The 144179-nt window shown below is 47.1% G+C and overlaps 1 protein-coding gene and 1 long non-coding RNA gene across 3 annotated transcripts; one reads left to right on the top strand and one right to left on the bottom strand.

The window, feature by feature from the left end:
* Positions 1 to 55103: 55103 nt before the first annotated feature.
* Positions 55104 to 117738, top strand: LBHD2 (LBH domain containing 2). Of its 2 annotated transcripts, none has more exons than XM_079963547.1 (4): positions 55104 to 55386; positions 105832 to 105919; positions 110072 to 110261; positions 113921 to 117738. In XM_079963547.1, the coding sequence occupies exons 2-4, from the start codon at positions 105833 to 105835 to the stop codon at positions 113989 to 113991; spliced, it is 348 nt and encodes a 115-aa protein (XP_079819673.1). In that variant the 5' UTR covers positions 55104 to 55386; position 105832; the 3' UTR covers positions 113992 to 117738. The 2 variants fall into 2 exon arrangements, with proteins under 2 accessions (XP_079819673.1, XP_079819672.1); XM_079963546.1 differs by lacking the exon at positions 55104 to 55386 and adding an exon at positions 105019 to 105130.
* Positions 104139 to 104923, bottom strand: LOC307208810. The gene is made up of 2 exons (XR_013835242.1): positions 104725 to 104923; positions 104139 to 104604 (listed from the first exon to the last, which is right to left on the bottom strand). It is a non-coding gene; the product is annotated as an uncharacterized lncRNA (long non-coding RNA).
* Positions 117739 to 144179: the final 26441 nt, after the last annotated feature.

Raw genomic sequence — 144179 nt, 5'->3', positions numbered from 1 at the left:
CTACAACAGAAATCCTGTCTGCCAGGATACCTGACAATGGCCAGTGATTACTTACTTGGGCAGCCTGGTCATTCTTTTGTGATGGTAAATACCATATTTTTCCATGTATAAGACTAGGGTTTTTCCTAAAAAATAATGTCAAAAATTTGGGGGTGTCTTATACATGGATACATCTCCCCCATTTTCTTAAATCGGAGTCTCCAAAAATAGGGGGTGTCTTATACATGAGGGAGTCTTATGGACGGAAAAATACGCTACTTTAATTCCTGAATCCAGGTCACAGGCTCACCTTATTCATACAAAGATGCCCTAAAGATAGGTAAGCAAAACACAATGGAGAGGCTTTTCCATTTCCTTCCTCCTTGCTGAGAAACATTTGAGGTCAATTTGGGAGAGTCAGAATGGTTTCAGGATTGTTCTCCTGTACTTTTTCAGACACATGGTTTACATACGTATGTATGTGATTGCCCTGTAAATTTATAATAATGGTGTAGTGGTTAAGAGCGGTAGTCTCGTAATCTGGGGAACCGGGTTCGTGTCTCCACTCCTCCACATGCAGCTGCTGGGTGACCTTGGGCTAGTCACACTTCTCTGAAGTCTCTCAGCCCCACTCACCTCACAGAGTGTTTGTTGTGGGGGAGGAAGGGAAAGGAGAATGTTAGACGCTTTGAGACTCCTTAAAGGGAGTGAAAGGTGGGATATCAAATCCAAACTCCTCCTCCTCCTCTTCTTCTTCTTCTTCTTCTTCTTCTTCTTCTTCTTCTTCTTCCCCGCCCATCTGGCTGGGTTTCCCCAGCCACTCTGGGCAGCTTCCACAAAGACAAAAAATACACTAAGATGTCACACATTAAAAACTTCCCTGAACAGGGCTGCCTTCAGATGTCTTATAATGTCAGGTGGTTGTTTTTCTCTTTGACATCTGGTGGGAGGGCGTTCCACAGGACGGGCGCCACTACCGAGAAGGCCCTCTGCCTGGTTCCCTGTAGCTTTGCTTCTTGCAGGGAGGGAACTGCCAGAAGGCCCTCGGTGCTGGACCTCAGCGTCCGGGCAGAATGATGGGGGTGGAGACGCTCCTTCAGGTATACTGGTCCGAGGCCGTTTAGGGCTTTCAAGGTCAACACCATTGACCTTTATGAACATTTAATTTATATATTTGAGACCTTACATTCTTATAACAACAGTATCATGGCTAGTAGCCGCTAGTGAATTTGTCCAATATTCTCAGTATAAAGCAGTTTCGTCTGAAGCTCTATGTACTAACTACATCTCTTCTGCAACATCTTCCCCTCCTGCCCCTAATTTTCAGGCTATATTTTTGGTGCTGTCACTTCCCTGTAGCGTCAAAGAGACCGGTGTTGTCAGGGTACAGAGGAGATTAAATAAATACTTTCCTTTACTTGGCACACAAAAAGATTTCTAGCTGTTGTGGTTCAGGTGTTTTTCTCCGGTAGCCCATCACGACAGCTCCAGTGACAGCCCTGTTTTCGGCCTGCACACTTAACAGACAGGTCCCAACTGATCTCCTTAATTACAGCACTCTCTGTTTTCTGGCATTCTCCTCTCCTTCCTGCTGGCAAGAATGTCGCTCCTGCTGGCACCCAAATCTCCTTCAGCTTGAAGAAACTCTCGCTCTCTGTCAAGCGGAGGTCACTGCCCTCAGAGACAAACGCGCAGGGGCTTTGCCAACACGACACTCAGAAATGCAAGAGAGACGGGGCAGCGTTTTCTGCAAAAGGCCTGGGGCCTTCCGAGTATCTCTATCTGGCCCTCAGGAGTCTCCCCACATCCAGGGCATAGCTGTCAAGCGTCCCTTATTTGGCGGGAAAGTCCCTTATCCCAGTGCCATGTCCCACTGCTGTCCCTTATTGATGATGTCCCTTAAATTTCCCGGGTTTCAAAGGAAGCCCCCCTCCAGCCTCCTCTTCACCAGCCTCGGCCCCTGGGAGCCCCTCCCTGCCGGGACTGGCGGGAGTCTCGGGCCCTTCCGCCACCATCCTCTTTGTGGCAGCCAAACTGAGCGTCTTTGCCTGGGGCCTCCCCTCTGCCCGTCACCGCCGCTGCCGCTCCCACTAGGCCGTACTGTGGCTGCACCACCGAAGGACCCGGATGAGATGGGCAGCCTGGCGCGGCCTATGAATTGCTGAGGAGCCTTGAGAGGAGAGCGAGGGCAACCATAGAGAAAGCAGTTCAGAGAGGGGAGGAGGTGGCGGAGGCTCGGGCAGGTGTTCCAAGGGCTAACCCTAGAGGGGGAAAGCAGAGGAAGGACCGCAAGCGCTTCTCCCATAGATTTGTAGTGGTAGACTAGCATAGATGGTCTGATCTGCGGGTTTACTTCAGGTGTTATTTCCCCCCCTCTCTTCCTCCCACCCCGGCTAATGGAACTGAGAGCTGCAGATGGAGCACGAGAGAAAAGGTACAGAACTGCAGCAGCATCTTCGTAGCTTGGACTTTGTTTTGCACGAAAAGTGGTTGCTGCTTGTAGTTATTTAATTGCAGTGTTTCATCAGCTGGTGTCTTGAGCAGCAACCTCTGGAAACGAAGGACTAAAAACCAGTGCTGCTCTCCCAAATTATCTGGTTCCTTTTAACTTCATATTTCAGCTGGTTGACTAAAATCCCTTATTTTGGCTGCTGATCCCTTATTTTTGAGGCTGATGGTCCCTTATTTTCATATCTGTAAGTTGACAGCTATGATCCAGGCTTTCTTTCCAGCCTGAACTCACCAGAACTCAGTTCTGGCACCTCTCAGGCAGGCGTCACCATGAACGCCTCCCTCGTTCTCTTAGCATGGTAATCCTGGCATCTCTTTTTCTAGAAAAACAGCACTGTCTACATCTCTCATACACACCTGGGATGCAGGTGTCACTGTGTTCTAAACCACTGAGCCTCTTGGGCTTGCCGATCAGAAGGTCGGCGGTTCGAATCCCTGTGACAGGGTGAGCTCCCGTTGCTCTGTCCCAGCTCCTGCCTGTTGAGAATTTCCATTCCACCTTAAGGAGCAGACGTGTGGAACTGTTGCATGTCACATGTCTGTTTACATTCCAGCACAGCTTGCTGGGAACTTCCGTTGTGTGTATTGCTTTTGCTTTTGACTCTCTCGCCAAGAAGACAAAGAGAGAGACAACATGTTTCTTTGTCCTGATATATGATTAATAAATCTGTAGTTGTAGTATGCTTTCACAAGCCTCACACCTATTCTGTGTGTGCAGTTCGATCTGCTGATAGTGTGCCCTGGCTTTGAAGCCCGATTTACGTTGGAGCAGAGGCCGGTGGGTCTTCGCAGCAGGACGGCTGGAAGGAGATGGCCCAGTTGCATGTCGACACTGCCAACCTAGCAGGTTGAAAGCACACTAGTGCAAGTAGATAAATAGGTACTACTGTGGCGGGAAAGTAAACAGTGTTTCCGTGCGCTCTGTTTTCCACAAGTGTGACGCAGCAGCTAAAAAAGCCAATGCAATTCTGGGCTGCATCAATAGGAGTATTGCATCTAGATCAAGGGAAAAACTGGAAGTAGGTATTCCGGTTTTCAAACCTTTTTTCAGAAGCTGAAAGTGCTCCGTTTTGAGTCCCCCTGTGTTTCCTGTTGCGCTGCTTATTTGCATCACCCCATTGGAATTCAAGACTTCCATTTCCAATTGCAGTGTTCTAAGGTGATATGTGGAGCTTATATTTGGTGCTTTTGTTTTTGCTATTTATTTTGGGGGTTTTTTGTTTTGAGGCTTTTTCAGTTAATTTGTTTTTGCGACTGTGTGGATCCCAGTTTAGCTACTGATTGATTGATTGATTGATTGATTGATTGATTGATTGTGTGACTGCAGAAATGGATAAAAGTCCCCCATCCAAACAATGACTATAATCAGTGCATGTAAGAATATTTTTTTTATCATCTACAATACTGTTTTATTTAATTTATAGTACAGCACATTGATTATTGCTTTCATTTTATGGAAATCTTATTAGATAGTAAAATTCATGTTGAATTGCTGTTTTAGGGGTTGTTTTTAAAAGTCTGGAACGGATTAATCCGTTTTGCATTACTTTCTATGGGAAAGCGCGTCTTGGTTTTGGAACGCTTTGGTCTTGGAACAGACTTCCCGAATGGATTAAGTTTGAGAACCAAGGTACCACTGTATCCCTAAACATTTTTTTAGAAAAAAACAACACTGGCTTTGTAACAGGAGAAAAATGTTATGTTCCTAACAAAGCCTCTTCGTAATAACCACAAGAGGGAGCTAAAAGTAAATGAAACACTTGTTACTGCCCTTTCAACATGCAGAGGAGTTAAAACAGCTTCTTATTTCTGGATGACTTATAGAAATAAGCCACTTGCTGAGGGCTGATCCAAACTTCCTCTTGTCCTGCTGCTCCCCCTGCCCCTCAGGAAAAACAGCACTGTAGTGCTAAGTAGGAGTGAAGGACAATCTGGTTTTCGGACAATCTGGGTTTTCTGCGACTTGATATTTGCTCCGATTTAGCACTAAAAAGCAGGTTTTCATTGGGAAAGGTGTGGGAATTAGACTCTAGTTCCCATTTGCAGAAGTCAGCCCAGGGTCGTCTAACCCTTTAATTAGTTCTTTTTTCCCTCCTATAAAAACTATGCAAGGACATATAACTTTTACTTAGGGTTCTTGCAATTGCAGATTAAATATACAATGCAGGTAGGAGATAGAGTTCTACAGCTCTTGCAATTAATCATAATAATTTTATTTTTTACACCCTGCCCATCTGACTGCCACTCTGGGCAGCTTCCAACATATATAAAAACATAATAAAACATGAAACATTAAAAAAAACCCACTCCCCTATGCAGGTGTCTTCTGAAGATTGTATAGTTAGGTATTCCCTTGGCCTGGGGGGGGGGGGGTCACAGAACATACCCTCCAACATTTCTCCGATGAAAATAGGGACAGCCCAAGGGAAAGCGGGACATTTTTAACCATGATCTCAACATGGGGGAATGGTTGTTGAAGTTTTTGGAGGTCAAGTTGTTACGTTGGACTGGAGAAAGACTACTGTGGACATTTATCAATGATAATAATGGGAGACCTCCTTTAGACTTTTTATGTGGAAGAGGAAATGAATGAACTGGAGGTGCCTGACTCTGAAGACTGAGGAAACATCGCCTAGCAGAAGGAGGAACAGCTGGCTAAAACCTTGGAGTGAATATTTTGGAAAATATTTGTACCTATAACTGACCGATGGAAAACCGGAAGCCCTTTTTATTTCCCTCTCTCTCTCTTTTTTTAATGAATATTTATTAGGATTTTCAATAACAAAACAAAAGCAAAAATAAACAAAAAAGAAAAATAACAAAAATACAAAACTTAGAAACAATTAAAAAAAACACATAAAATTTCAATTGCTTATTTTCCTTTAACTTGTTTCTCAGACCTCCTCACACCTCCCCTTCTTGTATTCCAATTTAAATTATTAGCTCAGCAAATCCTTGTTACTTATTTCTCAACTTTACTTAATAATTTATTTTAACATATTATTATCTTACTTTTTCTCTTTCTTCCATTTCCTTAATTTATTTTTGCAAACCTTATCTTCATTTAGTTTAGACCAGTTTTAACTTATCCAAACTTAAACATCAATACTTATACATCAGTACTCATTCTTAAACATTTTTCCTAATGTCGACCAAACTTCCCTTCCACGACTTTCCCAATTTTCATACTAATAGCAAAACAATATAAAAACAGAACAAATTGTAATTGTATACCCTTTGGATTCCCAAACTCCACCCACCCCCTTCCCTCTCTCTCTTTTGCTTTCTTTTCTTTTTCATTTTTCATTATTATTTTTATCTACCTGCTTCTTTTTCTTCTTCTTTCCTTGCTTTCCTCTCTCTCTCTCTCTCTCTCTCTCTCTCTCTCTCTCTCTCTCTGTGTGTGTGTGTGTGTGTCCTCTACTCTGGGTTACTGAGGGGACTGTACACATTCACAAACATATTATCTGATTCTAAAAATCTGCTGCTTTGCAGGACATCTGTGAGAGAGGAAAAGGCTAAGGAGTAGAACCTACACAAATCTGGAGTGGAGTCCCTAAGACAGTTGGATGGTGCCTTGTACACCTCCTTCCAGAAACTCAAATCTGGTACCAGCATCCAATCTGGTACCAGACATATTGCTCTGTTTTCCTTTGGACCAGGCTTGCCCCAAAGAAGTCACTTTGGCGTTGCTAACACAGTGATTTGACTTCACCCCTGGAGGCACACTCCATTGTATCTCGAGATGCCAACAAGGCAGTTGCAGGCTGACTGAGGGCAGGCTGAGGTTGATGAAGCAGTGCTCTGTCTGCTCCAATGGACCAGCCTCCCCCACCTCTAAGCCATACTCTACCTGGTACGCAGGCTGAGACCCTACCTGCCCGTGGACTGTCTCGCCAGAGTGGTGCATGCTCTAGTTATCTCCCGCTTGGTCTACTGCAATGCGCTCTATGTGGGGCTACCTTTGAAGGTGACCCAGAAACTACAACTAATCCAGAATGCGGTAGCTAGACTGGTGACTGGGAGCAGCCACCAAGACCACATAACACCAGTCTTGAAAGACCTACATTGGCTCCTAGTACGTTTCTGAGCACAATTCAAAGTGTTGGTGCTGACCTTTAAAGCCCTAAATGGCCTTGCCCCAGTATACCTGAAGGAGCGTCTCCACCCCCATCGTTCTTCCTGGACACTGAGATCCAGTGCCGAGGGCCTTCTGGCAGTTCCCTCACTGCGAGAAGCCAAGTTACAGGGAACCAGGCAGAGGGCCTTCTCGGTAGTGGCACCCGCCCTGTGGAACGCCCTCTCACCAGATGTCAAAGAGAAGAATAACTACCAGACTTTTAGAAGACATCTGAAGGCAGCCCTCTTTAGGGAAACTTTTAATGTTTAGCAGACTACTGTATTTTAATACTTTGCTGGAAGCCGCCCAGAGTGGCTGGGGAAACCCAGCCAGATGGGCAGGGTATAAATAAATTATTATTATTATTATTATTATTATTATTATTATTATTATTATTATTATACTTTGGCTTACTGTGATGTGTGAACCAGGCTAGAGACTCTCACCCAGCTGAGAACTTCACAGTTGAGGAATGGGTCCTAGTGTTGGACCTGAATCTACACTTGTCCGGTCAGGCTCTCTAACCACTGCAACACCCTGCCTCTCTGATGGGAGTGACGGCTACATTCAGACTGGTTAACCACAAATCACTGAGTCTTGCCGGGCCACCGTGCTGCCCAAAGCCATTCCAGTTAAGCAATACGTGACTAATGTGATGTTAAAAGCCTGCTGAGAAAGGAGACAGCAGCTTGTCAAAAATGTGTGGAGATTTTTAAAAACTCAGGAGCAATAACACGATGCACACACACACAAAAAAACCCAAACAAAAACCAAGACTCTCTTGCGAAATTTGCAGCGGCCTTTTCAGGCATTAATGAATCTGTTGAGGGAACATTGTCAGGGCAGGAAGACATTTGGATTCCCTAACTGTCAGCAAATACGGCAAAGCGATGATTGGGGTTAAGGCTTGCGCTGGTAATAATTGCAGTGGGTTCTAAAAAAAATAAAAATAACAGTAATGGCATAAAACATCGTAAGAAGAAGACAGAAGAAAAAGAAACACGCCACCTCCCCCTTACTCAAAACAGGCTTCATGTAAGCTCTCCCCCTCCTCCTCACCATTTCTGCCTTTTCTGGTTGTGAGTTGGCTTCTGAAAAATTCTGGAGCTGTAGTTAAGGGATAAGTGGATTTGTATCACACTGAAACATTCCCACACTGTGTTTCTGTGGGCGTTACAAATTGCTAAGCAGATTTCAAGTGTTCTTTTGAGTTGTGAGCTGCAGATTTTCTGCACATACTGATTATTCCCCCTTCTTCTTCTTCTTCTTCTTCTTCTTCTTCTTCTTCTTCTTCTTCTTCTTCTTCTTCTTCTTTCCCCAAAGCACTGTGGGCATGATCCTACAATTGTTGTCCCTATTAAAAAAAATAAAATTAGGACTAGGAGAATTCCTCCCCCCCCCCGCTCCTTTTGGATAAGGGTTGTAGGATTAGCCTCAATTAGCTGAGTTATAGGATATAATTTGATGAATCTACTCTGTGCCACCGCCTCTCGCTTGCATAAGGATCAGGCAACAGGGCACAGAATCAGACAATAGAGTCTTCCATTCACACAGCCCACACAGCATGCGCACAATGCAAGCCCATGAACGCCATGCGAAATGGTGTATTTAAGCACAATAGTGATGTGTAGTTTAAGTGGAGATGGCAGCACTAGTTCTGCTATAGCACCTGTTTACGCTGCCATGAAAGCTTTGCCAAGCTGATTATAGCATAGAGACCGACCCTTTCGGGACTTCAGAATTAGCTTCTCTGCTCACACCCACTCGGTGCTGTTGGGGTCCCATGTTCCACCGAGAAGGAGCGGAGCTCAGAGCAAAAGATGTGGGCTTGCTGTCTTTGTGGGATCCAATTTGAAAGGAGGCAGGGATCCGGCGTCGCTGAGTTAGCCGTACCATAGAGTTAATTTCCCCCTCCTCACTTTATAATGGAGCAAGGATGACTCACAACCGTGTAGGCCTGCTTTGAAGTGAGCTCTGGACCGACACAACTCATTTTATGCGATTTTACTCAGAAGTAAACCCAACGGAGTTTAGCAGAACCAAGGAAGCGTGCACGGGGCTTCAGCAAGAAGCAGGGTGGCCCACTCGCACATTGCAAAAAAAGAAAGGAGGACATGGAAGGGGTTTAAAAGGCTTCCTGTTTGGACTGACACTTTGCCTGAGCAGCCGTGGTCTTCCTGGCTCTTGTGTGTTTCCAGGGCCGGCCCAACCATTAGACTGAGTGAGGCAACTCCCTTAGGCAAGAGAGGCTGAGGGGAGGGTGGCCACAAGGTGTTGGAAGGCAGGGCTGTATGTGCCACACTGAGCTAGCCAGCTGCCATCACTTTTGTATGCGGAACGGGGAGGATGCAGCCTTGCCTTTTACCTAGGGCAGAAAAATACATTGTTCTGCTCCTACACACGTGTCAAAGGAGCATGCCAGTTAGTAACCTCACAGTTCAAAGGTAGCCCTCTCCGCAGATTTGGCTGAGTGTCAAGCCTAATGAGCAGAGCAGCTCCTTCCCATGAAAACCAGCTTACTCCATGAAAATCTGTTGCCAAGACTGAAAGTGCCCCGCCTCCTTGACATGAGCCAACAGTGTGACGCGGTTTTTAAAAAGCCAATGCAATTCTGGGCTGCATCAATAGGAGTATAGCATCGAGATCAAGGGAAGTAATAGTGCCACTGTATTCTGCTCTGGTCAGACCTCACCTGGAGTACTGTGTCCAGTTCTGGGCACCACAGTTCAAGAAGGACACTGACAAACTGGAACGTGTCCAGAGGAGGGCAACCAAAATGGTCAAAGGCCTGGAAACGATGCCTTATGAAGAACGGCTAAGGGAGCTGGGCATGTTTAGCCTGGAGAAGAGGAGGTTAAGGGGTGATATGATAGCCATGTTCAAATATATAAAGGATGTCACATAGAGGAGGGAGAAAGGTTGTTTTCTGCTGCTCCAGAGAAGCGGACACGGAGCAATGGTTCCAAACTACAAGAAAGAAGAGTCCACCTAAACATTAGGAAGAACTTCCTGACAGTAAGAGCTGTTCGACAGTGGAATTTGCTGCCAAGGAATGTGGTGGAGTCTCCTTCTTTGGAGGTCTTTAAGCAGAGGCTTGACAACCATATGTCAGGAGTGCTCTGATGGTGTTTCCTGCTTGGCAGGGGGTTGGACTCGATGGCCCTTGTGGTCTCTTCCAACTCTATGATTCTATGATTCCTCACAGCCATCTATGTCCCCTCTTCTCCAGGGTTTTCCCAAGCAACTGGAGACTCCGCCTGTTGCTCCTCTGCTCTTTTCATGCCTCTTCTGGTTCTGGGAGACTAGAGGGGATGGGAGCTTGTTGCAGCAGGAGGGGGAGATACCCGTGACCCTTCCCCAGCCTAACTCATCTCTCTCTGCCTCTTCGCCTCCCTCCTCCCACTCTACTGCTTCAGCTTCTGTCTTTGATTCTGGACTTCTCTCTATCTCAGACTCTACCAGCTTACTGAGTCCTATTACCTCTTCATCTTCTAATGCCTCCTTCTCTCAGTCTTCTTCCTCCGACCACTCATCACCATCCCACCACTACCCCTTGGGCTTTGAGCCTTCTTCCCTTGGTGGTTCCCCACTTGGTTCCTCCCACCGTTCCTCTGTGTCCAACCAGTCTGTGGCAACACATTTCTGTGCCCCCGCCCCTTGTCTGACCCCCCCCAGCTCAGTCCTTATACTGTTGAGAGTTACCGTTTGAAAAAAGTTAGTAGGACCCCTTGCCAATTTGACTAGCAAGACTTCATGTCTTCCTCTTCTCTTTCTGTACAGTCCCCTCCAAGGGAATGGCTAAAGATTACCATGTTACTTACTTTACCTTATCTGGGCCAATGTTAAAAGAGCTGGCAAACTGGTACAGAAATAACATGGGCAAAATGTGGCCTTACAGATCAATTCAAGTGCTAGGAGCCATATGATATAATGTCACAGAAATGAAAAGCAGCATTGCTTGTAATCCAAAACCAGGGTGCTGCCGTGTAGTGGTTAGAGCAGGAGTAGCCAATGTACCTCGGGTTAAGAACTTAATTTGTTCTGGAGGTCCATTCTTAACCTGAAACTGTTCTTAACCTGAAGTACCACTTTAGCTAATGGGGCCTCTCACTGCCGCCGCACGATTTCTGTTCTCATCCTGAAGCAAAGTTCTTAACCCGAGGTACTATTTCTGGATTAGCAGAGTCTGTAACCTGAAGTGTCTGTAACCTGAAGCGTCTGTAATCCAAGGTACCACTGTAATCTAAAACCAGGGTGATGCCGTGTAGTGGTTAGAGCAGGAGTAGCCAATGTGGTTGCTGTTGGACCACAATTCCCATCATCCCTGACCATTGACTAGGCTCGCTGGGGCTGATGGGAGCTATAGTCCAGCAACATCTGAAGGGTACCACACTAGCTACTTCTGGGTTAGAGGGTCAGAGTAAGATTCGGGTGCTGTATGTTCATAACCCCACTGAGCATCGATGCTCACCGAGTGACCTTGGGCCAGTCACAATTCCATTGCCTAACCTATTTTACAGGGTTGTTTTTGTTATGATATTCCGTTCCACCTTAACAGATGTGTGGAGTTGTTGTATGTCACATGTCTGTTTACATTCCAGCACAGCTTGCTGGGAGCTTCCTTTTGCTTACACTGTTTGCTTGGACATGAGGGGGAGAATACATGTTTTTCCTTTGTCCTGATGCTGAATAAAATGCCTGTAAATACGCTTTACACAGCCTCTATCTGCCCTTCTGTTGCGAAGAGTTATTTACTCTGCTGATTAGAGCGTGCTCCAGTTTCTGAAGGCTTCTGAAGCTGTGGGTCGCTGTTTCATGCTGAGCCAAGGACCGGAGATTGCCCGGCTACCGGCTGGTGGGCTGGAGCCAGCTGGGGCTTGCTAATTGCCCCCGATTCCTTGGAATCATCCCAACAGTTTTGCGGGGTAAAAAGTGGGAGGCAGAAGGCTTTGTATACCTTGAACCTAGGAAGAGTCTGCTGAATCAGGCGCATAGCTGTCAACCGTCCCTTATTTGGCGGGAAACTCCCTTATCCCAGTGCCGTTTCCTGCTGCTGTCCTGGATTGATGATGTCCCTTAAATTTCCTGGGTTTCAAAGGAAGCAGCTCCTCCCCCTCCCTCCCTGCCAGCCAGGAAGGAGGGAGGCTCCAATTGTGTTGCTTGGCTGTGTTGCTCACCCAATAAGGAGTCTAAGAATGACTGGGGGGTGGAGCTTGCATGCCTTGTGCCGATCAAATCGGCCACGTTGCCTGGGGACTCGCCTTTGCTCAGCGCTTCCCAGCGGAGAGGTGACGGTGGTTTTCCTTGCTGCATCCCCTTTGCCAGCTTGCTGCGCTGTGGGAACCACCGCTTGAGGCTTTGTTTGGCTGCTGGCTGGGCTTTCTGCCTTTGGCTCGGAGGGGCACAGAAGTTGAACATACCTGTGCTCGGAATTGGATGAATACATCATCGACGGCCCACTCACCCTGTCTGGAGTGGGGGCACATGGTGGGAGAAAAGGAAAGGAACTGGTTGAGTACAATGGGGGGGGGGCGGCGATCTCGTGGGAGGGGGGGCTTTTGGATTTGTTTTGGAGGCTCCTTCGATTGACTGTTATGGGGGAAAGGAAAGGAGCTGGTTAGCTAAAATCCCTTATTTTCGAGGCTGCTGGTCCCTTATTTTCAAATTTGTAAGTTGACAGCTATGATCAGGCCAAGGGCCCATCTAGTCCAGCATCCTGTTCGCACAGTGGCTAACCTGTGGGAAACCTGCAAACAGGACCTGAGGGCAACAGCACTCTCCCCTCTTTCCAGCAGTTTCCGGCGTCCGGTATTCAGAAATCATTTCCTGCCTCCAACTATGAAGGCAGAACGTAGGCACCATGGCAAGTACTCATTGATAGCCTTCTCCTCCACAAATCTGTCCAATCCTCTTTTAAAGCCATCAAAGGTAAACTGGAGAATAATAAACAGTAATAAATGTTTTCAGGTCCCAAGTGCTAAAAGGCTGGGTGTGTGTGTGTGTGTGTGGAGATAATGGTACAATCTGAGAAGAAAGAAACTGGCGTTCTATTGAACATGTTTGTACAATACACATACACACAGATATATCCCTCTCTGTCAAAGGGCATTTTGGGATTAAAGGCTGAAACGGATGCCAAGCTGCCCTTGAATTAATCTGTGGGTCCAGGAGACACAGCTTTTAAAAAGAAGAAGATTCTGGCTCAGTGTAGAAACAGTGACCGATCCTTTTCACAACAATCGCTTGCCATCACTTATATCTCATGCTGAGAACAATGACCATGAGAAAGCGGGGTGAAGGCCTGTGGAAGAAACAGTATCTTCAGTTAAATGCTTGTTCTGTGGCTGACATGTAACACCGGGATGAAGGAGCTGAATTTTTGTTCCGTTACTAAGGAGCCGTCGCACAGTATTGAATGGGGAAGGTGATCCAATCATGGAACGAAAGAGAGAATGAGAGAGAGAGAGATGATCACAGCAGGGGTAAGGAAACTCATTCCTCTCCTCTCCTGCACACACCAATTTGAAAATGGTTTGACATATAGAGATGGTTTCTTTCTCCTCTGAGGTGCTGTTGCAAGCCTGATACCGACAAGAAATCCTACATGTCAAAAACAACAACAACAACTCATTGAAAAAACCACAGGTAGCCATGATGGACCCATAATAAGATGGGGGGTGGGGGCACAATCCAAAGCTAACAGTAGGCTAATATTAATATGTAACAATGAAGTTAGTTTGAATCAGTTAAAACTTTATGACTTGGATCACACACATGGCAGCAAGACAGGGACGCACCAGATTTAGGGTGGTATGGGCAGTCGTTCCCCTGGCCGGGCGTCGAGCTGAGGGGGTACAAAACAACAACAAGCTATATTTATGCAGGTACCTATTCAAAGTACCAAAGGTGTTATGTATTGAAGTTCTCACCCTGGACACCAGGGGTATTGTGTATATAATTTTCACTCAGGTCCACATAAGTTAATTTAGGTGGGAAACCCTGGGTTGTTGTTGTTACAATGCTGAAAGCCGGCTGCCTATAAAAGCAGGCTGGCTGAGCTGATCAGTTCAGTTCAGTTCAGTTCCAGCTTACTTATAAAGAACTACTTGGAGAAATCTCTGTGTCGTCTGCTATGTCCACCCACTACTTAACAAAAAGGAATATTGTGAAGATAAGAAATATTCAGGGGGGGAGCGCCAAATTTTGCCCTCACTCATGATGCCATATTAGCAAAATCCACCCCTGGCTAGGAGTTACCAGTGACTACCAGGAAGGGGCCCCCGACTCTGAGCTTCTTCTTTCTTATAAAGTAAGTCTCTGTACTGTACTGTATTGTTTTAATTAGTGTTTTTATAGTTGTTCTGATTTTGTGTGGAGTGCCCTACCTGGGTGGATGGAGCAACCAAGTAATTTTCGTTGTCCCTGAGAGGGGGCAATGACAATAAAGATATTGTTGTTGTTGTTGTTGTTGTTGTTGTTGTTGTTGTTGTTGTTGTATGGAAATATGATTATAGAAACCCACTTGTGGAATGCTCTCCCCAGAGAGGCTTGCCTGGTGCCTTCATTACATATCTTTAGGCGCCAGGCAAAAACATTTCTCTTCCCTCAGGCCTTTGGCTAATTAAATAATCTATGATCTTTTAAACTGTGGGTGGGAGTTATTTGTAAACCGCCCTGTTATCCTTGGGTAAAGGGTGGTATAGAAATTTAATAAATAATACTAATAATATGGGGGGGGGGAAGCTTTGCCGTGACTGAACTCTCTCTAGTCTGCTATGCCTTGATCCCCATGGCAGCCATTTTGTGTTATGCCACAGCCCCATGGCAGCCATTTTGTGTGATATGCCACAGCAGAGCTTTTTCACGTTGACGACACACTTTTTAGACATGCATCCTTTCGCAACACAGTAATTCAGTTTTACTAGCAAACCAGAGGTTAAACTAACTCCTTTCCAGCCCTGGGAGAAGCACAGGGAGTGCTTGCGCGACACACCTACACACTGCAACTGACACACTAATGTGTTGCAGCACACAGTTTAGAAAGCTCTGTGCTGCAACCCCATGGCAGCCATTTTGTGTTGGGCACCCACAGCACTGTTTCAAAATTTAAAATGCATCCCTTGGTCCAAAATGGTTGCCAGCCCCTGCAGTGAACCAAACTATAGCTTTCAGGGACGACCAGGCTCCAGGAGAGTCACTTTGCTTCTCCCTGGTCCATTTTATTGCCACACTGCACTGAGCTAAGCCAACATTTGACTTGGCATGTTATTAGAACCTGGGTTCCTGGTTAAGCCCTCTCCTCATGAACTATGAGCTGTAGCTGGGGGGGAGGGGGTTAAAATTCAATTCAGTCCACATTTATAGGCAAATCTACCTAATTTGCCATTTCCAAAACAATGCATGAAGTAAAATGCAGCCATCCCTCGAAATTCAAACTTTTCTGAATTTGCAACGCAGTTCTCCCTCCAACTAATGTGCACAAAAACGTACATATTAGTGAAAACAGCATATACAAAGGCATCATATATGGGGAAACTGCTTTGCAAAGAAATCTTTGCTTTGCAAAGAACATGTATTAGGCAAGATTCTATCCAAAGACGTGTATTTTGGAAGCAATTTGCACTGAGCTGCTGCTGAATTTTCATGAGGACTTGCTTCTTAAAATAAATATGCAAATTGAGGTGGAAATGTGGAGGACTGAACAGTCTGGGAATCAGCGTGTTTTTACACGAGTAGAATGCATCCTTTTATTTAAAATGCATCTCTGGGTTATTTCTGTGGCAAAGGAATTCGTTCATTTCCCCCCCAAAATATAGTCCAGCCCTCCACAAGGTCTGAGGGACAGGGGACCGGCCCCCTGCTGAAAAAGTTTGCTGACCCCTGGCTTATGGTTAATGATCTGGCTGGTATCCATCTATCTCAAGAGACAATGGAGGAGTGCACCTTTGGGGGATGAAGTCAAACCTCTGGAAGATTACAAAGGCTGTAGAGACTGATGTGGGAGAGACATGTTTTGTTGCAGCTGGGGCAGGCAGATGAAGGTGTCTGGTTGTATTGCTGCAGATGCAACAGGACGTTTCTTCTCTCTGTGCTCCTCCCAGTGCTCATTCCTCCTGTGGTCCCTGTTGCGGATACACAACCTGTCTGTCTGTCTCCAGGCACTGTGGTCCTCTGCAAGGGATTGCTACCCAGCAGGGTTGAGGTTGCCAGCCTTCATGTTGGCAAGGGATATCTTTGTGACACAGAGTTGGTCTGCCAGTGGGCCTGGTGCCTGGTGTTATGTAGTGAAGTTTCACCCTGGGCCAGCAGGGGGATACTGTATATAGTTTTCACTCAGGTCCACGTCAGTTATTTTAGGTGGGAAACGCTGGGCTGTTGTTGCTACAATGTTGACAGCCGGCTGCCTATAAAAGCAGGCCGGCTGAGCTGTTTGCAGTCAGTTCTATTCCAGCTTACAAAATAAAGAGCTACTTGGAGAAATCGCTGTGTCGTCTGCTATGTCAACCCACAACTTAACACTGGCGACGAAGGTGGGATCAATGGACATCAGAGCACAGCCAGATGCGGCCAGCCTCTGAACTGAGCTGAATCACAGAGCGAAATCACTGAGCGAAATCACTGGACAGAACCAATTCAGAGCTGACTGTTCTGGCTAAGAGCACTGTGTTCCATCCATTGCCCTTCACGCCGGCATCGGAATCATGGCTTCACTTGTGCTTCTACCGCCGTTTGCGCCAGCCTCTGAATCATGGGACTCCTACCTCGCTCGGTTCGACTGCTACCTCCAAGCCAACGAGCTGACAGCAGTATCAAAGGATCAGAAGCGGGGCCTATTCCTCAGCCTCTGTGGGCCTGAGGTGTTTGAGACGGCCCGAGCATTGGTTGCGCCTGAAGCAGTCCAGGCAACACCATGGGACACGATCCAAGAGAAGCTCCGCAACCACTACGCACCAAAGCCATCCAAGATTGCTGCCCGCCATGCGTTCTACCACCGGAACCAGGCAGAGGGGGAGTCAATCAACAACTACACCACCGCCCTGCGACAGGCTGCAATGCACTGTGAGTTCCGAGACTTAGACGATGCCCTGATGGATCGAATCGTCTGCGGGGTCCGGGACATCCATCTGCAACGGCGTCTCCTCGCCAAGCCAGACCTCACGCTACAGAAAGCCATTGAGGAGGCTGTGGCCTCAGAAGCTGCTGAACGCTCTGCCCAGGAGATCCGCAAGTCCAGCAGCCCGCGTCTTGCTAGGGAGCCAGTTCCAGTGCATCATGAAGAGGCCAGCAGTGATGAGGCATCCTCCAGTGAAGACGATGACGTGCACCAGACAAAGCGGGAGCGCAGGAAGTTCCAACAGAAGTCCAAGGGCCAACCGGAATGTGCCGGCTGCGGAGGCAACCATTCCCATGCCAAGTGTCGATTCAGAGACGCCATCTGTAGGAAGTGTTCCAGAAGGGGCCACATCGCTAAGGTCTGCCGATTGGCTCCGTCTGACACCCCCCCTTCATCGACTCGCAAGTCCAAGTCTTCACTCCAGTCTGCCAAGGAAAGTTGTTTCGCTCTCACCAACTGCCGCTGCCCGTCTGGAACCACAATTGGCCAAACCGACTCGCCTACGCGACGCAAGCTGAACGTCACGGTGCTCATTGAAGGAGCTCCATGTGACATGGAGATCGACACCGGGTCTGCCCTGTCCATCGTGTCATGGAGCACCATCAAAAGACTGGTACCCAGAGTGTCCAAAAGGCAACTCGACTCTCACCACGTACACCTGAGAGACTACCAGGGAAACGACATTCCCGTGGTAGGCGTTGGCCGGTTCTGGATTGCCTTCAAGGATTTTTCGGGCCTGCTCCGGTTGGTGGTGGTCGAAGGTCAGCGGCCAAGCCTCCTAGGGCTAGACTGGTTTGATGCCCTCGGCCTGGAAGTCACCGGCATCAACTGCATCTCTAACGCAGAGACTGAGGGTCTGGTCAAAGACTTTGCCGAGGTTTTCGACGGCACCTTGGGGCAATATACAGGTACGCCCATCTCCTTTAGCCTTGATCCACAAGTCGCCCCCATCAAGCTAAAGCCACGCCGGGTTCCCTTTGCTCTCAAGGCTAAGGTGGACGAACAACTGGACAAACTGATCGCCCAAGGAGTTTTGGAGCCGGTTGACCACGCCAAGTGGGAAACCCCCATCGTCATGCCTGTCAAGCCAGATGGGTCAGTGAGAATCTGCGCTGACTACAAGTGCACGATCAACAAGGCACTTCAGCAGCACGCTTATCCGGTTCCTGTTGTCCAACACCTGCTGCATTCCCTGGGTGAGGGTAAGGTCTTTGCTAAGCTGGACCTTGCCCAAGCCTATCAACAACTGCCCGTCGATGATGCCACTGCTGAAGCCCAGACGATCGTCATCCACCGGGGGGCATTCTGTTGCCGCCGGTTGCAGTTCGGGGTGAGTGTGGCTCCTGGCATCTTCCAAAGCCTTATGGAGCATCTCCTGCAAGGGCTTCCGGGCGTGGTACCATATTTTGATGACGTCTTGGTGTCTGCAGACTCACACCAGCAGCTGTTCGAGCGCCTCCGTGCCGTGCTGACCAGGTTCCAAGAGGCCAGGCTCAAGGTAAAGAGGGAGAAGTGCCAGATCGCCGTTCCACAGGTAGAGTTCCTGGGCTATCTTATCGATGCCTCCGGCCTTCACCCGACCACATCCAAGATCCACGCTATCCAGCAGGCCCCCACCCCAAAGAACAAGACGGAGTTGCAGGCGTTCCTGGGGCTGCTGAACTTTTATAACATGTTCCTGCCCCACAAAGCCACAGTGGCTGAGCCTCTTCACCGACTCCTTAGCACTAAGACGCCTTGGGCCTGGGGTCATCGGGAGACGGCGGCCTTCAACACGGTCAAGGCTCTCCTTTCATCAGACAGTGTGCTGGTACAGTACAGTGAATCCAGGCCGCTGGTCCTTGCCTGCGACGCCTCACCTTTTGGCATCGGTGCTGTCCTTAGTCACCGTTTTCCAGACGGAAGAGAAGCACCGCTCGCCTACTTTTCCAGGACGCTATCTCCGACGGAATGGAATTACAGCCAGCTCAACAAGGAGGCACTGGCACTTGTGGCTGGAGTGAAGAGGTTCCATGAATACCTCTATGGCAGGACTTTTGACCTCATCACTGACCACAAGCCACTCCTGGGCCTCCTCGCCGGTGATCGTCCAACTCCACCGGTCCTCTCGCCACGCAGGCTGCGATGGACTGTTTTCCTGGCTGCCTACCACTACCGGCTCATCCATCGCCCGGGGAAATCGATGGGCCATGCCGACGCCCTCAGCCGTTGCCCTCTTCCAGCATTTGTGGAAGACCCGGCTCCAGCTTCATCGCTCCTTCTGATTGAGGATCTTCCGGCAGCGCCTGTATCGGCTGCCACTGTGGCCTCCGCGTCTGCCCAGGATCGCACCATCAGCCGGGTGCTCAACTGGGTGTGGAGGGGGTGGCCACAAGGGCCTTTTGCATCGGAGTTCCAGCCTTTCACAACCAGACAACATGAACTCTCAGCTCATCGCGGCTGTCTGCTGTGGGGAGACCGCGTCGTGATTCCCCAGGGACTCCGTCAGCGCGTCCTGGAGGCTCTGCACGTTGGCCACCCGGGAATTGTCAAAATGAAGGCGTTGGCTCGGTGTTACGTCTGGTGGCCTAATATGGACGATGCCATCACTGCCCGGGTGTCCGCCTGTCAAGCGTGCCAAGAGTCGAGGCCTGCACCACCGGCAGCTAAGGGACACACCTGGGAGACGCCAAAGACACCCTGGTCGAGGGTGCACATCGATCTGGCTGGCCCCTTTCACGGCCGGACCTTTATGGTAGTGGTGGACGCCTATTCCAAATGGCTGGAGGTCGCCCTGATGCCCTCCACCACTACCGAAGCCGTCATCCGGGTGCTGCGAGGCCTGTTTGCAACGCATGGGTGTCCTGATTTCCTTGTCTTGACAACGGACCGCAGTTCACGTCAGGCACGTTTGAGCGGTATCTTTTGGGACTGGGCATCCGCCATGCCCTAACGGCACCCTTTCATCCATCCAGCAACAGGCAAGCGGAAAGAATGTTGCGCTCGGCAAAAGAGGCACTGGCGCGCCTGGACTGGGGAGACTGGCATGAGCGGGTCGCCGAATACTTGTTCGTGCAACACATCACCCCTCATGCGGCCACAGGGCGGAGTCCTGCTGAACTGCTTATGGGCCGCCGCCTCAGGTCACCGCTCGACCGGCTACACCTGGACTTTGCCGTGGCTGAACCCCCAGGCTGTGCCAACGCGCCACGGTCATTTGTCCCAGGAAACCAGGTCTTTGCCCGGAACTATGTGGGGGACATTCCTTGGGTGCCAGCCACAGTAGTGGGAGTCACTGGACCTCGCTCGTACCAGGTGGCACTCGAAGACGGACGCTTGTGGCGACAGCACATAGACCAGCTTAGGCGCAGGGTTGGGGACTTGGACACTACCGTGGTGCCCCCAACTGCGCTTGCGGCTCCAGAAGAGACACGTACAGATGGCGAGGCCCCACCTACACCCTCGCAAACTGCCAGCGTGGAGCCGAACCAAGCCGCTTCAGAGGGTCTGCCAGACTTACCACAGACTCAGACCACTCCACTTGCGGAGGCTCCACCCACAGCAGCGGATCCAGGGGAGTTGGTTCCAACGCCACCTAGGGTCGCACCACAGCCTCAGCAAGAACTGTGTGGCCCTCTGGACTTGGCTACCAGTCCTCGGCGGTCTGGCAGAGTTTCCAAGCGCCCAACTTATTTAAAGGACTATGTTGTTGGACATGTATCACTGTTGGTCTAAGTATGGGAAATGTAACCGATATGCTTTTGTGCCTAATTGAACCATTACGCGTAGTGCTGTATATAAGGAAACCATTACGATTGTAACTAACGCCTTATCTTGGTGGGGAGGGGTGTTATGTAGTGAAGTTTCACCCTGGGCCAGCAGGGGGACACTGTATATAGTTTTCACTCAGGTTTGTAGATAGTTTTCACTCAGGTCCACGTCAGTTTTTTTAGGCGGGAAACGCTGGGCTGTTGTTGCTACAATGTTGACAGCCGGCTGCCTATAAAAGCAGGCCGGCTGAGCTGTTTGCAGTCAGTTCTATTCCAGCTTACAAAATAAAGAGCTACTTGGAGAAATCGCTGTGTTGTCTGCTATGTCAACCCACAACTTAACACCTGAAGCCAGCTCCCCACAGAGAACATCCTTGGGATCCTGCCATCTTCCATGCTCTGGATATGACCAAGCCAGCAGAGATGTCGCTGAGACAGGAATGTGAACATTCTGGGAATGTTGGGCTTGGGACAGCTTGTGGTTAGTGCGGAGAGTACTTAATTACAGTGGTGCCTCGCAAGACGAAAAGAATCGGTTCCGCGAGTCTCTTCGTCTAGCGGTTTTTTCGTCTTGCGAAGCAAGCCCATTGACGGCTTAGCGGATTAGCGCTATTAGCGGCTTAGCGGCTTTTAGCCGCTTTTAGCGACTTATAGGCTTAGCGGATAAGCGGCTTAGTGGCTTAGAAAAAGGGGGGGGGAGGGAAAAACCCCCGCAGGAACTCGCAAGACATTTTCGTCTTGCGAAGCAAGCCCATAGGAAATTCATTTTGCGAAGCACCTCCAAAACGGAAAACCCTTTCGTCTAGCGGGTTTTCCGTCTTGCGAGGCATTCGTCTTGCGGGGCACCACTGTACAAGTCCTGGTTCCGATGATATGGGCAACACAGCAGTAAAAAAGATGAGGAGCACTGCATGGTTGCAGAGTCACAGTGAATTACGGTTTGGCCTACCGTGTTGCATGAACCAAGCCTATGACAGCCTGAAAGTTAAGCAAAAGAAAAACTAGCCAGGGTAGAGGAGGAAGGGATATGCCTGGGCTAGAAGAGAGAAAAGGCTGTGCTCTGCATAGGGCCGGATTTAGGTTTGAGGAGGCCCTCAGCTACTGAAGGTAATGGGGCCCTTTGTATGCCCAGCTGTCCTTTGTCAACAACAAATTGTCGCTGTTTTTTGTGTTGAATATATGCTATATGGTCATTTATGGACCTAATAGGTATCTAAAGCCATTTGCACATAACAGAATATGTATTTTGTCAAAGTAATTGATATAGAAATGAACAAAGCAGTGATATTTTAGGGAGCAGGCTAGCAGGAGGGGCCCATTACTTACCTCATAGGAGCCTACACAACACAAAACACGGTTACTGCATGTAGGTTTTATTTTATTTGTTTTTTCTCTTATATTTTGTAAATGTACATCCAGTTATTTTCCCCTTTGATTTTTTTTTGGGGGGGCCCAAGAGAGGGGGGGCCCTAAGCTATAACTTGTTTAGCTTATACATAAATCCAGCACTGGCCCTACAGTCCACAAGTATTAAGAGAAATGGCAGTGGTGTCACACTAAAAAATATTGCTCCTATGCTGACTCTTTTTTTCTGGAATCGTCATTATTTATTTTCACAATTTTTACAGATATTTCAAGAGATGTGATCATCAGTTATTGTTGTAGTTCAGTGTGTTCTCATGTTACTTTCTCTTGAGATTTCAAGTTTTTGTTTTGCCGTAGAATAGAATTACAGCACCACCCTGTCGAGGGTGTATCCTGTCCTTCAAAATATTATTAAGTCGGTTCAGGACTCTGGTGCCTTTAATTAAGTTTCCTGTTTGCAGATCCCACCTGTTTTATTGCTTCCTGTTGAACTTGGCTGAGGAACTCAGTGATTTTGAATAAACTCTTAATAACCCCTTGGATCGCTTCTATTAATTGTCCCAGTTGTAGTTTCTGTTCCCTGGTGTTGGGCAAGGAGGTAGACTTTTGTTATTGGTTTCCTATGCAGATTTAAGATAGCCATGTTGCTCTTGCTATAAAAGTGAAAAAAACCTCAAGCTTTTCCTCTTGCAGAAACTGAGGCAGTTAAGGGAGGCTATTCAAGGAATAGTTCAGAGGGCATATTCGTCATTAATCACCCCGGCCATGTTCAACAAGAAGTAATAAAATGGACAGGAGATGTACACAGGAACCTTTTAACGAACACTGGAAAGGAACTTTGTGGAATGAGACATACAGAGCAATCCTCACCTCTCCTTGAAGGTTGGGTAAAAGAGGTTAGGTTGGCGTGATGGTGGTGCTAGGTGGTGCAGCAAATCTATCCTAGAGGCCCTTGGAACACCCACTGAAAACTCTGTAGTCACAGATCTATTGTTTCCAGTGTTTCTGCTGGAGGTGGAGGAGAAAAATCTGATATTTTGGAGCGGCCTTGGGCCCACCAGATTCAAAAAACCCTTGTTTCCCTGAAGGACTGGTGCCAGTGAGAGGGGGAAAAGAGAAAAATAAATGAAAGAAATAGCACAGAGGGGAAACAAGCAACACCACACACACACACACACACACACACACACACAAACACTCTTTGCACCCTGGCTTTCAGGGACTGGGGTGTGCACTGGGGGGGACGGACGGAACTAGAGTCTGACTCAGGAGAGGGGGGGCAGGTCTGTGGGGAACTGTACCAGCCAGGAAGCAAGAGTTGGAGGCAGGGGGAGGTTCAGAGCTGGAGGGTGGAGCACAAGATGGGGAGGAAGAAGAGGAAGGCCAAGCAAGCGAAGGGCCAGGTGCTCCCCCACCCTCTCCTACACCACTGTCTCCCAGAACCAGGAGTGGACTGAAAAGGGAAGAGCAGAGGAAGCTTCCATGCAGGCGCAATCTCTGGCTGCATGCACGCAGCCCATTTTGGGAAGGTACATAAACTAGAGGAGGGGGAGTGGTCCCCAGTAGCTGCAAATGCTGCATAGAGTAGGGTTACCAGACGTCCCCGGTTCCTGGGGACAGTGCCCGGATTTGCAAATCGGTCCCCGGGAAACATGGCAGCAGCAGTCTCAGCAGCCCAGAGCCAGCCTGGTAGTGCAGTTGGCTCTGGCTGGCTTCAAGAGCTGCTCGCTGCCACCACCACTGCCGAAGGAGAACCAGAGACATCTGGTGGTACAGATCTCCTGCTCCCTTCCCCCTTTGTTTTGACAGATCGGAGGAGGCTCGGGAGTCACAGGTGGGCGGCCATTGCCCAGGAGGGGCGCAAGGTGTGTGGTTTTTCTGCCAGGTAAGGTGCAAAGCGCTTATTTTGCACCCTGTGAAACATAAATGCGCAGAGTTTTCAAAAAACTGGGCAGTGGCCACCTGCCTGTGACTCCCGAGCCTCCCCCATCAGTCAGAACAAAGGGGGAAGGAGATGGGGGAGGCTCAGGAGTCGTGGGCTGGTGGCCGTTGCCCAGTTTTTTTAAAACTCTGCGCATTTATGTTTCACAGGGTGCAAAATAAGCGCTTTGCACCTTTATACAATATGCATGTGTACTTGAGCCCAGGGTCTTTTGCCTCACCATCCCCACTACTGACTCCTGTTGCTACTCAGCTTAAAAAGAAAAAAGGAAAAAAAGGGTCCCCGGATTCATTGAAAAACATCTGGTAACCATACCATGGGATGTGGGTGACGCTGTGGGTTAAACCACAGAGCCTAGGACTTGCCGATCAGAAGGTCGGCAGTTTGAATCCCCACGATGGGGTGTTGCTCGGTCCCTGCTCCTGCCCACCTAGCAGTTCGAAAGCACCTCAAAGTGCATGTAGATAAATAGGTACTGCTCCGTCAGGAAGGTAAACGGCGTTTCCGGGCGCTGCTCTGGTTCGCCAGAAGCAGCTTAGTCATGCTGGCCACATGACCTGGAAGCTGCACGCCGGCTCCCTTGGCCAGTAAAGCGAGATGAGCGCCGCAACCCCAGAGTCGGTCATGACTGGACCTAATGGTCAGGGGTCCCTCTACCTTTACCTTTAACCATACCATAGAGCAGTGACCGGCGGGGTGCGCTCCCGCTGCTCGGTCCCAGCGCCTGCCAACCTAGCAGTTCAAAAGCACCTCCGGGTGCAAGTAGATAAATAGGGACCGCTTACCAGCGGGAAGGTAAACGGCGTTTCCGTGTGCGGCTCTGGCTCGCCAGAGCAGCGATGTCACGCTGGCCACGTGACCCGGAAGTGTCTCCGGACAGCGCTGGCCCCTGGCCTCTTGAGTGAGATGGGTGCACAACCCCAGAGTCTGTCAAGACTGGCCCGTACGGGCAGGGGTACCTTTACCTTTACCTTAGAGCAGTGACCAGGGAATAGCTGCCTAGATGCGAGATTGGTGTGTGTAGGTCTTCAGAGCTGTAGAAGCGACTTTAAATGTCAGCTTTGACAATAAAGAGCTAACTCTCTGTCCTGTGCATTTCTTGGTGGGGAAGTGCCCTTGGCACTGGCTGGGGCAAGCTATCACAGCTTTGAAGGTGATGTAGGCTCTGTGGTGGATCTCACATACGCATTTAGGATCGTTCTGTCCGTAGCAGGAAAACCTTATAGAAGGCTCTCAACCGTGGGGAATGGCTGTGAGGAACCTCCATTATAATCCCACCTCCAACTAATTATGGAGAAACAATGCCTAACTGGCCCTACGGAGGTCTAGCATGTGAGCTGCCATCATTAGATCAGGACGTGCAGAAAGAAAGAAAGAAAGAAAGAAAGAAAGAAAGGCAGAATAAATCCCTCTGGTTGCACCAAAGATATGACAGCAGAGATGCGTGGCTGTTCTCTGCATGAAAATGTACAAGCCAGCAGTGATTCAGCTCTAGCATGGATAGGAGCGCACAGGTCCCTGGCAGTGAGGTAGTTCCTATCTAAATGCCTTTATTGGAACGAACTTAAAGGTCACCCAAAGAGAAGCAACATTATGAGTTCATTAATTAAAAGTTTTAATCTGGCTGCGTTTTAAGCATGTAGAGAAGCGGGGCAAAGAATGCTGGTGGAAAAGATGGGGAAGGAAGGGAGTTCTAGCTTGCAGTTTTGTAAGGCTGTGCACCTGCAACATTTTATTTTAGAATCAATGGACTTTGAGAACTTGTTTTTCCTCCTACATAGCCCACATATAGCCTAGGTCTATGGCAAGCTTTTTCTTTTTTGCCCCTGGAAAGTGCTTCTTGAGAAACTAGTTCATTCCAAAAATAAAAGCTCATCACAGAAGGATTCTGCATGACTGCAGTGTGTTTATCTGAGAACAAATGTAGGTGGTCGCAGCTATGTGTATGCTTATCCACACCTGAACACCCTGCAAGCTTCCTGGAAAAACTGGGACATCCCATTTTTTCCCCCTCCTGTGAGATCACGGTGGCTATTTTGGTCGCCATGATCTTACACTCACCCCGAGAAAAGCGCCTTTGGGGCTCCATGATATTGTGCAGGTCACATGACTCGCGCGGGAGCACAGACAGGAAGACACACGTCCTAATTTTGAGGCTGAATGTGTTGGAGGGTATGCCTCTGCCCAATGACATTGTGGGTGGGCGCACACCAAGCTCACAATCGCCACTTCCATCTTCATTCACCTGGGCCACGTGCAGAGAAGGAAATGAAACAGATAATCTAACCAAAGGGAGGGTTTGCAAATGCATAACCACACCCATTATTCTGGACATCAGGATCTTCTTCTTGTTGTTGTTTAGTCATTTAGTCGTGTCCGACTCTTCGTGACCCCATGGACCAGAGCACGCCAGGCACTCCTGTCTTCCACTGCCTCCCACAGTTTGGTCAAACTCATGTTGGTGTTGGGATACTGCCAGGAAGACGGGGGCATCAGGCAGGCCCCCAGTTGGCTCCAGCCATCGGCCAGCAGCCTGTCTCCCTTGGAACAGCATCAATCAGCGACATGAGCCTCAGATACGTTTAGAGACCGTGCACGCTCTATCAGCAGAGTGTGTAAATCTTCTCACAGCAGAAGAGGCGGACAGAGAAATGTGTAAGCATAATACACAGCATTTTATTCAGCATAGTTCAGGAATAGAGGAAAACATGTCTGCTTCCCTTCGTCTCCAGCAAAACAGCAGTAAGCAAAAGCAATATACAAACGGAAGTTCCCAGCAGATCTGTGCTCGAAGTAAACAGGCATGTGACACACAACAGTCATGCCTGTACCCTTTTAAGGTGGAACGGAACTATATCTTAACATCTGGTAGCTTCGAGAACACTGTCCAACAGAAAGCAGCATGCTGAGGATGAACACTATATTTTCGCGCTACAAATGGTTTCATGTGCACACAGCCTAAGTCTTAAAATGGATTGGTGGATTTTAAAAAGACATATTTGTTCACCATTGCATTCTCCTGCTCCTGTTCTTTTACATGTTTATTTTTTGCATTGTTGGCCCTTAATGTTGATCACGCACTGCAGCTGCAATCCATATGCACTTTGTCTTGGTGGGAGTAACCTCAACTGAAATCAGTGAGATTTACTTAGCTTCTGCTATGTATTAATTGAACCTTAGGACTTAAGCAGAAGAAGCTGGGTTGTTTTTTAATGATTCCAAAGTCTGTGCCAAGTGCACTTTTGTAATTGTGCGGCATGAGTGACACCCAATCTACACTGTCCTTGGTGTAGCCTATAACATCACCGAATCTTGCCAGTGAAGGGGGCAGAGCAAAGCTGGGTCAAACGTGCTTCTGAATACATGTGCATGGGATGGGGTAGGGGAATATAAATCATTCTCCCACAAGATTAACATAATGTCCCCTATCCCTATTCAACGGCATTCAACACTGTAAATATTCTCCTATTCAATAGTGCAAATAGGAACGGCTTGCCCATTTAACTGGCAAAGTGTACCTATTTAATTGGTGCAACATATTTTCCATGACTGTGTGTGTCATCCGGCCCTCTGCCAAATTTCAACGGAACAGGGAACTCTTGGGTGACTTGCAAACAAGTGAATTTTGAAGTGCCAATAGTGTTTCCTGCAAAAGTTAATTTTTTTAGTAGTTAAGCGTGTCAGACTAGGACCTGGAAAACCAGGGTTTGAATCTCTACTCAGCTATGAAGCTCCCTGGGTGATCGCCGTTTGCAGTCTTTCAGCCTAACCTACCTGGGGCAGATGAAGGTGTCCGGTTTCTCTGGGGCAGATGCACCATGGCGCTTCCTCTCTCTGTGTTGCGTTTATTTATTTTCCATTACGTTTATTCTCCCATGTATTTCCATTTAAATTACAGTAATTCCTTCTAAATCGGCACCTACACATATAAATTAGTATATGCACATTTTATGCGGACCTGTGGCCTCTCTATTAGTGATGGGTAGGCATCATTCTTGGCTGGCAAGGAGCTAATACTAATTAAGCTGTTCTGCTCTTTAGCAAACACAGCTCCGATGACCCCATTGCTCTGTCTCTTCCTCCCTGGTGAGAAGTGAGACATGCCTCCAGGGGTATTCCAAGGTTAATTCAAGGAGCAAAGGGAATTAATAATACGTTTTAGTGATTCACCTGAGCCATGGTGGAAACAGGCATAGAGAAATCTCTCTCGCTTTCGGCAGGCTTTGATCCGCTTCGGGGAGCTGAAGGCAAGCATCCCTTCTGCAGCCTGTTAAAAAGTGCCGGAGGTATCCAGGCAACATTCCTGCTCCCGAGCTCAGAGAAAAAGAAAGCTATCAAGAAATATCTGCTAACTGACAGAGAGTTCAGATGTGTCCCTTTGCCTGGATTGGCCTCTTTCAAGTCCCAGTTCAAGGGAGCAGTGGGTGTGGAAGACTTCAACTACTGGCACTTCCAGACCCTTGCTATTTGGGGGCAGGATTCAATCACATGCCAGCAAATTCACAATTAAAGCTGACATGGAGCTTGTGCACATTTATTGTGCGTAATAATTGAGGCTGTAAAGAAGGTGATGGTAGCTGTTGGGTCACGAACCTTTGGTGAGTTAAGGACTTCCCCTGCATGCAAAGATAGGCTTGGGTGGAATGAGCAGACGGGACTGTTATAATAATAGAAACTGCTCCTTTTCCCTTATGAGGTACCCAAGAGCCTGTATAGAGTCCTTTTTTAGGTTGTCTATAAGTAGGAGAAAATAACAGAGGACAGCCAGAGAATATTGAGAAGCAAAGCAGCTAGTAAGCCTGATCTTTATTAACTGTTGCAACAGGGTGCTGAGGAGATTTCACCCCTCCCATATCCAAGAATCTCCTGACGAGTCTGCTGATTCTCCAGAGAGGAGGAGCAGTGTTCTGCTTTCTACTTATTCAGCTCCAGCACCAAGTCAGTCAGTCAGTCAGTCAGTGTGTCGGAGAGAGAGAGAGACTGAGTGTTAGAGATCGTGTGTAGAGATAAGGTTGCTGCTAAGAGCAGCTGCAGACACTCAGTGCAGCATTCATTTATGCTTAGACCTATTTAGCTCTGTATATAGTTTTGTATTATAGTTGTAGTTATAGAATAAAAGGAGATATTCTACAGAGCTGCTCTCCGAGTTGTTTATACACTGCCAGACTCTGCTATACTCTGCTGTGCGACGACTGTATTGTGGAAGTGAATCCGGTGCTCACAACTCTAAGCTGTGAGTCCACAGCACTTTGACCTGTTCCTGTGCAGAAGGTGGTCTCTGGAAGTGCTACCCAGCTCGCCTAGCCCAGTCGGGGTTGAAGTGCATGAGTCCAGTTGGTGACACTGGCTCAAGGGCGATGCTGACAGGTGCTCCCCCACATGCAGGAGAGAGGAGGAGGACCCAGAACAAAGGTGTGCCCACCATTAAATAGACTTTTGGAATTGCCCACCCTCAAACTCCAGACCACCCCCAGAAACATCATACCTACATCACAGAAGGGGTGTAGCCCAAGACCACCCCCCAGATGCATCATACCTACATCACAGGAAAGGCGGTCTACAACAGAAATCTGAGTGCATTGTTTATCTTCTGTCTGGCAAGTTACCTGATTGCATTATCTGGGTTTTGGCCACTCTTTTGTTATTATAACTACTTAATTCCTGAATCTAGGTCACAGGTCACAGGCTCACCCTGTTCATATCTTGAATGTGCCCTTAAGACAGGATTTGTGAGGATAGGATTTGTGAGGAAAGAGACAATGGGGAGGTTTCTCACTTTGACCTTCCTGGGGATCATCATCACTTGGCTCATTCTTTGAGATGTTGATGAGCACATAACTGACCACCTAAAGCCATTACCTTGACAAAGGGGCAAGTTGTCAGGTTTCCCCCTATATACATGCTACCCTCACAGGTACAATTAGATAGTTTGTAAGGGTGACAGCAGTCACAAAATTAAAAGACGCCTGCTTCTTGGGAGAAAAGCAATGACAAACCTAAACAGCATCTTAAAAAGCAGAGACATCACCTTGCCAACAAAGGTCCATATAGTTAAAGCTATGGTTTTCCCAGTAGTGATGTATGGAAGTGAGAGCTGGACCATAAAGAAGGCTGATCACCGAAGAACTGATGCTTTTGAATTATGGTGCTGGAGGAGACACTTGAGAGTCCCATGGACTGCAAGAAGATCAAACGTATCCATTCTGAAGGAAATCAGCCCCAAGTGCTCACTGGAAGGACAGATCCTGAAGCTGAGGCTCCAATACTTTGGCCACCTCATGAGAAGAGAAGACTCTCTGGAAAAGACCCTGATGTTGGGAAAGATGGAGGGCACAAGAAGAAGGGGACGACAGAGGACGAGGTGGTTGGACAGTGTTCTCGAAGCTACTAAAATGAGTTTGACCAAACTGGGAGGCAGTGGAAGACAGGAGTGCCTGGCGTGCTCTGGTCCTTATGTTCACAAACAGTCGGACACGACTAAACGACTAAACAACAACAAAGGGTTACCCAGGGCATCATCCAGACTGACTCCCGCAACTCCTAACAATACATTTGTTTGAAAGAAAGTCAGAATCTGTCCCGCCCTGTGGTACCTAAACTATTATCTCAAACAGCTGCCCCACCCACCTCCAGCTTTCCAGAGTCGTTTGAATCTCCCTTTGTATGCAGTGTATTTGGAGAGACGACTTAAAACGCTATTTAAGAGGGTGGGGTGGGGGGAACAGTTTGAAAACAACATGGATTCCAAGGGGGCCTATTAGAGAGGCATTAAGCAGCAAGACGAAAAGGCAGTGCTTGCATCTGTTCTTTGGTAAGCTGTAAATCGCCCGGCCTCCTCCAGTGATTGGCAGAGTTCATGGTTTGTTGGGTAATTATTGCCCTGCATTAGATGCTAAGCTGCTAACATAGTTTCATTTTGTTTTGTAAAAAGGAAAGCCCCCCCCCCCCATTGACAGTGAGCAGCTAGAGAGCAGTCCGAGATGAGTTGTGGAGCAAAATAAAACAAAACCCGTTCCTTAACCGGGTAATAGTAATAGTAATTTATTATTTGTACCCCGCCCATCTGGCTGGGTTTCCCCAGCCACTCTGGGCGGCTTCCAACAAAGATTAAAAATGCATTAAAATGTCACACATTAAAAACTTCCCTGAACAGGGCTGCCTTCAGATGTCTTCTAAATGTCAGGTAGTTGTTTATCTCTTTGACATCTGGTGGGAGGGCATTCCACAGGGTAGGTGCCACTACCGAGAAGGCCCTCTGTCTGGTTCCCTGTAGCTTTGCTTCTCACAGTGAGGGAACCGCCAGAAGGCCCTCGGCGCTGGACCTCAGTCTCCGGGCAGAACGATGGGGGTGGAGATGCTCCTTCAAGTATACTGGGCCGAGGTCTTTGGTCTTTCAGATTTCAGGGCGCCCTGGGCAGGGCCAAAATTTGACAGCCCTAGGGCCTCTCGCCTTCTGTTCTGTTCAATTCCGTAACTACGCTATAGTTGAAATGCCCGGTAGTGGCCTCTTGGGTTGGCGCCCGGTGCAGTAGAACCAGTTGCACAACCCTGAATCTACCTTAATTGTAATTCAGTGCCAGCTTTAGAAGAAAACTAAGGAACTTTAGGAAGGTAGAAAGCTGCTTTATAATGAATCAGACCGCTGGCCTATCTAGCTCAGTGTTGTCTACACTGACTGGCAGAAGCTTTCCAGAATTTCAGGCAGCAGCCTTTCCGAAGTGTTACCTGGAGAAACTGCAGATTGAAACTGGAACCTTCTGCATGCAAAGGAATTCTGGCCCTTTTCCTTCTCTCCACCCCCCCCCCCCAATTTTTGAGGCCCTCTCTCATTGGCTGCTGAGTACAGTGTCACAGTTTTATCAACTATAGCCAGGGTGGCCACTTACAGGCTGACAAAAGAAGAGGAAACACATCACCAAAAAAGGGGACATAGATTGTAACTCGCTCTACGTGGGGCTGCCCTTGAGACTGACCCAGAAACTCCAGCAGGTGCAGAATGCCGCAGCGAGACTCCTTACGGGGTCCTCACTGCGGGATCACATTCACCCGGTGCTATACCAGCTGCACTGGCTCCCAGTGGAGTACAGGATCAGGTTTAAGGTGCTGGTTTTAACCTTTAAAGCCCTATACGGCCTAGGACCCTCGTACCTACGGGACCGCCTCTCCTGGTATGTCCCACGGAGGACCTTACGGTCTTCAAATAAAAACATCTTTGAGGTCCTGGGCCACAGGGAGGTTAGGCTGGCCTCAACCAGAACCAGGGCTTTTTCGGCTGTGGCCCTGATCTGGTGGAATGCTCTGTCACAAGAGACCAGGGCCCTGCGGGACTTGACATCTTTCCGCAGGGCCTGCAAGACAGAGCTGTTCCACCAGGCCTTTGGCCAAGGCACAGCCTGACCCCCTCCTTCAGTAATCCTCGTAGAACTCTAGCCCAATGGTTGCCATTAATTTGATTTTGAATTGATTTTAGAATGAATTGATTTTAGAATGCATTTCAATTAATTGATTGTGATGTTATGTAAACTGCGTTATTTTTAATGTTAGCTGCTCTGAGCCCGGCTTCGGCTGGGGAGGGCAGGATATAAATTTTTTATTATTATTATTATTATTATTATTATTATTATTATTATGACATTTGCTAACTGATGGCGAACTAATGCCAGTGTACTGGAAGAAGCAAAGATCACCAGTGTCAAAGCAATGATTCTTCAGCATCAACTCTGTTGGACTGGTCATGTGGTTCGGATTATCATCTTCCAAAGCAATTACTCTATTCCTAATTTAAGAATGGAAAGCGAAATACTGGAGGACAACAAAAGAATTTTAAAGGCGCTCTCAAGGCAAATATAAAAAAAGACAGTATAACCACGGGAAATTGGGAAACACTGGCCTTGGAGCACTCCAATTGGAGAACAGCCTTTACCAAAGGTGATATGGACTTTGAAGAAGCACGAACTCAGGGCAGAAGGGAGAAGCAAGCTAACAGGATTTGCACGCTTGGCAAATCCTCACCATGATCAACTCCTGCCTGGAAACCTATGCCCCTCTGTGGAAGGATGTGCAGATCCAGAATTGGCATTCGTAGCCAGCTACGGACACAGTTGCTCCATATCCAGTTCTAACTGTAGCTTCTTGTCGCACATAGAGATTTCTCAGGAGACAGATGATGTGATCAGGCACTCCATAAATTACCATATAGCATATATTCAACACAAAAAAACAGTGACAATTTGTTGTTGACAAAGGACAGCTGGACATATAAAGGGCCCAAGGGCCATCTTTACCTGGGGGTGCAAGGGGTGCGGTGCACCCGGGCGCCAAATTCTGGGGGGCGCCAAATGTATACCTACTGTATACACCCTAAGCTATTAACAGCTTCAGTCAAGCAAAGTGGCCCAGATTTTTTAAACACACAGGAGAGAGAAAGAGAGAACCCTCTGAATCCAGAGCGTTTTGTGAACATTGTTTCAGAACAGACAAGAATAGCTGCTGCAGCAGCAACAAGAACAGGGCTTGTGTGCAGATAACATCCGATGCATCTAGATTTGTCAAAATTTGGCATCTCTTGCTATACACATGCCTGCAAAAAGTGCATATGAGTCCGGTGGGGGGGGGGGGAGAGAACTGGATGGTTTAATGAGGTTGCTTCTAATTTTTCCAGGAGTTACCACATAAACCTAGTATTACCGTATTTTTCGCTCTATAGGATGCGCCCGACCATAGGACGCACCTTATTTTAGAGGGGGAGAACAAGGGGGGGGGAAATTCTCTCCCTCTCTGCGCAGCGCCCCTTCAGCGAAGCGGCAGGAGAAACGGAGCCCCTTCCATTTCTCCTCCCGCTTAGCTGAAGGGGCGCTGCGCCATAGCTGAAGGGGCACCTACCCTTCAGCGAAAGGAACCTGAAGCCTCCGGAGCGCAGCGGGAGCTCCCGCTGCGCTCCGGAGGCTTCAGGCAGCTATCTGGAGAGCAAGAGGGGTCGGTGCACACTGACCCCTCTCGCTCTCCAGGCTTCAGCGAAGGCAACGCGAAGCCTCCGGAGCGTGGAGGGAGCGCTCCCACTGCACTTCAGAGGCTTCATGTTGCTATCGCTGAAGCCAAGGAGCCTGCATTCGCTCCATAAGATGCACACACATTTCCCCTTGATTTTTGGAGGGGGAAATGTGCATCTTATAGAGCGAAAAATACAGTAGCTGAAAAAAGGCAAGACCATTGCCACAATAAACCAGATAAGCCCAGTCTGCACAGTCAAAAGCTTTTTCTTAACTACCACCATCAGTCGGTAGAGCATAAGACCCCTAATCTCAGGATCGTAGGTCCAAACCCCACACTGGGCAAAAGATTCCTGCACTGCAGGGGGTTGGACTAGATGACCTTTGTGGTCCCTTCCAAATCTACAATTCCACGGTTCTATTATTTCAGGCTGCAGGCATTACGGTGCATGTTAGAATGCTCCCAGGTTTAAAGCAAGCAAGCTAGCAAACTACTGCATATAAATCCTAGCATTTCAAGAAACAGGAATCAGCTTCTCCCTTCTCCCTGCGATACTAATTTTCTGCACGTGAGGCGGAGAGTTCTTTTCCCCCAGGAGTGCAAAGACACAGTCCTCCCCTGCATCCTATTACTCAGGAAAAGCTTCACTGCTTGATCCTGCCAACTATATAAACTGGTCCTTGCTGTCAATGGCAAGAGTTGTCTTCTGATCACCAGTGGTCTGCAAGCTTCTATTCATGGGGTCCACGATGTGTCTTATATAAGAAGTACTTATAATCTGGATTCTATGGAATTCAAACGGCAATACAACAGATTGCATGATAAGAATGCAAATATAATATAAATATAAAGAAGCAATGCAAATATAATTGAAGATGGCCCAGTATTTAGCACAGTGCATTGCAACTGCTCTTAACGAGCAGGGGGAAAATAATAATTAAGTGGTCTGCAAAAACTTTCAGCAATTTCCAAGTGATCCGTGGGGGGCAAAGTTTGGGAACTGCTGATCTCTGTGTGTGTGTGTGTGTGTGTATTCTGGGTGTGTGCCCCCCCTCCTGCCCCCCTAGTATTTGCATGCTAGAAGAAAAGGTCAACGGGCTCCTGTGTATTTGCCAGCATTGAATTACAAGCTGTTGGGATACAGTGTGAAAGCAAGCACATTATTCCCAGCTTTCCACCACCACCACCTACAAGGAAACGGGCTGGCAGCGAGAGCGGTACAGATTGCTTACAGAGCCATGCAGCTCTAAAAGTCACATCGATTTGCTGCGAGCTTCGAGGTGACACCCACATCCGTTGCCAGTGTAAGCTCAGTTTGTGGGCCGGAAGGCCAAAACAATGCAGCCCTGCCTCCTTCTTTCCCCACTTCTCCCTTGCACAACAACCCCAGATGCAGCTTCATTGAAGGCTGAACCCGGAGAGGGGCCAAATCTTAAAGCGTCCTTGGAGCTGAAGCAAACAACACCGTTTTGCTCCAGGGAGGAAAAGGAGTATGTGGGGAAACTTGCAAACAGGACCAGCTCAAACGACACATCTTAGAATAGAGAGGTTGCAGATGTGTCATTCCTTTAAATCTCATTTGCCTCCCGAAAAAATCTTGGGAACTGTAGTTTGTCCCTTGCAGAGCTACGATTCCCGGCACCCTTAACAAACTACAGATGCCAGGAGTCTGGAGTGCTTTAAAGACGTGGTGTGGACATAGCATAAGTTAAACCATTGATCTATCCAACTCAGTATTGATTACACCAGGGTTCGCTGTCCTTTCTGAGTCCCGGGACATATGGGCAGCTTCCGTTCTGACTTGAAATGTTCATCTTGGGCTACTCAGAACAACAACAACAACAACCGCAACAATATATTATTTATACCCCGCCAATCTGGTTGGATTTCCCCAGGCACTCTCGGCGGCTTCCAACCAAATATTAAAAACAATACAGCATCAGACATTAAAAACTTCCCTAAACAGGGCCGCCTTCAGTTGTCTTTTAAAAGTAAAATAGTTGTTTATTGCCTTGACATCTGCTGGGAGGGCGTTCCACAGGGCAGGCGCCACTACCGAGAAGGCCCTCTGCCTGGTTTCCTGTAACCTCACTTCCTGCAGCGAGGGAACCAACAGAAGACCCTCGGCGCTGGATCTCAGTGTCCGGGCTGGACGATGGGGGTGGAGATGCTCCTTCAGGTATACAGGACCGAGGCCGTTTAGGGCTTTAAAGGTTAACACCAACACTTTGAATTGTGCTCAGAAACGTACTGGGAGTCAATGTAGGTCTTCCAAGACATGTTATGTGGTGTCAGCGGCTGCTCCCAGTCACCAGTCTAGCTGCTGCTTTCTGGATTAATTGCAGTCTCCGAGTCACCTTCAAAGGTAGCCCCACGTAGAGTGCATTGCAGTAGTCCAAGCGGGAGATAACTAGAGCATGCACCACTCTGGCAAGACAGTCTGTAGACAGACAGGGTCTCAGCCTGCGTACCAGATGGAGCAGGTAAACAGCTGCCCTGGACACAGCTTCAGAGCTGTCGAAGCGACTTTAAATTTCAGCAGTAGTCCAAGCGGGAGATAACTAGCACATAATGGCAAGAAGCAGTTGAGGGGAGTGCCAGCCTGCAATGGTACCCACCTGAGAGGTGTCGGAACTGCGCTCAGGTGTGCTCTGGCTGGAAAAAAGCAGCCCTGCTTGGAATCCAGATGTGGATCTGTAACATACAAAGATGTCCTAGGAGGCACTCTCAAGTCTAAGGTCATACGTTGTCTTCCAGGTTCACAAACAACACCATTCCTGCTACAGGCTCATTCTTAGGTGGTTTCCAGGCTTTTCAACTTCCATTTACTTTGGCCCACAACATTTGCACTTCTAGAAAGTGATGCATTTATACAGTGGCTAATTTGCCTGCTTGATAATTATTATTATTATTATTATTATTATTATTATTATTATTTATTTATTATTATTTGTACCCCGCCCATCTGGCTGGGTTTCCCCAGCCACTCTGGGCGGCTTCCAACAAAGATGAAAAATACACTAAAATGTCACATATTAAAAACTTCCCTGAACAGGGCTGCCTTAAGATGTCTTCTGAATGTCGCGTAGTTGTTTATCGCTTTGACATCTGATGGGAGGGCATTCCACAGGGCGGGCGCCACTACCGAGAAGGCCCTCTGCCTGGTTCCCTGTAACTTGGGCTCTCGCAGTGAGGGAACCGCCAGAAGGCCCTCGGTGCTGGACCTCAGTGTCCGGGCAGAACGATGGGGGAGGAGACGTTCCTTCAGATATACTGGACCGAGGCCGTTTAGGGCTTTAAAGGTCAGCACCAACACTTTGAACTGTGCTCAGAAACGTACTGGGAGCCAATGTAGGTCTTTAAAGACCGGTGTTATATGGTCTCGGCGGCCGCTCCCAGTCACCAGTCTAGCTACCGCGTTCTCGATTAGTTGTAGTTTCCGGGTCACCTTCAAAGGTAGCCCCACGTAGAGCGCATTGCAGTAGTCCAAGCGGGAGATAACCAGAGCATGCACCACTCTGGCGAGACAGTCTGCAGGCAGATAGCCTACGTACCAGATGGAGCTGGTAAACAGCTGCCCTGGATACAGATTTGACCTGTGCCTTCATGGACAGCTGTGAGTCCAAAATGACTCCCAGGCTGCGCACCTGGTCCTTCAGGGGCACAGTTACCCCATTCAGGACCAGGGAATCCTCCACACCTGCCCGCCTCCTGTCCCCCAAAAACAGTACTTCTGTCTTGTCAGGATTCAACCTCAATCTGTTAGCCGCCATCCATCCTCCAACCGCTTCCAGACACTCACACAGGACCTTCACCGCCTTCACTGGTTCTGATTTAAAAGAGAGGTAGAGCTGGGTATCATCCGCATACTGATGAACACCCAGCCCAAACCTCCTGATGATCTCTCCCAGTGGCTGCATGTAAATGTTGAAAAGCATGGGGGAGAGGACAGAACCCTGAGGCACCCCCCAAGTGAGAGCCCAGGGGTCTGAACACTCATCCCCCACCACCACTTTCTGAACACGGCCCAGGAGGAAGGAGCGGAACCACTGTATGACAGTGCCCCCAGCTCCCAGCCCCTCAAGACGGTCCAGAAGGATGTTATGGTCGATTGTATCAAACGCCGCTGAGAGATCCAGCAGAACTAGGAAACAGCTCTCACCTTTGTCTCTAGCCCACCGGAGATCATCAACCAGTGCGACCAAGGCAGTTTCAGTCCCATGATGAGGCCTGAATCCCGACTGGAAGGGATCCAAATGGTCCGCTTCTTCCAGGCGTGCCTGGAGTTGTTTAGCAACCACTCGCTCAATCACCTTGCCCAATAATGGAAGATTTGAGACTGGGCGATAATTGGCCATCGTGGCCGCATCTAAATATGGTTTTTTAAGAAGCGGTTTAATAACCGCCTCTTTCAGCGGGTCTGGGAAGGCTCCCTCACGGAGGGAAGCATTCACCACCCCACAAAGCCCATCGCCCAGTCCTTCCCGGCTAGCTTTTATAAGCCAGGATGGGCAAGGATCCAGGAGACAGGTGGTTGGTTTCACTCATCCAAGCAGCCTGTCCACATCCTCAGAGGTAACAGATTGGAATTGATCCCACACAACTTGACTAGACAGAACTCTAGCACTCTCCCGCCCTGGCCCTGCTCCCACGGTGGAGTCTACTTCTTCCCGAATCTGAGCGATTTTATCTGCAAAAAACTTTGCGAAATCATTGCAGGAGATCATGTGGCCCGTACTGGGCCCCAATGTTGCAGGTAGTTCAGCTAAATTGTGAACCACCTGAAAAAGTCTCCTGCTGCTGTTTTCTGCAGATGCAATAGAGGCGGCGAAGAAAGTCTTCTTCGCTGTCGCTATCGCCACTTGGTGGGCTCAACGTTGAGCTCTAACCTGTGTCCGGTCAGATTCGGAATGAGTTATCCGCCACCGGCGCTCTAGCCGTCTCAACGATTGTTTCATTGCCCTCAGATCCGTGGAAAACCACGGGGCTGCCCGGGCTCCATGCAATCGGAGAGGGCGCTTCAGAGCCAAACAGTCAATAGCCCTGGTTAACTCCACATTCCAGCGTGCCACCAGGGAATCGGCTGAAAGGCCATCAACATGGGATAAAGCATCCCCTACCACTCTCTGGAAACCATTTGGATCCATTAAGTGGCGGGGGCGGACCATCCGAATTGGTCCCACCTCCCTGCAGAGGGGATGGGTCGCAGAGAAGTCCAGTTGCACCAGGAAGTGATCTGACCATGGCACTTCTTTCGTTTCGCATTTACTTAGTGTCAGATCACCAACATCCATAGAGGTAAACACCAGGTCCAAGGCATGTCCGCGGCTATGGGTTGGGCCAGACTTATTCAGGGACAGCCCCATGGAGGCCATGCTTTCCACGAAGTCCCGAGCAGCCCCTTGTAAGGTCGTGTCGGCATGGATGTTAAAATCCCCTAGGACAACCAAGCTAGGTGTCTCCAGGAGAACATCTGCCACAACCTGAAGCAGCTCGGGCAGGGAATCCTTGGTGCAGTGGGGAGGTCGGTACCCCAAAAGGAATCCTGTACTGCCCCTATTGCCCAACTTCCAGAACATGCACTCGGAAAACTGGGTCTTCCCAATAGGACGCCTGGTGCAAACTAATGACTTCCTAAAAACCACTGCAACCCCCCCCTCCCCGCCCACATGACCTGGGTTGCTGTGCGTAAGAGAAACCTGGTGGACAAGTAGCGGCAAGGACAGGCCCATCTGCTTCATCCAACCAAGTCTCTGTTACACATGCCAGGTCAAGTCCTCCATCCATGATCAAGTCATGGATGGCAGTGGTCTTATGAATCATTGACCTGGCATTGCACAGCAGCACCTTCAGGTCATGTGGGTATCCCTTGCTGATTCTAGTATCCATCCGGTCAGGACCAGACCCGGAGGCAGGGATAGTCCTCAGACAACGACTAAACCTGCCTCCTCTGTAATGACATGGTCTGGTCTTAGCGTAACTCCTCCTCCTACCCGTGATCACTGAGATCGGTTGTCCCAGTGCATCCCCCCCTGTGGAACATGCCCCAGCCATTTTGTTGGCTGGGACCTACTCCCCGGCAGCCCTGACCCCTCCCCTTAAGAACAAAATAACACCTTAAAAAAACCCAAAAAACCAATAAAACAATACAAACAAAAAACAGTAAAAATTACAAAAACATAAAATCAAACAAATTCCCAGGCCCAATAAACATCCATCCCACCCCCACCCCCCACATACAAAAAATTCAAAAGAAAAATTTTAAAACATTTTAAAAGCACTCTGCACCCCTCCAGCAGTAACAGCAACTATCCTAGTGAGGCCCGTCAGGCCCTGCCCTGGGCCAGGTGGTAAGTGGCAGGAAGGAGCAGGGCCCCCAGACACTCACACAGGAGAGTCTTCCTGGGCAGCAGAGCACAGCAGTCCCTGTGAGGCTTCAGGCCCCGCCCTGGGCCAGGTGGTAAGTGGCAAGAGCAGGGCCCCCAGACCCTCACACAGGAGAGTCCTCCTGGGCAGCAGAGCACAGCACTTTCCTGCTTGTAGTTTCAGGCCTGCACTACTCAACATTTATTGCGCTCCAATGATGGGCCAGCTTCTAGGAAAATGGAATGATTATTTGTCATGTTTGTATTTAAAATTTATCAAGTTACCTTTTTGTTATTCTCTCGAGGTGTATGGTTTTTTTCTTTTTTTTTCTTTTTTTTAAATAATATTTATTAAAATTTTTCCAGAATAAAAAGGAAAGATAGCAAGAAAGAAAGAAAAAACAAATATGATTTACACTTGGTTTCAGTGGCATCTTTCCCGGACTTCCCCCCCCTCCCCCTCTTGTATTCCATTTCCCTTAAATTGATTCCACAGATTTTAATGTCACTCACATAAAATGAGCAATAAAATGTTTAAGGTGCGTAGACCAGAAGCACATTAACCCATGATCTGGTGCTTAAAGCTATTTTTGTATTTATTGTTAAATGTATGTCCTATCATTCCCCCCCAAAGAGTCCAGGGTGGCATTATAGAGCAGCACCAAATCACAAAGAAGATTTCACAGCAGGCACAGTAGGGATAACCGTTGTAACGTACGGTTACTGACTCACACTGTGTGCATGAAAGGTTTAACCTGAGCCCAGTGCTCAAGTTGCCAATGTGGGTGTGGCTTAGCAGGTTCTCAGCAGCCTCTGCTGCCACCCCCTTTCTCTCTCTCTCTTTGTGCTTCCTGGAACAAGCAAGGAAGGAACCATGCAGCCATAGTTCCCTGGCAAGTGAACTGAATCTCTCTAAAGAAGATTTTAAAGCCTGTATCTTTGCTAACCCAAAGATTGTATTATCCTTTATGTAAGGAAAACAAGTTATTTTCTTTTAAAAGTTGTTTGGAACTGTTTTCTTCATTATTTTTCTGCCAGAGGATGGAAATTTGTTTGCTGTAATTTGTTTGCCGAAAACTTGGTGAGTAAAACATTCACATATGCAAGGCTAAGTGTCTGTGATTTATTCTAACCTAAGTATTTTCATGGCAGACATTTGTTTAAAGGTAGACTAGGGAAGATATAAATCTAACAAAGTTTTAACGTGCTTCAATCAATCATCATTGTGCTTAACTCTGCTACTGAAGAGTAGGCTCTCTCTTCCAAATCTCTTAATTTGACCCCTATGGACTAATGTGGTCATGTGTCCTATGTTACGGAGGACTGGCCAAAATTTTGAGAAGTTCTCTATTGACAGCCTGGGTCTGGTTTAAAGATCAATAATCCGAAAATGGGAGATCAAATGGGAGATCAAGTGACATCTGGTGGGAGGGCGTTCCACAGGGCAGGTGCCACTACCGAGAAGGCCCTCCACCTGGTTCCCTGTAACTTGGCTTCTCGTAGCAAGGGAACCCCCAGAAGACCCTTGGCACTGGACCACAGTGTGCGGGCAGAATGATGGGGGTAGAGACGCTCCTTCAGGTATACTGGGCCAAGGCTGTTTAGGGCTTTAAAGATCAGCACCAACACTTTGAATTGTGCTTGGAAATGTACTGGGAGCCAGTGTAGGTCTTTCAAGACAGGTGTTATGTGGTCCCGGCGGCCACTCCCAGTCACCAGTCTAGCTGCCGCATTCTGGATTAGTTGTAGTTTCCAGGTCACCTTCAAAGGTAGCCCCACTTAGAGCGCATTGCAGTAGTCCAAACGAGAAAGCATGCACCACTCTGGCAAGACAGTCCGTGAGCAGATAGGGTCTCAGCCTGCGTATCAGATGGAGCTGATAAACAGCTGCCCTGGACACAGAATTGACCTGCGCCTCCATCGACAGCTGTGAGTCCAAAATGACACCCAGGCTGCGCATGTGGCTTAGCCTCTCTCCTTTAAATATGCCACATTTCATTGAATGCCACAATTCGACACCCCCCTTTCCCATCTGTTCTGAACAAAGAAGAGGCACAAAGAACCTCTCTGTGTGAGCAAGTACAATATAGGCCGATATAGGTGCCTTTCCCCCATTGTTGTGGTGGGGGAGCAACACATGCCTGCACTGTTTTGTGGTCCTGGCATTTCTTTTGCTGTTTTAGATGCGGCAGCCATTTGTGTTATGCCCAAAGGCGGCCATCTTGTGACTGGCGCTCACAGCTCTTTCTCAAAATTCCAAATGTGCTCCAAAAGGTTGGCAACCCCTGTCTTAAGAGTATGTTTTTACGTACAGATTACGCCTCACATAACAGTTACTGTTTTGTTGAGAATATTTATTGATTGCTTTTCAACAAAGTATTCATAAACAGGTTTCCCCTTGTGGGAAGGAAAATAATGTATAGATCATCTGTGTGGGATCATTAATAAAAGAACTGGCTGGATACCTAGATCCAAAGTGCAGGCCTAAACCTACTCACCAGTAAGAGAGCCCTAGCAGAATTTGTAAGTCACAGAAGTGCAGTGACAGTGAAGCATTAGGAATATAAGTTGTTGAATACTTTTAATATCCTGTTTAGTTCACTTACAGTGCTTCCCCATTTCTACAGTGCTGAGATCCAGTGCTGAGGGCCTTCTGGCGGTTCCCTCATTGCGAGAAGTGAGGTTACAGGGAACCAGACAGAGGGCCTTCCCGGTAGTGGCACCCGCCCTGTGGAACGCCCTCCCTTCAGATGTGAAGGAAATAAGCAGCTATCTTCTTTTTAAAAGACATCTGAAAGCAGCCCTGTTTAGGGAAGTTTTTAATATTTAATGCTGTATTGTTTTTAACACTTGATTGGAAGCCGCCCAGAGTAGCTGGGGAAACTCAGCCAGATGGGCGGGGTATAAATAACAAATTATTATTATTAAATTATTATACCTCTCTTGCAATGAACAGACCACACTGTTAGTAATTTTAAATGCTTTACTTACAAACTCCAAAGGTCAGATTCATGAGTTATTCTATGCGACAGCGAAAACACAAGCAGAAAATTCCTGAGTTACAAAACACAGAATGGTATTTTTGGACATGTGGTTTGGACTCGTAGTGGTCAAGTCCAGACGTGTTCCCTGGTCAGCTTCACATGGTGGAAGAGAGTGAAGAAAGAAGCTTCACTTCCTTCTTCACTGGAAGTGAGGGGGCACGATCTAACTGAATCTAGGAATACATTTCTGTGGGCTTAGCCCCTTCATGCATTAACTAGTCCTAAGCTTGCTAGTTACATTTGACTGCAATTTCCCACACCCCTTAGCAAGAGGTGGCTTATAAACACGTTCAGTAAAACTGCTTACTGTTTCTTCAGGGTCAGGCTTTCACACACCAACCTCCCACCTTTGAACGAAAGGACAGGCTCTCTTTATTTAACACCTGGCCGTCTATGCTGTCTCTGGCTGTCTTGAAAAGCATCTCCTCCTTGGAAGCACCTGCCTCCCCCCTCTCCCTGCCTAAACTCAGGAACAGATCACATCACGTCAGTCCTTTCCTCAGACTTGATGAAGACTGAAATCTTCACGGGATGGGATTTGAAGGAGTTGCTGTCCTCTTGCCAGTACTCTAGGGCTGGAGTAAATTATTTGTTAAGTTCCCTTCCATACTATGATCCTAAATAAATGATAATTAATAATATTATTTTCACAATGCTGTCACTGAACACCAGGAAACTATCCAGTTGGTAATTCCAGAGAACGTTATTGCAGTCTTGTACGTAGGACCCTGCCATATAGCAAGTAAGCCTGTTAGCCTGTCTAGCTCATCATTGTCTACACAGATTGGCAGTGTGTCCTTTGGGTTCCAAACAGTAGACATTCCCAGCCCTACCTGCAGATGCCAGGATTAGAACCCAGGACCCTCTGCACTTAGAATCATAGAATCATAGAGTTGGAAGAGACCACAAGGGCCATTGAGTCCAACCCCCTGCCAAGCAGGAAACACCATCAGAGCACTCCTGACATATGGTTGTCAAGCCTCTGCTTAAAGACCTCCAAAGAAGGAGACTCCACCACACTCCTTGGCAGCAAATTCCACTGTCGAACAGCTCTTACAGTCAGGAAGTTCTTCCTAATGTTTAGGTGGAATCTTCTTTCTTGTAGTTTGGAACCATTGCTCCGTGTCCGCTTCTCTGGAGCAGCAGAAAACAACCTTTCTCCCTCCTCTATGTGACATCCTTTTATATATTTGAACATGGCTATCATATCACCCCTTAACCTCCTCTTCTCCAGGCTAAACATGCCCAGCTCCCTTAGCCGTTCCTCATAAGGCATCGTTTCCAGGCCTTTGACCATTTTGGTTGCCCTCCTCTGGACACGTTCCAGTTTGTCAGTGTTCCAGTTTGTCAGCAGATGCTCTATGATAGAGCCACAGCCCTTTCTGTAGGAATGGCATTGGCATTCCAACAGAAACTCTGCTTTACAACACCTGCTATTCTGACTCCCACCTCACACTTTTCAATGTATTTCCCCATCACTTTCCTTCCTGCAGATAGTCTGGTTGCTTTTGGAAGTAGGTTTGCTGGGCAATAGCTCCCAATCCACTTGACTTAGGCAACTTGAATTTGAGCTTCATTAATGTGTAATATTGACATTTTTGGATCCCTTCCAAACCGTGGCTCTCTAGGATTTCAGGCAAGGAACATTCCCATTCCTTCCTGGACGTGCCAAGAACTGAACCTGGGATTTTTTTTTGCATGAAAAGACAATATTTTACTAGGCCTTTCCTGTACCTACAAACTGAACATTGACTGTTAGTTCTGAAGCTGACTTATTCTTCTTGCATAAAGGCAGCAGACTTGATTTGTAATAATGGGTTTGTTTGGATGTCTTGAAGTAACGTCATCCTCTGTGTGATGGTGATGGGTAGATTTATTTATAAAAAAGAGAAAAATATGCAAATATCTTAAGACTTGAATAAATAGGAAGGCAGTCCATCAGATGTGGTGGAAATGTCATGGTATTCTAGCAAAATGTCTCCAAAATCCGTCTAGTCTGTTAGAATCCTTACTCAGGTTGAGTTTTGCCCTCAGAGGTTTCTCTTTCAAATGACATCTCGATTATTTCTAATACCGGAGGTTTAACTCTAAAGAAGTTGTTTTCAAACTTTCTCGCTTCAGCTCAGGAAACCATTCCCACATCTAATTATCTGACAAGTACCTCTGCAATAGAACTGCCACATCCTGCAGAGGACCCTGGGAAGTTTTCAAGACCAGAGTTTTTCAGTCCTGGGTCCTGTGCTGTGGGATGTTGTTTACTCAGAAGCAAGCTTTGCTGGGTTGATGGGTGGCTTACTCCGAAGTAAACGTACATAGGATCGGAACTCTAGATCTGCAGATCCAAATGCATATAGGAGGTACATTTAAAGAAGATTGGGAAATGTTCATTGAATATATGGGGGAAATTGTGTACATTTGAAAACATGGGCAGCATTAAGATAAATTCAACAGTGTAAATAAGTTTTGAATTTATCTTAATGCTGCCCATGTTTTCAAATGTACACAATTCCCCCCATATATTCAATGAACATTTTCCAATCTTCTTTAAAAGTTTTGATGGAAGTGAGAGTTGGACCATAAAGAAGGCTGATCACCGAAGAATTGATGCTTTTGAATTATGGTGCTGGAGGAGACTCTTGAGAGTCCCATGGACTGCAAGAAGATCAAACCTATCCATTCTTAAGGAAATCAGCCCTGAGTGCTCACTGGAAGGACAGATCCTGAAGCTGAGGCTCCAATACTTTGGCCACCCACCTCATGAGAAGAGAAGACTCCCTGGAAAAGACCCTGAAGTTGGGAAAGATGGAGGGCACAAGGAGAAGGGGACGACAGAGGACAAGATGGCTGGACAGTGTTCTCAAAGCTACCGGCATGAATTTGACCAAACTGCAGGAGGCAGTGGAAGACAGGAGTGTCTGGCGTGCTCTGGTCCATGGGGTCACGAAGAGTCGGACACGACTAAACGACTAAACAACAACAACAACAAAATAAGTTTTGATGGATGTAATAATGGAATACTGAATGTTTTAGTTTGTATAAAATATGCAGGGATTTATGTTATGCAAAATGAACCATGCAAAGAGGAGAAGGGAAGTCATTGATATTTTGAGATTGTTTAAATGAATATTCTAAAATGTAAATCAGAAAATTTAATAAAAATTATAGAAAAACACACAAAAATGCATATAGGAGGGAAGGTTGCTTTAACTCATGGGTAGGCAAACTAAGGCCAGATCCTACCCAATTGCCTTCTAAATCTGGCCCACAGATGGTCCGGGAATCAGCGTGTTTTTGCATGAGTAGAATGTGCCCTTTTATTTAAAACGCATCTCTGGGTTATTTGTGGGGCATAGGAATTCGTTCATTTCCCTCCCAAAATATAGTCTGGCCCCCCACAAGGTTTGAGGGACAGTGGATCGGCCCCCTGCTAAAAAACTTGCTGACCCCTGCTTTAAATCTTTGCCCCCCCCCCATTGTCCTGTTTGCACACAGCCTTTTGCATACCGCCAATTTGCAACGGGAGGGAAGTTCCCACTGACATAAATGGGGTGGATTCTTACTGGGGTCATGATGGGACAAAGAGTTACACACACTGCACCTATGAATGGTTAAATGACGATAACAAAAATGCCAAACTGTGTGACAAACTTACAAGCACTGAGTGCTTAGGTATGTGCTGCTTGTCCTGGAATTCAGCAAGGATCCTGGCACCGCCCTGACTTCAATTTACTAGTCCACTTTAGCCCAGTCATTGTTAATATTACTAATTTCTCTGCTTAGTGTGTCGCAAAGTGCTTTCAGATTAACTCTCTCCCTAATCAAAACAGTTCTGTGAAAAGAGGTCCTTAATATACACTCTGAACAAATGCTTCCACAGGGGGAGCACGGCGGCGCTCACGGCAATCGCCTCGAGAACGCAGAATGGATCCCACTGAGAAGATCCAGACCGATCCCTCTCTTTTCTGGCCTTTTGGAGAGGGAGGAGGAAAGGCCGGCTCCCGGCTCCTTCCTGGTAGGATTCAACTGCTTAGGATTTGACTTGTTTTCTAATATTTTATTTTGCTTACTTTAAATGTTACACCACACTTTGCACAAGCCGTGTGTGTGTGTGTGTGCATGTTTTGCAAGACAGATTTTTAAAAATGCACAAAATAACACAAGCCTTAAAATCACATATCAAATCACGAAAGAATAATTACTAATAGCAGCAGGTCTATCCTTCTCCAAACACTTGCTGATAAAGTTGTGTCTTAAAACTATAAAATGATGGTGACAAACGCACCTCAGTAGGGAGGTAAAGTAAAGGTAAAGGGACCCCTGACCATTAGGTCCAATCATGGCCGACTCTGGGATTGCGGTGCTCATCTCGCTTTATTGGCCGGTGTACAGCTTCCGGGTCATGTGGCCAGCATGACTAAATCACTTCTGGCGAACCAAAGCAGCGCACGGAAACGCTGTTTACCTTCCCACCGGAGCGGTACGTATTTATCTACTTGCACTTTGACGTGCTTTTGAACTGCTAGGTTGGCAGGAGCAGGGACCGAGCAACAGGAGCTCACTCCGTCGCGGGGATTCAAACCGCTGACCTTCTGATCGGCAAGTCCTAGGCTCTGTGGTTTAACCCACAGCACCACCCGTGTCCCCAGTAGGGAGGAGCCACCACCAAAAAGGCCCATTCCTGGGGTCCCACACCACATAACTCACACTGAGGAGGGACTACCAGCACATATTGACAGCATATGCAAGTCAACATGGACAAAGGTCTTCTTAGAGACATTTGAGTCCCAGGTACATTTTGAATTCTTGTTGAGAGCCAACTCTAGCAGCTGGAGAGAGAGAGAGGATAAATGTTTTAAATGAACAATATTCCCAGGTTTATTTTCCTGATGAAGACATGAGACAGTTGTTTGCCCCAGCCAGAGCCAGTGCAAGAATTGCAGCGGATGGGGGAGGGGGCTTGACACACTGCCACCCATGACCCCCCCCCCAATCTCAGCTGCCACCGCATTTCTCTGTGGTCATTGCTGCTTTGGCAGTGGCACCACCCACCACGGGGCTTCTGGGCATACTTCTGCACTGGACGGGCAATCATTTTGAATGGGGGCTCGACTTGGGTCTCATTTGTGGCGGCCACCCAGAATGCAATGCCCCACCCCATAGCTCATAGCCCATAGATATGTGATACCAATACATTTCACTGATCTTTGGGCAAGGGCATTAGATTCCAAGTAGCTTAAAATGACTGGAGGCCACCATGAACGGACACTAAATTTGGTTCCTGTTTAACAGCAGTGCTGCCTTCCAATGCTGAAAAGCATGCATGGGGCTGAGTACGGAAGGTGGTTGATGGTACTGAGGTTGGGTTGGGTTGGTGAGTCGTTCTTCCAAGACCCTGAGGCCCAAGTCCAGATCCCTGACCTGGCCAGCTTCTGGCCCTAGACTTCTAATGCACAGCTGCATTGGGATTTGACTGCAACCCCAATCTCCCCACTCGCCCGTGATGCCACAGTTTGGTCATGTCCATTCGCTTAGATGATGTTAAAATGGTATCAAAAGCTGCTCTTCACACAACACATAATTACTTGTATTGAACTGACTACTGTTATGTGCTGATGGGCCAAATGACATATCTGAAGCGCAATCACAACTAAAACATTGAATGTGTTTGGGGTTTGTTGTTCAAAATAATATTGGTGTGCGTGAGACAGAGACTCCCCTTGCCTGATGGTTGCTGTTTCCAAAAAGGCCATATCTGCAACGTGATCACCCATTTAAGGTGGTCCTTAGGCTGTTTTATAAGGGGATTAAACAAATTTGTGGCACGTTCATGGAACAGATACTGACCAAGTAACTCAAAATTAGTATCTGGTTTACTTATTATTTCTGCTTCCTTTCCTCCCAATCCATTTTCCTTTTGTGTTGTGCTTTCAGATTGCAACTTTGAAGGCAGGGACTGCCTTGTTTTCATTGATCCTATGCCCTTTTAAAATGTGTTTTCTTTCGTGGGGGGTGTTGGGTTGCTGTTTTTATTTTCATTAGGTATTTTGTGGTTTTATATCTTGATTTTATTCTGTGAACCGCCCTGAGACCCCCGGGTATAGGGTGGTATCAATAAATACTAATAATACTAATAATAATAGATCCATAAGCTGTTCTGAGAACTTTTTTTCTTTTTTTTTGCTAAACAGCAGGGTAAATAAATAAAACCTCCAGGTTCAGACCCAATATACCTTTGAATGCCAAATATTGGGAAGCAGCCACAGAAGAGGGCTGTTGCCTTCTTGCCCCACTTATGAACTTACTGAAATACAAGGATGCTGGTTGAAATGAACCTTTGATCTGATCCAGGAGGGCTCTTACATTTTCATGGAATCATAGACTTATAGAGTTGGAAGGGAACCCCAAAGGCCATCTATTCCAACCCCCTGCCGTGCAAGAACCACAGCTAAAGAATCCCTGACAGATGACCGTCCAACTTCTGCTTAAAACTTCCAAAGGAGAGCTGTGTTTTCAACATGAAGATTCTAGAGAAAGTCATGACACAGCAGCAGCTGTTGGCCAGAGGCAGATGCGATTTCTGAATATCTCCAGCAAGTGGGGCACCCTAATGTACTAAGCCAGGCCTCCTGTGCTTGGGCACTCTCTGCAGAGCAGGACCCTGGATTCATACCCCAAAAGCTCCACAGGGCCAGCCCCACGCTGCAAACATAAGAAGAGAGCCCTGCTGAATCAGGCCAGGGGCCCATCAAGGCCAGTATCCTGGTCTCACAGCAGCCGAACAGTTGCCCGTGGGAAATGAGCAAGCAGGATTCAATCACAAGAGCAGCACGCTGGATTTAGGGCGGTGTGGGTCATAGGAGCCAACTCCTAGGAGACAATAACATATCCGAGGGGGCTGAGACCGCTTCTCCAAAGTTCATGGGCATTGCCATTCAAATGGCATGAGATCATTTATGTCTTATGATCATTTATGCAGGGCGGGTCTTACCTGGCCCCCCCAAATATTTTATTCAGGTTGGCAACCCTGTTGTGGGTGGTTCCCCCCCCCCCACGGGGCACTGGGTCAAGGGGGTTCAAAATTGAGAAAATCTGTAATTGAGAAGATCCATTTGCAGGTGCCGAATTTTGGCCATACAGTGGTACTGAGGCATCTAATCATAAGCCTGCATTTTTATCAAAGCTTATATTTTTTGATCAGGGCCTGTATCTTAAAAAGCTTAAAGATTTTCAAATGTTCATGCCAGGCAGAAGAGCAGCTGCCTAAGAACCTTGGCAAGATGTTTATTCTCCTAGACAAGGGGGCCCCCTGATTTATAGCAGAAAACAATTCTCAAAGTCGTAAAAAGGGAATTACAGGCTGACAGCCAAGGTTACACTGACCCTACATATTACAGAAGATAAAAAAAGAGATAAACATAATTAAGAGTGGGTAAATAGTAAAATAAAACCATGTGCCTCCCATTAAACTTGAGCCATATTTTCCTAAGGTTCAAAGGTCAAGAGCAGTGAAAAAGGCAACTGGCTGGCAGAAAGGCAGAGAGTATTTTGGGAAGTCTTTTTCTAAAGTTGTTTCTTTCTTAAACTGAGATCCTTTTAAGATTTCTTTTCCTTTTAAAAGGTTATCTATGTTATGTATTAAATATATATTGGCTTAAATGTAATTATGCAAAGGAATTAGAAGCTAAGAAATGTTAAATCCTTATGCTAGATTCTTATTTCATATAGTTGGAAGAGATCACAGGGGCCATCAGCCACCAGCCCAGCCCCCCTTGCTAAGCAGGAAACATCATTTAGAGCACACATATTGTTGTCAAGCTTTTGTTTAGAGACCTCCAAAGGAAGGAGATCTTTCAATGATGATCCTTGACATCTGTTTAAGATAAAAATTTGAGATTAAACCATTTGTTTTGGAGGGCAATAGGGCAAGGAGGGCAAGAGGTGAGCTGGTAATTAAGGTTCCTTGTTGAGACACATGTAAGATATATTACTACTTATCTGTCATTTATAGATAGAAGAATATATAGCTTTTTGTTTCCCAAAAAAGGGCATGAGGAAATGGGTGTATCTTTTGTGATTGGTTCTAGCAAACAGCCAATAGGAATTTCAACCAGGCTGATTGGACAGAGGCAGCCACAGGAGGAGCAAGGGGGCTGGATTAAGGAAATATAAGTGCTGGCCAGAATGGCAAGAGGCCAGGCCAGAGCTTGGTAACCATATACCACTGTGCCTCATATTTATTTGTCTGACAAATAAATTATTATTTTAATTTCTCTATTGCTGCGTTGAATATTTCATTCCAGCTAAGCGTTAACCACAAGCAGGGTGCTACAGTACCTCTAGTTGTGAACGGGATCCGTTCCGGAGGCCCGTTCACAACATGAAAGGAATGCAATCCACTGCGGTGCGTCTGCGCACGTGCGGGTTGCGATTTGCCGCTTCTGTGCATGCGCGCGACGTCATTTTGCACGTCTGCACATGCGTGAGCGGCGAAACCCGGAAGTAACCCCTTCCGGTACTTCCGGGTCGCCACAGAACGTAACCTGAAAGAACGTAACATGAAGCGGACGTAACATGAGGTATGACTGTATTACCAAAGTCCAGGCCTGCTCTCCCCTCCTGTGGTTACCAGCAACTGGTATTCATAGGAACACAGACAGGGATGCCAACTTGAATAAAATATTGGGGTGGCCCAAGTAAGTCCTGCCCCACATAATCCCTCGTGGCACACACCCCCATCTGAATGCCAGTGCCCATCAACCTTGAGGGGGGTGGGCGAAGGGACCTCGGCCCCTAGGAATCGGCTATGATCACAGAAATGAACAGTTGGAAGGGGCACCCAGAGTCATCTAGTCGACCCCGCACTACAGGCACCTGAACTAGGTCGTCCATGGCAGATGGCCACCCAACCCCTGCTTGGAAACCTCACATGAAGGAGAGCCCACGGCCCCTATGCTGGGAGCTGGCTCCACGGTGAAGCGGCTCTTGCTGCCTCCAGCTGCGGAGGCAGAGCCGAGCCGTCGGGGCTAGCAGTATTATTATAATTATAATTATTGATTGGGTTTATATACCGCCTTATACCCAGAGGTCTCAGGGCAGTGATAATAATAATTTTTATTTATACCCTGCCCTCCCCAGCCAAGGCTGAGCTCAGGGCAGTGATAATAATAATTTTTATTTATACCCTGCCCTCCCCAGCCAAGGCTGGGCTCAGGGCAGCTAACAAGCAATAATAAAAACAAGTTGAATGAATACAACTGAAAAACAAGATTAAAATACAACAATTAAAATATTGAAATATTAAAATATTAAAATGCAGCCTCATCACAGGAGGAGAAAGGAAAAAGAAAAAAGAAAGAGGGGGAGGGAATGAAATTGGCTCCAAGCCAAAGGCCAGGCGGAACAACTCTGTCTTACAGACCCTGCGGAAAGAAATCAGATCCTGCAGGGCCCTGGTCTCATGAGGCAGAGCGTTCCACCAGGCCGGAGCCAGTGTTGAGAAGGCCCTGGCTCTGGTTGAAGCTAATCTAACTTCCTTAGGGCCCGGGACCACTAGGGTGTTGCTATTTATGGAGCTTGAGGCTCTCCGTGGGGCATACCAGGAGAGGCGGTCCCGTAGGTGCGAGGGTCCTAGGCCGTGAAGGGCTTTAAAGGTCAAAAGCAGCACCTTAAGTCTGACCCTGTACTCCACTGGGAGATAGTGCAGCTTGAAAAGCACTGGGTGGGACTTCCGGTTGACAGCGATCCGAGCGCAAGCGGGGATTTTCCCTCTTGGGGGGATCCCGGGTTTTTCGGAGGATTGGGGGTGTCACAGGGCGCAGTGACCCCTCGAAGTAGTGTCAGGAGGGTGTTCTGACACTCAGGTTCCCGCAGGCAGCCGAAACGCGAACCTCCCGGCCGTCAGGTAGCTCCCAAAAAGAGTGACGAGAACGGCAGGGGGGAGAGCGGGTTGAAGAAGAATGATTTCAAAATATATCTGGCAGGGCAAAAAGCCACAAATACAATTTAAGTTACTAACCGATGCGAAAGAAAGAGGTGGCTTCGCCCTGCCAGACCTGAAACTTTATTATGAAGCATCTTGTCTCTGTTGGATAAAGGATTGGATAACACTAAATGACAATAAGTTATTGGATCTGGAAGGGTTTGACAACAGGTTTGGCTGGCACGCCTACTTATGGTTGGGAAAGAAGAAAGCTCATAAAAGTTTTGACACATTTTCAGAGGTGCCCTAATAGAAATATGGGATAGGTACCAAAATATTTTGGAACCAAATGTACCTCATTGGTTATCCCCACTGGAGGTCATGAGTGTCAAAAAGACAAACATGAGAGAGGATTGGATGACTTATGGAGACATTGTAATTAAAGAAGGGGGGAAATGGAAATTGAAGCCATATGAACAAGTCAAAAAATATGTATATGATTGGTTGCACTACTTCCAAACAAATGAAATGTTTAAAAAGGATTGCAAAGAGAGGAAATATATTGAAGGAGAGTCTAGATTTCAGAAAGAGATAATAAATAATGATTATAAGGTATTGTCAAAAATGTACAAAATGCTATTGGAATGGCAAACAAAGGACGAAGAAGTTAAATCGGTTATGATACATTGGGCCAGGGACTTTGGTTATAATATAGTTAGCAGATTGGGAGAAGGTATGGAAGGAAAATATGAAATTCACTGCATGCATGACGATAAAGGAAAACATTATGAAAATGGTATATAGATGGTATATCACTCCCGTTAAATTAGCAAAAATGTATAAGATATGTAACAAATGTTGGAAATGTAAGGAAAGGGAAGGGTCATTTTATCATATGTGGTGGGAGTGTAAGAAAGTAAAAGGCTTCTGGGAAATGATATATAATGAGTTGAAAAAGATGTTTAAATATACGTTTGTGAAGAAACCAGAAGCCTTTTTGTTAGGAATTACAGGAAGAGAAATTATTAGAAGTGATTATAAACTTTTTCAATATGCAGTGACTGCGGCAAGAATTTTAATGGCTCAAAAATGGAAACAAGAAGAATTACCAACATTGGAAGAATGGAGACGGAAACTGATGGACTTTGCTGAATTAGATAAACTGACAGGAAAAATAAGATACCAAAAAGATCACAAGTTCACACAGGACTGGAGAAAGTTTACGATTTATCTGGAAAATATTTGTGATGAACAGACAACGCTAGTTGGATTTAAAGAGGCTTTGTGAGGAGAAAGGGTATTGTAAGAGGGAAAAGAGCTGTAAAGATTTATTAACTGGCAATACAATTACAAAGGAAATGTGAACTAAATTTAAAATTATGAGGATTGTGGAGGGAGCGGGGGGAAGTCCAAAAGAATTTTGTATTATAGTGGATACGAATGTGTTATTTAAATTTGTAAAAGAAAAATTTTCTTTAAAAATTAATAAAAAAAGAAGGAAAAAGAAAAGCACTGGGTGAATATGCTCCCTTGGCAGAGACCCCGTGAGGAGCCTCGCTGCAGCATTCTGCACCCGCTGGAGTTTCTGGGACAGCTTCAAGGGCAGCCCCACGTAGAGCAAATTACAGTATTCAAGCCTGGAGGTGACCGTTGCATGGATGACTGTGGCCAGGTCGGGGCGGGAAAGGTAAGGCCGTCGAGAGCCCTCTGCTCCCGGAGAGAGAGGGGGGCGTGGGTGCCTTCTTCCCGTCTCCACGTCGGGGAATTTCGCCGACCCCAGCAGCCTCGTCCGCACTCGCTACCAAGCGCCCGGCAAGAGGCGGCGTCGGGTGGAGAGGAAGAGGGCGCGCCGGGATCGCCAAGGGAGGAAGCCAACCCCGACGTGGGGCTGCCGCTGGCCCGAGGGCTGGCCGCCGCGCCCAGCTCTGCCCCCACCCCAGCCCGAGGGTGGGGTTTGCTCGCCTCTCCTCCGCCCCAGCTCTCCACTCCGCCCCCTTTCCTGGAAGTCTCCGCGCGGCTTCGCGTGCCACCATCGAGGCGCAGCCGCTGCCAGCTTTGCGCGGTGCCCGGTGCTGCGCGTGAAGAGTCGTCGTCTCCCGCTGGCTTCGCTGCTCCGGAAGGCTGCGCGCCCCGCGCTTGGATCGCCGCCCCGCGCCTCCTAAAGCTGCCGGGCCGATTCTTTCCGCCTCGGCTGTGCGCGCGCGGAGGAGGAGAAGCAGCAGCAGCAGCAGCTGCGACGGCGGCGGCGGCAGCAGCAGCAGCGCCTCGGATCTTTGCGCCGCGGACAGGTAAGCGCAAGAGCCGCGGGGATTGCGCCGGACTTGCCAGGGCAGCGGAGACGGGCTGGTTTCCCGCGTCTCTCCCCGCCCCAGGAAAAGGGGATCGCGGTGGCCGGGTACGAAGGAAGGATGCCGTCCCGGCTCCCGAGGGCGCAGGGAGAAGGGGGAGCGGTGGGGAGGGGCAAGGGAGGGGGACAAGGGGGGCCGGGAGGGAAAGGGTGCTGGGACCCGAGGCAGGGGGAGACAGAAGGCAGGGATCCGCATAGCTGCCAACGTTTCCCTTTTTTTAAGGGAAATTCCCTTATCCCTAATAGGATTCCTCGCAAGAAAAGGGAAAAGTTGACAGCTGTGGATCCGGAGGAAGGACAAGCTGGGCAGGAAGAAGCGGGTTACAGTTGAGGGGCTGGAAAGGAGGCAGGAAAACAGGCATTCATAGAATTCATAGAGTTGAAAGGGACCCTGAGGGTCATCTAGACCAACCCACTTCAGTGCAAGAATATGCAGTTGTCCCATATGGGGATCGAACCTGCAACCTTGGCATTATCAGCCCCATGCTCTAACCAACTGAGCTATGCAGACATAGCTGGAGGGCAAAGCGGTAGCTGTGCCTGGCAGTGCTATTTTTCTCTAAAAAGAGGTGCCGGAACTCACCATGAATGCAATCACCCTCGTTCTCTTAGAATGGCCATGGTACCCACCTGAGAGGTGCCGGCACTGAGTTCCTGTGAGTTCCTCCCGAAGAAAAGCCCTGGTGCTTGGCATGCAGAAGGTCCCAGGTTCATTCCTAAGCATCTCCAGGTGGGGCTTGGAGAGAAGCCTGCCTGAGACCCTGGAGAGCTGCTGCCAGCCAGTGTAGGCGATACTGACCTAGATGTGACTCGCTATAAGGCAGGTATGATATAATGATCCCACTGCCTGATCAAATGTCGGGGGTCTCCCGACATTTGCTCCTGGGAAGCTCGAAGGCAGGATACAGGGGCAAGAGCTGTAGCCTCCCCTCACCAGAGCTATCCTTTGTCTAGATATGGATATTCTGGTTCACCTGTCTCTAATAATGTTACTTGCAGGTGTTTGTCTGGCCCTTTAAAAACAGCAGCAGCAGCAGCAACAACAACAACAACAACCCTGCGCTGTTGGCCCTCTGTGGCAGTGGCCTTTGGAGCAGGGGTGTGTGGAAGTGTCACAGTGCAGAAGGAAAAAGCAGAGATGGGGAGCAAAAAGAGTAGGTCATAAGCCACATTTACTCCAAAGTAAGCCCTGCTGATTTTACTGGGGCTGTCTTCCAAGAAAGCATGCTTTGGATGGCGGCTTGAGGGGGTGGAAGGAGCAGAGGTGAGGCGGTGGAAAGGATGAGGTAGAAGCAGAAGAATCATAGCATTGTAGAGTTGGAAGGCACCCCTGAAGGACATCTAGTCCAACCCCCTGCGATGCAGGAATCCCAACTACAGCATTCAGGACAAGGCGGGGCATCCAAACCTCTGCTTCAGATCAAGCACAGGGGCAGGTGACTGGGGAGCACAAGGGAGAGTGCTGAGTCTGGGCTGATGTAAGGAGAGTGTGCAGAAATTTGAAGGAACTGTGTAGAGAACTGTGCATAGGTTCAGGACAGCTAACCTGGAGGTTGCCAGGAGCTTTCTCAGCAAATGCCTTTAAACCCAAGCAAGTCCCCACTTCCAGTAGTCCCTACTCCAGGGATGGGCAGAAGGTAGATCTCTGCGTGTTTTGCAGTAGATTGTCAAGGGCTGCTGACTTTCGACTGATTAACATCAGCAAGAGCAGGAAAAAGAAGGTGCCCTTTTCCCCTTTAAAGAAACAAAGAGCTCTTCTGGACTGGCTGCTATTTTTGGGTGGGATTCAGTCATATACTGGCAAATCCAGGTCTCACCATGGGCGTTGATTAGGAAGTCTTGTGCAACAGACCTGCTTTCCTGAACAGATCAGGCTTCTTGCGATAAGGAAAGTGATGGGAACATTTACTGGCAGGCGTGAGGGAACTTGGACGCCATGGGTCCTCGTACCTCTGCACAAACAAATCAGAAGGAATGCTCCTTAAATAGCCAGCCTTCGTCCGGAAGTGCTCAGAGGAGCAAACTGGAGCGGGATTGTGACATTTGTGCAGAAGGATGAGCAAGCCCTCTTCAGTTCTGGTTCCCAAAACTTGTTCCTAGGCTCAGGACGGTGTTCAGAGGCAATTGGGACATTGTTTTTCTTAATTGGACTGAAGCTCGTTTGAAGGGTGGGGTGGGGAGTGTGTCAAAACACTAGAAGGGACCCCACGGGTCATCTTGCCCAACCCCTGCAATACAGGAATCTTTTGCCCGACATTCGAACCCAGAACCCTGAGTTTATGTGTCTCATGCTCATAATGACTAGCTATGCTTCCCAAACCAGCAATGGGAGATGCCTGGATGCAGAATAAACAGGGGGTTTGTACACTAACTTATATATCTTTTGCACCCGGCTTAAGTTGGTGAATGTAAGAATAAAGGGGGGGGGGAGTAGATCCAAAAAAGTCATAGAATTGGAAGGGACCCTGAAGATCATTTAGTCCAAACCCCTGCAATGCAGGAATATGCAGTTGTCCCACATGGGGATCAAACCTGCAACCTTGGCATTATTGGCACCACGCTCTAACCAACTGAGCTATGCCCAGGGAAGTCAAACGCTTACCGTTTTGGCAAGCACAGATCGGTGGCAGAAGGAAGAGGTGCAGCCCGAGAACGCAGAATGCCAAGACTGAGGCGGGGGGGGGGGGGAGAGGAATAAGTGGAGAGGATATGAAGGAAATTGGTAAAGAACCACGGTTAAGTATCAACAGCAGAACTAGCACCACACATGCATGATGGAATCAGAACAGCAGTAGCTGTTAAACCTGTGAGTTAGGATCATTTTTGCGGTCGGGGATTTTCTTTGGGGAGTTAAATCAGAGGATCTGGTAATTTCTCTTCTAGCTCTTACTTTCCCAGAACTTAAACCAGGGTGATGCCTTCCTCTGGTCTATCATAGGGGTTTGTGTCTTATGTAGAGCAGTGGTGAAAGGTTTTAGGAGAAAGTTAAGATTTCAGCGTCAGTTTGCTAACAATAATTCACTGGCATGCGGCATCGCCAGCCGGGAACTGGCAGTGCTGTCCAATACATGTCTATTCAGAAGCAAATAGAATTTAGCTCAACAGGGCTTAGTCCCAGAAAAGTATGTTTAGGATTGCAGCCTGCGGCACGGAGGAGCAAACAGGGCTGTTGACAATGGGAAGGAGAGAGGAAGAATGAAAACACTTGTGGCTCCTAGATCCAGTTTTTAAGTGCAGCCTTTTATTTGTGGAAATAAGATGGGTGTATGGAATCGTAGTCTAATCTGCAATCTGCAGCTTTTCGCCCTCAGTCACGAAACATCCTGTGTGTTGCATGAAGCGGAAAGAGAGAAATGGTAAAGATTTGCAACAGACAACCCAAAAGGGAACAAAAATGACGGTAATAGCAAACTGGCTTCTGTAAGTGTCGGAGCGAGCAACTGCTGTCTGCGTGAACATCAATGAAATAATTGCATGTCTCCAATTTGCCATTATTGATAGTTTGCATAGTACTTGCAAACTGAGCACGGAGAAGTTGTAACCATAATTATCAGCTTGTCTTGTGTGTCCCAGCTCAGGAGCCCCCAGAAGCCCAACCAAGTCTCAAAGCAAAGGATTTGCCTACAGAACTATTGGAATGCGTTCTGCAGTTGCAAAGCCAGGCTGGCTGCGGAACATACCCAGAAGGGACCCCCCCATTCCAATTCTGATTCTCTGTATTTGTGTGATGTATGGGTTTGTAAGCAAGTGTTTCGCTCTCAGGCACGTTTGGTTTCAGTACGAGCACCTAAAAATGTACATGGGTGAAATAGTCCACAATGTGATGTGGCAGATTCCAGTACCACGTCTTTCAGGTTTAAGGCCAATGCTCTGTTCACCAGGATGGCAATGGGGGAACATGTAAAACAGCCTTCAGCAACCCTGTTGGGCATTTGGCTTCAACTCCAGGCTGTATAAATCCTTCAGCCCCAACCAGCACAGCCACACCGTAGCCTAAAAAAATATATCTGGAGGACACCTGGCTGGCAAAGGCTTGTGTAAAAGTTAGGGATGTTGCTAGCAGCATCCTTCCAGCCGCATCTTTTTTGAGCCATTGTTTAGCATCGGTACTTTGCAAATTGCACACCCGCCTCTTCCTTAGCCTTGTGAAAGCAGAAAACGAGTGGGCGCAGATTCCTGTGCATTGTATTACGGCTGCTTGGAAAAGGCATTGTGCTCCTTCCTGTAAGTGCTTGTGTACCTTGAGCACATAATATCTGAAAGAACAAATACAAGCACATAAACCTCCCTTACATCAAACCAGCGCATTCGGTCCAGCTAGGCCAGGCAGAGGCAAACTCGGCCCTCCAGATGTTTTGAGACTACAATTCCCATCATCCCTGACCTGTTAGCTAGAGATGATGGGAGCTGTAGTCCCAAAACATCAGGAGAACCGATCCTATGCCTGATCTAGACCAGTAGTGTCCACTCTGGCTGGCAGCCATACCCTAGCTCCTCTTTCTTACCTGTACCAAAGTGCCTGCAAGTGCATGACAAGTATGTTCTCCACCGCCATTCCACAAAATGCGGAGGGTTACATGCATTGCATTTGTTAGAATGTACTGCCAGCAAGAAATGATGTTCAAGGAATCATTTTTTTTTGGAGAGGGGGTGGCAGTGGGAGAGACTATTAAGCAAAGTGTTTGGCAATAATAGTGGTTGCTCTGGAAAAAAGTCTCTGTTGTTGCATCAAGAAAATGTGCTGCCCAAACATCCTTGATGAATGACAGCAGTGTTTAAAATATAGATCTTTGTATGCTAGGAATGTGAGAAACTTGAAGCTTTTACTTCTCTCGAGTTTTTTGCTTTGGCTCACTCTGTGTTCTCAGTGCATGTCTTTGGAAATTCCACACCGTGTCTCTGAGATTTCTGCTTTTCTGAACAACCTCTGAGTTTGCAGGGGTACTTGGCCAGGGGCAGAGCTGTAAATCTTGCCGCAGGTGGTAAAAGCATCACTGCCGCCCCCATCCCTCCACCCCCATTGTGAACTCGGGGGGGGGGGCGCTCCTCATTTGTGGCAGTGGCACTAAATTGCCACCTGCAACATGCAGTATGTATGTATATATGTATATGTGTATATATATGTGTGTGTGTGTATATATATATATATATATAATGCTGATTGATGCATTTGCATGGTGCAGAAGTGGCTTCTCAACTAGAAGCTACCAAAATATTATTATTATTATTATTATTATTATTATTATTATTATTATTATACTAGAAGTCTCTCTCTCTCTCTTGATCCCCCCCACATTCCATCTCTGTTCACTCTTTCAAAAGCCCCCACCCCAGTTTTGCTCAAGACTCTGGGGGTTGGGATGGACGGACGGATGAAGGGAACTTTTTTTTTTTTGCCCAGCTTCCCACTTGGTCCCTTTCCCAAGACTCACCAGTCTGTGCTCCAGGGCCCTCTAGTGGGCTGCTAAGGAAGCAGCGGCGATGGCAGGAGCCTGCCAGGAGGAGGAGGAAGTGCTGGAGTGGTGACAGTGCCCCCGGAGGAACAGCATCGCCAGCGCAGCCTGCGGGTTTGTAGCGCCCGCTCTCAGCCTCTCTAGCTGGTCTCAGTGGCCCAGCCAGGCACTGCCTGACACTGCTGTTGCTGCTGCTGGCAGGGAGCTCTGTTCACTCCTCTCCTCCCCTGCGAAGCTCCTGCCAGGTGCCCCCTTGAGCGCTGGCACTGATGGGTCCTGCCCATAAGCATAGACAGGCAGTGCTTGAAACCGACTGTGCCTTGCTTTCCCCAGCCTCGAGCCCAGTGAACTGCCTGCTGTGGACACAGCCAAGCTGAGGATGGCCTCTCCCCTAGCTGCCAAAGCAGAACTCTGCTGCTGGATGGGGGCAGGGTGCGGGGGCAGTTTGCATAGTCTAGGAGTCAGGTGCTCAGAGTTGCACTGGGGCTTCCGCAGAGAGGTGCCGGGGGATAAAGCAGCGGGGCAGTATGCTGGCTGTTTGCCATAATCAACACTGATAAGCAGCAGGGTTGCACCCCTCCCATGCAATCTGGTGTTAGTCCTTGCTAGTGCATTCTTCTTAAGTCTACCTGCTGCGGTTTGGGGTGGGGAGCCAAACTGAGAATACAATTTAGTGGCGTTAAGAAATGCCGCCCCACAAGGCAGAGGCTGCTTCAGCTGCACACTTCCAGGTGGGGAACAGGGCAGCGCTTCCGCAACAAGCCACCCCCTAACATGCCCCCCCTAGCAATGTGCCCGCTTTCACCCTCCCAGACCTAGCACTATTCTTGGCTTCCTTCCCTCCTTCCAGAAAACCAGCAGCTTCACAAGCTGACATGCATTACAGCAGTGGATTAGCTTGTGGGTGTATCCCGTTGAAAGCAGTGCTGTGCAGAGATGCACCTGGGTTTAAATGCATGCTCTTGTGTGTACATCCTGCCTCTTTTCCCTCCCACTCTTCTCCACTTGGTATGTACAGGCAGTGCTTTTTTCTTTCTAAAAAAAATGTTTAGGAACACGGGTGGCACTGTGGTCTAAACCACAGAGCCTAGGGCTTGCTGATCAGAAGGTCGGCGGTCCGAATCCCCATGAAGGGGTGAGCTCCCATTGCTCTGTCCCAGCTCCTGCCAACCTAGCAGTTCGAAAGCATGCAGTGCAAGTAGATAAATAGGTACGTGGGTGGCGCTGTGGGTTACACCACAGAGTCTAGGGCTTGCCGATCAGAAGGTCGGTGGTTCGAATCCCCGTGATGGGGCGAGCTCCCGTTGCTCGGTCCCAGCTTCTGCCAACCCAGCAGTTCAAAAGCACGTCAAAGTGCAAGTAGATAAGTAGGTACCACTCTGGCAGGAAGGTAAACGGTGTTTCTGTGCGCTGCTCTGGTTTGCCATAAGTGGCTTAGTCATGCTGGCCACATGACCCAGAAGCTGTACGCCGGCTCTCTTGGCCAATAAAGCGAGATGAGCGCCGCAACCCCAGAATCGGCCACGACTGGACCTAATGGTCAGGGGTCCCTTTACCTTTACCTTCATTTTTCTCCTCATGTTGAAATACTGCCCCTCAATGAGGCCAAGCTTAGATTCACAAAATATTTAGGGTATGCGTACCCCTGCGTACCCCCAGGAAAAAAAACTGTGTACAGGACTTTGGGCATCTTAACTGCTGATCCTTCCCACAACTGAAAGTAAACGGGGTAGAACTGGGTGCAAGGAAGGTTTGGGAAAAATTTTTTTACCACACCAGGGGCACCACCACCACAACTATGTCACAAATGGAACCTGGCAAATTACCGCGGCATCTATGTTTAGCGTTCATTTGTTCCACCTTTTCCCAATTCTTCAGAAACGCCAAAGGCTCCAAATTTAGTCAGCCCAGCAGCGCTCTCTTTCTCCCTTGCAGTTAACCTGGTGGTGTGAAAAAAAAAAAGCAAGCCTCACCCCCGCCTTCTGACATTTTCCCATCAGGTTGGCAAATTTCACACCTACAATTACATTTATAGAAATAATGAATCCACTATGCCCTGTAAAACTGGCAGCAACATTCATTTCTGGTTGAAGGTATGAACTTTCTCCCTGTTTTGACAAAGTCCCGCCGTGATATTCTCATGAGGAAGCTGGTAAGACGTGGGTTGAGCGAGGTAACTGTTAGGTGGATTTGTAGCTGGTTGACTGACCGAAGCCGAAGGGTACTCATTAATGGTTCCTCGTCATCCTGGAAAAAAGTGATAAGTGGGGTCCCACAGGGTTCTTTCCTGGCCCCCTTGTTGTCCAGTGTCTTTATAAATGACTTGGATGAAGGAAGTGAGGGGATGCTCATCACATTTGCAGATGACACCAAACTGGGTGGGGTAGCTAATGCTGCAGAAGACAGAACCAGAATTCAAAATGACCTTAACAGATTGGAGATCTGGGCACAAGCTAACAAAATGAATTTAAATAGGGACAAATGTAAGGCAGGAAGAACCAGATGCACAAATATAGGATGGGGGACACCTGGCTTACGGGTGAAAAGGATCTAGGGGTCTTGGTAGACCACAAGCTGAACATGAGTCAACAGTGTGATGCAGCAGCAAGAAAAGCTAATGCTATTCTAGGCTGCATCAACAAAAGTATAGTGTCCAGATCAAGGGAAGTAATAGTACCACACCTGGAATCCTGTGTCCAATTCTGGGCACCACAATTTAAGAAGGATGTTGACAAGCTGGAACGTATGCAGAGGAAGGCAACCAAGATGATCAAAGGTTTGGAAACTAAGTCTTACAAGGAACGCTTGAAGGAGCTGGGTATGTTTACCTAGAAAAGAGGAGACTGAGAGGAAATATGATGGCCATCTTCAAATATCTGAAGGGCTGTCACATGGAAGATGGAGCAAGCTTGTTTTCGCCTGCTCTTGAAGGTAGAACTTGAACCAATGGCTACAAGTTACAAGAAAGGAGATTCCAGCTAAACATTCAGAAGAACTTTCTAGCAGTAAGAGTTGTTCAGCAGCAGAACAGACTCCCATGAGAGGTGGTGGCATATCCTTCCTTGGAGGTTTTTAAGCAGAGGTCTGGCTGGCCATGATTCTATGAATCCCGGAGACTGACTGCCAGGCAGAAAAAGCACTGTAAGAATGTTCCCGTTAATTTGCACAGATACCTGCTTGCATTTTCACTTCCTCATGTTAGGGGGAAAGCTAGCATTCCCCCTGTATGCTAACAGGCTTAGGGGAGTTGGGTGGGTGGAGGATTAAAACCCAATCCCTTAAATTGCAATAGTTTTGATTCTTCTGGACATAAGCAGTGAGAACCCATTTTCTATATTTTGGAGAGGTTTTAGGAATTGTCATGCCATTAATGGAGTGTGATTGAGCTATTGCTGGCTGTGATGAGCACACACATTTCTTCTCTCCCCCCCACTCCCACTGCTATCTCCGGCGGTTGTTTTGCGGAGTTTAGTAACAGCACCAAAACATGCACAACTTTGTGAACAAAAAAAGATTGCTGATGCCGCTGTTCTTGAGATGGGAGAGTTGCGGTTGGTACCACACAACCACTGTTAGGACATAGGAAGACACCTTACACTGGCTGCGTTTGCCTGCAATGCTGAGCCAAGGTGGGTGGTTTGCTTAAACCACAATGTGCAAGAGTTGCATGTTGGCACATGCAGTTCAAGGGCTTCTCTTTGCGCAACTCTCTTCCTCCAGCTGGAAGGAAACAACCAACCAACCAACCAACCAACTGGCCGTCTGATGTCTGAACCAGCATTGGTACTTTGCTTCTCTCCGAAAGCCACAACCAGTGGGAAGCCAAGAACAAACCTTGGCTTCACATTGTGCTTTGGAGAGTAGCAAACCATGAATGTTGGTTTGGGTGTCATGCTAAGTCCAGACTTACTCCTGGATGGGCTAAGGGAAAAGCGGAATGGGAGCACTCCAGAGCTCAGTCATGCAACATCATTGTTTAAACCATCGTTAGAAATTCAGATATATAAACTAGGCACCGAACGGCTCCTTAAACCAGGGTTACAGTCGCCAAAATGGAATGCCTAGTTGCCGTTTTGCATCCAGACGGCTCAAAAGTCAATACAACTTCAATACTTTTGGTTCCTGAATTTCGTTCCAATTGCGCAGCTAAAAGATAACGGATAGAATTATACAGGATGTGTTGCTAGTGTGTGAAAACAGTCGAGATCCAAGAACCCCCAGGCATGCACTCCAGATGGTGACAACGTCAGACGCCATCCTGACACCTGGGCATCTTCACTTGGTGTGAAATGCGCCTTGTGCCCTGGCGAATTTTGAACCTTGGTTTAAACCAGTGTTAGTCAATGTGCAACTCTCCAGGTATTGCTGGACTCCAGGTCTCATCAGCATGGGCAATGAATCATAGCAGTGGCGTAGCGTGGGTTGTCAGCACCCGGGGCAAGGCAAGTAATTTGCACCCCCTAACCCGTGGATTTGTGCCCCCTAACCCATGGATTTGCGCCCCGCCCCCTAACCCATGGATTTGCGCCCCCTAACCCCCAGATGTTGCGCCCGGTGCGGCCGGCCCCCCCCTGCACCCCCACGCTACGCCACTGAATCATAGAATCATAGTTGGAAGGGAGCATGAGGGTCATTGAGTCCAGCCTCCTGGAATCTTTCACCCAACATGAAACCCACAACCCTAAGATTAAGAGCCTCATGCTCTACCAACTGAGCTATCCCCAATGGTCAGGGGTGACTGGAGTTGGAGCCCCACAAAAGATTTCTGTTTTGTTGATTCTCATCTGTAACCCTTTATTTCGATGTTTAGCAAGTGGATATTTTGTCTAGCTGGTAATGATGTTTCAAAACGTGGGATTTTCATTGTATCTTTGTAGCTGTTTTCCATGCGCAGCGTTTGTTCTGAGTCTTAAGACGATGCCGTAATTCGTAAGGTGTTTTACAATGTGGGATTTTGTTGTACTTGATCTTTATTGATGACGTGTTAAGATATGTTGTCGGTCACGTAGAGATCCTCCCCACCCTTAAAATGCAAGCAGCAAATAAATTCCTAAATAAATAAAAATATAGTCTGGAAGGTACCACCTTGGCTGCCCCTGGTTTAAACAAACCACGTGCCACGACTTAGCATAATAATAATATTTTATTTATATCCCGCCCTTTCTAGCCGAAGCCGGGCTCAGAGCGGCTAACAACAGTAAAATGACACAACTTTCTGAAATCATTTCATTATAAAATCAGTTCAAATCAGATTAATGGCAACCATTGGGCTAGAGTTCTGTGAGGACTGCCAAAGGAGGGGGTCAGACTGTGCCTTGGCCAAAGGCCTGGTGCAACAGCTCTGTCTTGCAGGCCCTGCGGAAAGATGTCAAGTCCCGCAGGGCCCTAGTCTCTTGTGACAGAGCGTTCCACCAGATCAGAGCCACGGCCGAAAAAGCCCTGGCTCTGGTTGAGGCCAGCCTAACCTCCCCGTGGCCCAGGATCTCCAAGATGTTTTTATTTGAAGACCGTAAGGTCCTCCGTGGGGCATACCAGGAGAGGCGGTCCCGTAGGTACGAGGGTCCTGGGCCGTATTGGGCTTTAAAAGTTAAAACCAGCACCTTAAACCTGATCCTGTACTCCACCGGGAGCCAGTGCAGCTGGTTTAGCACCGGGTGAATGTGATCCCGCAGTGAGAACCCCGTAAGGAGTCTCGCCGTGGCATTCTGCACCCGCTGGAGTTTCTGGGTCAGTCTCAAGGGCACATAGAACGAGTTACAATAATCCAGTCTGGAGGTGACCGTCGCGTGGATCACAGTGGCTAGGTCAGGGCGAGAGAGGTAAGGAGCCAACTGCTTAGCTTGGCGGAGATGAACACAGCCACTGATTCAGACCATTGGTGTATCTAGCTCAGTATTGTCTGACCAGAGTCTTCCCCAGCCTGACCTGAAGATGTTGGGGATAAATCTGGGACCTCCTTTATGCAATGCATGGGCTCTTATTGTCTTGTTGACTTCTGTCTCCAGCCTTCCAACTTAGCAGCTGCCACACCTGGGGAGTGGAGGGCCCCTACTCTTAAGTCCCTATTTACCTGCACTTACAAAGCCATCCCTTAATTTGCCACCACTGAGTGATAAATCGTTTGACAGAAGCCAGGGATTGAAAGAACAGTTTTCTCGACTGAAGTGCCTTGAAGCGGAGGTGGAGGAAGGGAGCAAGGAAACTTATGCGTTGCCCGCCTACACGTAACCTGGACAAAGGCAGTGTTTTATGTCCCTGAGCTTGGCGAGCAAGACATTCAGTGCTTGGTGGGAAGAAAGGGAAAAAATGTCACACAGCACAGCCTTTTGAGAACCAATTCCTGCCCCCGACACACACCTCCGAAAGCAAAACAGAGCCCAGACGGCTGATTTTGGAGTCAATATTATGGGTACAGAGGGCGCTGCCTGTGGGTTCTGTTAAGCAACAGTCGTTTTGCATGCACACCCGCACCATGCAGCTAAACTATTTAACACAGATTCAAATGAATTAACATGTGCAACTGATGAGCCCACTTTTTGTTTTTCTACAGGGGAAGTTTTTAACGTGTGATATTTTACTGTATTTTTGGTTTCTATGGAAGCCACCCAGAGTGGCTGGGGAGGCCGAGCCAGATGGGCGGGGTATAAATAATAAAAAATTATTATTATTATTATTATTATTATTATTATTATTATTATTATTATTATTGTTATTATACATGGATGTATGACGGTGCCTTACATAAATGTATGAGTCAGGCCACGCTGGAAGCAGATTAGAGAGACCTTGATAACTCTCCAGCTCAGCGTGGCCTCCTTGGACATGCAACAACTCTCTTAAGCTCTGCTAATGGGGATATTTTAATTGGGCATGCTGGGAATTTTGCTGAAGATCTCGGAGTTCGTTTGCTCTGCTTCTGAGCTGCTGGACCCATCGCCTTTTCAGCAGGGACAGATAGTTGGTTAGATGCAATCTCCAATACAGTGGTACCTCTACTTACAAGCACCTCTGGTTACGTATCTTTCGGAATACACACGTGGCAAACCCGGAAGTATTTTTCTGTATTTTGCCATTTGCTCATGTGCAGAAGCATTCTACTGCGCCATGCGCATGCGCAGAACAGGCACCTCCGGTTGTGAAAACCTCAGGATCCAACCAGAGCTCCGGAATGAATCCCATCCACAACCGGAGGTTGTCAGGAGTTCAGCCTACACTTGAGTAGGACCCTGGCAGAGACACATGCCCGACTGGCATGTTCTCTCCCTCCTTCGTTTGTTCTGCCTCTGAGCTGCTGGACCCATCGCCTTTTCAGCTGGGACAGATAGTTGGTTAGATGCAATCTCCAATACCAAGGCGCCAACCACAGGACTTTATTATTATTATTATTATTATTATTATTATTATTATTATTTATTATTAATACCCCGCCCATCTGGCTGGGCTTCCCCAGCCACTCTGGACGGCTTCCAACAAAATATTAAAATACAGTAATGCATCAAACATTAAAAGCTTCCCTAAACAGGGCTGCCGTCAGATGTCTTCTAAAAGTCTGGTAGTTGTTCACTTTGACATCTGGTGGGAGGGTGTTCCACAGGGCGGGTGCCACTACCGAGAAGGCCCTCTGCCTGGTTCCCTGTAACTTGGCTTCTCGCAGTGAGGGAACTGCCCGAAGGCACTCAGCGCTGGACCTCAGTGTCCGGGCAGAACGATGGGGCTGTGTGTGCCCATCTTGAAACTGAACAAGCTGAGGTCCCAATACGTGGAAGGCTATGGATTCTGTGAACTGCCCTGAGATCTTATTATGAAGGGCGGAATATAAATCTTTTTCTTTTTTTAATACATGGCTGCCAGTGTTCCCCCCCACCCAACATTTCAAACTTTTGTTGTGGACTGGAGTTGAATTTCTGAAGGTTTGCATTCACTATCTTACCTTATGCTCATTATTCCCAGCTTAAGCCCTACAGGAAACTGGCACCGAACGATGCCTAGAGTGGAGGAATTGAAAAATAAGCGATCCTGCCAATTTTGTCTAATCATGCGCTATCTGTCTCTCTCACCTTCAGCTCCTTTCTACTGAGAGTTTTTTTCAAACTTCGCCTGGGATTCAAGAATCATAGGTCCAATTCTGGGCATGCCAAGCTGACTTGTGGATATAAGTTGCCATCCTTCCTAGAGGAAATGGGCAGTGGGGTGGGGTGGGGACGCCTCCGCAACCCCCCCTTCAGGCATGCATGCTCATTTACATGTGCTAATTGATTTATGCAAGGAAACCTACTTAAAAGAAACTGTTGTGTGAGATCAGTAGCACCTTAAAGACCAACTAAGTTAGTTCTTGGTATGAGCTTTCGTGTGCATGCACACTTCTTCAGATACACTGAAACAGAAGTTTCCAGACCCTTCTATATAGTGAGAAGGTGGGGAGGGGTATTACTCAGAAGGGTGGTGGGAATGGGTGATTGGCAGATAGCTGTGATGAGCCTGTTGACGACTCTTAACGACTGCAATAGGTCTTACAGGAAAAAGCAAGGGGTGAGAAGGTGAAAAATGGCTTTGTCATGTATAATGAGATAAGAATCCAATTCAGCAGCTTCTCTTTCCAGTCTATTTCTGAAATTCCTTTGTAGTAATAGAAATAGACTGGAAAGAGAAGCTGCTGAATTGCAACTTATCACCAAACTTAAAACCATGGAGAGTCCTGGTCTGAACAAAGACCTTGGATTCTTATCTCATTATACATGACAAAGCCATTTTTCACCTTCTCACCCCTTGCTTTTTCCTGTAAGACCTATTGCAGTCGTTAAGAGTCGTCAACAGGCTCATCACAGGCTCATCGTTAAGAGTCGTCAACAGGCTCATCACAGCTATCTGCCAATCACCCATTCCCACCACCCTTCTGAGTAATACCCCTCCCCACCTTCTCACTATATAGAAGGGTCTGGAAACTTCTGTTTCAGTGTATCTGAAGAAGTGTGCATGCACACGAAAGCTCATACCAAGAACTAACTTAGTTGGTCTTTAAGGTGCTACTGGAAGGAATTTTTTTTTTTGTTTTGACTATGGCAGACCAACACGGCTACCTATCTGTTGTGTGAGATGTAAGAGCAGGGAGGGGAGCTGTCAGAATACCGTAAGTACAAAACAAGCCAGGTGGCAAATCAATGGTGTCTGCTTCTTCAAATGCTGTTTGTTGAGGATGATTCTAGTCTCCTTTCTGATGTTTAAAGCCTTAGCATGGCTAGGGATTCAGGTACCATGAGGAACGTCCAACATCCTGGCTATTTAGATCTTCTGTAGAAGTCCTTTTCTGGTGCCCCTGTCATCTGAAACCTGCTTCGGGTGTTCTCGAAATTCAGGAATCCCTGGTCCCCATCACTTCTGTGAGTTGCAGGGAGTCAGCTTTCACTCGTGGTGGATTCCTTCACTACACAGAACTCTTATTTCCCAGAGTTCTCCATTGCAGAGAGAACATCTACAAGTCCTGGAGGATCCGTGCTTCCGACAGGTAGCCTTCAGCTCATGGACGGCAATGGCAATAGAAGGGAGAGGGGACCAAGCTGGCATGCTCATTGCTGAGATCCTCTCCAATGATCCTCTCCTGGATTAGAATAGAGATAAAGCGGAACGCAGGTGGTGCTGTGGGTTAAACCACAGAGCCTAGGACTTGCCGATCAGAAGGTCGGCGGTTCGAATTCCCACGATGGGGTGAGCTCCCATTGCTCAGTCCCTGCTCCTGCCAACCTAGCAGTTTGAAAGCACCTCAAAGTGCAAGTAGATAAATAGGTACCGCTCTGGCGGGAAGGTAAATGGTGTTTCCATGCGCTGCTTTGGTTCGCCAGAAGCGGCTTAGTCATGCTGGCCACATGACCCGGAAGCTGTACTCTGGCTCCCTCAGCCAGTAAAGCGAGATGAGCACCGCAACCCCAGAGTCGGTCATGACTGGACCTAATGGTCAGGGGTCCCTTTACCTTTACCTTAGAGATAAAGCAAGGGGGGACCAGAGTAAGGACCTTTTCAGCTGCTGACCCTGGCTGGATCAGGCGAAAGGCCCAAGTCGTCCGGCGTCCTGTTCTCACAGCAACCAACTGAATACATATGAGAAACCCACAAGCCGGACTTTCAATGGGATATCCTCTAGGCAAAAACCCTTCTTAGCCTCCCAGACTTTGGAATTATTTTTCACATACTTCTTAAACACCGATGGTTTTATTGTGCGATGATGATGTGACTGTGTTGTATGCATAGGCACTTTTAGTGCTTTTGCTGTTTGCTTATGAACCTGCACAGGTCAATATATAAATTCTCCCAATAAATAAGGATAAAGATAAGCAAACAAATAACGCCTGATAATTTTCGAGGGGAAGATAGGAGCACAAGTCCCACCCTCCTGTGTGGCAGTACTTTGTCCTGTTACCATAGCAACCGCTGAGCCTCCTTTGCATAGGGCATGCAAGTTCTGCGCTGCTCAGTAGGCCTCATACTTCTGGCAGGCCATTAAGCAAATCAAGCCTGGTGGGCTTTGTCGTATTTCACATGTGCTCATGGACTGGTTTGAATTTGGGAAAGTTGTGCCTCTTCTTGTCAGCATCTGTCTTTGCCCACAGCCTGTAAACAGAACGTCTTCAAGAAAAAGGCACCCTTCTTGCGAGGAAAGCTCGAGAATGAGATGGGCTTGGCTGGTGAGGAAGGGCAATCTGTCCATGCTCAGAGGCACTTCTCTGTCTGTCCATCAATCTCTCTGGTATGGGGGTGTGCGTAAGCCCAACCAAATTAATCAAACAAATTCCTATTTCGCACTTATTTATTTATGAAAGTATTTATATACTGCTTATAGTGTGGTCTGGTAGAAATCAGCTTCCCGTTTCTCCCAGGGCAGTGCTTTCTTGAAGGCATTCTGTAACTATTTTTGAAACTTTAAAAAAGAATTCTATCAAAGAAAGCTGGGGGGCGGGGCGGGGAGAGAGAGAGAGAGATAAGGCATGGCTCCTTGTTTCATGATAAAGCTACACCAAAAAGCAAAAGCAAAAACCATTTGCCTAGGACTCCCAATGCCAAATGAAGCTCAGGATCATGACCTTAAAACCACACATCAAGTTGCAATAATCTAATGGTGGCAGGCCTGTCATTTTCAGTTCATTCTCTTGCTTTTACATTTACCTTCAGCACATGGGCTACAGTTTCTTGCTTTGGAATCCACAGGGTTGGGGGTTTTTTTGTTCACTAACAATTTCTTTTCTTTTTCACCCTGTGGTCGAGTGTAGCCTTTTCTGTGCAACTGAACTAACTTCCGAGACACTACATTACATTGCTCTGTGGCAATCCTTAGTACATTGGAAACTGAGTTTAAATTGATTTTAGCTTTTTGTAAAAAAAAGAAAGAAAAGAAGAGAAAAGAAATCACAACGAGACACCCCCCGATTCCTTATAATGGTACAAACCTAACCATACATACATTGTTCGAAATAAACTCCCATAGAACAGAGAGTACCTATTATAACTGTAATCTGTGGGTTCAGTCTGTAGTTAATTGCAATGATTGACAGATGTCCCATTAAATTTTAGTGAATTGCACTCTAACCCATCTGTCTCTTTCCCTGTGTTCCTGCTAGAGCTGAGTGAATATTGCCTACCCATATTCAATATTATTTTTGTCGCTGCCATAAAATGCTCTCTGCTTTTGGCATTTGTTTATTAGGTGACTCACAATATTTGTCCAAGTTGGTCTGCGTTCTGAATTGCACATGGTCAACAACGATGCGACGGCACCCATGTGCGGCATGCCGTATGCTGTCTTGACCAATGCGACTTATTTTCTGGTTCTTGCTGACTTAATAAAGTTCTGCATTTTTGTGCAACTATATGGTGCTTCTCATGGTCTGTGCAGGTGGAAGTGAAAGGAGTTAGGGGAGCCTGTGGCCCAGTTGATGGAGTGGCCTGCTCTATGTCTTTCAGATCTGACAAAGCAAGAAGTGTTTTGGTTGAATGTGGGGAATGAGCATTGCATGCATAAAAGGCCAGGTTGTGGTCGATTCAAGCAAAATGTAAGCGTAATACAGTGGTACCTCTACTTACGAGCACCTCTGGTTACGTATCCTTCGGAATACACACGCGGCAAACCCGGAAGTATTTTTCTGCGTTTTGCCACGTGCACATGTGCAGAAGCACTCTACTGCGCCATGCACATGTGCAGAACAGGCACCTCCGGTTGTGAAAACCTCAGGATCCAACCACAGCTCCGGAATGAATCCCGTCCGCAACCGGAGGTACCACTGTCAGGAGTTCAGCCTACACTTGAGTAGGACCCTGGCAGAGACACATGCCCGACTGGCATGTTCTCTCCCTCCTGGTCTTTCGGGAGCTTCAAAAGCTTTATTCAGCCCGAACATCTCAGCGACACCGACACCGGCACACTTAGGGATCCGCAGAGTCTTCGCACCTTGCGTGACAGACCTCAGCAACTCAGCATTTTGGCTAATCTACTTTATTTACATATAAACACACACGGAGCACTGCAACATGGCTCCCTCTCTCTCTAGCAACAGACAGCAAAGAGAAAAAGAACAAAGGACAACAGTCCCACTTCACGGAACACAGTAACACAAACATCCTGTCTTTGTCACTTCCCACTCTGTGGAGTCAAAACATATACCGTCATGTGATAGACAACAATCCCATGACTGCATTCATAGATCAGGAATTCTAACAACCACAGTATGCATGTTTCCTGGGTAGGAGGAATGGCTGGTGGAGAGGGGTGCTGCTGTGGACATCTCCTCCCAGCAGTGGTGTTGCTCCTTCATATCTGGATGGTGGGGCAGAAGGCAGAGAGGTCATGGTGGCTCAGTTGCACCAGCAGAGCCAATCTTTGTGACCAAACTGTCCTAACCTTGCTACCATACCACCCCCTGACATCCCAGTTAACAGTAGGTGGCCAGGTGGCCATAGATGCAGCACCACCCCTCCCCTCCATCCGCTCCAACCATTTCATTGGATTGCATGAGGCTTATTCCAAAGGAATTGTGCACATAGGATGACAGCCTTACAGTGCAATCCTACACGTTTGATACGGAAGCGGTCTTTTCACTAGTGACACCAGTATTCCGGAAATTTTCCAGTAGTCTAGAAAACTTCAGTACTCCCTGCTGAAATACGAGGCGTCATCTCTATTGGCATTCTGCCGGCTTTTGAAGACACACCTGTTTACACTGGTCTCTTGACCCGAGTCTCTTGTTCTACTCGCTGTATTGTCTTAATGGGATTGTTTTATTGTAAGCTATATTTACTCGAGTCAAAAGCGCCATTGAATCTAATGCACACCTTAATTTTCGCAGTGTAATTTGGCCTCAAAAGGTAAGTATTAGATTCGAGTAAATATGGTATTTTGGATATGGATGTTTATATTTTAATGCTTGTGTATTTGGCCTTTTTACTTCTCAAACCACTTAGAAGTCTGATTATATTTCATTGCCCATTGTTGTAGACGCCAAGGACACAACCCAGTCAAAGATTTCAGGACTTCAGTGGGGGATGGAAGTACCTCAGGTTACAGACGCTTCTGGTTACAGACTCCGCTAACCCAGAAATAGTACCTCAGGTTAAGAACTTTGCTTCAGGGTGAGAACAGAAATCGCACAGCGGCAGCAGGAGGCCCCATTAGCTAAAGTGGTACCTCAGGTTAAGAACAGTTTCAGGTTAAGAACGGACCTCTGGAATGAATTAAGTTCTTAACCCGAGGTACCACTGTACTGAACTTCAGCCAGTTTGTGCCCCAAGCTTTTAGAAGTATGTATCACCAGTGAACATACCGTATTTTTCCGTGCATAAGACGCTCCCATGTATAAGACGACCCCTATTTTTTTAAACCCAAAATTAAGAATTAAGTTATTTAGCTTTTTTTTGGGGGGGGAGAAGGTCACTTCTGCCAGTCACTCACCTACCTGCCCGCTACTGCCGATCGCTTGCCACAGCCACTGCCAATCACACACTTCACCACAGCCACCAATTGTCTGCCCTCTTGCCGCCACCAACAGCCTACCCGCCCACTTGCCACAGCCGCCAATCGCCTGCCTGCCTCGCCACAGCCACCAATCGCCTGCCCAATTGCCACAGCCGCAACCAATCGCCATCAGACCTTGCTGCAGCCACCAATCACCCGCCCAGTCACCGCTGCTGATATCCTGCTTGCTGCTGCCATTAATCGCACATCTCCCCTTTGCATCCACTATCCGTGTACAGTGGTACCTCGGGTTAAGTACTTAATTCGTTCAGGAGGTCCGTACTTAACCTGAAACTGTTCTTAACCTGAAGCACCACTTTAGCTAATGGGGCCTCCTGCTGCTGCCGCACTGCCAGAGCACGATTTCTGTTCTCATCCTGAAGCAAAGTTCTTAACCTGAGGTAATATTTCTGGGTTAGTGGAGTCTGTAACATGAAACGTATGTAACCTGAAGCGTATGTAACCCGAGGTACCACTGTATAAGACAACACCCAACTTTTGCCTAATTTTTTTTTTAGCAAAAAGCATCGTCTTAGACACAGAAAAATACAGTAATTTGCTCTTTTCTTGCCGTAAATAATTTGCCTCTGTAGCTTAACTGTGTGGGATGAACGAACTGGATAATTATTTGCTGGTCAGGGGTCAGGGACAGGAGAGAGAGAGAGAGAGAGAGAGAGAGAGAGAGAGAGAGAAGCAGACATTTTGGAATCTCTTCTGCTTCTTTTTCTCCCCCCTCCCCACATTTTATTTCCCTCCCCTGTCTTGACAATTGTCTGGTCCTTGCTTATGTTCCGAAAGACTTGCCCACACAGCCTTCTGCTCGGGGGAAACCATGTACAGACATTTGGTCGTTGCACTTCAAGCTCAGTAAAGAACAGTGAGCAGCATGCGTCTCTGTCTGACGGATTGGGAACATTCGCATTTCTAAAACCCTGTCCAAAATTAAAATGAAATGAAGAGGAGATGGTGGTGGAGGAACTAGGGATCATGTCTGCCACCACCTTCCTGTAGGTACTGAAAAAGGTAGCACAGTCATAGAATAATAAAATTGTAGCATTGGAAATGAACCCAACGGCTATCTAGCCCAAACCTTTGCAATGCAGGAATCAAAGCTAAAAAATCTCTGGCAGATGGCCATCCAACTTCTGTTAAAAAATCTCCAGTGAAGGAGAAAATGATGTTGATGATTCTTCTACCATGGCATGCTAGGAACCTGGGAACCAGGAAATAAAATATATGTATGAGTTGTTCGCAACTGGACTTAACCGTCAGGGGTCCTTTACCTTTTTATGTTTCAGTGCAAGGGGGGGGGGGCTTGTTCAACCAATTCTCCTTCTGCACTTAAAATGTTTCTTCACCCTTGAATGTTGAAAGAAATTGTAAGTTAATCGAGATATAACTTAGTCCAGTAATGGTAGCGAAAGATGCATGCAAACTATTAAATAATTGCAGAAGAGATGACTTTTTGGGACAACGCTCTGGTTAGCATAAGAAAGAACATCCTAGAAGTTGCCATGTTCAGCTCAACGGAGCATGGGGTTTTTCATCCCCTGTTGTCAGGCTGCCCTTATTACAGACAAAGAAAATCCCCTGTGTTACAACATGAAACAATCTGATCAACAAAAGGCAACACATGGGCTAATAATGTACAGTCATACCTCATGTTACATTTGCTTCAGATCGCACATTTTCAGGTTGCGGCCCACGGCGACCCGGAAGTAACAGAATGGGTTACTTCCGGGTTTCGCTGCTCACGCATGCGCAGGCATGCAAAAGGACGTCACGCGCATGCGCAGAAGCAGCGAAGCGCAACCCCCGCGCGCACAGACACACAGATGCAGGTTGCGTTCTTTTCAGGTTGCGAACAGGCCTCCGCAATGGATCCCGTTCGCAACCAGAGGTACCACTTTGGCAATATTTATGAAACACTATCGTTTCTTAATTCATAAACAAAAGCCATATAATACGTGCAAGAAGTCACAAACTAATAGAAGTCAAATAAATACTCCATCAGCAGGAATGCTTAGAATGGTGTGTAACCACAAAGAAGCGCTGAAGTTGAGGCAGAAAGCCTTTGCGAGGTTCGTATCTATATCAAAGTTTGGTTGAGAATGAACTGGAGCCGGGTGGTGCTGTAAGCACAGCAGCAACAAACAGCAAACAGAGCAGTTCTTCCGGAATAATGAACTGCTTCAACAATATTTCTTCATCAGCAAGTTAATAGTCCCCAAAGGTACATAACATGATTGTGGATCAGCTCTCGCTCAAAAGTGTACTACAGTTCATTATCCCAGCAACTTCAATAGTTTCTTTGTGGTCACACACCATTCTAAGCATTTGTGACTTCTTTCACGTATTATATGGATTTTGATTTTGAATTAAGAAACAATTGATAAGTGCTTCATAAATATTGCCAATACATTATTAGCCCTTTTGTTGATCAGGAAGCTTGAAATTGCATCCGGTCCATTGTTTTGTTTTGAGCGCAAGACATTGCCCTGGTTCAGGTGGCACAGTAAGGCAAACTATGGCCCAGCACAAATGCTTTGGTTCCAAAAGGGGAGATCGCAGTTGCTGCACCACCACCCCGATCCTGTGCTGTAGAGAGCTAGGTCACAGTTCGATGTAGCGTGTTTGAACCTGGACTCATGGTTTATCTCCTCCAGACAAAAAGGGTGAACTGTAAATCCCAGAACAAACCTTGGCTGCAGCTCATGGTTCGTCTGGAGCAAGGCAAATCGCGAGCCCAGGTTTTGGCAACACACTTGGCTGTGAGCTCTAAGTCAAGCTGCAACTTAGCAGTGGCGTAGCGTGGGGGGTGCAGGGGGGTGCAGCCGCACCGGGCGCAACATTTGGGGGGGCGCGCGCTCGCACTCGCAGCTCTCTGCCCCTACCTGGCTCACTCACTCTCTCTCACTGCAGTACTGGCTGTGCAAATCCGATCCGAGGTGCCGGGTCACCGCCCACTGTGGAGGGGGAGGGTGCCAGGCGTGCGGTGCGGTGCGGAGCGGAGAGAGAGCGAGGGAGGGACTATCTGGGGGAGGGACAGTGCAGCGGCCGCCCAGCGCAGCGCTGAGTACGGGAGAGAACCACACCCGACCAGCCCAGGCAGCAGCAAGAAGAAGCTGGCAGCGGCGGCAGGTTAGGGGTTAGGGGTGCAAATTACTTGCCTTGCCCCGGGTTAGGGGGCGCAAATTACTTGCCTTGCCCCAGGTGCTGACAACCCACGCTACGCCGCTGAAACTTAGCTCGCAGCAAGTGCACCAGCAGCAGAATTAAATTGATTTCTAAATTGATTTCTGAATTTTGAATTTTTTTGTTATTCATGAGCCAGTGTGGTGTAGTGGTTAAGAGCAATAGACTCATAATCTGTGGAACTGGGTTCGTGTCTCCGCTCCTCCACATGCAGCTGCTGGGTGACCTTGGGCTGGTCACTCTTCTCTGAAGTCTCTCAGCCCCACTCACCTCACAGAGTGTTTGTTGTGGGGGAGGAAGGGAAAGGAGATTGTTAGCCGCTTGGTGACTCCTTCGGGTAGTGATAAGGCGGCATATCAAATCCAAACTCTTCTTCTTCTTTTTCTTCTTCTTTTTATACTGTATTTTATGCTGCTTTGGTTATGACCTTGGTTATGACCAAATTTGGTTATGACCAAATTGGAACTCTTAAGTTTGGAAAAATAAAAAGTTAACTGTATTAAAGAAAATACATACTTGATAAGAAATATCCTGTGCCTTGTTCTCAGACACTTCCCATCCAAAGATACCCTGCCCGTCTGGCTGGGTTCCCCCAGCCACTCTGGGAGGCTTACAACATATCTAGAAATATAATAAAAACACCATTCCTTAAAAACTTCCCTAAACTGGACCGCCTTCAGATGTCTTCTAAAAGTCAGGTAGTTTTTTATTTCCTTGACATCTGAAGGAAGGGTGTTCCACAGGGAGGGGGCCACTACTGAGAAGGCCCTCTGCCGGGTTCCCTGCAATTTTGCATGAATCTCCCCCCGAAAAAGAACATTTTTGAGGCTGCGATCTTGTGTGGCACCCCAAATTGCATGTTTCTGGCTGCTGTGCCCTTGAAATGTTTTTGTTTCTTTGTTTGTTTGGGGGGGGGTGTTCTGCAGTGTGCAATCAAAATGGCCGCAATCCTCACGCGATAAAAAATGGGAAGATGGCATCTGGGAAAATGGCGTCCTGGAATTTGGCTTCAAAGTGTTGGAGGGCGTGGGTGAAAGGACAGACTAGGAAGCTTGGAGGTTCGTCTCTCTATCTGCTTTCTCCCCATGAGGGCTCAATAGCCTCCAGTACAAGCTGAGTTGCATTCCAACGCTTGCAACACACCCTGTGTTCATTCACACAAACCCATAGTCTGACTTAGCATTATGTTCTTAATTTGGAGTGCGCACAAGAACATAAGAAGAGCCCAGCTGGATCAGACCAAAGGTCTCTCTCTTCTAGTATCCTGTTCTCACAGTAGCCAACTCAGTGCCTATGGGATGCCTTCAAGTTCCTTGTTCATCTGTTTATGGGCATCAACCAGCTTTTTAAGGACTCAAAGGGTCCTTGCACCGACGTGTCTTGTGCTCAGACAAAGTCTTGAGCCGGATGAGACTGTGGGCGAGGAGATTATGACAGTGGCAGTTAACATAAACAGCAGTTAAGGCTGATGCAGCGAAGGAAAATTACAAGATTAGTTTCCAACATGTTGGGTTTTTCTAATTGTTGTTCTACCGATAAGAAAGAGAGACAGATTGCCTTGCTGACATGTTTAAACATTCGAAAAACTAGTTTAGAAAGAAAAGGAGGTACTCGCCCCCAAATATGGAGATTATGGGTTGTATTCAACTAAACGTTACTCAGAGTAGACTCGCTGAAATTAGATGACCTAAGTTATTCGTGCCCATTAATATCTATACTATGAGTATTATTAGTATTAGTTTGTACTTTATTAGCTTTATACTTCACACTTTCCTGCAAAGGAGCCCAGGATGGAAACCATATCAATACAATTAAAACCACTATTTAAACAGTTTAAACCTAAAATTAATGACTTGCTCTCAAGCTAATAATATCATGGTTTCCATGCATAGAACTTTCAGCCATCAAATGCCTGGGTAACAGGAATGGTCCCATGCTGGGAGACTGAGGCACCTCACTAGGGAGGGCATTCCACCAATGTGGGGGATACCACCAAGAAGACCGTTTCACAGCTCACAGCCAACCAGGCAACCCCCAGTGGAGCCACCACCAACAGGGCCTCTGTATGGCCAACATTGACAACAACCCATTGCACTGTCAAGGGGTAGCTACTTTTCAGCCATTTCCAATAGCAATCAACGATGAAAAAATCCGATTCCGCATCAAAGTGGACATTCATTGCAACTTTCAGTAAGTATGCCAGTCCAGGTGTGGGCAGGAGGTTGGTTGGGATCTACTGTTAGATCCCTGGGCAATTTGTGTTATATCTGCAAGTTGCTTCACTCCAGTGACCGCTGCAAACTAGGCTACTGAAATGAAGAAAGTTTGTGAGGAGGAGCAGAAAGTGAGGCGTGCATTTTCAGAAACTGTTAACAGGTTTGAGCCACGTGTTTGAGCCACATGTTCAAAAGCACCTTATTTATTTCTTTATATTTAGGAAAATGCACAGAGCACTTAACCAACCCCCTCTTAACCTGTCTAAATAATAAAATAATTACCAGCTAAAATTCTAGGGATGCGTCTTTCCTCCTGAGCTCCAGTTGAGGTAGACCTTGAGGTTCTAGTAGATCCCGTAAGTCGCACTTGTACACTAGTCTGATTCCCCCACCCCCACCCCCAGAAAATAATTTCAGCCTTATTTTTGTGGTGACCTAGTTTTACCTCACAAATATATGCAGCTTTCCATTGTGGCTCCTGTAGTCTAGGATTTGCCTTCAGTCCTGAAATGCCCCCAAATTCTTTTCCCCACGTATCGCTTGTTGTCTCCGAATAATGATGATGAGATAAAAACCTCTTCACTTAAGTTCTTATGTAGCTCTGCATTTTAAAGTCTAGAAGTTAAGAGTGCTACACCCTAGTTTTTGCAGCATGAATGGAGATAAGCATGAATGATGGATGAGTGGTTTTTCATTTGTTGGAAGTCTAGTTAGAATTGCCTCAGAGTGTTCTGTTTATATAGGCTGAACACGCACCAAACATTTAGAACAAAACACTTTTGTGAATGGTCCTCCTTGCAATCCATGTTTAGAAAATTGTGGCGATTTTCTTGAGCTGCTATTGCGAATCTGGCCACTTTGTATTGTAGCCTGAAGAAGCATCTCCACCCCCATCATTCAGCCCAGATACTGAGGTCCAGCTCTAAGGGTCTTCTGGCAGTTCCTACACTGCGAGAACTGAGGTTACAGGGAACCAGGCAGAGGGCCTTCTTGGTAGTGGCACCCGCCCTGTGGAATGCCCTCCCATCAGATGTCAAGGAAATAAACAACTATCTGACTTTTAGAAGATATGTGAGGGCAGCCCTGTATGTTGTTGTTTAGTCATGTCCGACTCTTCGTGACCCCATGGACCAGAGCACGCCAGGCACTCCTGTCTTCCACTGGCTCCTGCAGATTGGTCAAACTCATGTTGGTAGCTTCGAGATCACTGTCCAATCATTTCGTCTTCTGTCGTCCCCTTCTCCTTGTGCCCTCAATCTTTCCCAGCATCAGGGTCTTTTCCAGGGATTCTCTTCTCATGAGGTGGCCAAAGTATTGGAGCCTCAGCTTCAGGATCTGTCCTTCCAGTGAGCACTCAGGGCTGATTTCCTTCAGAATGGATAGGTTTGATCTTCTTGTAGTCCATGGGGCTCTCAAGAGTCTCCTCCAGCACCATAATTCAAAAGCATCAAAGCCCTGTATAGGGTAGTTTTTAACATTTGATGTCTTACTGTGTTTTAATTTGTTGGAGGCCGCCCAGAGTGGCTGGGGCAACCCAGTCAGATGGGTGAGGTACAAATAATAAAATTATTAATATCATTATCGTGCTCTGTCTGTCGGCATGCAGAGGGTCGCAAGGCCAGCTGGCTAGCCCCAGCTGGGTCCTCTCCTTCCAGCCGTCCCACTGCGAAGACCCATTGGCCTCTGCTCCGACGTAAATCAGCGACCCAGGCTTCAAAACCAGGGCACACTATATCAGCAGAGCAAACTGCGCACACAGAATAGGTGTGAGGCTTGTGGAAGCATACTACAACTACGGATTTATTAATCATAAATCAGGACACATGTCTCTCTCTTTGTCTTCTCGGTGAGAGAGTCAAAAGCAAAAGCAATAACACAGCGGAAGTTCCGCTAACGCCAGCAAAACAGTGCTGGAATGTAAACAGACATGTGACATGTAACAGTTCCATGTCTACTCCTTAAGATGGAATGGAAATTTCCCAACATCCAGTAGATCACAAGTAATATCAGTCAGGCTCCAATCTTCTGTAGATCTCAAAAAGTATCCCAAAAGGCAAGTTCTGAGATCTCTATACAAGGGACAATGCAAAGGTATCTTCTACTGAATCTTCCACCTCCCCAGTACCCCAAACATGGATCTGCTGCATATTGGAGAATCCTTTCATTCTTTCCCTCCAAAGAAGATAAAGTCATTGTTTGGAAATCAGGGGCAGTAAAAGCTTTTTCTGAAGCAAACAAAAGTAAGAGCTGTTAAAAATATGGATCCCTCTTCAATAAACTAAACCGAGGGGGAAACGCTTCAAGTTTGCTGGCAAGAACGTCTTCATGAGAATCTACCTCAAAAATTCTGCTTCTAGTTTGTCCTTATGGACTTGGAGAATCTGAGCACCCCCAACGCAAGATGGCGACAATCGTAACCAATGAAGGACCCATCTGTCAGCATCACCCTTGAGCCAGTGCCACCGACTGGACTCATCCACTTCAGCCCCGACTGGGCTAGGCGAGCTGGGTAGCACTTCCAGAGACTACCAGGTCAAAGTGCTGTGGACTCATAGCTTAGAGTTGTGAGCACCGGATTCACTTCCACAAGAAGACAGTCGTCGCACATCAGACTATAGCAGAGTACAGCAGAGCATAAACGACTTGGAGAGAAGCTCTGTAGAATATCTTCTTTATTCTATCTACAACTATAATACACAACTATATACAGAGCGAGGACTAAACGAAAAATGCTGAACTGCACTGAGTGTCTGCAGCTGCTCTTAGCAGCAACCTTATCTATAGAAACGATCTCTAACACTCAGTCTCTATCTCTCTCTGATGTGAGGCTGGAGCGGAATAAGTAGAGAGCAGAAACCGCCCCCTCCTCTCTGGAGAATCAGCAGAGAACATCAGCAGATTCTTGGATATGGGAGGGGTGAAATCTCCTCACCATTCACCCGTGGCAAGTTGTTCAATGAATTGGTGTGTTGATATACTGATAAACAGAGGGTATCTATTGGTATACAGAGGAGGCTAAGTTGCTGAACTGCTTAATATTGTGCCCATTTCATTCATAGGCAAGTTAAGCATGGTTAGCCCTGCAATGGTGGTAGGCCTGGCCCCAAAAGAGATGACCTGAAAGAGGTCCCTCTGCATATACAGGTAGCTAGCAAGCGCTTGGGAAGTGCAGGTAAAGGTAAAGGACCCCTGGACGGTTAAGTCCAGTCAAAGGTGACTACGGGGTTGTGGCGCTCAGCTCGCTTTCAGGCCGAGAGAGCCGGTGTTTGTCCGTAGACAGTTTTCCGTGTCATGTGGCCAGCATGACTAAACCGCTTCTGGCACAACGGAACACCGTGACAGAAACCAGAGTGCACGGAAACACCATTTACCTTCCCCTCTGCAGCAGTACCTATTTATCTACTTGCACCAGTGTGCTTTTGAACTGCTAGGTTGGCAGGAGCTGGGACAGAGCAATGGGAGCTCACTCCGTTGCGGGGATTCGAACTGCAACCCACAACCTTGCGATTAAGAGTCTCATGCTGTGCCGACTGAGATATCCCAGGGAATAGATTTTGTAACCCTTCCAGCAGAATTCACTTCAGATCAACAAATAGTTGGGGACAGGGGGGACATGGAGATGTACAGCACCCCAAAAAGGTGCCTTGCATCCAGCACTTGAATGCACATCACCCAGTGTGTACATGCCCTTGGAAATACATGTGGCATTTATTTTTGTATTTACAAAGTGTGCTGTAGAAAGCCTCTTCTGTTTTATCTACTGCGGAGAGAGATGGCTTTGCCCATAAAAAGCATTTTCCAACCCCCAGAAGATTTGTAGGAACCCCCCCCCCCACACACTATATTATCCAGAAAGAGCAGCCTCCCACTCCCTTTCGCTCTCTAGAACATGCAGTGTGCGCCATTCGGAGACATCTGAATCTTCACATCAATAAGTTGCTTTATCTCCCTGGCTTTTGGAGATAAAACCAACATCATTAGAGCTAATCTACACATCTGTGTGGAGGAAGGTATCTCCGGCCGTATAGAAACCAGGGGGAACCAGCGTGGGTGGAAGGAGACAAGAGCGGCTTCTGGAAACAAAGAATAGAAAACAACTCTCTAATTTGTAGTCCCTGACATTCCTCGCTTTCCCCAGTTGCTTAGGAGAGAGAAGGGAGGAAGAGAGAAGAGATTTGAATCCAAAAAGGAGTGGGAGGTTTTAAATAGGATCCCCCACACGAGGGAGAATTTATCTCTGCTGGGTCGTGTTCGGAGAATAATTTTACACATTTTATATCATTGCCACCGTTGGTTTCAGGAACCTTCCGAAGTGCTAAATGTTCATATCTGCCCATCCATCCCTCCTGAGAGAGTAACCACAGAGAAGCACTCAGCACACAGCAGATAAGGATCTCCACACTGGATCAGAGTGAGCCAGAGAACAGACTTAATTCAGCACTTGTACTGCAAGAGCCTCTGTGGGAATTAGAGAGGCCTGAATTCGTATCCACACTCTGCTATGAAACTGATGGGGGAGACCTTTGGCTGTTCAGCCTTTCCTACCATACAAAACTGGTGTAAGGGTGAAATGAGGTAACACATGAATGCTGCTTTCAGATCCTTGACAGTAGGGTGGGAAACAGATGGGCTGAATGCCTGCGAAAAAGGACAAATGAGACAATTAAGACTTGGCAGATAGTTGTTGATTTCCTTGATGTCTGATGGGAGGGCGTTCCACAGGGCAGGTGACACTACTGAGAAGGCCCTCTGCTTGGCTCCCTGTAACCTCACTTCTCGCAGGGAGGGAACCGCCAAAAGGCCCTCGGAGCTGGACCTCAGTGTCCGGGCTGAACAATGAGGGTGTATACTCCTTCAGGTATACTGGGCCAAGGGCATTTAGGGCTTTAAAGGTCAGCACCAAAACGTTGAACACCAAAACGCCTGGTTTATGGAATTCACTCCCACAAAAGGTAGTGGTTATCACCAACTTATTCATAATAAACCAACTTATTATTTTATGCCACCCATATGACTTGGTTGCCCCAACCACTCTGGGCAGCTTCCAACAAATGAAAACATCAAACACAGCAAAAGATCAAGGATCAAAAACTTCCCTATATAGGGCTGCCTTCTAAAAGTCATATAGTTATTTATCTGTTTGACATCTGATGGGAGAGTGTTCCATGGGGTCTGTGATACTACCAAGAAGGCCCCCTGTCTGGTTCCATGTTTCCTCTCTTCTCACGGTAAGGGAACCGCCAGAAGGCCCTTGGTTCTGGCCCTCGGTGTCTGGGCTGAACGATGGGGGTGGAGACACTCCTTCAGACATCATCCTCTGGACCAGACATCATCATCAACTGGACCAGGCAGAATTTTGGCGGGTGCTGATATCATGAGCAGAAAGCTTTCTCCCAGGGCTACTGTCCCTGGTCTCATTTTCAAAACAGATGAAAGCAACTTGAACTGGGTGATGAATTTCACAAGGAGGAAAGATGTCATCGTCTTTGATTTGATAATTGGGTGAAATTGCCTGGAGCTTTCAGCCGAATTCTGGAAGGGAGTTGGGGGCGGTGGCTGGGGGTGTGTGTGTTAGGAGGAACAGGATTATTAATATTAGCTTGGAAACACGGAGGTAATTGCTGTGCACTCGCACAACCCGAATGCTGCCTGTGTGTGCTCTTGCTCTCTCTCATGCTAATGGGTCCGGGGCTTGGTCAAGGAATAGGCATTAGAAGACAAGGGACAATTTTGCCTAATCACCCTCTTTGAATGAAATCAGTGTGTCGTTAATCTGCTATTATGAATCCTGGCAAAAGAAGGGGTTCCTAAACAAGAAGGTTTGTTTAATCGCTTGGGCTTGGATCCAAGTCACCGGAGGACACGCAGCGCGCAAACTGCTGCTATTCACTTTGGCGAAAACGCCTTTTCTGCGTCTGAGGAAATAGCTGTGGCTGGCATAAAAATACTTTTGGCAAAGGATTCCTTGGGGGTGGGGAGAAGCAAAGCGTGTGTGCTGAGCAGCTTTCATGACTGCGGCTTTTCACGTACTTTTCAGAATGCGGGAACTTCGAAGAAGCAAGGCCCGGCTGTAATTCTACCAGGGGGAAATAAAACTGGGCTTATTCAATACCCATGTGGCAGCGATAACCCGTTCAGTGGCCGTCGTGTGTGGGAACCTGGGCTGGAAAGGCTATGAGGGGAAGCAGCACCAGGGGTGATTTGGAGGGGAGACACAGCTGGTGGGAGGAGGGATGCGAAACCCGTCGTCACCTGCCGTCCACTTCCATCTGTAACTCCCAGCCTGCTGGGGTTAGAGAACCACATTGCCATCCACGGGCTGGGAGATCGATGTGGAATATTGAAAAATTAAATGTAGGAGTATCTACCAAGTAAACAATGTTTAATGCTTAAGAACTACCCACCCGCCGAAAGGCTAATCTCACACCTTCTTTCTTATCTTTTAGGCTCCAGGCAAAGTCTGTCTTGCTTACTCAAAGTGTGTGTTTTTTTTTGGGGGGGGGGGTGGAATTAATTTGATTTACTGCATTGACTGGTTTTTTTAAAAAACCATTCTGTTCATTGCTTGCTTTGTCTTATTGGTTCAGCTTCCTAGCTGCTGATGTAATTTCATTTTGTTCCAATTTACCGTATTTTTCATCCCATAGGACACTCCGTCCCATAGGATGCACCTAGTTTTTTGGGGGGGAAATAAAGGCGGCATGCTGCTATCCACAGCATGGGGAGCCCTGCGGGAGTTCCCACAGGGCTCCCCACACTGCGGATGTCTGCCCGGCGCGAGGGGCGCTCTGCTTCAGGACGCCCAGCGCGCCGGGCGGCAGGCTGCTATCCACAGCGTGGGGAGCCCTGCGGGGAACTCCCGCGGGCTCCCCAGGCTTGCTGATAGCTTCCTGAAGCCTGGAGAGCCTGCGCACCGACCCCTCTCGCTCTCCAAGCTTCAGCGAAAGCCTGTATTCGCCCCGTAGGACGCACACAGATTTCCCCTTCATTTTTGGAGGGGAAAAAGTGCGTCCTATAGGGCGAAAAATATGGTAGTATGTGCTGAGATAAGATGGCACCCGGCACACTTCCCCTGTGCCGATGGACGCCTGTGCCGATAGAAAAAACTTCAGCTCTCTTAGCAGAGTCCTCAGCAGGTTATGGAAGCTAGCCAAGCTTTGGATGCTGTTGCCACGTCGTGCCTGTGTGTGTGGGAGAAGCCAGCTGGAGCCCCTGTCTAACGTTTGGCACAGCGGAAGCGTGCTGGGCCCATAACCTGCTGAGATAAGATGGCGCCCGGCACAGTATGTGCTTTGGGGGCGGGGGCTATCCTTTTCCGTTTAAATAATTGTTTAGATCAGGAGTGGGCAGAGTTTAGGCCTTGTGAGATGGACTTCATTTTCTTTGAACTAGAATCCCCAAATCCACCAACTCGAGTCTGTTGAAAAAGCCATACACTTAAGAACTTCAAAGTTCTGAGCCCAGGAAATGGATTAACAGAATTGAATGGAGTCTTGAACCTCCTTATTCCTTGTTACCCCAAATGCTCTTCATTTTAGCAGTGTCCCAAGTTTGATCCATGACATCTCCTGGTAAGTCTGGGAGAGACTCCCATCTTAGACCCAGTGTAGACAATACTGAGTTGGATGGACCAAAGGAAGAAGAAGAAGAAGAAGAAGAAGAAGAAGAAGAAGAAGAAGAAGAAGAAGAAGAAGAAGAAATTTATACCCCACCCATCTGGTTGGGTTTCTCGGCAGCTTCCAACAAAATATTAAAAATACAGCAAAACATCAAATATTAAAAGCTTCCCTAAACAGGGCTGCCTTCAGATGTCTACTAAAAGTCAGATAGTTGTTTGTTTCCTTAACATCTGATGGGAGGGTGTTCCACTGGGTGGATGCCACCACCGAGAAGGCCCTCTGCCTGGTTCCCTCTAACCTCACTTCTCACAGTGAGGGAACTGCCAGAAGACCCTTGGTGCTGGACCTCAGTGTCTGGGCTGAACAATGGGGGTGGAGATGCTCCTTCAGATATATTGGGCCGAGGCCGCTTTTTCACATTGGCAGCTTCTTACCTCCCTATGATGATTCAGCTTTTGGGTGGAGACACCCCAGGTATTGCAGACTACTCAGCATCACCCAAAATAGCTTTGCCCGGTAAGCCTTTACAAAGATAAGGTGACAATACCATTTCTGCTCATGAAAGGAGAGTTGGTTGGTCCCAGCAAATTTATACACAGGAACTGGCACTTGGTTTTCTTCTTGGCTTTGAATTTGTATGAAACTTCCAACACAGGACTTTCTTCTCTCCCTGTCCATCACATTCGTCACACTCATCCTTCCTTGCCATTTCTCCAAGCTTCCTCACTTTCGCTACATCCTCTGATTCACTCCAAGGTTGTCATTTTCAGATACGTCGAGTGTTTGACGCAATTTGCACAAATACTTCCTCCCCAAAGCGAACATTGGCAGCAGGCATAGGTTTTTCTGGAGACAGCATCCATTCATGTGCTTGGAAGGTAAATGTGATATTTATGCTCAGATGCTGTGGCTATTAGCATGTGCTCAACCTCCTCTTCCTGTTTTTGTCAAAAAATAATATTAATTTTTTAAAAAACAAAACCCCCCAAAAACTGCTTCATGTGTGGTTTAAATTCTTAAAATTAGATCATGTGTCCTCCTGGCAGACTGCACTCTTGAGAGCATTTGTACCCAGTTGCAAACTTAGCTCCTTTTCATAAAAGGTAAAGGGTAAAGGGACCCCTGACCATCAGGTCCAGTCGTGACCGACTCTGGGGTTGCGGCGTTCATCTCGCTTTACTGGCCGAGGGAGCCAGCATACAGCTTCCGGGTCATGTGGCCAGCATGACTAAGCCGCTTCTGATGAACCAGAGCAGCGCATGGAAAGGCCGTTTACCTTCCCGCCGGAGCGGTACCTATTTATCTACTTGCACTTTGATGTGCTTTTGAACTGCTAGGTTGGCAGGAGCAGGTATTGAGCAACGGGAGCTCACCGCCCGTCGCGGGGATTCAAACTGCTGACCTTCTGATCGGCAAGTCCTAGGCTCTGTGATTTAACCCACAGCGCCTCCCGCGTCCCAGCTCCTACTCATAGAAAAGAAATAATGCCTTTGTGGGGTCGCAGAATCATAGAATCATAGAATTGGAAGGGATCGCCAAGGTTCATCTAGTCCAACAATGCAATGCAGGAATCTCAGCTAAAGCATCCATGACAGAAGACCACGGGTGGCCATAGATGGTTCACTGGCAGAACAAGAAAGCTGCACCTATCTGTGTTATTGTGCAAACACTTGATGGCTTCAACAAACTACCAAGGATTAGACAAATTCATGGAGGAAAGGGCTATGGATGGCTACTAGCCAAGATGACCAAACTCTACCTGTGGCGCTGTGGTCTAAACCACTGAGCCTCTTGGGCTTGCTGATTGGAAGGTCAGCAGTTTGAAACCCCGCAATGGAGTGAGCTCCCGTTGCTCTCTCCCAGCTCCTGCCAACCTAGCAGTTCAAAAACACACCAGTGCAAGTACATAAATAGGTACCGCTGTGGCGGGAAGGTAAACGGAATTTCCATGTGCTCTGGCACTCGTCACGGTCCTCCGTGCACCAGAAGCGGTTTAGTCATGCTGGCCACATGACCCGGAAAAACTGTTTGTGGACAAACGCCAGCTCCTTCAGCCTGAGAGTGAGATGAGTGCCACACACCTCATAGTTGCCTTTGACTGGACTTAACCGTCCAGGGGTCCTTTACCTTTACCTTTCTTACCTTTTACTCTACCTCCACTGCTGGAGGCACCAAAGCTTCTGAATATTGGTTGCTGGAAATGACAGGAGGGGAGAGTGTTGCTCTTCTGCTCAAGTTCTGCTCGCTTGTTTCCTGGTTGACCACTGTGAGACCAGGGTGCTGGACTTCATGGGCTATTGGCCTGACCCTGCGGGCTGTTCTTATGTTCTTACATTATGTTCTTATGTAACTATATGGGATAGTTTCACTTCCCAAGTGAGGGCTGTCTACCAAGCACATATTCTGAACAAGACCACAGGTCTGTGCTAGAAGACTTTGAAGATACTTGCTTTCACTGAATAGTATAGCAACCATTTTTCCTTTCCGGACAAGGCTCAATGGCAGCAGATCCATGGGTTTAAATCCAGGTCTGTGCCATGGAGGGAGGTGTCCTCTTTTAACATCTGAAGCTACACATGGCTAAGGAGTGCAGAAACCTCGCCCGGCCCACTGCTGACCTCTGCAAAGCTCCTCTTCCAAAGTGATCCCCCCACCAAAAGAAAAACAAACAAATCAGTTATAAAAAACATTTTTGCATTCCAGTTTAACTAGGCCTGCAGGTAAGTAGAAATGTCCCAAAAGTTCCCTGCTAGAAGACAATAAAGGCTGCATATGAGCAGCTCATCCATCGAAGGAGAACTCAGTCCTTTGCTTCATTAGGCACTATTTATTGTTTTCATTTCCATTGCTATGGCTACTATTTATTACTGGCAATTTTGGCATTTAATAGTAACGTGAGAGATGGTAAAAAGTGCCATTGAAATGGGAAATGTTTTATTGTGCATGAGCAATTAGTGTTTTAAATTTTAGACAAAGACAGGAAGAAATTTGCACAACATTGGACAGTGAAATGGGGCCTCGGTGAAAGATTAATTTTACATCTAGCAAATCATCTCATATTGACTGAGTTCATTATGGACGAAGTTCAGTGGCCTTCTGACAGCACTTAATGATGATTTCAGAATATCTTTTTAAATTTTCTCTAATTCATAGGTTTCTGTCTCTTTGTTGCCAGCTTGTTGTTGCTGTTTAGTCGTTTAGTTGTGTCCAACTCTTCATGACCCCATGGACCAGAGCATGCCAGGCACTCCTGTCTTCCACTGCCTCCCGCAGCTTGGTCAAACTCATGCTGGTAGCTTCGAGAACATTGTCCAACCATCTCGTCCTCTGTCGTCCCCTTCTCCTTGTGTCCTCATTCTTTCCCAACATCAGGGTCTTTTCTAGGGAGTCTTCTCATGAGGTGGCCAAAGTGTTGGAGCCTCAACTTCAGGATCTGTCCTTCCAGTGAGCACTCAGGGCTGATTTCCTTCAGAATGGATAGGTTTGATCTTCTTGCAGTCCATGGGGCTCTCAAGATTCTTCTCCAGCACCATAATTCAAAAGCATCAATTTTTCGGTGATATTGCCAGTTACAGGAAGCTTAATAGATTTCAGAACCAAAACTGACTTCCATTTCACCGTGCCTTAGACCAGAAACATTAATTAAGGTTGGATAAGCCATACACAAAAGCATAAAATCACTCTCTTCTCATGCAAATAGGCAAAGTAAGCAGAAGAGACCTGTGGGGCTGTGCTTTTTGACTTGGTCCTATGGTTGACCCCTCAGCTCTTCCTCTGCCATCCATGAATTGGCGTGACTGTCTGAGGTGGCACATTTCCTTTGTCCTTTGCAGGCTTCCCTGGATCCTGGAACCCTGACTGAGGTAGGCCCTTGACTGAGGTAGGCCTCACTACTCCCTTTCATAGTGTGAGCCAATGGTTTGTTTTTAGAAACTATGGTTTGGCACACAGTCCGAACACAGCCTCTTCCTCAGCTTAACCTGCCTTATGATAATAATAATAATAATAATAATTTATTATTTGTACCCCGCCCATCTGGCTGGGTTTCCCCAGCCACTCTGGGCGGCTTCCAACAGAGATGAAAAATACACTAAAATATCACATATTAAAAACTTCCCTGAACAGGGCTGCCTTCAGATGTTTTCTGAATGTCAGGTAGTTGTCCATCGCCTTGACATCCGATGGGAGGGCATTCCACAGGGCGGGCGCCACCACCGAGAAGGCCTTCTGCCTGGTTCCCTGTAGCTTTGCTTCTCGCAGGGAGGGAACCGCCAGAAGGCCCTCGGAGCTGGACCTCAGTGTCCGGGCAGACCGATGGGGGAGGAGACGCTCCTTCAGATATACTGGACCGAGGCCATTTAGGGCTTTAAAGGTCAGCACCAACACTTTGAATTGTGCTCGGAAACGTACTGGGAGCCAATGTAGGTCTTTCAAGACCGGTGTTATATGGTCTCGGCGGCCGCTCCCAGTCACCAGTCTAGCTGCCGCATTCTGGATTAGTTGTAGTTTCCGAGTCACCTTCAAAGGTAGCCCCACGTAGAGCGCATTGCAGTAGTCCAAGCGGGAGATAACCAGAGCATGTACCACTCTGGCGAGACAGTCTGCAGGCAGATAGGGTCTCAGCCTACGTACCAGATGGAGCTGGTAAACAGCTGCCCTGGATACAGATTTGACCTGTGCCTCCATGGACAGCTGTGAGTCCAAAATGACTCCCAGGCTGCGCACCTGGTCCTTCAGGGGCACAGTTACCCCATTCAGGACCAGGGAATCCTCCACACCTGCCCGCCTCCTGTCCCCCAAAAACAGTACTTCTGTCTTGTCAGGATTCAACCTCAATCTGTTAGCCGCCATCCATCCTCCAACCGCCTCCAGGCACTCACACAGGACCTTCACCGCCTTCACTGGTTCTGATTTAAAAGAGAGGTAGAGCTGGGTATCATCTGCATACTGATGAACACCCAGCCCAAACCTCCTGATGATCCCTCCCAGCGGCTGCATGTAGATGTTAAAAAGCATGGGGGAGAGGACAGAACCCTGAGGCACCCCACAAGTGAGAGCCCAGGGGTCTGAACACTCATCCCCCACCACCACTTTCTGAACACGGCCCAGGAGGAAGGAGCGGAACCACTGTATGACAGTGCCCCCAGCTCCCAGCCCCTCAAGACGGTCCAGAAGGATGTCATGGTCGATGGTATCAAACGCCGCTGAGAGATCCAGCAGAACTAGGAAACAGCTCTCACCTTTGTCCCTAGCCCGCCGGAGGTCATCAACCAGTGCGACCAAGGCAGTTTCAGTCCCATGATGAGGCCTGAATCCCGACTGGAAGGGATCCAAATGGTCCGCTTCTTCCAGGCGTGCCTGGAGTTGTTCAGCAACCACTCGCTCAATCACCTTGCCCAAGAATGGAAGGTTTGAGACTGGGCGATAATTGGCCATCATGGCCGCATCTAGAGATGGTTTTTTAAGAAGCGGTTTAATAACCGCCTCTTTCAGCGGGTCTGGGAAGGCTCCCTCACGGAGGGAAGCATTCACCACCCCACGAAGCCCATCGCCCAGTCCTTCCCGGCTAGCTTTTATAAGCCAGGATGGGCAAGGATCCAGGAGACAGGTGGTTGACTTCACTCGTCCGAGCAGCCTGTCCACATCCTCGGAGGTAACAGCTTGGAATTGATCCCACACAACTTGACCAGACAGGACTCTAGCACTCTCCCGCCCCGGCCCTGCTCCCACGGTGGAGTCTACTTCTTCCCGAATCTGAGCGATTTTATCTGCAAAAAAATTTGCAAAATCATTGCAGGAGAACATGTGGCCCGTACTGGGCCCCGATGTTACAGGTGGTTCCGCTAAATTGTGAACCACCTGAAAGAGTCTCCTGCTGCTGTTTTCTGCAGATGCAATAGAGGCGGTGAAGAAAGTCTTCTTCGCCGTCGCTATCGCCACTTGGTAGGCTCGACGTTGAGCTCTAACCTGTGTCCGGTCAGATTCAGAATGGGTTATCCGCCACCGGCGCTCTAGCCGTCTCAACGATTGTTTCATTGCCCTCAGATCCGTGGAAAACCACGGGGCTCTCCGGGCTCCATGCAATCGGAGAGGGCGCTTCGGAGCCAAACAGTCAATAGCCCTGGTTAATTCCGCATTCCAGCGGGCCACCAGGGAATCGGCTGAAAGGCCATCAACATGGGATAAAGCATCCCCTACCACTCTCTGGAAACCATTTGGATCCATTAAGTGGCGGGGGCGGACCATCCGAATCGGTCCCACCTCCCTGCAGAGGGGATGGGTCGCAGAGAAGTCCAGTTGCACCAGGAAGTGATCTGACCATGGCACTTCTTTCGTTTCACTTTTACTTAGTGTCAGATCACCAACATCCGTAGAGGTAAACACCAGGTCCAAGGCATGTCCGCGGCTATGGGTTGGGCCAGACTTATTCAGGGACAGCCCCATGGAGGCCATGCTTTCCACGAAGTCCCGAGCGGCCCCTTGTAAGGTCGTGTCGGCATGGATGTTAAAATCCCCTAGGACGACCAAGCTAGGTGTCTCCAGGAGAACATCCGCCACGACCTGAAGCAGCTCGGGCAGGGAATCCTTGGTGCAGCGGGGAGGTCGGTACACCAAAAGGAATCCTGTACTGCCCCTATTGCCCAACTTCCAGAACATGCACTCAGAAAACTGGGTCTTCCCAATAGGACGCCTGGTGCAAACTAATGACTTCCTAAAAATCACTGCAACCCCCCCTCCCCGCCCACATGACCTGGGTTGCTGTGCGTAAGAGAAACCTGGTGGACAAGCAGCGGCAAGGACAGGCCCATCTGCTTCATCCAACCAAGTCTCTGTTACACATGCCAGGTCAAGTCCTCCATCCATGATCAAGTCATGGATGGCAGTGGTCTTATGAATCATTGACCTGGCATTGCACAGCAACACTTTCAGGTCATGTGGGTATCCCTTGCTGATTCTAGTATTCATCCGGTCAGGACCAGACCCGGAGGCAGGGATAGTCCTCAGACAACGACTAAACCTGCCTCCTCTGTAATGACATGGTCTGGTCTTAGCGTAACTCCTCCTCCTACCCGTGATCACTGAGATCGGTTGTCCCAGTGCATCCCCCCCTGTGGAACATGCCCCAGCCATTTTGTGGGCTGGGGCCCACTCCCCGGCAGCCCTGACCCCTCCCCTTAAGAACAAAATAACCCCTTTAAAAAACAACAACAAAAAAGCAACAACACAAATAAAACAATACAAACAAAAAACAATAAAAATTATAAAAATTACAAAAACATAAAATCAAACAAATTCCCAGGCCCAATAAACATCCACCCCACCACACCCCACCCCACATACAAAAAATTCAAAATAAAATTTTTTAAAACATTTTAAAAGCACTCTGCACCCCTCCAGCAGTAACAGCAACTGTCCTAGTGAGGCCCGTCAGGCCCTGCCCTGGGCCAGGTGGTAAGTGGCAGGAAGGAGCAGGGCCCTCAGACACTCACATACAGGAGAGTCCTCCTGGGCAGCAGAGCGCAGCAGTCCCTGTGAGGCTTCAGGCCCCACCCCAGGCCAGATGGTGAGTGGCAAGAAGGAGCAGGGCCCTCAGACACTCACATACAGGAGAGTCCTCCTGGGCAGCAGAGCGCAGCAGTCCCTGTGAGGCTTCAGGCCCCACCCCAGGCCAGATGGTGAGTGGCAGGAAGGAGCAGGGCCCTCAGACACCCACACAGGAGAGTCCTCCTGGGCAGCAGAGTCCAGCAGTCCTTTATGAGGCTTCAGGCCCCGCCCCAGGCCAGATGGTGAGTGGCAAGAAGGAGCAGGGCCCTCAGACACTCACATACAGGAGAGTCCTCCTGGGCAGCAGAGCGCAGCAGTCCCTGTGAGGCTTCAGGCCCCGCCTCAGGCCAGATGGTGAGTGGCAGGAAGGAGCAGGGCCCTCAGACACCCACACAGGAGAGTCCTCCTGGGCAGCAGAGTCCAGCAGTCCTTTATGAGGCTTCAGGCCCCGCCCCAGGCCAGATGGTGAGTGGCAAGAAGGAGCAGGGCCCTCAGACACTCACATACAGGAGAGTCCTCCTGGGCAGCAGAGCGCAGCAGTCCCTGTGAGGCTTCAGGCCCCGCCTCAGGCCAGATGGTGAGTGGCAGGAAGGAGCAGGGCCCTCAGACACCCACACAGGAGAGTCCTCCTGGGCAGCAGAGTCCAGCAGTCCTTATGGGGCTTCAGGCCCCGCCCCAGGCCAGATGGTGAGTGGCAAGAAGGAGCAGGGCCCTCAGACACCCACGCAGGAGAGTCCTCCTGGGCAGCGGAGTGCAGCAGTCCTTTATGAGGCTTCAGGCCCCGCCCCAGGCCAGATGGTGAGTGGCAGGAAGGAGCAGGGCCCTCAGACACCCACACAGGAGAGTCCTCCTGGGCAGCGGAGTGCAGCAGTCCTTTATGAGGCTTCAGGCCCCACCCCAGGCCAGATGGTGAGTGGCAGGAAGGAGCAGGGCCCTCAGACACCCACACAGGAGAGTCCTCCTGGGCAGCAGAGTCCAGCAGTCCTTTATGAGGCTTCAGGCCCCGCCCCAGGCCAGATGGTGAGTGGCAAGAAGGAGCAGGGCCCTCAGACACTCACATACAGGAGAGTCCTCCTGGGCAGCAGAGTCCAGCAGTCCTTATGGGGCTTCAGGCCCCGCCCCAGGCCAGATGGTGAGTGGCAAGAAGGAGCGGGGCCCTCAGACACCCACGCAGGGTGTTGTGAGAAGAAAAAATAATATGAACCCTGAAACCTGCCCCCCCCCCCAAAAAATTGTCTTCTTCTAACTGCACTGCCAATATGCAACCTTTTCACATGCACTGTTTTATTGTGGGGAGCTGAACCATTCACTTCCTGTGCCAAAGTGGTACAGTCCAGAAAGGACTAGGGCTGCCACACGTCTGGGATTTCCTGGATATAGCTGAGATTCATCTGTCGAAAATGGCATCCGGGCGGAATTTTCGAAAAGTGGCAAAAATGTATATCGGAAGTGTTGATTTTTTTTTTGTGTGTGTGTGAAATTGGTAAAAACTATACTTGGGGATGGGGGAGATTTTGTAGGGAAAAAAGCTCAATGACTTTTGTGTCTGGATTTTCACTTTTTAAAATATGGCAACCCTAGAAAGGACTGGAGAATGAGCTATTTCTGCATAATGCCATCAACCTTCAAACCATGATGGATCAAGTGGTGCTAGCATATGCATTTATTATTATTATTATTATTATTATTATTATTATTATTATTACAAATATGAAACATCAAAAAATGAAAACATCATCAGCTGACATTAACAATATAAATAATCTGTCATTCCTGACTTCGTATAAGCGGTCCATACGTCCAAATTGAAATCCAGATATTGGCTATTACAAGATGTAGAAAGGGCAGTGAGATTTTCAGTCTACTGAGAAATGGATGGTGAGTGTTTATCCTTACAGCCTTGAAGTATAAGTCTCTTTGAAGCCATAAGGGCTCTCAGGATTCACTTCTGTTGCCCATCTGTTAGTCCTCACATCGCAGGAATATAATTTAAAAGTGTGGGAACATCCGCAAAGATCAAGGATTTCTTCTAAACCAAAGTTTACAAGAAGAGTAATTATTGACCTGAAAGAAGGCACTATAGGACACAGAAGGACATATGCCTGAAAGAGGCATGGTCAACATTATGTTGCCAGCTTCTATATGACAAACCAGGTTTTTTTTCCTATAAAGGCACTGTGGGCTGTTTAATTATTATCATTATTTGTGTGTGTGAGTGTAAAGGTAAGGTAGAGGTAAAGGAGCCCTGGACGGATAAGTCCAGTCGAATTTGACGATGGAGTGCAGCACTCATCTCCACTTTCAGGCCGAGGGAGCCGGCGTTTGTCTGCAGACAACTTTTCCGGGTCATGTGGCCAGTATGACTAAACCACTTCTGGAGCATGGAACACCGTGACAGATAGCAGAGCTGTTTACCTTCCTGCCGCAGTGGTACCTATTTATCTACTCGTGCTGGTATGCTTTCGAACTTCTAGGTTGGCAGGAGCTGGGACAGAGCAACGGGAGCTCACCTCGTTGTGCGGATTCGAACTACCAACCTGATGATCAGCAAGCTCAAGAGGCTTGGTGGTTTAGACCACAGGGCTACCAGCATCCCTCTGTGCGTGTATATACACACACACACACACACACACACACACAGAGGCAGTGCTTTTTTTCTAAAAAGATGTTTAGGGGTGCTCTCATTTTAACTCAAGAAAATCACCATTTTATAGTTCAAATCGGGAAAAATAAATACAGTAAATGGACAAAAGCACAAAGATTCACAAAATGTTTAGGGGTATGCGTACCCCTGCATACCCCCAGGAAAAAAGCACTGCATACAGGCAACCTCTGCTTTGCATGGGGGTTGTATTCTGGGTCATTGTGCATGTCAGCAGAGCATGCTTAAGTCTGCCCCACTGTGCCTATACCCTGCCCCTGTTCCACCCCCATTCTTCCCTCTTCCAGGTCCGAAAATGGCCCACAGCCTACTTGTGCATGGCTGCACATTCTTTGAATGGGCACAAAATAGGGGTAGCCTGTATATATTCATGATTTTCTCTGTAGTCCCCCCCAAAGGCAGACTATTCAGCACACGTTTTTGATGGCTGCTGCAGCAATTGCGGAGAGAAAATTAGAACCAGCCAGGTTTGTTACAACTCATGGTTGATGAGGAGAGAGCTTCACTACGAGCCTCAGTTGGGATGGCACACTAAAACAAATCTTGGTTTAGTGTGGCATGGCAGCAAAAGAAGACCACTGAGGAGCTTGCACAGTCTTGCTAAGCTGATGTTTGGCTTAGTCTGCTGTGCGAACCAAACCACTGAGAGAGTGGCTCTTCAAGACTGACCCTGTGACCTTGCGCAGGCGAAGCATATCCTCTACCACTGAGCCACAGCCCTTCCAAAGTAGCTTCCAGAAATGCCATCATATTTTAAACCTTTGCTTTCCATGTGCAGCTGGGGCTCTTGTTTGCCGGAATTCAATCCTGGGCCCTGATTTTGAAAGCCATCCTTGCAACATGTTAAAAAGACGACAAAGGAAAGATGTCCATTGTACATCTGCGGAGTGGCATTTGTCACTGTGGAGTCGCTACAGATCCACCCCTGACATTGGATGGTGCTGTGGTCTAAACCACTGAACCTCTTGGGCTTGCCAATCGGAAGGTTAGTGGTTTGAATCCGCGCGACAGGGTGAGCTCCCGTTGCTCTGTCCCAGCTCCTGCCAACCTAGCAATTTGAAAGCACGCTAGTGCAAGTTGATAAATAGGTATCGCTGTGGCAGGAAGGTAAACAGCATTTCCGTGTGCTCTGGTTTCCGTCACGGTGTTCCGTTGCACCAGAAGCGGTTTAGTCATGTTGGCCACATGACCCAGAAAGCTGTTTGTGGACAAACGCCAGCTCCCTCGGCCCGAAAGCAAGATGAGCACCGCAACCCCATAGTCGCCTTTGACTGGACTTAACCGGTCCAGGGGTCCTTCACCTTACCTTATCTTTACCCCTGACGTCAGTGGTCAGGAAGACCAGCACCTTACATATTTAAATCATTTATTTATTTTAAAATCTTTGGTTTTGAAAATTCAGCCCTCACATTATTACACGCTGCTATGCACACCACATTTCTCTGCTCCCGGAGCAATTAAATTCTCCCTGCCAATGTTTCCCACCAAGCTGCAGTGCCAAGTTGCAACAATCTGGATTTCCTGGAGACCACACTAGCCAGAAACCGCCAGCTCCCAAGCATCCTGTGCGCATCATTTTTTATTCTGCCAGTTGTCCGAGAGCTCTCCCCCCACTGCTTCCCATCTCCCTTGTGGACTATAAGGGAGGCATCTTATGGTTTGACCTCAGTCTAGGACAGTGGCTTCAGTCCCTGCATGCCTCCCCATCCTCAGGGATTTTGAACCTCCTGGTGACTGACAGTCAGCTATAAAGAATTCTTAGCATGGAGCCCATTTGTTATCTTGCAACTGCATGGATGGGGAGGTGCAATTCCTCCCCATTAGCAGTATTTCTATGGAGTATTTTTCAGGAGATACCTCGATATTTAAGCCTCGCTGCTCTTGCAGGCGGCATTATCTACTCCCGCGCTCCTTGCCCACCTCGCCTCTTCCCTCGGGCAAGCACTTCTGTGTGGAGTTCGTGAGCCGTTTTTAATTCCTCCTAGATCAAACCTGATCCTCTGCCATGTATCTGGTTTTCTGTTCTTTTTTTTTCTGGAATGGCGTAACATTCTGCCATCTTGCGCCACAAAATTCCCCCTTTACGTGCAACGGAAGCAGGGAAGAGAGAGGAGAATGGTCTAATTTAATCAGCACAGAAGCTGATTCATTCAGGCATCTGTTGTGGCTGTGGCATGCAACATTCTCCGCTTTCCCCCTCCCAGACAGAGCCATTTGTCTTTCCTAATTCTGGGCATGTCTGCAGCAGCTGTTTCATAAGGGATAGGTCCCATCGTGAGCAGCTGGGATGCCAGTAGCATCTCATTACAGGCCCCGATCTGGTCTGCTCATGAGGTTTTTCGCCCTTGGAAAGTTAATGCCTCCTCCTTAAAGCAGTACTAACTTACTCCCAGTGGCATTGCCCCTTGTTGCAGTGTCCCAGACAACTGAACGCAGTTCGCCAGCGATGTATTGCATCTCAATTTCTGCCCCCTTCTTCCTCCTCTTCTTTTTTTGGGGTGTGTGTGTGGGCCCTTTCATTTCTGTAGTCTCTTGATACTTGGCAACACAGGAGACGTTTTGAGACACTGGGGATCTGCCATACATTGCAGATAGGCTGCATCTGGCTTAGAGGTTCGCGGATGTTTTTAGGCCTGTGTTAAACATGGTACAGGTGATTCTCCACTTACGCTTGCTAGACTCACACGACGTAGCACATATGCACGGCAATGGGAAACAATTAAACCCGGAAATGGTGGGAGAGAGCTGGACGGTCCTCGTGGCTTGCAAGGAGACCATCCTAAGGGCCGGAAGAGGACATCAATGAGGCTGGAGTAAGCCTCAAAGAGACCGGAGGTGCAGCAAGTCTTGTTTCAGCTGCTCAGCCTCCCCGCCTAACAGCTGATGTGCGTGGTAGTGCAGCAGCAGCTGCTGCTGCTTTCCTGCCTCTCCTCCATCCTCCCAGTCCCAGAGCTTTAATTCTAGTTGTGGATATTTTTGGATACAGTATTTTTGGTCTGGATTGGAGAGCATGTTGCAGGGAGGGTCTTTAGTTTCTCAACCAGGAGCCATATGGCTCCCTGGGAGCCCCCCAGGATATTTTAAGGGGGGCACAGGTGAAAATTGTGCAAATGGGGGCCCATGGCACAAGATTAGGGAGCCACAGACTAGAGGAAAGTGAGAAGTGAAGAAAAGAGAGAAGTGACCAAGAAAAGAAAACATTCATGGCATTTTATATTTGGGAGAATGAGGTTTCAGTCATGTGAATTTATTTATTCAACCTAACACGGAATCGCCTTAACATAATGAACAGAGGTGATCTCTGGTTATCCCTCACAACAACAGAACCAGATATTAAAAAGTTTGTTTCTGGTCATCAAGCCCAAGGGTCACATTGATTGAGAAAGACCTAAAGTATAAATTTTTATGTAATTGTATTTTGTATAAATTATAAAAAATTAAATAAAACATGTTCTATTTACAAACAAAACATTTAAATAGCTACCTTTCTACTGGTAGGCTGGGGGGGGCACAGGAAGGAAACAAGGTTGGAAGGGGGCAACAATCAGAAAAAGGTTAAGAAACATTGGTTTAGAGGGTGCTCCTCACTTTATTTGATTTCACTTATGTGCACGGACACCCCCTCCAACTGTGTCAGTGGGGAGTCGCATGTACTCCAACTGGGGGGTACAACCATTGCTCAGTGGCAGGACACTTGCTTTGGGTGTAGAAGGTCCCAGGTTCAGATTCAGCCTCCTGCATCTTCAACTAAAAGAGCTGAGTTAGAAGATCTGGAAAAGCCCTCTTGTCCGTGTACATTGCAGTAGTCTTAATTGTCTTAATTACCAATGGATGGCCATCTGTCATGGATGCTTGAGCTGAGATTCCTGCATTGCAAGGGGTTGTACTAGATGCTTCTATAGTGCATGGCCCTCTCCCTGCCCAGAAATCATTGTAGTTGGTTGAAGTTGGTCACCTGGGCTTGTAATAACAGTTAAGGATCTCGGAGCACACCCAGTGATACACCAGCTCCTTTACAGGCAGCTCAGGCCCATCCAGAACTAGTGTACAATCCAGTTTCCATACCTGGGAATTGACTATCCATAGCAGGCATAGGCAAACTCAGCCCTCCAGATGTTTTGGGACTACAATTCCCATCATCCCTGACCACTGGTCCTGTTAGCTAGGGGTGATGAGAGTTGTAGTCCCAAAATATCTGGAGGGCCGAGTTTGCCTATGCCTGATCCATAGGCTCTTCCGTATGATCAGGATTCAGGCACAGTTTATTAGCCCATATCAGACCTGTGATTGCATCCAGGCACCAGCTTAGGACATGCACACAGCCTCTCTTGATTCAGATGTTACAGAGAAGTAGAGCTGGGTATCATTAGCATCCTGCTGACACCTTGCCCTAAATCGCCTAATGATATGCTTCACAGAGTCCCTGGCAATGAACTGGATGCATATCAACATGGTGAGCAGCCCACGAGGCTTGACAGTAATTATTATTTGTCCTGAAAACATTTGCCTTCGGAATCAAAATGATTCCCCCCCCCCCAACTAGAATCTCAACAGTGCTCAGGAGAGTGGGTGGAGGGTGGGAGTAAAAATTGTGGGGCTTGGTAACTCTTATGATTACGGATACACATGAACACCTGCTGTTTTGGTGCTGAATGAGGGACAACTTGAGGGTTTTTGTAGGGCAGGGCAGGAGGAGGAATGAATCTGGCCAAAGGGCCAGGTAGCTATCTCCCCCACACACCTTGTGGGCCACATTTGGCAGGCGGGTGGAGCCAGACACCTGTCATAGTGTGATTTATTTTAATTTTTATTCTTTTCCCACACGTGTCTTCAGAAGGCCCTTTCAAAGCTCTTATCTTGCCCAGCATTTTGCATAGGCCTTTGCAGGCACTGCCAATCAGCTGTTCATAAGTGCCGGCAGAATGCCTTTCAGCTGAGTCAGATTTTTACCTGCCCTACACTGGAGGCTGTGCAGCAGCAGCTCCTGGCCACAATGGCTGTCTTCTACATCTGCTGTCAGAGGGGTTATGCTTCTGAATACCAGTTGTTGGAAACAAGAGGCGGATTTAGGGCAGTGCACAGGGCGCCGAGCTGAGAGGGCACCTTCCCGCCCGCTTCGCAAAGCCTAGTAAGTGCTTGATTTGGAAAGGAGTTGCGAGGGCTCTGGCGGGGTCCTGACTGCGTGCTCAGCTTTGGAAAGAAGACTAGAGGGCTCTTTGACCCTCCCAGAGCCTTGTGCCTCCGTCCCAAAGCCTGCCACCTTGCTTACCCGGCTTTGGGAAGCAAGAGAGGGGGCTTAAAGGTAAAGGGCCCCCTGACCATTAGGAAACACCATTTACCTTCCCACCAGAGTGGTACCTATTTATCTACTTGCACTTTGACGTGCTTTCAAACTGCTAGGTGGGCAGGAGCAGGGACCGAGCAACGGGAGCTCACCCCGTTGAGGGGATTCGAACCACCGACCTTCTGATCGGCAAGTCCTAGGCTCTGTGGTTTAACCCACAGCGCCACCCGCATCCCACAGAAAGGGGGCTTAGGGGGTGCCAAATTTTGGCCTCGCACAGGGTGCCATATTACCAAGGTACACCGCTGCTGGAAACCACAAGAGGGGAGATTAGCTCTTGTGCTCAAGTCCTGCTAATGGGTTTCCCACAGGCATCTGGTAGGCCACTGTGAGAACAGGATGCTGGGTGGGCCATTGGCCTGATCCAGTGAGCTCTTCTTATGTTCTTATGGTGTAGGGCAGGTGGGTGTGACTTGGGCGAAATGGCCTGGCAGGCCAAATGGTGATCCCACAAGGCAGAGGTTCTCCACCACTGGCGTAGGGGGAATGGTTGTCCCGCCCCCTGGTTGTTCTCTGCTCCTGAGGTTCAGCTACAGCAAGGGAACCTTTATTTTGTTTTTTTTTTATTAATATTTTGTGAAGAGAATTTCATTTAATAGAAGACAGAGTGAGAAAAAGAAGAAAGTGAGTGAGAATGAAAAAAGAAACAATAGTGTTACATTACCATACGTTAATATACAGATATGTATGTTCTTATTATCCTAATACACATATACTTTTTGATAACCTAATATATTCTGTGTCAACTCATTCCAAATAGCATTGTATTTCTCCAAAGAAAGTCTCTGTCTATAAGGTATCTGCTCATTTGTTGCCAATGTTGTCATGCCATCCCGTTAGGGTGTGTAGAATCCATTTTCTCTCCCGTTGTCAATTTCCATACAATGGGTATATAGTTCAAGAGCATATTCACCTCTGAAAATCTTACAAGCATCCAGCACTTTCTCCTGAAACTTAGTAAGTGTGGGACAGAGTAAAAGCATATGTTTCAAAGAAGCATTGTCCATGTAGCTTCAATCTCTTTCCTAGTGTAAGAGTTGACAGTTGCATTCCCTTGGGGGTCATCTGTTGGGGCCACGTATTGGTGGTGGATAGGGCTGAAGTCAAATGTCGGTGGAGCAGTTGAAAAAGGCTGGTGAGGGCAAAAAAAAAAAGACCCTAATAATGTGGGTGAAGATAACAATATGTTTGGCGTGGTAGGGCAGAACATTGCCTATCAGCAACACTACTAAAATTTTTTTACAGACTTGACCTTGACTCAGATTAAGTCCACGTCGACTGTGCACAATTGTCCTTAGCACAGAATTCACGTCTCGCTGAGGTCATTACTGCTTTCTGGAAGGGCGCCAGAGCAGGTGGGGAAGGAGACAGGTGTTGGCAAACTTAACCCCGAATGTGTTCCCTTGTAATGAAGTGAATGAGGCCGGGGGAGGGGGGGGAGAGAACTGACAGTTCACCTGTTTCATAAAACAATTGCTCCAGGCTGTTCCGTTGGGCAGAACCTCAAAACACCCTAGAATAGCATCAACGTGCCTATGAATTCCAAGCATACCTCATAAGGGTAGGATTCTTAAAGAGCTTTGCATAACAGAACCCAGACAGAGGAGCAAGCATCTGGCAGAGCTGTGAGCAGGGTGGTTCAATAGCATTGGTGCAAGGTATTTATTCTGTGCTGAACAGTTCCCCCACAGTTCCATTAAATGGATCTACAGTTGTTATTATGCTGCCGGTGATGATTGATTGATTGATTGACTGATTGATTGTTCACTCTTCGCCCTGAGATTTAAGGGTGGGACACAACCGTTGAACGTACATTACTAACAGTTCGAAACAAATTATAGCCTCAAGAATAGAGTAGCATCTAAAAATATGCACCTCAAGTGTCAAAGGTTACTTCACTCATATAGTGTAAATATAGATACATAAATTCTAAAGGGGCAGAGAGTTTTATAATGTATATGTATATCGGGGTAGGAAATTCAGCTCAGTTCTTAACTTTAATGTGAACCTATCAGTTTCACAGTTCCTGAAATATTCACCTCTCCAAATTTTGTTAATTTTTTTTTACAAAAATGTATATACGTGGGGAAATTTTGCATACAGCGTTACGATGCATTAGGTGCAAGTACTTGCAACTATGTGTAAACTGGGGAGAGCTACATAACAAACATGCAAAAGCAATTATCTTTGTGAGTTGTTGGGTTTTTTATAACGGAAAATGATGTAGAAATGTGGCAAGCTGAACTTAAGACTGGGAAAATGAGAGGCGGAAAGAAACCAGCGTTGACACATTTGACCATCTCTCGATGTAGATTTTTAAATTGTGTATGGAATTCATCCAAACCTCTCCTAATTGCAGCATGACGGAGGTGATGAACACCCGCGAACCTGTTATGGAGGAATTTACCTTGAGCCAGCCTGAGGAAGAAGGAGGCACCACCAGCCAGGTAAATGTAGGCAAATTACACACCATGCTACAGCCAACTCATTTTATCTATTTAATGTTTGTCAAAAGTATTTAGCTTCCTGGAGCCACTGAGAAGAGCATGCTACAGGTACACTGTATAGAGAAATAGAATTCTTTTAAAAAACGTTTTATAAGGAGTAGGAGCCGGGCTTTCTTCTTTCCTTCTTTTGCTGTTCCTTTGAAGCCTGGGGCGAAATTCATGTCGGCTTCAATGGCAGCTAACAATGTTTCATCATAGCCCAGGCAGAGCAGTCAGCTGTGCAGCCACATCGACGTGTCATCAGTTAAGTGCATAAAACCGAAAAGGTATACGCAGGATCTACAGCAGGGATAGGGAACCTGTGGCCTTTCAGATGTTGGACTCCAACTCACATCAGCCTCTTTCAATGGTCAGGGATGATGGGAATCATAGTCCAGAACATCTGGAGGGCCGCAGGTAAGCCAGTCCTGATTTATGCATTGGAACGGTCAGCACTTGGAATGGGTACCCCGTTCTGGCTGCAGCATTTTTGGACAGCTGTTTTTGGACCTCTGCTTTAGAGACTGGAGAGCTGCTCTCTGTCCTGGCTGGCGTCCATTTTCAGGGGATTAACATGCAAAATAATAAGGTGAGAATGATGCCGTCAGAGCAATCCATAGGCATCTCAAGGTGTTCCCCAAATGAACTTTTTTCAGACTGAGTTAATAACCACAGAGGTTTAGTAGGCCAGGCTTTTACCTGAGTCGAGACCTCAGTTCCCCCCCAGGACCTAACAGTAGTAATTCAATAAACTTTTGCAGCTTGGTTTAAAAGCATCCACAGTTAAGTCTAATCCTACTCAGGGGTAAGCTTTAGGCAAGTGTGGATAGGATTGCAGTCTTAATGTCTTTAAAGCAGGGGTCAGCAGCCTTTTTCAGCTGTGGGCCAGCCCACTGTCCCTCAGACCATGTGGTGGGCCAGACTATATTTTTTTTGGGGGGGGGATGAACCAATTCCTATGCCCCACAAATAACCCAGAGATGCTTTTTAAATAAAAGGACACAGTCTACTCATGTAAAAACACGCTGATTCCTGGACCATCAGTGGGCTGGATTTAGAAGGCGATTGGGCTGCATCCAGCCCCCTGGTCCTTAGGTTGCCTACCTCCTTTAAAACAACATACAGTTCTTTATAATAATTTATGCCTTTATGGAAGCCTTCCATCAACCTGATGTTCTCTAGATGTTTTAGACTACATCAGCCACAGCCAGTTCATGTTCAGTAAACAAATGAATAAATAAGGATCCTCGTTTGGAACTCATCCTTGTCCCCAGTGTAAATCCTATTATACACAGTGGAACTTACACCAAAGTAAATGCATGTAGAATTTCACTGTTACCATGCTAAGCATGTCTGCTCAGAAGTTAAGCCCAACTGAGTGTAAAGCATTGCAGAGATTTAAGTTTTTAATTAATTTGGGGTTTGGAACAAGGTACGAAAGGTATGAGCACTTCTTACCCAGATGTTGCCACAGATCTGGATGGCATCTTTTGGGGAATTATGTCTGATGCTAGAATATCACATGTTTCTTCACGCCTCTGATATTACTGGTAACAATTCCTATGCCTACTGTGTGAATTCTTCTCAATATGTGTTAGTTCTAGTAAATGTCAGAACTTGGATTGTGGTTTATATTTACTGGTAATTCTTAAAAGTTTAGGCAGCCTACTGGGAATTGTCATGAATGTATTGAGGTTTAACATTTATACGCCCATGGTGCGTGGCAAATTTCTTCTGCCAGCAAATGATGAGAATGAAGATGACATTTTGCTGAGAGCTGTCAGGAGGACTTGAAATTTACTGATAGACCTTCAAATATTTCTGACCAGTTCCTTCAGACCTCGGAAGAAACTCAAGAACTACAAGTAAATGTCACAATCCACTAAGTTTCTGGAACTTAGTGCAACAGAACATGTACACCCACACAGACATATTAACTTACTAAGTGTTTTTCTTCTTCTTACAGTTCTCTCCTTCAGTGGTACTTGGGTATAGAGGACTCATGTAGTCCTTCACAACAGAATGAGCTTTTATCATTTTGAGTGTTACACTTAAAAAAAAACAAGGATTCTTGCTAACTGCATAGGCAGCTCTGAGAATGAGAATAGCTACCATTGCCACTCAACAGGTGGTCAGGCAGACGACACATATTTATTCAGGGCTGAGGCCAGAAATGTGCTCGAATGAATGAGGCATCTTTTCCCTTGCAGAGCTGCATTCATTCTCCTGAATAATATGATCCGACAAGTGGCATTGACAGCACCGAGAAGAATGAGAAAGCATATAATGGTGGTGGCCTGGGACAGAGTGTCGTATCTAAATAAGTCCTACTTGGGGTAGACCCCTCAATGAGATCCGTGGACTTACATTAGTCATCAACTTGAATCAATGGATTCAACCATCCCTATTGATATTGATGGATCCATTTCAAGTATTTGCTACCTCCACTGTCGGAATGCTAGCTTACAAGAGTCTTCTAGTTGGCCACTGTCAGAACAGGATGCTGGAACTGATGTTCTAGCAGGCTCTTCTTATATTTCCAGCTATTTATTTATTTGGCTCACTGGCAATCCTCTCTGCACCTACCAAAATATATTTGTTAATTGAGCATACACCGTGCTTTGGGTTGGGGATTGTCACGCATTTTCACAGCGGGTTATTAAACACCAGTTGTTGTTGTTGTTGTTTGCATTGCGCCATATTCTTCCCCAGAATGATGAGGCGTCAATAGCAACGCATCACAGCAAACGACTGTTGCCCCAAGAAACCATGAATAACTCATAACGCAGCACCGCTAGTAAAGCACAAAGGGTTGAAGATGAAGGTCTTGATTTAGTAGTGCAAACGTTGCCTTTTGTTACCAGAGACCGAGTGTGAATGTTAAACCGTTTTTCCTTTTCAATTGCCTCCATGGCAACCATGTCTGGTCGGCAACTACTTTAGCCAGCAGGCAACGTGGAGGTTGTGGGTGGAGGGACCCCTGGCTCTCGTTCCAATGAGAACGGCTTCAAATCATTAATTTGTAGAGAGGCAACCACATGGGTGCAAGGAAGGTTTTCTTTAAAACTCATTTTCTCAATGTTCTGGCATGTTTCAAGCTGACGTGTTCATCCTTGAGTGAAAAGGACTCCGCATCCAAATTGAGAAAATAAACCTTTATCAGTTAAATCCACTCTCCTCCAGATTACTCTCCAGTAAAATAACTTTCTCAACAAGGCATGCAGCCACAGGAAGACATTGCATTCAAACCTACTGGTCATGAAGTAGCTGCCCCTTCCACAAACATGATAGGTATTTATTTATTTTTAAAGTAGGTGTTGTTAGGGTTTGCTGATCGGAAGGTCAGCGGTTCGAATCCCCGCAACAGGGTGAGCTCCCGTTGCTCGGTCCCTGCTCCTGCCAACCTAGCAGTTAGAAAGCATGGCAAAGTGCAAGTAGATAAATAGGTACCACTCCCGCGGGAAGGTAAACGGCGTTTCCGTGCACTGCTCTGGTTCGCCAGAAGCGGCTAAGTCATGCTGGCCACATGACCCGGAAGCTATACACCAGCTCCCTTGGCCAATAAAGCAAGATAATAATAATAATAATAATTTATTATTTATACCCCGCCCATCTGGCTGAGTTTCCCCAGCCACTCTGGGCGGCTCCCAATCAGTGTTAAAAACAATACAGCGCCACAACCCCAGAGTTGTTCATGGCTGGACTTAACTGTCAGGGGTCCTTTACCTTTACCTTTAGATGATGTTCAGACCTTTCTTTTTTTTTGAAATTTGGAAAATCAGCTTGTTAATGAATCTTTGCTATTGTCTTCGGCCATTTCAAATCCTTTTGGTGTGTGAAGCAGAAAATACAAATGGTTCTCAACTTCCACTCATTACTATGGAGCATGATCCACAGAAAATTCTCCTCCATGCGCCTCCTTGAGCTGAACAGGAGCTGCACAAGAACAACCCCCTTGCTTTTGTGTAGTTCACCTTCATTTCCATAGGCATGTCCTGATGAATTCCCCAGCGAGTCGATGCAGCCAAGATCCAGACTTGTCTGCCCCTTGCTCTCTGTTGAGAAATGTCAAAAAATAATATATAAGGTAAATGAAATGAAATATCACCTTAGGCTTTTCCAGAGGCACACGAAAAGTACCCCAAGCTGTCGAAAAGATTACCCTCCATTGTCGTAGAGCCATCCGAGACGGGGGATGTTGAAAGCGGAGAGCTTCGCTGGCCACCAGACGATCTGAAATCCATGGAGGACAAGAAGGCTCTCGCTGCGCAGAGGGCTCAACAGCAGAAAATGGATCTTGAAAGTATGGGTCATTTAATTTAACCTTTACCAGGGGGTGGGAGGGGAGCCTGAAACGACACTTTCAAAATGGCGGAAGGGTATGCCATGCCTACGTTGTGCAAAATCTCCTGTAAAAGAATATGACAAGCTGGTGCCTCTTCATTGACTGTCCCTAAATACTGCCCCTAGTTGCTGCATTGATTAGTTGGTTGGTTGACTGTATTCATAGGTCGCTTTTTACAGTGGTGCCTTGCAAGACAAAATTAATCCGTTCTGTGAGGCTCTTCGTATAGCGGTTTTTTCGTCTTGCGAAGCAAGCCCATTGACAGCTTAGCGGATTAACGCTATTAGCATTTTGGGGCTTTTAGCGGATCAGCTGATAAGCGGCTTATCAGCGGATCAGCTGATAAGTGGCTTAGGGCTTAGGAAAAGGGAGAAAAAAAGGAAAAAACCCTGCAGGAACTCACAAGACATTTTCGTCTTGCAAAGCAAGCCCATAGGGAAATTCGTTTTGCGAAGCGCCTCCAAAACGGAAAACCCTTTCGTCTAGCAGGTTTTCCATCTTGCAAGGCATTCATCTTGCGGGGCACCACTGTATAGGGCAAAGCTTCTTTCTTCACCCTTCAGAGTACAGTGGTACCTCAGGTCACATACGCTTCAAGTTACAGACGCTTCAGGCTGCAGACTCCGCTAACCCAGAAATAGTACCTCGGGTTAAGAACTTTGCTTCAGGATGAGAACAGAAACCGTGCTGCAGCAATGCAGTGACAGCGGGAGGCTTCAGGTTAAAAACAGTTTCAGGTTAAGAACAGACCTCCGGAACGAATTAAGTACTTAACCCGAGGTACCACTGTACTGAAGTAATAAAGTAACATAATCATAGAGTCAGAAAGGATCACGAGAGTCATCTAGTCCAACCCCTTGCAATGTAGGAATATTTTGCCCAAACCCACAACCCGGAGATTAAGAGTGCCATGCTCTTCCTGACTGAGCTATGCTGCTCTCATAGGACTGGTTGTTTCTTTGCCCCTCAGAGACACGAAGTGCCATGGAACTTGCTTTGCACCTCGTGAGTCACGAAATGTTACAGAACCTCTTTTACTTCACCCTCAGAGGGCGACTGGAATTCATCCTCGCTCTTTCCTCAGGTGGAAGAGGCCCTGCTCTTCGTCAGGGAGGAAGAAGAGCAACCTTCCTGGCTCCCCTCAGAATCCCACCTGCCCCTTTGCCTCTGAAGCCACAGGGACTGTGGGTACAATCTGCCGATTTCCTGACGTCCCTTCCCAGCTCTTTGAGAGCTGTGAGGCCTCCGGTCTTCCTTTCTGTGTCACCCTCCAAGCTGCTTATCTGAAGACCGTGGGAATGCAGAAGTGGTCTTCTCCAAGTTTCCCCACCTTCTTTTAGAGGCCTCCCTGCAGGGGCACCATCTGGGGGGGGGGGCAGGCCCCCCAATATTTCCAAGGAGAAGCCTGCCCCCCTCTGAAAAGGATACAGCAGGATGAAGCATCTCCACCCTGTTGCGTCCCTTTGACAATCGCCAGAGTGCTTTCCTAGAAAGCTTTGTTGACTTCTGGCAACCTTGCTGAGGTAGATTAACTGGTGCTCTGAGGAAGGCCCCATCTGCACTGTATATTGCTATAAGGCTGTGTCATGCCACTCTAAACAGCCATGGCTTCCCACAGAGCGACAGTTCCCAGACTTTTCCTGGGATGAGGAATTCATCGTTGTGTTACGGCATGAGCAGAGCGCAGACAGCTCCACGCCGAATTGTGTCATTGAACCATAGCTGTCAACGTTTCCCTTTTTTAAAGGGAAATTCCCTTATTCCAAATAGGATTCCTCGCAAGAAAAGGGAAAGGTTGACAGCTATGCATTGAACACAGGACGTTGCTTGTAGAAGAAAATATGCCGGATAGTTGAGTAAGGTCAGCAACAGTATATTTTTACTGACAGGTAGTAGAAGAACTCAAGGGACGCGGGTGGCGCTGTGGGTTAAACCACAGAGCCTAGGACTTGCCAATCAGAAGGTTGGCGGTTCAAATCCCCATGACGGAGTGAGCTCCCGTTGCTTGGTCCCTGCTCCTGCCAACCTAGCAGTTTGAAAGCACATCAAAGTGCAAGCAGATAAATAGGTACCGCTCCGGCGGGAGGGTAAACAGCATTTCCGTGCACTGCTCTGGTTCACCAGAAGCAGCTTAGTCATGCTGGCCACATGACCCGGAATTTCTACGCCGGCTCCCACGGCCAATAAAGCAAGATGAGCGCCGCAACCCCAGAGTCGGTCACGACTGGACCTAATGGTCAGGGGTCCCTTTACCTTTAGTAGAAGAACAGTTCTCTAGCATTTCTATGGTCCTCAGAGGTTTCGATCGCTTGTGTAGTTAAACACATTCAGGACTGTAGTAGAAAGGGGTCATACCTCAGTCTACCTCTCATTCCAGACTGGCAGCTTGCAGAATAGAGCAAATGAAGTGTTTCCAGCAAAGCACCCTCACAGCAGTGACCCAAGACAGGAAGGTTAGGTTCCAGCCCACAAATTGTTGATAACACAAGACCACTTATACTCTCCTTAGCACAGTTATTTGCCTCTGACACACCTCACAAGTTCATTGAACTCGTGACCTTGAGCTGCAGGTGCAAGACAAGAATGCTCATTTAACCATTTCTTGACTTCTCTCTGCAAGGATGTGCTTATGCACCACTCTGACACATTGAACCACTTTGGGAATTGCAATTCCGCAAGGGGATTAGGGCAGTCTCCTAACAACACTCAGTGCCGCTGACAAACAACACTTCCCAGGATTCCTTAGGGGAAGCCATGACTGTTTTAGGGTACAGCAGCACCTCGGCTTACGTAACCCTCTGGTTACATAAACTTCATGTTACAAAAGCGGCAAAGCCGGAAGTATCGGACGAGGTTTTACCGCGTGCGCATGTGCAGAAGCAGCCTGCTGCTGCGCACATGCGCAGAATAGTGATCCTCAGGTTGCAGAAACCTCGGGATCCCACCGGACCTCCGGAACGGATCCCGTTCACAACTGGAGGTACCAATGTACTGTGGACACTTGGGTTGCGAACCTGATCCATGCAGAATGCACGTTTGCAACCCACAACGGTGCGTCTGCGCATGTGTGAGTTGTGATTTGGTCTTCTGCGCATGCGCAAAGCGTGATTTAGCACTTCTGCACATGCGCAACCGCCGAAACCCGGAAGTAACCCGCTCCGGTACTTGCGGGTTTCGGTGTGTCCGTAACCCAAAAAAATGCAACTGAAGCATCTGTAACCCGAGGTATGATGTTGATTTAAATGTGTAGTGCAGACGAGGTCTCCATATAAGACAGCTTTCTGTGTTCCTATGAAGAGGCTGAAAAAGGGGTAGATGACATGAGTATTATTATCCTTTTGGAGCTGTATCTTCGTACTTTTGTCATTCCCGGGGGTGACACTTTGTAGTTTACATTTTTGATACCCCCTCCCTTTTGTTCCATTGGCACTTTTGAAAAACAAATGGATTAATTTAAAAAAGAGAAAGGGGTAGATAAAGTTAAGGACTGGTATCTTGACAGTGCTGCAAGAGTGTTGATCTTAGCATGAAATAGGGACTGCTTCAGGCGGCTGAATGTTGCAGACGAGTGAAAGTTCATCTGAAACTAAACAGCCAGTAAACGTTTTCTCCTCCAGGTGCTTCGCCACATCAGGACATGGGAGACAGTACAGAATCCGCTGAAACCAGAACTGAAGATGATGACTGAGGAACTTCATTCAGTGGGCCAGAAGTCGGAGATTTGGTGTGAACTTAATCAGAAAGCTAGCATATTCTGAAGACATGTCAGAGTGATCTATTTAAAAATTGCAAAAGGGTTTTTTTTCCTTAAAAAAAAAAAAAAGTTAGTATGTGACCAGGAATTTGTAGGCTTTAGAACTGTTCCTTTCAAAAAGTTTACCTTTTCAGGCTGGCGTTCATATCATTTAAATCTCCTTTGGGAGGAAGCGGATCGCATTGCGGAAATACATTCCAGTGATTATTAAAGTAAACACGAAACATGTAAACTAAACATGAGCAAGCTGAATTTGTTGCAGTTAGCACTTTTAAATGAAATTGCCTTGTTCGAGTAAGGCTACGATCAGCAATCCGTGGCAATGCGAAAAGGGTTTGCATGGCTACAGAACTCTTTAAATCTATTAAGCCTCTCTTCTCTTAGCCATTTAAAAACTAGCACTGTGATATTATGGATAATTGATGTAATATAATGGCACCATTTGACTTTCTACCTTTTTTATTTTGTATAGAGATACGAGCTTAACTTTTGAATCTGGGCTATATAGAATATTTAGGACTGCCTTTTAAGTGGCACAGAACAAGGGAAATATATACCTAATCCCATTGCCCAATTTCTCTTTTTGTGCGCAAATCAAAATGAACCAGCCTTTACTGACGCAGTGTATTTTAAAGACAACGAAACAAAAGTTTAAGGAGTTCTTTATCAGTGTGCATTTACTAGGTGTTCACCAGTGCTTGTGAATCGAATCAGTTCTGTGTTAGTTTGCTTGGCTGGGCTTTGCTTACAACTTGTGCAAACGATGCTCTCGTGGTCCAAATTCTGCCGTGGTGTAACTGAGCGCCCCCTGCCAAACGAGGGGAACAATTGCTGCTATTTACATCAAGGTCGAATTTACTCCAGGGTGTTGATAGGAAATATTGTTGCTATTTTTATGACATTTTAAATATACAAATATATATATCTATACACACACACACACATATATATAATTATAGATATATACACCCTGCTGACTTTTTTACATACATTTTTGGGGTCTCAAGACTGGCTGGAACAGGTAAGGGGTGCATCTTTTGCCTAATTAGTACTGCCCCTCACACCATAATGTCTTATTTTGACTATTTAGTCTGCTGAGGGTTTTGTGCGTGTGTGTGGCCAGGTCTGAGGCGTTAGTACAGGGGGCGGAAAACCTCAGGCCCCGGGGGTTGAATGTGTCTCTCCAGGACTCCCTGTCCCTGCTGCCCTCGGGACTCTCACTACGCCACGCCCCTAACCCCAGAGGCCACGCCCCTCCCTGGCCTTGATCCGTGGCCTCCTCAAGTGCTTTTGCCTGGCTCGAACTGTGACAATGCCTCTCGCTTGCCTGCATGGAAGACAGAGAGCTGTGGCTGCAGGAACCTCTGACTTTTGTGTGTGGCTGGAATGTATTATTATTATTATCATTATTTATTCCATTTATACACTGCCAAAGATCCCAGGGCGGTGTACAACATTAAGAAGACATTTTACAGAGCACAATAATGAAAACATAATAAAAAGCATAACAACAGACAGGATCATAATAAAACAGTCATAATAACAGTCCACCTACTCCACAGCTTTAACAGCCCATAGATTATTCAGTGGGTAAAAAGGATTGTTTTTCCTGGCGCCTAAAGACATGTGATGATGATGCCAGGCAGGCCTCTCTGGGGAGAGCATTCCACAATCGGAGCCACCACAGAAAAGGCCCGTTCTCATGTTGCCTGCTATTTGAAAGTAAGAGTCACATATCCACTGGATTTTTGCCTCTGGTACCATCCACCACCACCATTCAAATGTTCCCTGTGAGGATATGCAGCCATTGGGTTGAAAAAGGTTCCCTAAATTGACAGGTGCCATGAACAGAGCCACTGATACTAGCAGCCTTATCTGCACCGTAAGCTTAAGCTGGCACAAGAGTTCTGTGTAGTTTTATGAGTGACGCCTAGTAATCTCCTAATTGTCAAGCCACAGTTCCCAGGATTCTTTGGGAGGGAAGCCATGACAGTTTGACTGGGGTGAAGCTGATAGAGGTTTGTATGGTGTGTGCTTTGACAGAGGAGTCCAGTTGCCCCTCATTCTTGCCCTCATTTTGATGTCGCAAGGCGATGACCCTCCCCACAATCTGTTTCAGCACGAAGGACCTATCATTCTCAATGTACTGCTGATCTAATATTTTGAAAACCTTTGATGACCAAAGTTCTCCAGGACATGGTGGAAACCAAAGTTCACTCTTTATGTGCTTGGGTACAGGGGAATCAAACGCTAAAGAAAATGTAATCCTCCACAAATGATGGGCCTAAGTCAGTCATGTCTATTCCTTTCAATAGATCTATGTATAAGTAACATTGCACACAACCCAACGTCTTTTCCTCAGTCATCCTTTCGTGCTTCCCCCCATTTTTGCATCACTTGCTTCCCTGCCTCCCCCCTTTCAATGACAGACCCTGAAAAATAAGGCTGAAGACATATCTGACATTGTAAGTGTAGCAGGCGATTTAATAACATCTCCAGTCCTCTGTGTAAACAGCTTTTTCCTCCCACCAGAGGCGGTTTAATAACAATCCTCTGTATGAAGTTTTTTTTCTCCCACCTCTCTTGAAAACCCACATATGAAGGGTTTTTTTAGAGTGCTTTAGCTGGAATTGATGAAGGCTGTCATGGAAGGGTACCTATTGGCTAGTTCCTGTAACATCACCAACTCTCCCAATAGTGGCTTTTAAGTGGGCTTGTGTTTTTTTTAAAGTAAGATGAAGAATTAACACATATGTCCATAGACATGTGCACAAATGTGCATCTGCTGCTTTTTCTTTTTTTAAGGGATAACTCAGTTTACAGAGTTAGGCTTCACCCTGGTGTGACTGCTCTTAAAATGCTGCTGCTTCTCTGTTCATCCTATACTGAATATACAGTGCTCAAACTCTGCTATATATTGTGCAACAGAATAAAGCAGGCCAGTTGAACAAACTCACAGAACCAGGGTTTTCTAATCTCTGAACTTTGGAGTTGCCAAATTCTAGATTTTTCTACTGGTAAGTGATACAGACTAATATTGCTCCTGGCTCCTTTCCAAAATGTCTTACAGACTTGACATTTTCTCCCCAGCGCATGGGGAACTTATTGAGATATTTGACCAACAAATGCTTTAATAAGACAGTTTTTTATACATTCTTAGTAGCTGGATTTTAATATACTTAAAGACTTCTGTGCAGTAGACGTTTTAGTAGTAGAGGGGAAAGAAACATTTTCTCCATTAAAGCAACCTTAGTGTGTAAAGGTGTGGTTTATTTTGGGGGCACTGAAGGGTGGTAGTTGTCCTGGAAAACAACATGTTAAATTCAGTTGAATTTTGCATTTTTATTGTCACCAAATGACCTTGTGGGCTGAATGTGTTTTGCCAAAGAATATCTGGAACCCCCAGCTTATAGTGTAATCGTTCAGGAGTGTCTCAGAGGCCTCCTTGGTACCTGGCAGTTCTCTCCTGTCTTTCTTTCACCAGTTGCTCTGAATAACTTTGCACTGACCAAAAATAAATGGGGAAATACAACATATCAGAATATCCCTCCAACTACCGTTGTAGTCCATGTATGCCCTGTGGGAAAAGCATTGTACATTATTCCCAGGGGGGCCAAAGTATTGACCCTTGGAATACATCCTTCCACCTGCCTTCAGCTGTGCACAACCTCTGCAATCTTGCATGTGGCTTGAACGAATGATCTAAGCCAAGGAGGGGCAGCCCATGGCCCCCCAGACTCCAACTCCCATCTGCCCGAAACATAGCATGGCCGTTAGTCAGGCACAGTGGGAGTTGTAGTTCAGTAATGCCAGGTAGGCCACAGGTTCCCCATCCCTGCTCTAAGTTATTTGCAACCTTCCTGTGCTTAAGGAGGTACAGGGGTTTGAAAGACCAACATCCTTGTGTGACCACCATAGGAAGCATTTATTTCAAGAGCTTCTTCAGGCATCTCACTCCCTCTGAGTCTTCCCCCCCATTATTTCAAGGGGTTGCGTGACTTTGTGAGGAAGAGTCTGCAGGCATGCGAAGTTGTAAAGCATGGGACTTTTCCTGGATTTGCATGTTGCGCTGTTGTTGTTCTTAAAGAAGAGAATCTAGCCGTGCTTGTCAACAGAAATGCATCTCAGCGCAGCCTTGGGTGTGTTTAAGCATTGAGGCTTGGAGCTGCTTAGGAGAGCAGGGTCTCCATAGCTCCACAATACTCCACTCCCATTTCCCTTTCGATACTTGGCTTTTTCAAGGAGGCATCACTTTAGCAAATGAGACGTGATTCAAAAGAGGGGGACACTGGAGTCAGCTGTTTCTTAGGTGAGATTCACTTCCAAAATAAATTAAGAGCTTACCATCAGCAACATGAGCAGAGTAAGAGGGACACGGGTGGCACCGTGGTCTAAACCACTAAGCCTCTTGGGCTTGCTGATCGGAAGGTCGGCAGTTCAAATCCCCACGATGGAGTGAGCTCCCGTTGCTCTGTCCCAGCTCCTGCCAACCTAGCACTTTCAAAAGCACGCCAGTGCAAGTAGATAAAGAGGTACCGCTGCGGCGGGAACGTAAATGGCGTTTCTGTGCGCTCTGGTTTCCGTTAACAGTGTCCCATTGCACCAGAAGCGGTTTAGTCCTGCTGGCCACAAGACCCAGAATGCTGTCTGTGGACAAACACTGGCTCCCTTAGCCTGAAAGCGAGATGAGTGTCACAACCTCATAGTTGCCTTTGACTGGACTTAATCGTCCAGGGGTCCTTTACCTTTGCCTTTTTATAAGAGGACAGTCCAGTGCTTGTGAATCCAAATAGCCTGCATTTCCTCTCTAACACTTAAAAGAAAAGCCTGCTATATGCATTTAGGAAATTAATAGCTTCTGACACTCATCCAGTTAAAATCAGTGGTGTGACTCATAGTGCAAACCTACACGTTTATCCAGAGAGATGTCCAACTGTGTTCAGTAGGGCTTTCTCCAAGTAAGTGTACACAGGTTTATAGATTAAAGGTAAAGGTAAAGGTACCCCTGCCCGTACGGGCCAGTCTTGACAGACTCTGGGGTTGTGCGCCCATCTCACTTAAGAGGCCAGGGGCCAGCGCTGTCCGGAGACACTTCCGGGTCACGTGGCCAGCGTGACATCGCGGCTCTGGCGAGCCAGAGCCGCACACGGAAACGCCGTTTACCTTCCCGCTGGTAAGCGGTCCCTATTTATCTACTTGCACCCGGAGGTGCTTTCGAACTGCTAGGTTGGCAGGCGCTGGGACCGAGCAGCGGGAGCGCACCCCGCCGCAGGGATTCGAACCGCCGACCTTTCGATCGGCAAGCCCTAGGCGCTGAGGCTTTAACCCACAGCGCCACCTGCGTCCCACCTGGGTTTATAGATTAATCCCCATTAAAACCAATCGGTAATGATGTAGAACTGCATCAGAACTGTCACTTCTTCTCCCTGACTTAGAGTGGGTAGGTGGAGCACACCTTACCTACCTGCCCACCAGCACACCTGCTCCAGCTCCAGTCCCCGTACCCTGGTTGTTGATGACAGGGTATGACTTTTTAATGGGGAATCACATCCTGCAATCCATACATGCATAGGTTCAGATTGCTTGGCCAGTTTGCCAGAATTGGCCTGAGTCACTGCTCAGTTCGAATGGGTTTACCTTAATGTATTTTCCCCCTTCTCTTGAAGAAAATGCATGAGTATAGGATCTATTTCTTTGCAGTTTCCTGCGATCAGGGTGGCACAGAACACCCTTCTCATATTTTACCCCTCCAGTGACACAGTTAATGTACTGATCCTGGACTTAAATGTTTTATCACTTAAGTACTTTTTTTTACCTCCCTCTCAGTGAGAAGCAGTGTAAGATCCTGTGCAAGGAATTGAGAAGAGAAAGAGGGGAAACTGTTTAGGAAAACAAATCTTTTATTGAAATCACATATATCACATTGTTTTATCAGTGGTGTTGTCTTGTCCGATAAACCTAATGGTGGTTCCTGTATTATTATTTTTGCTTCTAGATAAAAATGCTTTGTAGAAACTTAAAAATGAGAAGAAAATCCCCCTTGAGATGTTTGATCATATTTTTGTAGTATATTACATGCAGTGCATTTTTTTTTAAGGGTGGGGGGAGATTTTATGGAATAATATATTGTTGAAACCTGCTCCTTTGTAGTTCTTTCATTTTTTTGTAAATTGCCATCTGTATATAACCTTCAACAATTGTGTGGCCTGTAGACGTATTTGGTCAATTAAAAAGCCTACAATGGAGCTGATTTGATGAGCTGGTATAATAAACATTTCTTTAAAAAAATTGATCTTCTTTTTAAAAAAGATTTATTTCCACTTTCCTCACCCCACAAGCTGTTCTGGGAGTCCTCCCAACCTCTCCTCAGAGCACACCCCCCCCCCAAAAGGAGCTCACTCCCCACATTGCTGCAGTGGTGTAGCGTGGGTTGCCAGCACACAGGGCTACACAGAGGTGGGGTGGGAGGGAGAGAAACAGACAGAGTACGCATGCTCATTCAACTGCCTAACAGCATCCACATCACCCAGGAGATCACAGCCGCAGAGATAAGAAAAGAAGAGTTGTTCCATTGTCTGGAGTGGTCACTTCCTGGTTCCCATGGAGAAGCCGTTTTCAACAGAAGTGTCATGAATGAGCCAGCTCCAAGGAAAGGTTTGCAGCCAGATCCCAGTGAAGGTTTGCAACCAGCTGAAGAAAGCATCCAGGAACAGAGAGGGTTAACTACTAGGCAAGCTGAGCATCGGCTAGTGCCAATTCCCCCACCCCTTGGAATGCCAGTTGACAAGGGTATGGCTGAGAGTGGGCAGAACCCAGCCAATGCTCTCAAGAAGTGCAAACTGGCACAAACAGAGAAGGAAGCAGTTTGTCAGAACGGGAAGAGATTGGAGCTGAGACAATCCCTCCTAAGAGGAGGCTAAGGGGAGGGCTGTTGAACTGGAAACAAAGCAAGAGGCGCAAAGTGAGAAAGTTCAATATCTTCTGTAACTGGAAGGAATCTTCAGAAGGGTCATCGTGATCCGGGAGGCTGTGTTAGAGCCGTACAGAGCTATCTGTTGTTTTGACAATAAATCATCCTTTTACGCTTACTATATGATCAAGCCGGGGACTGGACTCCTGACACAAAGTGTGCAGCACCGGATGTTGAAAATTTGTGCCCCCTAACAATTTTGCGGCTGGGGCAACTGTCCCATGCCCCTCCCCACTATGCTGAGCATGCTAAACTGGCATTGCTGGACTCTTGGACGTACAGTGTTATTTTTCTTTCAAAGCTCTTAACATGTGGGGCACAGCTCTCCCACCTAGAAATAGCCTTACCCCTTCTTTGCTGCCGCCCCAGTTTATTATTATTTTTTCCTGGTGCTGGTGCTGCCACTGGTAACTACATTTGGGGACTGAAACCCACAGTGCTTCTTTTTTTTAAAAAAAAAAAGCCAAGGCAAATTCTTAATCTGTCTCAGTGTTTCAGACACATTGAGAAAGCGCTTGTCCTTTCCATTATAAGGGACATGTGCCTATTTTTAAACTTTTCAAAATCAGCACACTACATGAGATTGTGCCGGCATATTAGGAAGTCTATTAATTCTGACAGCCTATGAAAGGAGCCCAAATCTTAACCTTCTCTTTAAAAAAAAAAGAGAAAAAAAGGATTACAACAGTTTAGACTCCCCCCCCTTAATGAATGAACTGGTAATTAAATTTATGAATCATACAAAATACCAACCAGCTTCTCCCATATTATTAGACATATGCAGTACTTTTGGGTGCTAATATACTTAAACTTATGGGACGCGGGTGGCGCTGTGGGTTAAACCACAGAGCCTAGGACTTGCTGATCAGAAGGTCAGCGGTTCGAATCCCCGCGACGGGGTGAGCTCCTGTTGCTCGGTCCCAGCTCCTGCCCACCTAGCACGTCAAAGTGCAAGTAGATAAATAGGTAGCACTTTGGCGGGAAGGTAAACGGCGTTTCCGTGCGCTGGTCTGGTTCGCCAGAAGCGGCTTAGTCATACTGGCCACATAACCCGGAAGCTGTACGCTGGCTCCCTCGGCCAGTAAAGCGTGATGAGCGCCGCAACCCCAGAGTCGTCCGCAACTGGATCTAACGGTCAGGGGTCCCTTTACCTTTACCTTTTATGCTTAAAATAAACTGCAGATATTGCTAGGGGGCAGGGGACTGACTTGCGCTCAGCTAATACAAAATCCAAATATTACTTCCCTGCTCTCCTTAAAGTAGCGTTACTGGACCTATTAGATATCAGGGTCAGAAAGAGTGAGTGAAGTTGCTTTTTCTCTTGTGTTTTTTCTTGCCCCATCAAGCCAACCCACACAGTCCCATCAATGCTAATGATCATTTCACTGCAGGGGAACAGAAACAGCCCATGGGACACAACAGTTCTCTGACTCTCTCAGGTAAGTGGGAGCATTTCTGTCTAAACACACAACCAACATTTTTTTTTCTCATCCTCTGGAACTGATCAAGACTTTGACTCTTCTATGTGGAAGCATATAGTGAAGTCATTTGGCTTGCAGGCAAGGCTATTTTGATCATTTCCTGTCCTTTTCATGAGGAAAAATGCAGTAATCAGAAAACAAGCCAAACAGCTCCTTGTGCTGATGTAGCAAATCACTTTTTTAGACTTCTTTCCGAATCACTTTGGGAACAAGGCAGGGAGACATTAGCTCTGTGTGTGTGTTCAGCGCCGGAGAGGGAGGAAGGGCTGAGACACACGTCTCTTTGTCCTCTTTGGAATTCATCTAGGATCTCACCGATGAATAAGCCACTTTATTTAACTTGGAGTCTGACTAAAAATAGGTACGAGTTCCTTAGACCTTATTTAATCTGCTGGTTCCTGACACATTTTCCCCGCTTTACTGACTGACTTTGTCATGGGAGCGCTGATGGGAGACGATACAAATCAGACCTTGCCAACATGGTGCCCTCCAGATGTTTTTACCTACATCTCCCATCACCCCCACCCCCAGCCAGCATTGTCATTGGGAGCTGGTCAAAAAAATCCAGATGGCTCCGGGTTGTTGAAAGGCCGATGGAACGACTGGGGACAAGCTCAAACTGTATTCTGAAACATCTGCAGGGACCCAGCTTGGTGAACCTGGATTTAAAGGACAAAGAGCTCTTTGATGCTGCCACAAAACAGTTGCCCAGCTTTTTGCTGTGGCGGTTTTTGCATTTTCTACCCTTCAGGGAAGGCTGTTTAGATATTTCACTCAGACAGCACTTTTATATTTGTCAATACAGTGGTGCCCCGCAAGACGAATGCCTCGCAAGACGGAAAACTCGCTAGATGAAAGAGTTTTCCGTTTTGGAGGTGCTTTGCAAAACGAATTTCCTATGGGCTTCGCAAGATGAAAATGTCTAGCGAGTTCCTGCGGTCCCGCCCCCCCATTTCCCCCCTTTTTCTAAGCCGCTAAGCCGCTTATCCGCTTATCCGATAAGCCGATAAGCCGCTAAAAGCCGCTAAAAGCCGCTAAACCACTAATAGCGCTAATCCACTAAGCCGTCAATGGGCTTGCTTCGCAAGACGAAAAAACCGCTAGACCAAGAGAATCACGGAACGGATTCTTTTCGTCTTGCGAGGCGCCACTGTACTTGTCTTTCCCACAGGCCCAAGAACCCAGCTTCTCTGGGCAGTTTAGAATAAAGGTTAAAACCATAAACAATAGCTAAAATAAAAAAGAGAATTAAAAACTGTGTTTTTAATAAGATTGCCAATAGAGCATACCAGCAGAGTGAAAGTTCTAAGGAGCATGAAAATGTTTTCTAAAAAGCCTGGAAGCAAACAAACATAAAAGGTCTCTATCTGGCACCACAAAGCCACAGCATGGATACCAGGTGAGAGACGCTGGGGAAGGCATTCCGCAAATGGAGAGCCACCACAGAAAAGGCCCCGTCTTTAGCTGTCTGTTTGAACCATGGAGTTGAAAGAGATCCTGAGGATCATCTAGTCCAATCGTCTTCAATGCAGGAATCTTTCGCTCAACACAGGGTTTGAACCCTGAGATTAAGAGTCTCATGCTCTACCAACAGAGCTATCCCTCAGGAGTTGGTTTCTGAGTCTTAGAAACAAGTTGACTTAGTAGCAAAACAGAATGACAAATGTGGCAGGAAGATTCAAGGGCAATCAAAGAAACATTTAAACATTTCAGAATAACATAGTATAGCACAGTATCAGTGCCAGATTTACGTATAAGCTAAACAAGCTATAGCTTCGGGCTCCACTTTCTTGGGGCCCCCAAAAAAATTTAAAGGGAAAAAAACTGGATGTACATTTCCAAAATATAAGATAAAAAACAAACAAAACCTACATACAGCAACAGTGTTTTGTGTTGTGTATGATGCAAGTAATGGGCCCCGCCTGCTAGCCTGCTCCCTAAAATATCACTGGTTTGCTCATTTCTATATATAGGGTGCCTACATTCTGCATATGCAAGTGGCTTTAGATACCTATTAGGTCCATAAATTACAATATAGCATATATTCAATACAAAAAACAGCGACAATTTGTTGCTGACAAAGGACAGCTGGACATATAAAGGGCCCCATTACCTTCAGTAGCTTAGGGCCTCATCAGACCTAAATCCGGCCCTGCACAGTATCAATGACCGCTCCCCGCTTAAAACGGGGGGCGCCCTTTGAGTGGACGTGCGCAGCCCCTAGATCTGAAGCAGCTCCAACAGCATAGGCTTGGCTTTGCCTTCCCTCAGGTGGGATACCTGGAGGTCTCCGCCTACCTCAGTCAGTTGTCCAATCCCACCTGGGGGAAGCGTTGCCAAGGAGACCAGGCCAGGTAGGGGAGGGATTACCTGCCCACACAATAGAGGGAGGATCTTACTTGGGAATCCTCACTTGGCTCCAGAGCTTCTCCCGCCCTACCCACCCTCAGTTAATGTCTTATTTTGCAGGTTAATTTTTCTTCACAGGTTTTGCAGGTTAGCTTTTCTTCACAGGTATGCGGGCGCTGCTACGTTAAGGTCGCTGTTAAAGGGCCGGAAAGGAATTTCCCTGCATTGGCAGGTTTCGCCTTTCCCGTAGCAAAACGTCACAACTTTGGCGGTATCAGGCCTTGGGCGGAATCCTTTAGTCCATCTTCCTCTTTGCGGTGGCGATACCAGGGTTCCCCGTTAAAGGGGTTTCTGAAGGGAGGCTTTGACCGTATGCCGAAAGGTCGTCATTGCTCTCCCCTGCGGCGGCGTCGTAATGGGGGCGGCTATCTCTGCTTGAACATATGTTCTCCAGAGCCGGCCCATCCCCCCACACACATTGGATAACCCTGATGCTCCCTAAGTCCCCGGCTGGGGACTGGGGAGGGAGAATGCCCAATGCCTGAGCCAAGGTCTACCCACATTTGAAATTTAATAAAGTTGTGGCCAATTTAATCCCATAGCACGTTGTCTTGAGTCGTTATTCCACATGACGGGGGGGACCGCGTGGGATCTGGGGACTCCGCCTGTCCACGCAAAATAATATTCTTTATTTGCTGAATATGGTTATATGTGGAACAGGGATTTTTAACTGACAAATATGAAAGATCAGAAAAGAGGAGTGAAAAATCAGCGTGGCACGAGCAAATTTTTGCTCTGAAAGTGATTAAAAACTTTAGAAACACTGGGTTAACCTATTTATATTGTTTTATGTGATGTTGCATGCATTGTTGTTGTTTTGTATTCACTTATAGATATTATTATAAGGTACGCGGGTGGCGCTGTGGGTTAAACCACAGAGCCTAAGACTTGCCGATCAGAAGGTCGGCGGTTTGAATCCCCGCGACAGGGTGAGCTCCCATTGCTCGGTCCCTGCTCCTGCCAACCTAGCAGTTCGAAAGCACGTCAAAGTGCAAGTAGATAAATAGGCACCGCTCTAGAGGGAAGGTAAACGGTGTTTCCATGCGCTGCTCTGGTTCACCAGAAGCGGCTTAGTCATGCTGGCCACATGACCCGGAAGCTGTACACCGGCTCCCTCGACCAATAAAGTGAGATGAGCACCACAACCCCCGAGTCGGTCAGGGGTCCCTTTTATAGATATTATTTCTAATTGATTCTAATACTTCTTAAAGCGTTCATGTGATATCCTGTTAGCCACTTATTAGCCACTTTGGGCACAGTGTGGCGTACAAATGGAGGGGCGGCCATGACTCATCAGCAGTCTCAGCTGCACCTTGCGCTGCTGGAAAAGTTCCTGCTTTCGAGCACAACCGAAGCCGATAAACTTATTAAAATTTCACAAAGAAAGTCCTAAGCAATGACGCCTTCACCAAAGGCACCTTGCCCAGTGTGGCGCAGCTGCTTTCATTAACACCCACCAACAGACTGAGGGACTCGGAGAGCGCAGAGCTTCCTTTGGCATCTTCCTTGCCAGCGTTATTCCGGCTGAGCTTTGCCGGCTGTGTGAAGACGGTCATAAATGTTTCAGAGGAGCCTCATTAGCCAGCAAGCAAAGAATGAAGGCTGGTGACAGAGGCGGAGGGAAGGGCGATTGCCGTTTTGACCTCTTTCTCTCAAGGGGGGGGGGGGGACTGCCAAGTTGCATCTAGGATTCAGGGATGAAGAAGACCGCAGTGCAGTTAACATATATATAGAGAGAGAGCAATTACAAACCTAAGAAAACGACAAACAGGAATGTTAATAATAATAATAATAATAATAATAATAATAATAATAATTTATTTGTATCCCGCCCTCCCAGGCTGAGGCCAGGCTCAGAGTGGCTAACATCATAAAAACAACACAATATGCATAAAAACAGGCATCAATTAATTAAAATACATCTCAGACAAGTGAAAATGTGGGCAGGTGGCAATTATCAGGTTGGAATTGAGAGTGGTTAATACTTGCCAGGACCAACTGTTTCCACTGATCATACAAGGATCTGTGAGTGGGTTGGGGGCCTCCTTCAGGCTTGTTTTATACAAAGGAAAGTAAGTCAAACTTCATCCTGCCCAAAGGCCTGGCGGAGCAGCTCCATCTTGCAGGCCCTGCAGAAAGATGTCAAATGCCACAGGGCCCTGGTTTCTTGTGGGAGAGCGTTCCACCAGGCTGGGGCCACGGCCGAAAAGGCCCTGACTCTAGTCGAGGCCAGCCTAATTTCCCCAGGGCCCGGGATCTTCAAGGTGTTGTTGTTAGCAGACCGTAAGGTCCTCCGTGGGGCATACCAGCAGAGGCGGTCCCGTATGTACGAGGGTCCTAGGCCATATTGGGCTTTAAAGGTTAAAATCAGCACCTTAAACCTGATCCTGTACTCTACCGGGAGCCAGTGCAGCTGGTATAGCACTGGGTGAATGTGATCCTGGAATATTCAATGCTGAAGGGCAGTACTTGTGACATTAAAATATGAACTGTGTGGGAATGTTCAGGGATGCAGGAGAGGATATATTGTTTGATTATATCCTTTTCAACTTGTATTAAAAAGTTCTAAAATTTAGCAGAGTAACATTCCCCTTTTTAAACTTGCACAGCGGATGCATTTGCTCAGGCTCACTAAAGCCTCTAAAATACGTTTTCCTTTTGGTAATTCCTCATTTAGTAAAAAGATAGACACAACATAGTCTTCTATAAAAGTATAAAAAGAGTTTACTCACACATTCTGTTCACAATTGGATTCCAGAAAGCAGACTTAGCTTAGAAAAGTAATATACACCTGGAAACTATCCCATAATGAGACAGTCTCTTTGTCCTCTCTTGGCTGGAAGCAGATGTTGCTTCTTCAACGAATGTAGTCAGAGAGAGAGAGAGATGGCTGACCAGTCCTGCTCTTCTGTTACCTGGGCAGGTGAGGTCACACCCACCTCTAGTCACATGCAGAGGAAGTCTGTCCCAGCCTGGGAGAAACAGGAAGTTCCGACTGGCTGGTCCAGAAATCCCCTTTTATGTCCACTCTAGGGATGTTGTACTTGACTGCTCTTGAGTTTCACATCCCACAAACTGCATTTATGGAAGCATGGAAGCCTTTTCCAAACTATTTAAAGAAATATTATAATACAATGAATTCACCACCAGGATTTGAACTATGAGCAACAGAAATAATTTTATATCATTGTATTATGGTTACGATATAAAAGGGCAAAGATAGGGTGCAGCAATGAGGCTTAAAAAAAAACCCCACAGAAAATGGAATGGGAAGTCGATAAAACAAAAGATTTTTTTTAATGTACAGTGGTACCTTGGTTCTCAAACTTAATCCGTTCCGGAAGTCTGTTCCAAAACCAAAGTGTTCCAAAACCAAGGCACATCTTCCCATAGAAAGTAATGCAAAAAGGATTAATCTATTCCAAACTTTTAAAAACAACCCCTAAAACAGCAATTTAACATGAATTTTACTATCTAACAAGACCATTGATCCATAAAATGAAAGCAATAATCAATGCACTGTACTATAAAATAAATAAGACAGCACTGTAGATGATAAAAATAAAAATTAATTTTTTTTCCTTACCTGCAGTGCATTGTTTGGATGGGGGGGCTTTTATCCAGTTCCGCAGTCAATCAATCAATCAATCAATCAATCAATCAATCAATCAGTCAATCAGTAGCCAAACTGGGTTCCATACAGTCACAAAAACAAATTAACCAAAAAAGCTTCAAAAACAAAAACGCAAAATAAATAGCAAAAACAAAAGTGCCAAACTTAATCCGTTCCGGATGTCCATTTGACATCCGAAATGTTCAAAAACCAAGGCGCAGCTTTTGATTGGTGCAGGCACCCCGGAAACAATAGCTGACAGCCGCATTAGTTGCAATAGCTGACAGCCGCATTAGTTGCAAGCTGCTGAATTGCAACTTATTACCAAACTTAAAACCATGGAGAGACCTGGTCTGAACAAAGACATTGGATTCTTATCTCATTATACATGGCAAAGCCATTTTTCACCTTCTCACCCCTTGCTTTTTCCTGTAAGACCTATTGCAGTCGTTAAGAGTCGTCAACAGGCTCATCACAGCTATCTGCCAATCACCCAGTCCCACCACCCTTCTGAGTAATACCCCTCCCCACCTTCTCACTATATAGAAGGGTCTGGTGACTTCTGTTTCAGTGTATCTGAAGAAGTGTGCATGCACACGAAAGCTCATACCAAGAACTAACTTAGTTGGTCTTTAAGGTGCTACTGGAAGGATTTTTTTTCTTTTATTTTGTTTTAGCCGCATTAGATGTTCGGCTTCCGAAAAATGTTTGAAAATTGGAACACTTACATCCGGGTTCTTTGTGTTTGAGAACCAAGGTGTTTGAGTACCAAGGCATTTGAGAACCAAGGTACCACTGTATTGGAATTCTATGTGAAATTTGCAGAAATTTAATAAAATATATTAAAAATTAAGTATGAACTACATCAGATTTTGTTGCCACCCCTATCAGTAAGAAATCCAAGAAGTCAATGCATTTTGCTTCACTGTGACTCCTTTCCTGTGCCCTTTTTTTTTCAACTGAAAATTAAGAAGCAGCGGTTTCTGTGCCTGACATTCTGAACGGGGGTTTAAAATTAATAGACTACAGAGTAAGCCTTGTAATGACTAGATAATATGACATGGAGCCCTGTCACTTTGCAAATTAGGGAGTGCCATTAGAGGCTGTGTAGGAACAAGCTCACCATGGGAAATTTATTGCCTACAATTCCTGCAAAATAGTGCAGGTTTGAAGAATAAATGGTAGCTGGCAGATTAATATGAATATATGATACTTTCCAAAGCACACCATCACTGTGTGAACTTTCAGGGCAAAATGTTCAAACGAGGTGGTGCTAGTACAAAAAATTAAAAATAACTGCTGAGTTTGTCGCTCACATGAAATTCATTTAAGGGGTGGGGAAGGGAATAGCACAGAAATACAGTATTTCAAATATACAGTGGTACCTTGCGTTAAGTACTTAATTCGTTCCGGAGGTCCGTACTTAACCTGAAACTGTTCTTAACCTGAAGCACCACTTTAGCTAATGGGGCCTCCTGCTGCCGCCGCACCGCCAGAGCACAATTTCTGTTCTCATCCTGAAGCAAAGTTCTTAACCTGAAGCACTATTTCTGGGTTAGCGGAGTCTGTAACCTGAAGCGTATGTAACCTGAAGCATATGTAACCCAAGGTACCACTGTATTCTGTTCCAGTCAGCGCCAGTAGAATTGGGGCAAATTCAATGTTCCTTTCGCCTCTCCCACTTTTAAAATGATGTGCAGTTAAGAGGTTTTTAAGGTATAGACTTGAAAAACGCAAAGTGTCAACAAGAAGCTGAGTGGGAAATTGCAATCACATCTGTTACACTTAGCTGCTGTAGTGTGCAATGCTTCTGTTCAGGGTTTCAGCCAGCCATGCCCTTCGATATGTAACTCCATTCCGTCCTGCCATTTCCCATTCCTACTCTCCCCCAACAGTCAGCCAGCATTCTATGCCCACTGAGCATGCTTGCTGATCTAAGCATGGTTTATACCTAGGACTGTGTTTGCCAGAAATCATAATCTTGGTCTTAAGAGTAATTTATAGATAGGCTTTCGTGTTTACAACATGTGCTGATACACCTCCAAGAGATTTTGAAGTCCCGATTGGGAAAGAGAGAAGGACACTAAATCATCTGCATATATTTCTGTTCCTAATTCTTGGAGGGGTGGGGAGTTTTTGTTGGCTAAATATGGCACCAAAACATTAATATAAAAGTTTAAAAAAGTGGGAGCCAGAATGCAACTTTGCTTCACTCCTTGCAACGTTTTAAAAGCACCAGTCATCCCACCAAGTAAACTTACTCTGACCCTCTTTTCTCAGATCAATAGTAAATGTCTGAAGTCGGTATTGGTGATTTGAAATTTCTCCCGCCGTCTATTTCGATTAACAGAGTTGAATGCAGCAGAAAGATCAATAATGGCTATGCGTTTCTTTTGTTGTCCATTGTGGTTTTAGATTTTAAGCCACACTTACAGAAACAACAATTACCTTGAAAGGCAGCCCATATATTGATTTAAAAACAAAGAAACAAAAAACACAGCATCACTTATTGTTGTTTTTCTGCCAGCTAAGCTGCCGTCATAGGCAGAGAAGCATTTTAAGGTTTACTAGAAGACATCCATTGCTTGCCACATAACCTCATTGCTTAACTTGCCCCTAAACAGCAGGGGCAGCCCTTAACTCAGTGGCAGAGCATGTATTCTGCATGAGCCAGCCCAATACATTTTGCTGCCTGAAGCGATGGACAAGATGGCATCCTGCCGGCCATTCCACATACTTCCTTCCACATGGCTATGTAGGCAACAGGACACAGTCCTCCACCACCGCTGAGGCCAGCTGCCTAGCTTATGGGATGGAGGTCACATCGTCAGTGGCACACACAACTCTGTCCTCCCGCCATCTTGTTCTTGTGCTACGTTCCCCACGCTGCCTGAAACACCTGATTCACTTTGCCAAATGGTAGGGCTGGTCCTGTAGGCCAGCCAGCATGTCCTTCCATGCAGTTATGCCTGGGTAGGGCTTAAAACTCACCCTCCAACATTTCACAGATAAAAATAAGGACAGACTTCACAATATCCCAACTGTCATAGTAAAGATCACTGTCCTGAACATTTTCCCCACCCTCCACATAAACACATAGTGCCAAATTACTAAAAAGGCAGAGGAGGCACTGGCCTATGCGCCCCACACCTTTTAGGGTCCCCATGACAACGGATCAAAATAATATTGATTTGATCTTGAAAGAAAATTGCAATTAAGCTTTCTTAGTTCAGTGTTATTCCACTAGAGCAGGGGTCGGCAACCTAAGGCCTATGGGCCACAAGTGGCCCACAGGGGTTGTTTAACCGGCCCCTGAGCTGCCCCTGAGCTGAGCTGCCCGTTCAGCGAGTCCCCGCATGCTGCACTAAACTGGCACAGTGTGGTGTGGGGACTTGCTTCCATGGTGCCAGAAATCACGTCTGCGCATGTGCAATCCAGTTCATGGAGGAATCTCCAATGGAGTGAACAGGCCCCTGCACTAGAGCTCTTGCACAAGAGTAGCCCCGAGATTTTGACTGCCTGGGAACCTCCACTGGGTTTAATCCGGCACTGTACACACAATTATACAATGCTGGCATCTCTACGGTATATTGTAATTTTGCTCTGCAATAGTGCACCTTCCACAGCTTTTTAAATATTTGACCTAAAAAGTGCTTGGGAGGCCTTGGGCCTTCTTCCTGGTGAAAATGAAGCAAAGAGGAGCAGCTTCGTAGAAGAGATTCTGCAATCCATCCCTGGGGGGAATTTTCTCTGCTGGGGGTCAGGGAGTGCTGGCTGCCTCTGTGATCTTTCCTTGCTCTGCACCAGGTGAGTTTCGGGGCTGTTGAGCACTCTCTATGCTTTTGCAAGACATGAAGCACACACACACACACTGTCAGGGGTCAGGCTGAGGGGTAGAAGAAGAGAAGAGTTTGGATTTGATATCCTACTTTATCACTACCCGAAGGAGTCTCAAAGCGGCTAACATTCTCCTTTCCCTTCCTCCCCCACAACAAACACTCTGTGAGGTGAGTGGGGCTGAGAGACTTTAGAGAAGTGTGACTGGCCCAAGGTCACCCAGCAGCTGCATGTGGAGGAGCGGGGAAGCGAACCCGGTTCCCCAGATTACGAGACTACACCACACTGGCTCTGAGGAGGAATGGTGGGAGCAAGGCTGGGATCCTGAAGCTCCACACGAGCAGGAGGATAGTATTGACCTAGAGCAATGGTTTGTGGAGGGACACAGTTCGGAGACTGATAGTTGGTCCGAACTGGAAGGAGAACAATGAGGGGAAGAAGAACGGGAGGGGAGAGAGCTGGTTAACTCTCCCTCACTAGAAAGTGTGCAGCCTATCAGTCCTAGAGCTAGACGATTGGATTAGGTGGCCTCTCAGAAGGCTTATTGGTGGAGAGATCACGTGGCTAGGAGACAGGAAGATGGAAGTAGCTAGAGGGAAGTGGGAGGAACTCAATTGGGAGCACCTGCACAGTAAGAACGGATGCTGGATTTTGTGCTGTGTTTAATAAACCTTTCTGGAAAAAGACTACTTTTGCTCTGTGCTGGTATCTACAGAGAAGGGGGAAAGGTAAGCCTTGCCTAACAGCCTAACACACAACACAGCCCTTGAAAGTGACTTCAACATTTGGAAAAGGCCGGTCCCCTTTCAGGTGCCGCAGCAAGATGTTGTGTTTGCCCACAAGAGGCTCCCACATCCCCCTTTGATATATGCACTCTACAGATCCTGGGAAGGGAGGTAAACCCTGAAGGATGATCATTCTCGCAACTCATGCTAAGAATGTTCACAAGACAACCTCAGACCAGCAAAAGCAGGTTTGTATCCTGGCAATCTGGAGCAACCCAGGTAAAATAAGGACAGTTCTAGCATGGTGAAACCAGCACAGAATGTTCACTTTCCAAATGTACTTCATGAAACGCACCATCAGTTTGTGTCCAGAAGGGTGAACAAATCAATAAAAGCTGCTCTTCGAGGTCAGCCAGTGCTCAGGTGAGAAGTAGCTCTCTTGCGAACCTGTTTTCTTCCCTCACCTCTCCAGCCAAAACCTTAAAAAAAAAAATAAATCTGCTTTTTCAAGCGACGTTTATAAATACCTTCTCACATTTTGTCACGGCCATATTCATAGGAGTTCCGTTATCAGTTTTTCCTACTTTTTCACAGTTTGGATAATTATACACTGCACTGAGCAAAGTCATCTGAGATGTGTTGATGGCACAGAAATAGCTGTTTGTGTCTAATGGGGTGTTTGCAGAAAAGGAGAGTGAAACATAAGCGGAAGAGAAAAGGGGGAAGCCATTGATAGCTTATAGGATAGGTGGCCTGAGGTGCCACTGACCTTTCAATCAAGCCAAGTGGAAATCATTAGCAGAGAGACCCTGCTATGCAGGGAACGCAGCAGTGCCTTCTGGTGGCCTATGAGTCGTTAACATTGCTAGACTTGTTCAGCAGAATCCCTGAACCTGGTCTTGTGTAGGAATAAATGAGCTTTCCACCCCAATAATGAGTTTCAAAGCTTTAGTGCAGAATAATCTTAAAACACACACATATAAGCATTACAGTGGTACTTCAGGTTACGTGCCCTTCAGCTTACAGACTCCGCTAACTCAGAAATAGTGCTTCAGGTTAAGAACTTTGCTTCAGGATGAGAACAGAAATCGGGCTCTGGCAGCGCAGCAGCAGCAGGAGGCCCCATTAGCTAAAGTGGTGCTTCAGGTTAAGAACAGTTTCAGGATAAGTACGGAACGAATTAAGTACTTAACCTGAGGTACCACTGTATATGAACAAAACAACAAAGTAACGCACTGCAAACAAGCAATGCAGTTCAGTCCTATGTCACAGAATCTTAGAACTGAAGAGTTGGAAGGGACCTGAGGGTCATCTAGTCCAACCCCCTGTGATGCAGGAATCTCAGCTAAAGCATCCATGACAGATGGCCATCCAACCTCTGCTTAGAAACCTCCAACGAAGGAGAGTCCACCACCTCTCGTGGGAGTCTGTTCCACTGCTGAACAGCTCTTACTGTCAGAAAGTTTTTCTGTATGTTTAGTTGGACTCTCCTTCCTTGTAACTTGAAACCATTGGTTCGGGTCCTACCCTCCAGAGCAAGAGAAAACAAGCTTTCTCCATCTTCCATGTGACAGCCCTTAAGATATTTGAAGGTAGCTATCATATCTCCTCTCTCTCAGTCTCCTCTTTCCCAGGCTAAACATACTCAGCTTTTTCATTTATGCAGTTCAGTAAACTTTCCTCTCTCTGCTCCCAGAGAGAGATCCTAAGCTTTTTCATCATTGTGCTGTGGGTTAGACCACAGAGCCTAGCACTTGCCAATCAGAAGGTCGGCGGTTCGAATCCCTGCGATGGGGTGAGCTCCCGTTGTTCAGTCCCTGCTCCTGCCAACCTAGCAGTTCAAAAGCACGTCAAGGTGCAAGTAGATAAATAGGTACCGCTCCGGCGGGAAGGTAAACGGTGTTTCTGTGCTGCTCTAGTTCGCCAGAGGCGGCTTAGTCATGCTGGCCACATGACTCGGAAGCTGTACGCTGGCTCCCTCAGCCAATAAAGTGAGATGAGCGCCGCAACCCCAGAGTCGGTCACGACTGGACCTAATGGTCAGGGGTCCCTTTACCTTTACCATTCTATGAGCCATCTCTGACCTCTCAAGTTTCCTCTCCTGCTGTGAGATCTGAAGTTCAGGTTTCCTGCGATGTATCGAAAGGTAGTTTAGCTCACTGAAATGAGAAAACACCAGCTTTCCACTTTCTTCAATTAATGTTCTTGGTTGTTTGTTCTAATGCTCTGGTGGACATCATAAGGCCCTCGAGTTAGGAATGGGATAGAAACTGATTCAGTTAACATTTGAAGGTGAATCTACCTAATCCATGGTTTTCAAACAATACAAGAATTGGAACACAGCCATCCTTTGAAATTCACACTTCTCCAAATTTTGTGATGCAGTTTCTGCTCGGACAAAGTATGCACAAAAAATACATATATTTGTGAGAATAGCTACAAACATGTGTTCTGTTGTGGTTTTAACTAAATTTTTTTTAGTGATAATTTTATTGTTATGTTGTTGTCATATATTCACTGAAATTACTGTAAAGGATAATGCAGGATTAAAATGACTGTTGAAAGATATGTAAAAGCCTTTTCAAGTTAGAATCCAGCCAGCCTCTCCGTTGCATATTTCTATCTAAGCTCTTTTTATTTTATTACAAATCTTTTCTGAGTAGCAAGATAATTTCAGATAGAGATTGTGGAAGCTGATGAGCGAAGCCTTTGGGGGACACTTGTGCAAACTGCAGTTGAAACAGGTGATATTTAAACAGAAGATGTTAAGGAGATGAATCGAGATTGACAGGTTTGTGTCACCATGGCAACAACCTCTCATGAATACCAGGATCAAATGCTGAGGGTACATCGTGCAAACAAGCATTTAATCAAGAGATATCATTGCCATCCTACTTCCTTCAATTTTATCTCTGCCTCACAGAGAAGGGGCCTCTGAGAAGGGGCTTGGGTTTATACGAACCCTCAGAGATTTCTAAGAAAAACACACAGCAAGCGCATTCAGTAAGTCAAAAGGATCCCATATCTCATATATGGTGTATCATTTCCAAGCAGGCTAGCAAGATTATTTCAAGTGACACAGCAGCTACCTGCAAGTAGCTGTAGCTCAGGGGCAGAGAGTCTTTGACCCTCTGGGTGTTACTGGATTCCAACTCACATCATTTCAGAATCACTGGCTATGCTGGCTGAGGTTGGGGGGAGTTGAATTCGCCAACATCTTGATGGCCACTGGTTTCCTGCCTCTTCCGTTACAGCTCCAGCTGTTACAAACCATGGCGGTGATGCAACAGGAGATATCAGTGATTCACGTTTTCTCTTCATCATGCGTCTCTTCACACTTCAGCACCATAATTAATGTACGAAGTTGGGTGCGGCACATTACCTTGTGACCCCGGTTTGCTGTGTCAGTTACTCAGTTTGTGGGGTGGCTCAAAACGTGGGGTTCAGGGCACTGTTGTTGTTTAGTCGTGTCCGACTCTTCGTGAGCCCATGGACAAGAGCACGCCAGGCACTCCTGTCTTCCACTGCCTCCCGCAGTTTGGTCAAACTCATGCTGGTAGCTTCGAGAACACGGATGCACTGCAACATTTTGTTGGAGGGACCCACTTGTACTTACATAATAGTTATAATTTTTGTACGATTGGTGCATTCACACAAGCCCCCCAAACATTCCACTTCAATCAGAGTTAAGAGTTTCTCAAGTGTTGTTTCTCCAGCTTTTATACCTAGGGACATAACGCAAAAACAAAGCAGCATTAGAACATTACAGGCCTTTTTCCACCTGCCCTGGGAGAGGGGGGCCTTGACTGACTCCAGCTACAAAAGCTGAGGCTGCTGGACAGACTCTTGGACTGGGGTATTGTTTAGCGGGAGGTTGTTGCTGTTATTTATATTAATTTTTTGTATCTTTGTTTTAGATCTTCTTGTGATTTATATGAAAACTGTTCAATTTTGTTGTGTTTTTAATGTTATATTTATTGTTTATGACTGCTTTTATGTTTGTAATTATGTATTTTTATCTATATGTATATATGCATGTGTGTGTGTGTGTGTGTGTGTGTGTGTGTGTGTATATATATATATATATATATATATATATATATATATGTCAGAGCTGCCTCTAGGTCCCAGCTCACAGAGGACCAACGCTAGGCTGTCTTTATGTACAAAAGTCTTTATTGAGGTTCAGTTTCCATTTCAAAGCCGCAGCGCGCAGCTCTACGTCTTAAACCCTAGACCGGCGAAGTACCGTCTGAGTCTCCTCCCCTATGACACCAGTTTAAGATCCTAGCCCTGCTCCACCTTTTAGGCTGCTCTCTCCTCTGGGTCCTCCTGCCCGCTGGGGCATTGCCCTTTCTGGACTCTTCCGACACTGAGTCGCTTAGCTCCTCCCCCTCCCTCCGGCGGGCTTTAGGACCCGGTTCCCAATCCTCATTCTCTGCTGTCCCGCGCTCCTGTACATTTGAACTTGCCTCTCGCACCAACCCAGTGACCTTCCTCCTGACCGTTACACTACTTCTGTCACTGGTTCCCTCTTCCGGGATGCTGGCCGGATCTGACCTCCCCTCCGTTGTCTGACTCTCCGATGGAGGTGTGGTCAGCCCTGCCTTATCTTCTCTCCCTGGTGGGGAATGCACTGGCCCCGATCCTTGGGACTCTTCCCCCCCACTCTGCTCTGGTGGGGAAGCTGGTCCTGATTTCCAACTACTACTCTGGGAGTCCCTGCTGCCCCCTTGCTCCTGGGGCGTTCCCCTTGGGAACCCCCTACCCCTGGCCACTGGCGCCCCCTTCTGTGAATCTTCCGATTCGCTGGAGAGGCTCATGGAATCCCTCGGTCCACTGTCCTCTTCTCCTACACTCCCCTCAGATTCTTCCCCTTCGCTCTCCATCTCCTCTCTTCCCTGTGCCTCTGCTCCTGAACCCCTGACAATATATATATTCTGTTTTACATTTTGGAATATTCATTTAAACTACCTTAAAATATCAACGACTTCCCTTCTCTTTCCATGGTTCATTTTACATAACATAAACCCCTGCATATTTTACATAAACTAAACTAAACCATTCTCTATTCCATTATTACATCCATCAAAACTTATTTACACTGTTGAATTCATCTTAATGCTGGCCATGCTTGCAAATGTACGCAATCCCCCCCCCCATATATTCAATAAACATTTTCCAGTCTTCTTTAAACTTATGTTCTTCTTGTTCTCCTATTCTATATGTTAACTCCGCAAGGGATGGTGGTGAGAAAAGGAAGTATCTGTGGGATTGAGTGTGGGTATGTATGAATATTTTTAAGGATTGTATGAAATGTAAGTTTGTCTGTCTGTATATTCGTAATATGTATGTATTAATGTTGAATTATTTTAACAAATTATATATGGAAAAGATTTCTATATATTTCTATATATTCTATATATTTCTATATATATATATATAAAGAAAAAACAACAAAACTCCGCAAGCTGCGCATATTCCATCAGCTTACATTGTCATTCTTCTTTAGTTGGGACCTTACTCATTTTTCATTTGTAATTATGTTGTTGTTTTTTCTATGTTGTAAGCCGCCTCAGATATGCAGATGACACAACATTGATGGCAGAAAGTGAGGAGGAATTAAAAAACTTTTAATGAGGGTGAAAGAGGAGAGCGCAAAATATGGTTTGAAGCTCAACATCAAAAAAACAAAGATCATGGCTACTGATCCCATCACCTCCTGGCAAATAGAAGGGGAAGAAATGGAGGCAGTGAGAGATTTTACTTTCTTGGGCTCCATGATCACTGCAGATGGTGACAGCAGCCACGAAATTAAAAGACACCTGCTTCTTGGGAGAAAAGCAACGACAAACCTAGACAGCATCTTAAAAAGCAGAGACATCACCTTGCCAACAAAGGCCCTTATAGTTAAAGCTATGGTTTTTCTAGTAGCTGATCGCTGAAGAATTGATGCTTTTGAATTATGGTGCTGGAGGAGACTCTTGAGAGTCCCATGGACTGCAAGAAGATCAAACCTATCCATTCTGAAGGAAATCAGCCCTGAGTGCTCACTGGAAGAACAGATCCTAAAGCTGAGGCTCCAATACTTTGGCCACCTCATGAGAAGAGAAGACTCCCTGGAAAAGACCCTGATGTTGGGAAAGATGGAGGCACAAGGAGAAGGGGACGACAGAGGGTGAGATGGTTGGACAGTGTTCTCGAAGCTACCAGCATGAGTTTGACCAAACTGCGGGAGGCAGTGGAAGACAGGAGTGCCTGGTGTGCTCTGGTCCATGGGGTCACAAAGAGTCGGACACGACTAAATGACTAAACAACAACAAGCCACCTTGAGCATGGTTTGAACTATGGAAAAACAGCATACCAACAAAAGGATGGATGGATGGATGGATGGATGGATGGATGGATGGAGTTGACCACTGTGAGAACAGAATGCTGGACCAGATGGGCCTTGACTTGATCCAGCTGTGTTTCTTCTTATGCTCTTACACCATAACAGTAGCAGAATTTATCCCACCCAGTTAACGCAGTCCTTTATCCTCATCCATCTGAGATGCGGAAGCCAATTGAAAACGGCTTTTCATGTAATGCGCCCTCTCGACCTCTCCTTTCATTGTGCTTCACGAAGGGATTGAAGAGGGTGGGTATAAATAGGAGACGGGCACAATAGAGCAAAGCATCTGAAATAAACGCCGAGCAATTAGTGCAGGAAGTTCTGGTCCCATCAAAGGAACAGAAACATCTCCCGCCTCCGTGGTGCGGTGATGGCACGTCGCCCCAAGCACCACTTTCTTCCCATCTTGCAGAGGCGCTCTCAGGTGCTAAATTTGAAAAGAAATCCCTGGGCAGAGCCAGCAGTCTAGCAGCAAAGGCTCGTACTGGATTAATATCAATTATTTGTAAAGGGCAAATGTGAAGATAAAAACACCATGGTAAACATTTTCATAAGTCATGATGGGTGCTAAGGATGTGCAAGAATCTGGAGAGAGGCGAGGGTTTTCAGGGGGACTCAGCGACCTCACGATGCTGTCCTCACGCCCTGCTGCAACAAATGGCCCAACTGTGTGGGATGCTAAGAATGTTCATTAGGAGCACAGGAAATGGCCTTCCGCTGAGTCCGACCCTTGCTCCATCTAGCTCAGTACTGTCCACACAGACTAGGAACAGCTCTCCAGAATTTCCAGGTTAGGAATGTTCCCATCCCTACCTGGAGGCAGGAAGTGTCAAGATGCAGAAGGGCCAGGAGACCAGCTGGCAAGCCCAGCTCGGACGTCTCCTTCCATCGGCCCGTGCTCCGACGTAAATCAGCGACCCAAACTTCAAAAGCCAGGGCATGCAATTAGCAGAGTGTGGTTCGCACACAGAAACAGGCATGAGGCATAAATTGTGCTACAGCTACAGATTTAATACACATAAATCAGAACAAAGAAACATGGTGTCTCTCTCTCTCATGTCGTCTTGGAGAGAACTGCTAAAGCAAAAGCTATACACAAACGGAAGTTCCCAGCAAGCTGTGCTGGAATGTAAACAGACATGTGGCATGCAACAATTCCACACGTCTGTTCTTTAAGGTGGAACAGAATTCTCAACAGGAAGGGGTTGAACCTTCCGAAGGCTAAGCAAATGGCCAAGCCTCTATGAGCTAGAGTTCTTCCCCAAACTACAGCAGCGTCCCACCCCTTGGTTAGCAGAATGGACAGGGCCTGGTTTCCATCAGTACAACTGCATGCAGGATGGGATTCTGAACGTTTCCCTTTCCCACCCTTGTTTTTGCTGCATTTGCAGCACCAAAGTGAGCTCCCTGGACTGCAAGCGGATGTCCTGGGCTGCCCAGATGACAAGACCTCTTGGCCTGGCTGATGTGGTCCAAAGGAAAGCCCCAATCTGGTGGAACACTCTGTCACAAGAGACTAGGGCCTTTTCCACCCTTGAAGATATATCGCAAGGCAGCAGAGGTCTGTGTGTGTGTGTTTTAGTAAATGAACGTGGGAGTTGAAGCTGAAGGCAGCCTTGAAATTCTGCTGGGATTTTGCCTCCTGATAATTGGGAGTGAGAGAGGCATGCAAGTAGAGGGGATTACTTGGGGAGAGATGAATCTGGAGGTTGTGAGTTGCACGCACTGCTCCGGTTTACAGTGAATTTGTTTTCGTTTTCCCTCAAATAAACACACAGTCTGCTGTTAACCCTGGGAAATTGTCAGTGAAACCCACACTACCCAAACTACCCGATGCTATGTGACAACAGGATATTACAGTGCTGGAAATGTCTGGAGGGGAGACAGAAGTTGCCAAAGCCTTGCTGAAAGGTGACTGGGGAGAGTCTGGGACAGAGCAATTTCAATGTAGAAATGTCAAGAACAGCCTCGCAGGAGAAGTCCAAGGCCTTATCTATTCTATTCCCATTCCTAAATCAAAACTCAGAAGTTTCTGGGTGTTCGCAAGTGAAGCTAGTGACTTTCTCTGCTCCTTGCTCATAGTGTCTGCTTTTCAGCTATGTATAATTTTTACATGTGCATCTGTTTGTTTGTTTTTTAGCTTATTGCCGATTTTAATTATAATTTGAATGTTTTCAGTAGCTGTTGTTTTTACTGTTTTATTCTTGTGATAAACCACTTTGAGGTTTGTTTGTTTTCACAATCAAGAGGTATATAAATTGTACGAAGTAAATAAATAAAGGTATACTGCATCTGAACATGAAGGTTCTATTTGGCTATCCTATATACAGTGGTACCTCAGGTTAATTACTTAATTCATTCCGGAGGTCTGTTCTTAACCTGAAACTGTTCTTAACCTGAAGCACCACTTTAGCTAATGGGGCCTCCTGCTGTCGCTCCGCCGCCGGAGCACGATTTCTGTTCTCATCCTGAAGCAAAGTTCTTAACCCGAGGTACTATTTCTGGGTTTGCGGAGTCTGTAACCTGAAGCGTATGTAACCTGAAGCATACGTAACCCGAGGTACCACTGTACTAAGGATCAGCTCCAACTGGTATGGCCCAGCAGTCAGGGAAGTTGTAGCTGAACGACATCTGGAGGGCTACATGGAAGCACGGATAACAGGGAAATCCATAAACTGACTTGTATGGATTATGTAATCAGGAACGTAACCCTGCAGCACAAAAAGGGCAAAAGTACAGTTCAGTAATTTCAATTGCAAATGTACACACACTGTGAACAGTGGCGTAGCGTGGGTTATCAGCACCCGGGGCAAGGCAAGTAATTTGCGCCCCTTAACCCATGGATTTGCGCCCCCTAACCCGTGGATTTGCGCCCCCTAACCCGTGGATTTCCCTAACCCCCAGATGTTGCGCCCGGTGCGGCCGGCCCCCCCTGCACCCCCCACGCTACGCCACTGACTGTGAATGCCCTCAAGGCTACCATGGAAGAAGAAGAAGAAGAAGAAGAAGAAGAAGAAGAAGAAGAAGAAGAAGAAGCAGAAGCAGAAGCAGAAGCAGAAGCAGCAGCAGCAGCCATGGCTTCAGTCGCAATAGGGGATATTATTTAAATTTATTGGTCGCCTTTTTTGCCATGCAGCAACTCCAAGCAACTTTCAATAAGCTTTGAAAGCATATTCCCGCCCCTCAAGGAATTCTTGGCACCGTAGTTTTTTAAGCCTTTCTGGGAACAGCAGCTCTCTGAAGGGTAAACTACAGTACCCAGAATTCTTTGAGGGAAGGAATGTGTTATAAAGATCTAGTTGTGTGCACAGCTATACACAGATTCAAAACAAAATCATAGAATCATAGAGTTGGAAGAGACCACAAGGGCCATCGAGTCCAACCCCCTGCCAAGCAGGAAACACCATCAGAGCACTCCTGACATATGGTTGTCAAGCCTCTGCTTAAAGACCTCCAAAGAAGGAGACTCCACCACACTCCCTGGCAGCAAATTCCACTGTCGAACAGCTCTTACTGTCAGGAAGTTCTTCCTAATGTTTAGGTGGAATCTTCTTTCTTGTAGTTTGGAACCATTGCTCCGTGTCCGCTTCTCTGGAGCAGCAGAAAACAACCTTTCTTTGCTTCAGTCACGTCAACTTGACCAGGCTCCCTTTCTCTGCTGTATAGGAATAGCAAGATCCTTTATTCATCAAATTAGCCCCATCCATGAACCAGAAAGAAAGGCATCGCCATCTGAGGGAGAAGCAAGGTTTGCAGAAGAAAACCTAGGACGGGACCAAATAACAGGGACAGAGTTTGGTAATCTTTCATAATATTGCGCCCTGGGCGAGGCCAAAGTTTGGTGCCCCAAAATGGATCTTCTCAATCATGGATCTTCTCAGTTTCATGCCCCCTCGGCTTGATACCTGTGCGGGGAACTGCTCACACCACCCTAAATCAGACGCTGCCAAAGACCGACCAATGAAGACTGTGCATGCTCAGTGGACAGAGAACACTGCCTGGCTATTGACGGGGGGAAGCGAACGGAATGGTGTAGCTTGGTGTTATGTACTGAGTTGAATAGGATCCAAAAGGCAGCAGTCTGATTGGTCCTAGAACAATAGGATCCAAAATGCAGCAGTCTGATTGGTCCTAGAACAATGCAGCAGTATGATTGGTCCGCGGGAACCACCCAATCCAGCTCCAGGTGGAAGTGAATCCACAACCTGATTGGTTTACTGGAGAATCCCAGAATTAGCCAATCACATGCAGCCCATTGTGTAAACAATGTATATAAAGCAGATATTGTGGGGGAACTTCCATTCCTCCTCACCACTATGAGCTGAATAAAGAGCATGAAATCCACTCTCGACTCCGAGTATACTTCACTTGGGAAAGGGCTGGCACCATGAACAGGATAGCTGGCTCTGATAGAAACTGCAGGCCAAAATATCTGGCCAGTACCTGGTTGGCAGGCTATGGTGCTGCATCTTCCACGAATTCAACACTGCATCTTGCCTGTATTGCTGGGGTTGGACTCAGGGCCCGCCCAACCATGAGGCAAGGTGAGGAGACTGCCTCAGGTGGCAGAATCCACCAGGGCAGCAGATCCTGATGTCAAACTGTTCTTCCCGCCTTGTTCTTGAGGTAGATTTTTCCTCACCCTTCTTCCTTGTCGCCATTTTGGGGTCCGCCTCAGGTGCCATATCTTGGG

Source organism: Podarcis cretensis (genome assembly GCF_951804945.1).
Source record: "Podarcis cretensis genome assembly, chromosome: 1".
Taxonomy (NCBI): Eukaryota; Metazoa; Chordata; class Lepidosauria; order Squamata; family Lacertidae; genus Podarcis; species Podarcis cretensis.
Note: the sequence above shows the minus strand (reverse complement) of the source record. Positions and strands in the feature narration are given on the sequence as shown.

Excerpts from the sequence above, each read along its gene's own strand:
- LBHD2 (XM_079963547.1), top strand. The coding sequence starts at position 105,833 with ATGACGGAGGTGATGAACACCCGCGAACCTGTTATGGAGGAATTTACC. Across the intron at positions 105,920-110,071 it reads AAGGAGGCACCACCAGCCAG|GCTTTTCCAGAGGCACACGA; the intron begins GTAAATGTAGGC and ends ATATCACCTTAG. Across the intron at positions 110,262-113,920 it reads GCAGAAAATGGATCTTGAAA|GTGCTTCGCCACATCAGGAC; the intron begins GTATGGGTCATT and ends TTTCTCCTCCAG.